The sequence below is a fragment of the Xiphophorus couchianus genome, chromosome 14 (genome assembly GCF_001444195.1).
Source record: "Xiphophorus couchianus chromosome 14, X_couchianus-1.0, whole genome shotgun sequence".
In the NCBI taxonomy this organism is placed as follows: domain Eukaryota; kingdom Metazoa; phylum Chordata; class Actinopteri; order Cyprinodontiformes; family Poeciliidae; genus Xiphophorus; species Xiphophorus couchianus.
The window spans coordinates 11,826,807-11,936,191 of record NC_040241.1 but is presented as its reverse complement, the minus strand read 5'-3'; the positions used below and the strand labels follow the sequence as shown (position 1 = coordinate 11,936,191).

Sequence of the window (109,385 nt, the reverse complement as noted above, 5' to 3'; positions counted from 1 at the left end):
CTGCTCAATAGGTCAAATAAATGATAAGGCTTTCCACCCAGGGTGCTCTACAGTGGGGGGAATAAGCATGTGCACTTGGGGTAAATAAAATAAAATAACATAAAAAGTCAAAATAGTTTTCAAAGACTTATTCTTATGACAATTTAATTTAGAATTAGTACTTATTGAGTTGTACGGAGTCAACTATGAGGAAATATGACTGGACAGCGTAATGGATAACAAAAGCTGTTTCCATTGACCATATCTGACATTTTTGAAAATAAATTTGTTTAATGGAAGCATGCCAATAAAATGAGATGAACTTTGACACACTTTGGTAATTAATCTGTGGATTACACGGTGAGCTGTGAGCTGAGATACAGTTTGTGTGTTCTGTGGTCTTTTTATAGTCAGAAGTAATATTTGCTACTTAATGACTTGCTACACTTCCCAGAAAAACGTGCCCCTTAGAACAGTGCAAAAAATGAGTCTATTTTTGAGTGTCACACACATTTAGTGCAACCACTTATCTCACTTTACCCTCAAACAGAAGTTGTGTATTAAATAACTTTGTCCAATTTATTTGGTAATCTGGGGTCACATTCTCTCTCATAATCTTGAAAATGCAGAAATCTAGACTATTTCTAAATCTCAAAAAGAATCAAACAAAAAGCACAATACCACCACTGTATGTCTTCCAGTTGTAGAGTAATAACTACTAACTACTGCAGAAAATCTTGTGATCTCACTTTCTAACTTTGTGTTTTGGCTATGAATAAGCAGTTCTGAAATGACAGATAGGAACTCATTTAAAACGATTTTTTTTTTTTTTTTGGCATATTCTAATATTAGGGTTTTCCAGAGACTCGCTGTTCTCACCGTTCAGATTTTCTTGCATTTGAAACGCATTAGTCATTTATCGTTGAGCAGGTGTTTTCTTTTTCTCCATCAAAGGTATGCAAAAGGACCTTGGCGCCCCCTGCTGGTAGTTTAAACCTCTGCAGAGCAGAGTTACAGCATTGATGGAGCAATTTCAACGTCATAGGTGTTCACAACACGCTATGTATAAGAGATGGAAACAGACGGACAGACACAAAAACACATATACTATTCGACTAAATATACATAATTAAATGATCAATTCATTAAATGCATTAGTTGTTTTGCACTAAAGTTAAAATATATTTGCTACTAAACACAGCCTTTTGGTCCTGACTGAAAAAATAATTTTATTGTTAATCTTTTATTGAATGATGACCTTTAAAGTCTCTCTTTGAAAGCAGGATAGAGTAGAATAGTGTATTCCCCTTGCTCTTCAACTTAATTTAAGGATGTAAAAAAATAAAAATAAAAACCTAATGCAAAAATCGCTGCAATTCACTTATTTTATTTTCAGGACAGGGAGGAACTGAAGGGTAATTCAGAGTTCAGGAAACCTTTCCATAAAAGTGACATTAAATATTGAAAAGTGAAGATGTTGTCCTGTACTTGAACCACCTGGGGTTGATCAGAATCAGTTTTAGTTGGGGCACACAAACAAGGAGTTTGACTTCGGCTCTGACTGTGCAATTGTCTCTGCAGCCGCCAGGGGGCGCCATTGTAACAAATGACTGCATTTCTTGCATCCCAGACACAGCCACGGATCATTTTACAAGTTCTATCATTTGTCTATGGAACAAGTTTAAGGAAAAACTCCTTTACACTTGATATTATCTAAAAGACATTTGATGCTGGAGGTAGATTGTTAAAATGATGATGATGATGATTATTTTTTGCATATGGCCAAGTCAAAACACACAAAAGGGTCAAAACATTGTTTAGGAAACAAGTATCAGACAAGATAAAGAACAATATGATTTTCTTGTAGATGTGACGAAAAAAAGAAACGCTGTGCCTTGTAGAATATGAGGATATTTTTGTTTAGTCTACATGTAAAAGTTCTGCAGAGTATCTGAGAGGCTGTGAGAACATTATGCAGTGCAGGATAAGAGTCACTTCTTCTAAATGTTTGCACCTCCCACCGGGAGGAGAGTCTGGCCCAGAACCAGCTGGTAGGTCTCCATTCTGGGCTGGGAAACCCTGGGGATCGTTCATGGAGAGTGTTTCTCAGAATGGATGTCTCGGTTTTCCCCCGTGCTCTTATGAACCTTTAGAGTTTGGACATCTTGTTTCAATTATTTTCTATTTTGATAATTTCCTTTTTTTTTTTTTGGTTGGCTTTCTCATATTTTTTCCATTTTGGTTTAGTTCTTGCCTCAGTTCAACTGGGCTTGTGTTTTGGTCTTGTTTCAGTAGAGGAGTGTTTATTTCTGGTTTTTTTTCCTGTTATTTCGGTTTATATCTGTTTCTTTATTCTTTTTGTTTTCACCTCATCTCAGCTGCCAATTTTCTCCTGGTTCCAGCTGCTAATCATCACCTCTCTTCATCCAGCTAACTGTCCTCTGGTCATTCCCACTCCCTCTTCAGTATTTAAGCTCTCCAGCCTCTTCATTCCCCACTGGCTCCTTCCATTTCATTCTGCTCTTCTCTTTGCTTTTTTTCATTAAAAAGTGAATTTCATACAGATTCCATATTTGTATTTGCGTTTTGGTCCTGCTGCCAACATACCTAGCTGACCCCTGTAATGTCTGAATCGATTCAACTTTGTCAATGTTGCAGTCTATGCCAGTTTCTAAAATCATTCATTATTTATTACACAAAGATGAAGCCAAAATGAAAACTTTTTCTGAGTACCCAAGTACACCTCCAAAACCACAAGAAACTTACAAAATTAAAACAATTAATAGGGAAAGATGAGTTATATTTGTAAGAGTAACTAATCTCTTTCTCTGGGTTATTTATTTATTCATAGGGATGCAAATAATCCAGATAATGTTAAATAATGCTATAATATACAAGACGATTCAGCTGAAAACTTGAGCAGCTACTTTCCAGGAATAGGTTCACTTTGTTTTCATAACAAACTGAACTTACATTACAGTTATACTCGAGACGCCTTACAAGACAAAGAGGTCAGATTTTTGTGCAGGAGTGCCTAATCTGTTCGGTCCAGGTTACGACACTGTGTAGCAAAACTCAGATTAATACCAAAGGAGACGTACTTTGAGGAACTCTGCGTGGTTTGCTGATAGCAGTCTGAACTGTGCTACATGACTGACTACTCATTTCCTGGGAATAGAGCTGAGGCATTCAATAGCATCATTGCTAGATAGCGTTCCCCCAGTTTTCTAGCTTACACTCCTAAAACTATAAACTACAAATCTCTTCTTCTTGTGGGGGCTGTTGTCAAAGATGGCAGCCTACAGGACGTGACCTGTGTGTGTTAGGGTCTCTTAGGGGGGGAAAGTGTGGATGATAGGAGCCAGACCCATTAAAGACTGATAAATATATATATATGCAATATTTAGTTTGCAATAGTCCATTTGGTGGACTTTGAATAAATGTAATATGAGTTCTACTTTCTAAAATAATTTACAAAACATGTTAAACTTTTCATGATATTCTGGTGTAAGTCCAAAAGAGAGAAAATATAGACTTCATTGAACCACAGTTTGGGAAATATCAGCAGTAAGAAACATACAGATTCAAATAAAAGGTAAAACAATATTTAAAAACTTGAAAAAATAAGAATAGAAGGCGGTACCAAGAGAGCAAATTTACGACACTGGCCAAACAATACTGTAGAAGTATTTAAAAAAGCCCAGCTCTGATCCAAAGAAATGTGAAACTGAGTAGCAGCAAGAAGAATATAAGAAGTTAAAAAGTAACAACATCACCTGCGATGTGCAAATAACAGCGAGAACATTATTTAAAATAAGACAAACTGAGTAAATAACAGCAAAGACATAAACATTTATTAAGCTTGTTGGGAGCAGCGGTGGTTATAAAGTCAAACAGCTGCTGGACTGAAGGAACTGTGATGTAACTAGTTACCAGAGATAACTAGTTACATTTACTTGAGTAACTATTCTGAAAAAAAAAAGTACTTTTAAAACTACTTTTACCACACCCCACTTTTCACTGTTAGTACTTTACCCTGTTTTAACATATGCACAATAAGTACATGTCATGTTTTTTACAAAATACAAAACGTATTTATTTTTTTAACGTTACTTGAGTAATTTCTTGGACGGCTGAACATATGAGACCATCCTGTTCTCATTTTAGTGCAGTTTTTTGGGAACAATTCCTGCCTGAGTTAAGCTGCTGTTCTTATCTGCCTCCTCTCGCCTAGATAAGCTGCTGCTCCATCAAACTACTCCACGGAAGATGGCTTGACACCACCAGCACAAACTCATTTACCCAAATTGTGGCATTCGCAGATATTTTTTTGCCAGTATAATTTTTAACATGACTGTTTATATGTTATTTCTTTCATCTAAAAGGAGACGCTACTTCCTCCCCTTCCTGCTCCTCCTCGTTGTTTTCCAGGTGCCCCCCCCTCACCCCCATTGTCTTGCCTCACTTCTCTGAAAAGTGAAACTTAATTTGCCTCCATCAGTTCACACTCTGCAACCCAGCAAGAACACGGCGCTCCCCACGCTGCTTTTGTTCTCCCCGCAATTCAGCTTTAAAAAGGTAAGAAAAAAATATATGAAAATACCGCTAAAGGCAGCAGCTGCAAACTTTAAATGCCGCTCATTGTAGCCGCTCAGGGAGTTTATTTTGTCTGCTTTTATACAGCGGCGTACTTTCGCGTTTTATTTATTTCTCGTCACGTTTTATGCGACAGTGCATGTTTTTAAAAAAAAAAAAAAAAAACTACGTTACATGAAATGAGTTAAAATGTACGTTTCGTCAGAAATACAGCTTGTTTTCTCTTTGTTTGAATCTCATGCCCACTTGTTAATTTAACATGCAAATGGCTTGCGTGTTACAGCTGCTTAAATCAGTAATAAACGGTGTTGGAAGGCAACATTTTCTCACTGACTAATCTGCTTCGGCTAATAATGAGTACCATGGAGCGCCTGCATGTGCGTGAGAATGATTCTATTTACATATTAAAAGATTAAAAGCGACAAGCAACATGTTCACAATCTTTTCCGACGTCCTGCTAGATAATTGCGTGGATCCACGTGGTTCTGTTTTGCGTGTTAAGTTTTCAGAAAACAAGTAGGTTAAAGTAAACGAGCCACTTCTTTCAAAAATATGGTTAACTGTGTGGGAAGAAAAGCGAAATCAAGATAAGTTAGAGGGCAAATAGGTTTTTACACCATTGTAAACCATTTTTATCCCGTTTTTCTATTACAACCATATGTTTTGTATCGCTTAAAAAGGAGACATACCGTACATCAACATCCTTTAATGCCTTGCCAAATTTAAACACTACTTTGATAGATTTAGCAATATGTCTACTTTATATTAAAGGTCATCATAATCCTTCCTCGTGTGTAAAATCGGCATTTTTAAAAAAAAAATGTTTTCTCATGTTACTGAATTACTAAAACCAGCTGAACTGAAATGAAACTGAATTCAGCCTTCTATCACCTCAAGAACATATCTAAAGAACTGCAGCCACAGTAAGATCTGTCTTTAGTTGCACTGATTACTGCAACAGTATCTTCACAGGTCTGCCTATGGAATGAGTCAGACAGCTGCTTCTGGCTCAGTACTCTGCTGCTGCTGCTGCCGCTGCTGCTGCTCGCGCTCTGACTAAAACTCAGGAAGGTAGAGCACATTAGTCCAGTTCTAAAGTCCTATTAACCACTGAACGTTTTAGCGCCGCGATACATTAAAGATCTGTTATTGTTGCAGCAACCTTCCAGACCTCTCGGGTCTTCTGGTTCTGGTCTGCTCTGCATCTCCAGAACCAAACATGGAGAAGCAGCATTCTCCTTCTGTGCACCACAAATCTTTAACAAACTTCCCGAAAACTAAATAACAGCCGAAACACTGAGTTCCCCTAAATCAAAACTCAAATCCTTCCTGTTTAGAGATGCCTTTCATTGGTGATAACTGGAACATTGGTCAAGAAAAGAAAAATGACCATCGAGGACGGTGGGATGAAGGACAACGAGCCCTTCATGAGGAATGGCCGACCCCCCACCTCCCACAGCATGCACTCCTTCCTGAAGAAAAAGAAAAGAAAAAAAATAAAGCTCCGCTTGTGTTTTTGCGTTATGTACCAGAGGCTCCCACGGAGAGATAAATATCATCGGAAACACACATAAAGGGAGGTGTGTTTGTAAACGAGGTGTCCGAAAAATATCGTTTGTTCGGCATGCTTACATGCTTTATGATTTTGATGATGGCATTTGACAAAACGTAATGTTCGTCGCTGGTCTCATAATTGGTGTCTGTTTTTCTGGTGTGAAGCTCTTGGAGCTGCCTTGTTGCTGGATTGTGCTGAGCGAATAAATTTGACTCGACTTGAAACAATTCAGTAACAACAGCAGTGCCTTGTTCTGTGTGTGGGACTGCTTTCTCGTGTCCTACGGACAGAGATGTCCTGCTTTAATGGAGGCAGTGGTTTCTTTGCAGCTTAAATTGGTTTCTCTTGTAAATAATTGATGCATTAGGTCGTCATTTCAGATCATACTAATGTAGCAAACATGCAACCACATGATTTCAGCATTCTGACCCTGATGCCTTTCCTTTGAGTTGTGTCACATTCGTTCCGCTCTTCCAGGTCATACAGCACATTTACTACCTCTTTCAAAGGTAGACTGGGGTTGGTTGTGTTGCAGGGTGAATTTTGTATCAGGACCTCTGAGTTGGTTGGGTAGGGTTAGGGCTGGGGATGGTCTGAATGACTACTTGCCTACTTTGATGCTGTATCCAGTTTTGATTTAATAAACTGGACACAGTTTCAAATGTCCATCCTGATATTTCCTTCTTTAGAGAAAACATTGCTCTGGCACATGTAGGCAACCAGGTTCTCTGGTATGCCTGACATTCAGAAAGTAATAAAACGAGACAGTTTGTCAACATATGTGCCATCCAACTCTAACCGTATGCACTTCAGACAACACATCTAGGTACGACGGCGACGGAGTATTAGGACCAATGTGGATAAAACAAACTGGAAAGTTTCTGTCAGAAATCTCAATTTCTACAGTTTTCCATGATTAACTTTTTGCATTTACAATAGTAAGCCTGGGAGATTCTCTGTTGTAGTCAGAAAGTCAGAAATGTGTTTTGTTGACATTAACCAGTGGTTATTTGCATCTCGTTGTCCTTTATGTTGCTGGAGGGGAAGGGAGGGGTTTTGTATGACATAACTTTTTTAAATATGTGACTGATTTGATCCAGGGATCTTTTTAAGAGTCCAAAGACTTCCCTCAAAGCATTTTGTATCATATCATTGCTAAACTATATTTTTAATGCAATGTTCTTTACTTCTTAGAAATGAAGGCTGAATGAGAATAATTCAGCTTGTTTTTTCATAAAAATAGAACTATTTTAATGTTTTAATGCAAGAAAACCTACACAGAGAAAAACAATGGCTATTCATGAAAGTTATATTTTAATTTCTTTAGCTGCCAGTGTGCCAGTCATTCCCCTGGTGCCGTTTGACCCAGCAACATTGTTGGAAGTTATCGACTCCTCCTTCGGTAGCTTAGTAGTAAAGGATCATACTTGGTTTCTGTTCCTTTCAGGTTCTGACTTCTGCATTTTGTGGAAAGTTCCCATGAGGGCAACATTTTCCCCTTTCTAGGACAATCTGAAGAAACTATCGCAGGCCATGTTGTTCCCCCTGAGACCATTTGGCGTATCAATCACAACCCTTGTACTCTGATTCGTCTCTGGAGCTCCTAAAGTTTGCCAGCGTACACCTGCATGGACCATACATAGCTGGTTTTTGCATCATCATATTTATTAAAATTAAATTTAGGTGTTTGAAAGGCATGCATTGCCAGAATCAGGACCACACAAACATGCATGAAAATGCATTTTATCCAGCTCCTTCTACCTTTCCCGTAAAAAAAACACCTTCTAGTAGGTCCTGGCAACGTCTATTATATTTTCTTGCCATTTACTAGGAGATGAAAACCACTGGATTTCAACTGGATTTTTGGCATAAATATCTTGCTTGGAGGAACATGACTTATGCTTTTGTCATTTGTTTCTTAATCAGAATCATCGGATTTGCTCTCAGCTGATTGTGGCTCACACTTCTGAGAATCGGGAACAGTGTCAGAGGCGTGGTCACTTTTCATGGTGTTGAAGTGTTAAGGGAATATATAACATTGTCAAATATGTGTTACAATAGAATATTTTATTCGTTGCCACTCTTGCTGGTGTTTTTAGCCCTGTGGACATGGTCACTGGTTTTGACTAGTGTTGGAAATCATCCTTAAAATCATTTTATTCAGGTGCTTGAAGACACCACTGGGTTTTACTCTTCAGTTAAAGACTTGCATGAGTAGAAAAGACTAAAAGCTAGAAAAATTGTGTAATGAGCTGCGCCCATTTGGCCATCTGACCGTTGGATGCTACGGAAACTGACTGTGTTCCTTTACTGATTGTGCAACCTCTTCTCTCCACTGATATCCCCTTCCAGATGTCCCAGCTCTTTGCAAATCAAACCAGCCATTCTCACTGCATGTTTATGTTGCATAACCAAATTAAATCCAGAGCCGTGGGTTCATTCTCACTGCTCTGAAATGCTTCTTAAGATAAAGGAAACGTTGTTGGTGGCCAGTGGACATTTGATTGTTGTGACCTGATATCAAAGGTGATAAGGGATGGCATAGAAAAGCTGTAAAAGTGGAATTGCTTTTAAGTTTTTATCAGAGTTGCTTTTTTCATCTTTTAACTAGAAAAGGATTGAGAAAGTGGTTGGGCAACAGGATGGTATAAAAAAAGGGAAATTGCTGCAGAGTTTGAGGTCTTTGTGCTGGAAAATGCAAAGATCTGCATTGTGGGCCATTAAGAGTCAAGTTGTGAAGACTTAATGCAACTGCAGCTTCTATTTATCTTAGTAGTTGATGAATCTTTTGGTATTGTTCCTAATTGGCTGATTAATCATTTATTTTTAGCCATCTCTCCTTTCTGTTGATTGTTCTCTTGCAGCATCGGTACATGGGTTACTCTGGTTTTTCAAGTCTTCTCCTGTGTGCCAGTCTTTACATTATTACACTGCATACATCCTCAGCGTAAATCCAAAATAACAACTCATGAGACAGGAAATTGGAAATACTTTTATTTCTTCTTTGAATGATGCCAATTGAAAGTTTAAAGCACTTACTTTAAATCGGATGTCTGTTATTGTCCACCGATTAAAGATTCCTTCAATCACACTATTTTTGAAAAAAAAAAAAAAAAAAGCATAAAGATTTCAGAAACATTATTAGTGATTTTCTCAAGATTCCTTTTGATTCCTTATGCCGATAGTTGAAGCTGTTGGACTGGGACACGGTAGAATATGAGCCCTCACATTATCAAATTATGGTCAAGAATATTGTTCTCAAAATAGGCCTGTTGGGAAAAAAACAAAACAAACAAAAACAACCCCATCCCAAACACAATTTCTGAGTCAGGAAACATTTGGAAGCTGACAAATGTTAAAGAATGCTCTGTTTTCGTAGCTTTGCACATTCATTTGTTTAAAGAGATGTGAGTCGGCTGGTTCCTCTCCAGACATTTATCAGAAGAATCAAATGGTAATCTGACGCTCAGAAACAAGGAGCAGCTCCAGCCCGGAAAAGGCCTTGAACTGAAAGTCAGACTCACTTATATGCAGTACAGAGACATCTCAACAGGACCATAAAGGTGCGCTACTTCACTGATTCATAGTTTATTATCCATAGGTGCTCCGTTGATGAACATCATTATTCATTTAACTTGTTTAGGAGAACATTAAAAGGGCAATTTTCTCTCTGTGCATGCCTGTGTGCGACCAGGAGCAGATAAGCTGAGCAGCGTCTTATCTGCTGAATGTCCTGACCTGTCAGGTCTTGACCCAGCTGGCTGGATTTATCGGAACCACACAGCAGATTTTTCACAAAGTTCTGTCCTCTTAGAACTGCTCAAAGCACTCTGCTGGCGTACCTCCCTTAACTCCCGACTGACAATTTTTCTACCTTAACGGTATCTTCAGATTAACATTCCTACCAGGAGCTCAAATCTAAACAAGCAGAAACCTGAAATAAGAACAATTTGGAAGGAAAGCCACAAATGCCAAAATTCGATCATCTAAAACAAAAATTCATAAAATTGACATAAAAGCATGTGAAAAGTTTAATAAGGCTGAAAGTGCAGGCATCTAATTAATCAACTTGTCTGTATCTCAAATAGATAATTAAAAAAAAAAGAAATCTTTAGTAATTATTCCAGATAGCTTTATCAGGAGTGTTGCCAAATTATCAGGGAGCTGTAACTGCTCTCCTACAATAACAAAACTGGCTACATTACCTTGAGAGAACCAGATAAATCACTCTTTACCACAACACAAGACACCTAGTCTTCCTCAAATGTCTTTATTTTTGCTCAATAAAAATGTTTGCTCTTTTAAAAAGAGAGACTAATAGGTGGGATCTGTTCCACAGAGAGGTGAATTCAGCCCTCCATGTAAATGCTTGTAACACCAGGAAACCTTACAGAACTTCCTTCTGGAAATCAGTCGTCAGCTTAACTTATTGTCAGTAAATCAGTTTGGACTTCACTGAATTTATTCTTGGGTTCAAATGTTCAGCTGGGGGTAAATAAAGTAAGCGATGTTCCCGCATGTAATGCAAGAGGAGAGATTATTATCAGAAAACAGAAAGAAGCATAACCAGTTCAGGTTGGCAGCCCCGAATCCAGCCTGAAAGTTTTTCCTCTTTTTTATTCTGGTAGTTGTTGCAACGTCAAGTTGAAGAATAAGAGGAACAACCAGGTTCAATTCAAAAATTAGCATTGATAATTATACAAAAGGTTTTTTATATTTTTTTGTTAATCATTATGTATGAGCTGCTAGTTCCTTTCCAAAAGAACACATTTTGAGTTTTTCCTGCGCATGCAGGCGCAGAAGCGTTTGCCATCTGCAACGTTCAGGGTGTTTCTCCACTTCCTGTTATTCTCAGTTATTCAGTTATTGACATTCTTGTTCTTAGTCACTCTTCAGTTTCAGTCTCAGTCTGGATGGATAAAGTGGCTTATTCAGAACTGAAAGTCCACCAGCCGCGCATTAGATAGAGAAATGTTCTCTAGCTGTGCTTGGCCATCGACTAATGCATGTTTAGTTGAGAGAGGTGGGCACAAGCCATTTAGAATGATCTTTGTTTTTAACCTCCCAGTTTATCCTGAATCGGTTTTGCATTTCATTCCATCACGACACGGTGGCTTTAGAGTTGCAGAAAGCTTCGTCTTTTCTCTCAGCTTACATGGCATCTATAGTAAACCCTTTAATTCAGATTAGGGGAAGCAAGATCAACATTGCCTCCCATTGAAAATATTAAACTATTATCTACAACAAGAAGCTGAGCTAAAAAAAGAAAGAAAGAACTAAAGCGAACATTTATTTCGCGGAAATGATTCAATTCCTTCTAGAACCACATTTTATTCAGTGGGAATTTTGTGACGCTGTAAAACTGAAATCTTCTCCCCATCGCTCCTTGCCAAAGAGCTACAGCTCAGTCAGGTTGAATGAACATCAATTTTTAAGTCTTACCGTGGATTTTTAATCAGACTTTGGTTGTTCAGATTTTTATTTTTACAAAATAGTCCAACCCATACGTTGTTTTTCTTTCACCTCACAATTATATGGTGCTTTGTGTTAAGTGAAAATGTTTGTTTATTTTTAAAAAAGAGATCAGGTCACTAAACTGTTCCTCTCCGCTTATCGATTTATTTATTGTTTTGCTTAGGAATGTGTGCGTAGGCCACCTCTCTGCACACCTTCCTGCCAGAGAAAAGGCGCTGATCTCACAGCGAATGCATGTTTTATGAAACACATCGACTTGTAAACAAAATGACGACTGTTTGCTTCAGAAGGTGAGGTAACCTGTCATATAGTGATTTAAACAGAAAAGTTTGTCCATTGAGAAACAAACTGGGGCAAGGATTCCTTCCACTCTCGGTTTTAATCTTAAGTGGTCTAAGTGTGTTTGTTTTACACACATATTTTGTGTGTGTGTCTGTGACCCACATCCTTTTATCAGCAATATGGACTTAGTTCCTTTAACTTTCTCTCTATGCAGCTGGCCACTGGTTTCTATTGCTGAAAATATTCACAGTTTGCCACAAAGTAGGCCTGTCAAAATAACTAATTTTACCGGACAATTAAATGTCTCAGAAGTTATTGCAATAAACCGTAAGATTGTTGTTTTGAGACTGTTTTCAAGTAAAGGATAAGCATAATTATGAAAGAGCACATTCTCAAAGATCAACAACCTTTAAGGTCTAATGAACATTTAACACGATAGCTTTCCTGGCAATCAATGATGAGACTGGGAGCTTGGGTTGAAACATGGTAAGTCCAGTTCAACTTCAAAGATGGCGGAGAAGGCGTTTGGTTGAATCTCACACCGCAAAACTTGAGATGTAGTACAAAACGCTGATTTCCAGAAAATGGCCTGAGGAGGAAAAGACCAGAACATGTGGCTTAACGTAGCAGGTGCAGTCCTACACCCGTCACATGTGGGGCGCACATTTAGGTAAACAGCCGAAAGTTTAACTTTAGAGAAGTGTACCAGGTGGACAGCTTTAAATTGCATTAGTGCGTGGCGAGCACGCGTTGAGGATGAATGCACCTGATCCAAGTCTTAAAGTTTGGAAAACCTCTATTCCATCTCCTGAATCTTTAGCTCCCTCAACAGATTTTCCTTTAGTTTGAAGCTGGCTTTACTAGCAAGGCCTCTCCTAAACATTATTATTAGCTTCTCTAAGAGAAAACACTTTTGTAAAACTAACATGTCGGATTAAACCCAAGTCTACCAGAAGTATGAAAACCACTTTAAACTGCTTCTAGTATGTTTAAAATCCTCATAGGTTTAGGTAATTAATATTAAGTGATAACTTTATCATACAACAAAATATTGTGTTTCTTCATACAGTCTTTCACGGCAAACTACATATAATCTAAGTGTACCAAAGTATCTTCAGTTTGGACTTATTATATTCCCCAAAGATACATAAAGAACGTAGACATAGAGTCGTGGTAAAAAGAAAGTACACCTTCGGTTGATTCTAAAGATTTGTTCTTCACTCGGCTCTAAAATGCTTGTCATGAAGTGGGGTGTAGATGGCGAGGAGAAAAGCGATAAACCCAGGTTGAAGTGAAGGCAATGATGATTTAATGACGAAAGTCTCAATAATCCAGACAGCACAGGTGAGCAGAGGCAGCGACTCACACTGGTGGTAACTGGACTCGAATTGAAGACAACCGACAAAGTAGACGGACCGGTACAACACGGACCCAACAAAGACACAGAAACACAGGCGACATTAAATACGCAGAGGGTAACGAGACACACCTGGGAAGAATCAAGGGGTAGACGGGGCAACACGGAGACTCAAAAGACACAGAAACCCGAAATAAACACACAGAAAAAGTCAAATAAACACAGAGAAAACCAAATTCTTACAATGCTTTAAGTTCAAGAAAAAATGAACAGAAACATTTCATTTTACTGTATTCTGAACAAAGGTGAAGCTAAAATCAAGTGTGGCCTCTGTGTTAAAACTGTCTGAATAGCATCCTGTAGAAGATCAACAGAGCTTGTCGACAAATCCACACATTCTCAGGTGCTTTTCATAAAGGAGCAATATGTTACGAACATAAAGTACACATTTCCTCTTTTAACGTGTCGGTGTCTGCTCTGTATCCTGCAGGCATGGCTTACGTACCCCAGACTCACCAGGTGGTGACGGTCACCCAGCAGGGTCCAGGCAGATGGAGCACCGACCTCTGCGACTGCTGCGCCGAGATGGGCACCTGTAAGTCAGATCAACAACCGCCACCCAGTTTTACTCACTGTCCTCACTATCAAATTCAGTGTTCTGGCAAAGTGAACCAGGTGTTTATTTGAATATCTTGATGTTTCAAAAACCTCCTAATACCAGCCTCTCCAACTAATTTTGTGAGAAAGAAGCCCACAGAATACCAGAATCTCTCCCTTGCCTAACAGTGGCTAAGAGGTTATTTTCCACATATTCATCATTGATTTAAGAAAAAGGCCCTCTTGTAATTTATGGGGAGACAAAGCTAAGTCTTAAGTAAAGTCTGAGGCGTATTTAGCCGTAATAAAATAAAGGCGACTGGACTTATTCTCTTGTTTACTGAAGATGTTTCCTCTCTCATCCTTCTCTCAGACTTCTTTAGTTCTGAGAAAAGGTTATACTTTCAAGGTTTATGAGGTGTGGTTGAAACAATTACATTAATATTTTTGTTAAGATCCCTACTCATCATGAATGATTGAGCCACATTTCCATCCAGTTCATTGTTTGTATTGTTGTCGCCTGATGATGCAACCTGCTTTAGACACGCTTCAAGTTTTTTGTTTCTTCTTCCTTTCATTTCCTGCTCAATGTTCGCAGTATCAACATAAATATTTGCCTTAACTTGTGTTGCATGTTTGCTGATTTGACCCATTTTAAAGAGTAGCTGAGAAATGTTGTTCCGTGTCACTTCATATCTTTACCCCAGAGAAACATTAACTCACAGATGACCAGTGAAGCTTCTGAAGCACTTTGAAGATTGAAAGACCTTAACACCAACACTGTCAATGTCTGTGATTATTGCTTTTTTAAATAATACTGTGATATTTGTCTTTGTGTTAAATATCCTCTATGTAGGTTAATGTTATTTGTGTGAAAATAAGTAAAAACAAAAACAATGAAAGCTTCTGAAACACTTTGATCAACCTAAAAAAAAGTAAAGTGTGATGTAAATTAATCCCTATCCTTTTGAAAAACAATCACTGCTGGCACTAGCGCCTGCAGCTGCGTGGCAGTATGGACCTAGATTTTCCGCTGAGGGCAAAAAAAATAATCAAAGTTATGAGACGTTTTAAATTATTTTTCGCCGTTTACTGTTAACAAAATTGTGGAGAAAGAAAAAAAGTTTTTTTGTGTGTGTTAAACATCAAAGTGTGTGTGTGTTGCACTGTTGGGCCTTGTGTGTTCCAGTCGGCCACGTGCATCAGGTTCGCTTGGCATATTGATGTGGGTCAGGTTTGTGCTGGTTTTGTGCGCCATGCACAAGACGTGTGCTGTTGTTGTGGTTGTGTGGGTCAGGTTAAGTGATAGTTTTGTGCCATCCTGCAGGCGCCCTTTAACCAGCAGTGCCAATAACTGCAGATGAGAATGGAAACATGCGTAATTATTTTCTAATACACTTGTCTGCACAAATTCAAAAATACTTTATTAATCCCAAAGGGAAATTAAATTAATCCAGAAGTATTTGATTTAATGTTGAATTAAATAGTGTGCAGGTTTTCTAACAGCATCTGGAGCATCTCAGTAATGAAAGATGATTTTTTTTTTTTGTTTACGTCTGGTGCGTTCTCATACAATCGTGGAAGGTCCTGAGTGGAAAGTTTGTGATCACACTGACCTCTGTGTTACCTCTATTTTCACACCATGAATTAAAACAGCAAAGATACAAACTCATCCAGTCTGACATGAGAAACCAAAGTTCAAAATACCTTGTTGACAAAAAACTGTTAGCTGACAATGTGTCGAAACTAACTGGAAAGACTGATCCTGTGTTCATGTGAACACGACGTAAAGAAGAACAAGAAGAGATAAACATCTCAATTGTGATGTCAAAAGGAAATGCATGTTTCCTGGAAGAGAGGAAAGCAAGAACCACAATCTGACATCTAACCCATCTCTAATTCACTTTGGATAAAAGTGTCTGCATAAAGACAAACATTTAATGAGCTTGTAGTGAGACTCAAATTGATCAAGATTTCCCATAAAAAATCATAGTCGTTTGTAAAAATTATATCACTACAACTTTCTGTTCTAATAGGATAAAGGTTTCACCGATTAGAAGCTGTTGTGACCAAACAGTTCAGAAAAACTTTATAATGTGTCCATCCAGGCCTTGTTATACGCTCTGTATTAAGTTGAAAATACAACCAAATATCATGTAACTTCTTAATTTTCCATTTATATATAAGTTTTAGAATATAAAAAAATTTACTTAATTTTTTTCACATGATTTGCCACATTATGTTCGTTCTCAGGCAAATAACTTGACTTTTTGTCTCCTTTCCAGACATTTTGAGGGAAGTAGAAGAATTATCCAATCAAAATGGTTTGAGGGTGGGGCCGGACATCAAGCCCCGCCCACAATCCAACACGTTCCACTTTCTGCAGCCGGTTATTTTGAGTTCCTTTACAAACATAAACATTCTCAGAATGTTTTTTAACTAATCAATTCAGGTAGATTGAATGGTAATAAAATGGGTCATCTATAGGCGGAGCTGCCATCTGTTTTTTGAAAGTCAGTAGTAAAACTGACGCTTGTTGCTTAATGCAGTATTAAAATGTTCTAGAAGGTAAAGTGGGAAACTCATTTATAAACTACATGTTGTCCATGTTTGCCATGAATTGAAAAGAAATCACCACTGCAAAGTTAAATTCAAATTTATTTATTTTAAGTCGATCAATATTACATTGTTGTATATCACAGATTTTCCTAAATATAATCAAAGTCCCTTTAAACCGTAAAACGGAAATGTCTGATGCTAAACTTTGAGCGGCCAGCTAGTGGTCGGCCAGTGTTCATACTTGTCTACCTGGCACTTTTTCTCTGCTTGAATTACTCAGAACTAATGCAGGTGTTACAAGACTGAACATGATCTCACTTACCTGCAGATTTTCACCAGGCATGTGAAAGTCCATCTAAATTCCAGCTTTATGAGCATCCTGTGCTTATTTATTAAGAACAGAAAGTGGCTTTCTCATCCTTGTGTAAATATTCAGGGGTTTTATACAAACTCTTTGCTCACCTGCCCACTTCAGCTGGTCCAACAAACTGGACAGGTTTACTTACAAACACAACTATCTTTTAAAGAAGCTAATATGTGCTACAATCAATACTATTTTGCAGCTTGGTGCAGCCTGATAGACTTCAACAGCTTTATTTTCCATCTCGCCAACAGGTTGCTGTGGGTTGTGGTGTTTCCCCTGCATGCAGTGTGAGACTGCCAGTAAGTACGGCTGGTGCTGCCTGATGCCCTGTCTGGACTTCTGTGGCATTGTGTCCTGCATACTCCGCTCCAACATCAGAGAGCGTCACAACATTCCTGTAAGTCGGACAACTTCAGGAATGCTTAGTTATTGTGATCCTTCTTTTTTTCTTCTTTTTTTTTTTTTGGAGTGACTCTCAGATCCTTAACTGTTGTCCTCATCTGTTCGTCATGACCCACTGCTCTGAAGGATTCTGGGGTTTCCCTTGGTCAACGGGTTTGGGTTAACTTGAGTCACTTGTCAGAAGTAGATGATAGAAACGGTAGTGGTTAAAGATTCACGCCGAGTCCGGCTTGGGCTTGCAAGAAAATATAGTTAACTTTATTAGGCATGGAAAACCCAGAGACCGTAACGTTCCAGAGTCAATCAAAGGCTAGCATTTCAAATGGAGATTTTCTATTTGAAATGCTACAATGAAATACACTTTATTGAACCAGAACAACTATGACGGTCAGGGTTCGTGTGAAATCTGTACAAGAGTTGAATTTCAATTAGTTATTCTTCAGGTCAGGATAAGCAAAAAAAAAAAAGAAATCCTATTGGAGACTTTAATATGTTTTGTTGACATGACAAGTGTTTGAATTAGAATTTCTTTCTTCAAATCGGCTGCTCTGATTTGAGTACTTTTCATTTTGCTGTTAAAGAAAATGCAGATCTATTCATCCGTCAGTCAGTCCAGCGACTGACACGTTTTCCAGAAACATGGTCAATAACAGTAAATTTGTAATCTATGTGTAGATTTTCAAATTGTCAGTTGATTTTCAAAACCTAAGCGACCACACGACAGTGAAAATAATCATAGCTGGTTCTGGTCCTTGCTGTGTGGTTTACAGCCACACAGCAGTTTGAAAGCCCTGGTTTACAAAGTGAACCAAAACTCCTTCCTCTTATCAGTTCTCTTTGTGCTACAAGATTTAATTATTATTTTTTTCACTCAGGCTCACGTCGTTTCAATGTTATTCTTTTTTGTCAATGAATGAAATGATTTTAGAACTGTTTTTAATCTGAAACATTTAGACGTGACAAAGTAGCAAAATCAGAAGAAATGCTCAGATAATAAATACTTGTTCACTGATTTGTTCAGAGGTTCTTTTTTAGAAAAAAGTTCTTTGTTGCTTCAAACATAAAAGCTTTTTAGCATAAAATAGAGGCTTTAACTAAATAACTCTGATGTTTCAACGTCTGAGTGCTTAGTGCCACAGGTTTTGTTTTCTAACGTGTGGCTTCTGGCTCTTTGTCAAATTGAGCCATCCACATGTCGGCTTTAGCTAAAGTCATGGTACAACGTCTATCAGGCATGGTAATGACTGGCAATGAGTCTTTTACATCTTTTGTGGAGGAAATTTGACTCCTGAGAGAGTTGAACGCTGTTTTCTCCATTTATGGATAATAGCTCTCACTGTGGTTCTGTGGGATCTCAAAGCTACAGAAGTGACTTTGCAATCCTTTCCACACTGATGTATATCTGAGTCTCCTTACATCAAGGTGCGATTTGTTGCTTTGTTTTTAGATCTTTTGGGGCTGCGTCATGCAGAAGAGATTTCTTGTTCTGGCAGGTCTGACAGAAATGGTTCCAGTTTAGGTCAAAAAAGCTTTACTCAAATTCAGAAATACTTTATTAATGCCAAAGGAAAATTAAATGTTGTTACTCATACAGTCCAAGTTTCTTCAAGGAGTTGTTGATGCTCATGCACGGTTTCCCGCAGAAAACTTGCTAAACCCGTTGGTAGGAGCTCTGGGGCAGCCACCATGTTTTTGAGTTAAAAATGTTTAAAGTTGACAGGAAATGTGAAAATATGACTAGCTGATTATGTGCTATTGGAAGACATTATTTGCCATACCTAAACACCAACTGTAAAGTCTTAAAAAAGAAAAACAGAAAGAAAGTTGTTCATGTTGTTTAATCTGAATTAAATATTTCTTAGCCTGGTGGGAGCGCAAGTAAAGCCTGGTGACCCACCAGGCTCATAAAACCCTGGGGAAAGCTTCTCCTGTAGCAGTCTGCATTACTGCGGCTCTGAATAAGCCTCTGACTGAAGACACTCAGCAGCATTTTATAACAAGGATCCTCAGGGTTGTGGGTGATTTTCTCAATGCTGTGAATAATCCTATTATTATTATTATTATTATTTAAAGACACATGTAGCACAATCACTATTAACACAATAATTAAAATGCATTGAAAACACATCATTATAAACAAACAAAGATCGGGAATTAGGTTACGAATTCAGCAGAAGTTCAGCTTTAGGAAGAGAAGTGTCACTTCTACTCCTCTACGTCTGCAGCCCGGCATCCAGAGGGTATCCATGGCGATTGCTTGTGCTCTGGATGGCTTTACTCCTTTAATAAATGAAATATTGAATTGAAAACTGTATTTTGAATTTATTCAGGTTGTCTTTGTCTCACATTAGATAGAATAAGGTTAAAGAGCTGAAGCATTCAAATGTGGCAAAAGCCGAGCGGTACGTAGCTTCAAACTGTGGTTTCCTGTGACTCTGACACTTTATTAACGAACAAACACACACACACACACACATCTGAATAAAACGATAAACTGTTTTACTAAACAGAACCAACAATCTTACACTCGCAGGAATCCAAAACCAGAAAAACTTACTCTGGACACTTTGACACAAAAATTAACCCAGTCAAACTTCACTCCTTTTTAATTTTTTTTAGCCTACTTCATGTAGTCAGACAGGTTCTATTTAAACTAGGCATTATATTTATTCTGATTGAACAAGATGGCAATTACTTTTTAATGTCAGGGAAGTTAAAGAATATAAAAAAATAATTATTATTTGAGATTTCTTTTGTTTTAATATCAGAAACATTTAAGTGACAGAAGAGAGCTTTAAGGCAGCAAAAACTGAAATCACTTTTTTTTTCCCTCCAAAAATTGAGATATAAATGATTAAAATAGAGAATCAAGAGTCAGTGAGACTAGACAAGGTTCTGGGTGAATGCACAGAAAGCAGAAATAAATGAAAGCAATTGTGTGCCAGGTGTTTGTAGAGCGTTGGCGGTACGCTGGCAGAGGGTTGTGGTTTTATGTCCTGCAACCCAAGCAGATATTCTCTGATCGACATGAACGCTACAAGAGCAGACAGGTGTGGAAAAACACTCCTAAAACAGAAACTATCATGATGAACAGATCTGTTTTTTTGTTTTAAAAAAAAGAGTTTATAAATGAAACCAAAGCAAGCCACTCCTTTTTACTTTGCGATTTCCTTTAAATAAGCCACATTTTTTATAATCCTCTGAAATGTCTTCAGGATTTCTGGAGAAAAAAATATACATATTATTACCATAACTCTGACCTTTGATGAATTTATATATAAAAGGCTCCAATGAATTCAAAATAAAATCTTTACACTCATCGACAGGCTGCCCATTTAACTTCAATTAGTAAAGAGTGGAAGATCAAGTGAAAGATGATTCATCTCTTGAAATCTGCAGGCGATAGTTTCTTAGAACAGGATCACCAAAAATATGTTAATGTGCATTGATACGCACAATGGAAACTGTCTACTGCCTTCCTTATTTCTGCTTCTGGCCTTACAGCCAATCAGCTCCAAGGAAAATGAGTGGTGCTCCTGGATTGGCTGCATTATAAAAGGCAGCCAAGTAGCATTGCCTAGATATTTCAGATTACCGAGCTTCATTTTCTTTAGAATATCAGATATGCTCCACAAACCCACAAATAGGCAAATGAAAAACATCTCAAATTAAAAAGAAAATTTCAACTAAACTCGCTTTAAGACATAACAACATCATGGCTACATTAGCTCATGTAACCACGCTGGCTGATAAAAAAGAAAAGAATAGAAAGTTATTTAAATATATTCCGGATAGACATGGAAAAATAAAACGAGGCATGTCTTAATAAATTAGAATATCGTCAACAAAGTGAATGTTCTGGGAATTCGGCTGACTTCCCCCTTCCTGTTTCCTGTCCGCAGGGGTCAGGCTGCGACGACTGTTGCAAGGTGATGTGGTGCTACCCCTGCGTTTGGTGCCAGATGAATCGAGAGCTGAAGATCCGCGCCCGCAATCCATCAAGCGCCACCGTGGTCACCACTCAGGTCGGCAGGATGTAGCCTGCAGACATGGAGGTGGCTCCACCGCCATACATTTTCCATACATACATGGTTCATACGTTTCATATTTTGTTGTTTCACCATCATTCAGAGTTATTCATTGGAGTTTAATTTGATGAAAAGAGAAGCATTTCTGTTAAGCTGTGTGAATGCATCTGTAACAAGTCAACGTTACTCTGTTTTGCTACCCTTCCTAAGATCTTCTAGGTTTGAGTGCGTAGGTGTCACATTAACAAGTGTGATATTTTTCTGCTCTTTGTTCCTTAATAAAATAGTTCCTTCAAGTCTTAAGAATGCTGTCACTCCTTCTTATTTCTCCTGTCAGATGACGACCGATATCCCCGTATGTCGGAAGGTTTAATCTCATGATGCCGTTGAGCAAAGAGGTTTTGATGACAAAGCATATTTATAAGCTTTTCTGTCTCCAACCAGATTGTCAGAGTTTGGGCGTTAGCCAAGGTTTTGACTTAGAAATTTCCTTTTAGTTGCTCAGGCACTGAATTATTTCTTCTTATCCGTTATTTTAATCTACTTACAGTCTGATAAGGTTTCCCACGTTGTCCTGAAAACTGTTGAGCTATAGCATTTTGAAATCATTTTAGATCATTTATCCAAAATGTGGAAAAACAGAAAATAGAGGCTGGAAAACATCGGTATTCTTGGACGATCTAAGAATCACACTGGTACATTTGCTGCATCAAACCTTGATTTTAACCATTTAGCTCCCAGGATTTCACTTCTTGTGTTTCTGAAAACCCAGACGTTTGTTTCCTAACAAATCTCTTCACCGTTCTTGAGCTTTTTCATGTTTTGTCACTACACACACACAAGCTTAATTGTATTTTGTCACGATTTTATGTTGCAAATCAGAATCTGAAAAGTGTGGCATGAATTTATATTCCGCCGCTGTTGTGGCCATTTATGTAGAATTTTTGTAAATCATGAGTTCTGTCAATTTAGTTTTTCTTTGGGCAATTAGAATATCCGTAAGTTAGTTTAGAACCAAAGTCTGTAATTAATTTTTGTATTTGAAATTGTTTATATTACTTTGATAACTTTTAGATCCTCCCATTAATTTCAGTAATTAAGAACACACTTGGTGTGTGGTGGAGGTCCTTTTGTTTGGGAAATGTCCGGTGTGATGACGGGATGTTTTTTATTATTATTTGTTTTTACTATGTTGTGGCCGTCTAAGTTCCAAAGCCATCAATTTCCAATGAAGGCCGTGGGTGACAACAGGTGGTTTGGTTCTTGCTTGCACTTTTTGAACTTCAAAGTTGTAAGAGATTTTTATTTTGTCTATATTTTTGCAAGAAATAAAGTATATGTGTTTTTTTTAAAACAATCAAGTCGGAAGTACGTGCAAGAACCAAACCATCTGTTGCCACCCATTGCGTTTTATTGGAAATTTGATTTTCTACATTTTCTACATCCAAAATATATCATAAACAACACAGAAAACACATTTTCTGTATTGTGCTGGTTTACGCCCCTTTTCTAATGTCACCCTGGACAACCACCTTGTATTTATAAAACACTCCGGCGTTCTGTAACGTTTCTACAATGCTAGTGCTTGCCAATAATTGAGAAAAAGGAAGTGAGGATTCACTTTTAGCTCTACTACTTTCATTTCTGTGTTCTTTCACAGTGCTACTATTAAAAAAGTCTTTGTTAGCACCTCTGCTGATGGGACTGCTGCTGCTGCTTGTTTGGCGTAGTGAGTAAATAACCTTAGCTATCAAGAAGAGGTTCCACCATGAACAGATGTGAGATGGTGAAAACGCAAACAAATGCCAGCTCGCGTTTTCACTTAAGCTGGCAGAGATACTGCAGGGAAGATTTTACTGTTAAACGTTTCAGAACTGTTGGTGAGCAACTCTCTGGGTGTTTCTTTATGGGTTTATAAAACACACAAAAAGGAGGAAGCACACCCACGTTCCTCCTGAGAAACACATGGAGCTGAGGCTTGTTTCTTTTATAGGTTTCTAACTAACATGCAGCAGTAAGACTATATATAGGTAGTGGCGTGTTTTACTTGAGACCTTGAAAACATGAACTTTGTCTCACATGCATATTGTAAAACAGCGTCTAACAAAGGAACAAAGTCTGTAAATGATTATGAGTTTATCTCACTTTCATATTTTATCTAGGCCCAAACAAGTGTTGACACTTGGGCGTTGCTGCTTGACTCTTTTAAGTGTTATTGGAAATTCATGTTTCAACCTTCGATAATGAGACATATTTCTGCTCTGACGTCCTTTCTAATCCTTGGGGTAGTTTATTTAGGTTTCTGTTTCTCGGTTAATATTGTACTGGAGAAATGAGGAGAGTCTGAGCCATAATCAAAGCAAGATGTGAGTCCTTTTGTTTTCTTCTCCCATAAAGCCTCCCTGAGCTCAAACATAATTCTGCAATGTCAAAAAAAAAAGGCTTTGTGACTGGGAAGAAACATAAATCATGAGTTTTGTCGCTGTTGTTCATGTTTCAGTCTGAGTTGGACAATTTTTCAGTAATCTGACTAATTATTGCAGGCACTAAAACAACAATACTTTTTTTTTTACTTTCATGTGATTTGATCTAAAGCAAAACTTCTCATCAGATTTTGTTGCCTTCGGTTATAAGCAAAAAAAAAAAAACAACGTTCTCAGCAATTTCTTCATGAATTTCCACCGTAACTTTCTTTTTCTTGCCAAGTGAAACTAACATCTGGAAGGGAAACTATGTGAAAGTTGATGCTTCACTGATGCAGGAAGTGCGTGCATCCCTCCGCACATCCCCCTCTCTGGTTTTGCTTTCAGAGGGTAGTTACACTTTAAAGAATCACGACATTCTTTCAAAACTGGTCATCAAAAATCCGTGAAAAGCTGTTCATATCGCAACTGTGGATTTCAGTGAAAAATGCTTACGTCCCGTCCTATAAACATGAATAATTTTATTTTAAAATGGATGAAATTTACTTTGAAGTAGTAGGTCTTATTTAGAATGAACTGGTACAACACCTCCCAAAACAAACTCGCTGACTTGTATTTTATTCTACGATCACCAGAGGGTGCTATTAGACAAACTGTACTTTTGACGAACAAAAAGTAAGAATGGAGTAAAACATGTGCTGGCCATATTTCACGATCAACAGCCACCATCAGCACTTATTTCCACTACTTCAAAGCAGTGCACAACCTAACACAAACTTTCATTAACATCTTCAGAGCCAAAGCAATGTGAGTCCAGTGTTGAACTGACTGGATTCACACCAATGTTGTCTGATTTGAAGAAGCTGGGGGAAAACTTCATTCAGGTGTAGACAAACTCTATCTTTATAAAATCTTTATTTTATTGTATCTTTTATAACAGCAATTCTTTCAAAAGAATAGCTGTTGATTTTTTATCAGTTTGATGGGGTTTCTATTCAAATCTATATATCTAGATTGTCCCTATAGGATATAGACAGACATGTAGCCACACAGGCACACCCACAAGAAGGAAACAAACGCACCCATAATAACACTTGCATTCTATTGGCTGAGAGGTTGCCAGGCGACGGTACTTTCTGTTCCAACCAGTTTTGAGCGAAAGGAGAAAGGTTTGAGAAAGGAAACAGTGAATATTTGAAAGAAAGCAGAAGTCTGGAGTGCAAGCTTTACATGTTTTGAGAGGAAAGACATGAAATCCTGCTTTCAGACTGAAAACATGTGCTCTCGAATTATGGCAGAAAATTTGCCCCATATTTGTGCATCTAATTTAATAAAAGCCCCAAAATGGTTTCCCTAACAACTCAATAAATGTGCTTTACATCCCTGCCCTGACTGTGTTTTAACTGGGAATTATTTTGCTGCATTAAATACCTATATCTGGATAAACGTCTCACTCCACAACCTGTAAGAGTCTTGCAGCATGATCCTGTTTGGATATTCCACCATGTTTCTTGGTGTAATTTAGAGAAGCTTACTGATTGGTTTTCCTGCACTGTCCTGATTTGTGTTGAAGTTCGGATGTTTAGAGCCACATCTCTAATTACCCAGCAGCCTAGCTGCACCCAGCCCACCCTGCCATCATGCTTTGTCACGTTTTTCTGAACCCTGCCCTTCCACAGCTTCACATCATACTGTTTTTCTTCCTCCTTTTGATTGGACGACCATAATCTTTCTTCACAATACTTCCTCTTCGAGTTGCTGCAGTATTCCATCCTGTTTGCCCAATGTGACTGAACAGGATCTCAGTATGAAAGAGGTAAAGCAAAAATAAGTTAAAATGTTAAAGAAGTACGCAGATTCAAGCCTTCCATGAACCGGAAACTGCTGGAACATAATTATTACCCACTATTTGAAGCCAATTTTACATCACAGTGGATGATCCGGCTCCTGAATCGACGTCTTCAAGCCCAGTTGAAATTTTCAGCTTTCCACCAGAAACACGTCTTCTGCAGAAAGGGTTCAGTGCCAGAACAGACAGATTCAGTGATTTTACTACAGTAACAGGAAGTCTGCTGGTTAATGTGAGATGAAAAGTCATCTTAAGGTCAGCTTTGCTTCCTGTGTCACTGGTCTATTGTACAAAGTAGATAAAATAATGAAGGAAGTGGACGACAGTGGATCCCCACCCAGTTGAGGTTCAGTTTTGGCAGATTGACTTTTTTTGAATATTTTCCTGTGAAACGCATCTCCAGCTTTTTCACTGATTGTTTTGTAAAGCAAAAAAACCCAAATCGGTTTTTAAAGAAAAAGCAGAAACTATCAGGACTGCAAACATTACTTTTAACTCTAGGTTACCCCAAAAAACCTAACAAAGCCTGTTTTACCCCTTCTATCATACTTTTGCTTTTTTTAAAAGTAAATTTAATCAGTTATTGCAATTTCTTTGTTTTTATACCATATGTTAATGCTTTTACATAATTCTTTATTTGTATTTTAATGTATTGATGTGTTTTATATGTCTGTCTGTTTTTTTCCTGTAACGCAGGACGAATGGTTCTCTACAAATAAACTTGTGTGGACTTGAAAAGATGTATGTTTGGGATCAGGAAAAATATCCAAGGCACACATCAAAACGCGTTCTGATTTAAATAAATGAAATTAAGCAAAATCATTCACTGAAACATGAACACAGAAAATAGGAATAACCACAATCTGGATCCATGTGTTGCTGTCAGACTTTAAAAAGAAATCACAAAAACCTGTTGATCATCTTTAAAAAATTTCACCTAAAAAAGTATAACATAATTTTTTTTTTGCTGTAACACTTGTAACAAGAAAGAAATGATATTTAGAGCACATGTGTTAGTCCTCGTATGCTATTTGCTTCAGCAGGTAGGTATGAAATGCTGCCCCCAAGTGATCTCATATTTAATAAGTGACGTTTATTTGGCAGGTCTGAGAATAATTTTGTTGACGTGTCTCATCGGCTAAGTTAAATGAGAGTTTTAGGCCGCTCAAGAGATAAAATACAGCTCATAATTTTTCATTTCAGGGAACAGAAGCACAGATCCGCAGAGGAGCATCAAAGTAAAGAGTGGAATAAAAACAACTTTCATTGTGGTTGGGATTCTTCCACTGTTAACAAAAAATAATGAGTTTTTTTTTTGGTCTTTTTTTCTGTTGATACCTTAGTTTTGCTGCTTTCACAATTAAGAATAATAAAGAGCTGGGGTTGAACAGCAACCTGGTGTTTTTCTGCGTAGACCTAGTAGTTTCGTCTGGCTTCCTCCCATCAGGGCCGTGCAGAGACCTATGGAGGGGCAGGGGCTCAAATTTAAAAAAGGGGCACATTGAACAAAAACTCCGTACAACAACATAGCAATTAATCAAGAATCTAATTGGATCCTACTGTATCATTGACATCATGCAGGGAAATGCAAAGCAAATCTAGTCTATATTTTCCCCAACAGGTATAAAGTTTCTGTTTCAGTCCTGGAGGGCTGAGCTGATTTGAGACTGTAGCTGTTAAACAGACCAGAGGAGAGAAGGTCAAAGGTTATAAAGTTATGAAATAAGCTAATTTAGTTTAGTTTTAGTTTAGTTTAGTTTATTTCAGACCAACCTTTCACCGACAGTGTAAACGACACAAAGTACATAATATATTTCTTTTGAAAAATAAAAAAAATAAAAAACAAAAAACAATAAAAAAAACACATCACATCGGTGATTATGAGTCTGAAAAGGAGTATGCTGAAGTATAACTTATGTAGTCATACCCCTTTTCCAGCTGTAATTGCTGCCATTTTACTAATTAAGCCCTAATAATATTTATTTAACCTCTAGAACAACCTGGCTGCAGACTGATTTATAGATCAAAAACTCAAAGTATATATAATAGTTTGATGTTAAACTTCTAGATCTAGAATTATAAGACTGGAATATCAAGGCAAAGAAAACTCAGTAGCTGCTGGTAGGGGCCATTCAGGGGCCTCCAGACACTCAGGGGCCCCTAGAAATGGTTTAATTGTAACAATGTTATTACATTTTATTTAATGCATTCAGCTGAGAAAAATAAATAGTACATTTAGGATTTAATTAGGACGTTTACTTTGTAAAAGTTTAAAGAATCATCTTGATAGTTTGATTGTTGTGTTACCATGGCTACAATATAGTGTAATCTTTGTGTTTGAATTGGGTTTGTTCACAAATACATCACAGCAAATAACCAATAATCAGTAATTGATTTTAAACTGGGCCAATAAACCTGATCTCCCTCTCACAGATTCACCTGATCTAGATTTAAACATGTTAGTGATGCTGAGGTTCTTAGTAGGACGGGTTCCAGAGGGAGGGGGGTTCTGTCTGAGGCCCCATATTACCTTGGGCCGGCCCTGGAGGAACAGCTGATGCGATGTGCATCTCTGGAATCTACCTGGAATCCACCTGGAATCCACCTGGAATCTACCTGGAATCTACCTTGTGGCTCCTATGTCAGCCCGCCGATGCTTTGGAGACATTTTGGTTCATTTTATTGTGGCATGTTTGGCTTTTTGCTGTGGTTCTAATTATTGCTACAATATTTTCTCTGATGTTTATTTTGTGACTCTAAATGGGCCGAATCTTCCTTTAACACTTGAGGTTCTGCAATAACTTCTGTTTACAGCAGTTATTGCTGTAAACAGAAGGTCCCGTCAGCAGCGGCTTTAAACCGCCTGGTAGAAACGTTAAGGAGAAGCAGAGCGAACAGAGAGCAGTTGGTACCAGGAGGTACCGGGTGGTACCGGGTGGTACCGAGGCTTTGATCTGCGTTGCGACTCGTGGTGACAGTCGGTACCGTGTCTTATACCAGAATGTCTGATATAAAGACAGACATTCTTTCTATCAGTCGGTGGGACCGACTCAAGCTGCCTGTAGCGAACCGGGCCTTTAGCAGAATGATGAAGTTAAAGTCAGAAGTTTTCTCTGCAGCATTTCTGAGTTTATGGGCGAGGCGGGTTTTGTCCCGCTATTGCAAGGACGATTATGAAAATATAAATAGAAACAGTTTTTCTAACGTCTGACCTACGTTTTTATTCACAAACCAGTGTATGAAAAAATATTCTTGCCCATAATTTGATAGTTAGAGACACAGATCCCCCTCCTCCTCACCATGGACCCGGTTCTGAACAACATGGAGGCTCTGAGAGTCATTACTAGACTGAGGGCAGCCAGACTAGTTTATTTTTACTAAATTATTATATTTAGCTAAATATTATTGCTGAGGGGCACAAACAGGCCTTGTGATATACAGATTAAAAATAAAAATAATTGTAAAAATCTTTTGAAAAAAAAAAACAAAACTCAAAAAGGGCAGGGGCTCAAGCCCCCTTCGCTTCCCCCCGCTCTGCACGTGCCTGCCTCCCATAGTCCAAAATATGCTAGGCAGGGGCGCAACTACATATTTTTGAGGTGGATGCGAACATCATCATTGTAGGCTAGCTTAAGCTAACCTGAATATTTACAACTCTCTTGTTGATACACTGACATTTCTTACCTGCTGTCTTTCAACCACTTTGAAAAGCTTTTCTTCGTCTCTCCAACATCTTTATCCTTCCCCCTCTTCCGTTTTCTATTTTGGGCCCCGGAGTTTTTTCTGTGCCCCAACACCTGCAAGTTGCCGGGAGGTTCGGCGTGCAAGCCAGCATGTGGAGGGGTTTAAATAAATTAAAAGATTGTCTAAAAGTTTTATTTGAATACTTGAGTTAGAAAAAGTAAACTCATTTATATATTTGATTTATGTAATACGTTATTTTTATTATCTTGACAAAATGTTGAAGGGTACGCCACAAAGCTCTATATGCAAGCGTGTTAATGGAAAGTTGAGTGGAAGAAAGAAAGTGTGGTAGGACAATGTGCACAACTGTCTAGGACAATTTTGTCAGGATTGTGAAACGAAGCAAAATAAAGAATTTGGGAGAGATTCAGAAGGTGTAGACAACCACTGGAGTCTCAAGAGACATACAAAGTTAAATTCAATTTGAATTCAAGAATACATTATTGATCCTAAAATTAAGTAAAATATGGTTAAATATCATGTTATTCAAGGTTCTTCAAATGGTTGTTAGGAAGGATCTCTTGTAGCAGTCTGCATTACAGCAAACTTGATGAAGCCTCTGACTGAAGACTCTTAGTCGTAAAGTAATCTGACAACATCATGAGCGTCATACTTGGGATATAAAGTTGCCCAGTTGTCTTTATAGATGAAAATACATTTTGACTTTAATTTGGGAACTAAGGTCCCAGAACCTAAAGGAAAAGTGTAGAGGCACAGAATCGACCGTGCTTGAAGTCCAGTGGGATGTTTATTCCACAGTCAGAGAGGATTTGGACAGCAACGCCATCTGCTGTTCATGTCCACTTTGTTTTTATCAAATATAAAGTCAGCAAAGCATCTACCAGGGAATTTACTGCACTGCTGTCAGCTTAGTCCACTTTATAATTCAACCAGGTCAAATTCATCCAAACCAGTTTTTGTCTGGTTTGGTCTAAATTCAGTTTAAATCAATTCAATTCATTTGAACAAAAAATACTTAGATTAAGATCCAGTCACAATTTTAGTTCATCACTGTTATAAACTGATTACTGGATATAAATTAAGCCCATCTGATTGTTGATTTACCAACAATTTCTACATCTAAAGCACGGGGCGACTGTGGTAGAGAACAACTCCCTTTCAACAGGAAGGAACAGCAGTATGAGCGTTGTGACTGTACTGTGATCGGCTGAGGGTTGAGAGGACAGAGCAGACAGAAGCACAGGTCCAGGATTACAGTCAGAGCCGTAGGCGTAGGAACCGGGGAGAACTGGAGGGGACATTATAGTACCCTAGACCGTTACTTGGTCTCTGACACTAACGACAATAAACGCAGGTAATATACTTGAAAAAAGGTAAAAACATTGTCCGTTAGAATGGATGAAAAATGTTTAGATACTTAAATAGCACATTTTTACAAGACAAATGTCTAGCATAAGCTAAAGCTAATGTTAGCCACAAAGTTTAAAGAAAGTAAAACTCACCTTCGTATCTGTGTATAACGAGGCGAACATGTTAAAACCTTTCTCCAGCTTATTGTCGGGGCTTCGGATCGATGTACATCATTAATTGTTACCTTGGACAAGCCCTGCAGACGCCCAGTGTAAAGAGCCTTTTTCAATAGATCGGAAAAGATTGAGCCGCTTTGCCCCGAACGCGGAAGCTGAGGTGCAAAGAGCTCAACAGTTCAGAGTTTCTCATAAATCCTTTATTGTCACTATTTAAATATCATATTCATTGTTCCAGGTAGGGGAAGCCATGCTTTGCTGCATTTTACAATGAACTTGAGTTTTATATCCAGACTATCAAAGACAGAAAATAGCTATTAAAACAATTGAACTCTGTACTGCTTTGAATGAACAGTTGGGAACCGAAGCCCCGTAGCTTTTTCTTCATCTTGAATATATTTATCTGTATTTGTTTTTTTCTGGAGGCAGAACAAATGTTTCACTCTGTCGTTGTACAGTGTGTCTGTGAATAAAGTTTTTTTTAAAAAACACCCCCCCTCCCCCACACCCAACAGACTTCTTGTGGCTTTGATGTCACAGTGATGTCACTCATCCTGTCTATGACATCACTGGCGGCTGCCTTTGTATTCCCAGATTCCACAGAGAAATTCATTTGCAGTTTGAACCAGAGAGCAAAGATGGAAGAAGAACATTTTTTGTTGGCAAAAATTAACAATTTACAGAAGAACCGCAGCAAGCTGCAGGAGGAGAACCAAGAGCTTCAGAAAACCGTAGAAAGTCTGAAGATTAAACTGGAGCGACTAAACAGAACGGACAAGACACACGACTGGCATGAGGAAAATAGCTTACTTCTAAAATCAAATGCATTTTACAAAAAACAAATCAGAAAAATTAATCTGGACCTGGAGGAAGAAAATGCAAGTATACGCCAACTAAGATGTGATAATGAAGCCAAATTGAGAATAAAACATAAACTGGAAGAGGACCGGAAAAAACAGAGAAACATTGCAGCGGACAAATTAAGAGCAAAAACAGAAAAACTCGAGTGGCTAGAGACAGAAAATGAAGAGTTAAATAAACAGATTGTATCTCTGAAGATTAAAAATGACAGGATCAGATCCAGGCTGGCGGAAAAAAGCAAAGATGTCCAGCAAAGGGAAGAACCAGTCAGGGTACATATCCAGGAAGAGGAACTTTCAGTATGTCAGAAAGTAGGGAGAATTTTTATGCATTTGTACGGTTCAAGTACGTTGGCGTATTGGGTGCCACCCTGGGCTTTTTTTTAACAGTAAAGGATATTTTGGGTTGCTGGAAACAGGATGTTTGTGGGATAGTGATGCGTTTAAATTAATTACAAATATAAATACTCTTGTTTGCTTTTGGAATTTGTGCCTAGTGAGAGATGCTTGCAGGAAGACATCTAAACGGGTCAAACTGGAAGCTGACACCAGATGGTCTGCAGCAAGAGTGATGACTGACGGATGATTAAGGGTCGAAGTTTATGAACCAGAAACAGAGGAACTGTACATGAGACACGGATGCACAAGACAACTCCTTGTTCTGTGGGTTCATCAGTTCCTGCACCGTTTCTACAGAAGGAAATAAACAAGAACTCTGAATTTTGCATTCTACATTACAGCAGCTTGCAGGTGCAACACACCTGTGACTCAAGAGAACAGAAGAAGCAGCTGCTATGTGATTAACTCAAGATAACCAAATCCAGGGGTCTCAAACTCCAGGCCTCGAGGGCCGCAGTCCTGCAGTTTTTAGATGTGCCACAGGTACAAAACACTGGATTGAAATGACTTAATGACCTCCTCCTTGTGTAGATCAGTTCTCCAGAGCCTTAATGACCTAATTATTCTGTTCAGGTGTGGTGCAGCAGAGGCACATCTAAAAGTTGCAGGACTGCGGCCCTCGAGAACTGGAGTTTGAGACCCCTGAATAGGCTCTGTAACTAGGACCGCCCTAAGGAAATAAAAAGAAAGTCTCTGGGAGGAGCTGTTTTAGAGCGGGTAGATTGTAACTAAAGCACGCTGCTGTCCGTTCTCCTTGCTAGTAAATCTAAAACTCACTTGTCTCTCTCTTCTTTTTCAGTTTGAGAATGCTTAGGTAGATGAACCTGACATTAATTTGGTCCTTCGAAGCCGGATCCCAAGATACTGAAGGAATCCAGCGGGTGAAACCGAATCCAGAAGGACTGTGCGCAAGGCTAAACTCTTCAGAATGAGTTTAGATCCTTTTCCGGGACTGGTATTTGGTTTACCAGCTGGAATCTGACGCTTGACGGGACTCCGTGGAAGGGGAGAGACAACTGAGAGTAAATTGTCTTTTAAAAGAAAAGCGTGAATGAGTTGATGGCGTTCGCGTTAAAAGAAATCCTGTGTAAGAAACGCTGTGAATCCTGGGCTCTAACAGCGGAAACTAAACGGCTTTAACTTTATGCAACCATTGATGGCGGAGTCCAGCGAGCAGCCGCTTAAATCCGTCTTAAAAGTTTCATTCCGTAAAAAAACAGGGCGGCGGAGTCCTGCGTGAAGACGCTTCCGCTCCGTAACTGAAGTGCGGTTGATTGGAGGTATAAACACCTTTAGGTATTTTATCTTATTTAAAGTAGCGGGTTTGGAAGGAGCAAACCAATTGAGGATGCAGAGGCAAGAATCCTCCACTCGTAAGAGTCCAAGAAAGGATTACCACAATTGGTATTTTTAATTGTTACCCACTATAAAAAAGAAACCAGTTTTTAGAACAGCCTAGGTGTTGACAAACTGGTCTAAATTGTTTAAAATAGGTAGAAATAGCAGGAAGTGGAGAGAAGTGTTTCAATATGTGTCCGTTTAATTTCTTTTATAAATGAATTCATTTAAATTGTCCGGAATGGCAGCAAAATAACTGCAGTACTGGAGAATACACAGCAGATGGCGGCATAGCAAACTCGCCATTAACAACCATTGAACGAATTACTGCTTTATATTTCAACAGTAAATGTAAATCAAAAGATTAACAGCCGTGAAAATATTGGGAGTGTGTTGAAGGGCAGGACCCTGATAAAATAGAAAATATCTGAATAAATGGATCGTAAAGTACAGGTTAAAAGGTTAATTAAATACTAAAATAGAACTAGAACTATAGGATAAAATTAAAAACTAAAGAAAGAGCCAAGAAATCAAGGAAACAGAAGATTGTGATAACAGTGTGTTGGCAAATAAATAGATGACTAAATGAAACACTAACTAAATAAATAAATACAGGAATAAGTAGATGAATATAATAAATAAAAAAATATCTGAAAACTGGAACAAAAGTCATAAAGGAAAACAAGTAACAGACAGGAATGTGAAACACAAGAAAGGGGAATATGAAAGTTTTTTTAAGAAGGAAAAGGATGAGGAAACTTTAAACAGTTAAAGTTTCATAGAAAGAAAAATAATGATGAAAACTACTAGCTCATGGTTTGCAGGAATTAATAAACTGAGTAGTTTGGTAAGTAGACATATGTGGTGATTTAGAAATAAGGAGAAAGGCAAGGAGCAAGTGAGTCAAAGTAAGAGAATGGAAAGATGATTTGAACAAATATCAAATTAAAATGATCGTTGTGTTCAAATTTGCTTTCATAGCAGTTTGGAAAAATGTAATAACTGGAAATAGAAAATAGATCTTATAGAGAAACAGCTAAAATGCTTTGCATGGTCCAAAGGATGTTTATAAAAATCTGAGTAATAATTATGTAGAATTATAAGAATTAAAATATTAGATAAGAATGTTAATTATTCTTTGCGCAGATTTAAAAAAAACAAGCTGCAGCTGATTCTGGACATCTTAACATTCTTTTAATAATGAACAAAACTTTATTAAGATAGAGAAATATTAAATCTACAGGACTTACTTTTAATTGATTCAGTGAAACTAAAACTAACTCTCTTATTAAATAGTAATTGATCAAACAGAGGAACACATAGCCTTCATAGATTTCAAATGCACCATTAGCTCTGCTCCTAAAACCTTTATTTTTATTGCCAATATAAAACAAAAACAAATGTTTGCAGTCCACTTTAAAGAATCCAAAACAGATTATAGTTTCTCTGGCTACAAGATCAATGTACCAATGGGCTCTTTGCACCTGCTGCGCTGACGTCACATCCTCATTCATCCGACACATTATGAGAGTCAAACTGTGTTTGCTGCAGCCAGGGCCGCAACTACATATTTTTGAGGTGGATGCGAACATCATCATTGTAGGCTAGCTTAAGCTAACCTGAATATGTACAAGTCTCTTGTTGATACACTGACATTTCTTAACCTTCTGTCTTTCAACCACTTTGAAAAGCTTTTCTTCGTCTCTCCAACATCTTTATCCTTCCCCCTCTTCCGTTTTCTGTTTTGGGCCCCGGAGTTTTTTCTGCGCCCCAACACCTGCAAGTTGCCGGGAGGTTCGGCGTGCAAGCCAGCATGTGGAGGGGTTTAAATAAATTAGAAGATTGTCTAAAAGTTTTATTTTTAAAAACTTTAGCTCCCTGTTGTCGAGGCATTACTACAAATTTAAAAGAAAACAAAACGCGCCTCAGCCGCTGCCCAAGCTGCCTGTATGGGAGGGGGGCGCCTAATCAGTGCTGTTCCTCTGTTATTGATCATTTCATACACAAACAGCTGTTAAGTACATAAAATGCTGACTATATAAAAAAAATTCCCCACATCTTTTTTGCGCCCCCTCTAGTGCAGCGCCCCTATGCGTTGCATACACTGCATAGCCACCTTTTGCGCCACTGATGCTAGGTTAATTGAATACGATAAATCACCATCATGTGTGTGTGTATGGTTGTGTGTCTCTGTGACGGTCTGGCGACTTGTCCAGATTTTACACCATAATCCCTCACCAGCACGACGCTCCATGGACCAGCAGGTCCAGACCAGTGGATGGATGGAAACCCGATCTGGAAATATAATTTCTAGAGAAGAAGCAGCGCCCCCTACAGGAATGAAGAACATGTCTGGGTTTCGAGGGGGAAAAAAAAAAAGGATCTTTTTGCTCATCTCGATGATTTTATGTATTTTAATCATGAGCATATTTTTCCTTACATCATCATAAACGAGTTTAATTCTCCGCGCTATACCATTTTCTGAGAATTGGTAGTTTTTTTTCTAAATAAGAGCTTTTGTGTATTGTTTCAAACAATTTATGAGTTTTGTGCGGGCGGTGGCAGATAAGAGGGGCATAAAACTATAAAGTAGTTATTGTGAGGTGCGCTTTCAACCGAGGCGACTTGTTATGTAAGGGTTGCGTGACAAAGAGTCCTCAACACAAGCTCTGGTCACAAAGGGGTTGGTTGTCTGTGCAGAAAGTCCACATCCCTATCACGGCCCCATATTCTGAGAGCTGTTTCACTTCGTCGTGTTTTATCAACTCACACCGCGCTAAAAAGGTAAGAAAATGATCCGGAACATCTGGCTTTAGGTCAAAACTTTAATATGTATTTTAACATATTACTCGTTTTTTTTTTTTTGTGGTTTTTTAAATGTTGTTTTTTTTTTTTTTCCTTTTTTTTTTTTTTTTTTACCGCAGAACATGTTCATTTTACCGGATTCACAGAACAAGGTTCTTCATTTTCAGCGACGTCTTTGTGCGACATTAATGTCGCACAAAAACATTAAACATCAACTTAAATATTATAGCCTTCGCTTTTTTTTTAGCATTAATGACTAATTTTACAGATCATATGTAAATACTTTGTTTATTATAACCATTTTAACTAGTAGTAAGTCTGCTGTAAAAGTGCCAACTTTGCATGAAAGTGTCATTATTTACAAAATCATGCAAAGTTGGCACTTTTAATGGTCTGTGAATGCAACTTTTAGAGCAACTTTGCTTTAAAAGTGTCATTATTTACCAAACGACACTTCATGACAACAGTCATGGAGATTCATAAAGACTCTTTCATGTTCATGACAGGTTTTATGTCATGTTTATGACAGTGTCATGTCATATGTACACCCCTTCGAATAAAGTGTTACCAAAATTGTTCAACATTTTAAATTTAAGCTATTAAAAAGTCATCATTCAGCTTAAGGCACCATCTGGAAATGCAACGTTCATTTAGGTCAGTTTTGGTGCTGTACACTTCTCCATCTCCCTCAAATATTCTGGTTCTCATCAACGTCATGAAATCACGCAGCTGCTTTAGATTTATCTGCTGCCAAACTATGATGTGACTCTCCTGATTTAACACAGATGTGGCGACGGATTCAGCCGAGCAGCTTTACGTTTTCTGACTATAAACTGGATTCCTGTGCGTTAGTAGTCTTTGTGAATTGGTGATTTGTAACTAAACTGCACTGAGTTGATTTTATTCTCCTAAACTGATGTTTCTGCGTTATTTCAGCCTCTTCAGGAAATACCCCATTAAATATTTTGCATTCATATTGAAGTGTGGCAGGAAATGCAAGCTGCCTGTTTACATTACGCCACTCCGTTATGATCAGGCTTGTTCATACCTCTCATAGATCCGACACAAAGACTTTTGACTCTTGCTGTAGTTTTTACTGCCATTATTTGTTACTGTATTTTTCTGCTTTTCACTTTCACTCCATGTGGGACTGATTTAGGCATTAAAAGCTTGGCTAGCTAAAAATGAGATGTTAGAAATGCGAACTCATTTAAATGCTTAAGAGAGCAACTTTTAATCAATGTTTAAATGACTGATGTGGTTATAAAATCTATTGTTTGCCTGAGTTGTAAATCAAAAGTATCCAAGTATTGTATCAAAATACAAAGTGGATCTATTGCGAAGAAGCAACACAAACAAAAAGAGATAAACTCCATTAAACTCTACATTTATTAGACGGAGAAAAAACTTTACAAATTGAACCTTTCTTGTCTTCCTCTCATCGTTTTCTGTTTTATGCACAAACTGTAACTTTGTTGGAATGAGTCATAAAGTGGCTGAATAAAAGAAACCAGGTTTTAAAATGTTTTTAAAAATCTGCAGTGAGGAGTGGATATATATTCAGTCCGACCATATAAACGTGATACTTCATAAACCCAACTTTCCCTTCGGCTGCAGGTGTTTTGCAATGGTAATATTATTCCATTCTGTTTATTATTGGTCTGCGTGACGATATTTGTTCATTAATGTTCTCTAAAAGAACCTGTGAGATTTTTACTGAACATTTCCATTTATGCTGGGAATAATTTACACTAAAGCTTCTGTTTACTACCTTGTTGACTTTGGAGATGGTTTTATTTGTGAGTATCAGAGTAAAAGGGGAAAGTTGCACTTTTCAGTTACTTATTTTGAAAATAATTATGAAAGGACTTGTCATTTTTTATACGAGTGATTTGCTATTTGTTATTAGTCCATCACTCAATCCAAAACCAATACATTCTTTAGTAGATTTTAAAGTGTTTGGATATATTATGAAGTGTAAAAAAAAAAACACGCCACAGATTCCACCATGTTGGCACTTAATATGTAAGGATGGAGTCAAAATGAAAAAGTTGGTGGTTTACATCCAAACAACCTTACAGTTCACAGGTGGTGTTCTTCTTTTACCATGTCTGTAAAGCTCTCTGAATAATATCTACAGCAGACAGAGACTGTATATAGATCCGCCTAAAAACGAAGAATGTGGGGTGGCAATAAGATGCAACGCTCCAAATTCATGAATTTTATTTCCCGATGTGCTCATGTTGACTCTGATTCTTCCAGACATGGCTTACCATCCGCCCTCGTCCAGCCCTGGGACCTGGAGCACCGGCCTGTTCGACTGCTGCAAAGACACCAGCGGCTGTAAGTTAGCAGAACAAATTTACTGAAATATTCCCTCAAATTCAAACATCAGGAGCTTCAATCGATGAACACAGATGTAACGGAGAGCAGCCTCTACGTTGATTAGCACTCCTGGAAAAGATGAAACCTTTTTGTTTTTAAAAAAAAATTGCATTAACTTTGTTTTAATTCTTAAGGCATTTCTGACCTTTTTATATAAATCCAGTTTTTCAGCGGGGGTGGGAAAATTTTATCTGAGTGAAACCAGGAATTTATTGTGGAATTATGACAGCGTGACATTGCCTAATCACTCCTACTCAAGTCTCATGACAGAAGATTTTATCGTACGTACGGACTCACCCCCTTCCGTACCTTTCAGATGCACCTTTCAGCTCCAGGTGCGTCTGATTTTCATTAAAACAAAGAGGCGTTCTGACTTGTCCTGTTACCTTGGAAAGCTCACCCCTGTTTTCCAGATGAATGTCAGTTTTCCACCTCTTCACGGTTAGACGTGGCCTGCATTAGCAAATTGATTTTATTTAGGAAATAAAAACAACCCAAAAGCATTTAATTCAGGGTCATTTCAACAACGTCGACATTTTGAAACAGTTTTTTCTTCTCAGTGTACAGCTGAATCAAGGGCTGGCGAACCAGTTCAGCATTAAGAGCCAAATAAAGCTCATCATCACCGTAAAGAGCCACACAGCAATTTCAAGATCAGCTTTATGGCACATTGCTAGCTGAAGCAGCTTTCTTATTAGTCCCTAAGGCTTTAGTGGGACACCTGACAGTAATCATTTTTTTAAAGTGTCTTTAGATTTGGTTTGTACTCTGCTATAGCTACTCAAAGCAACTCTTTCACACGTGTCAGTGAAAACAGGACAATGATTAGACAAGTGTAGTAAAAATGTATTCACAGACATACAGAAAACGTTTGAGCTCCGTCTGCCAAACCGGCGGATGTGAAAGCGTCTCATGCAGAACATTTCTGGAACATGTGGGACAATTTACTCGAAGGGGCCAGATTTGTACTTATTTGAGGGTGACCTCTACCAGTTGCATATTTTACACTGCAGTTTAACTATTATTTTTGGTGTAATAACCCAAGATCATCACTGGCCTAACTTTTAGCCCTCTTTCAAAACTTCCTGGATTTACCTCTGCTTAATAGTTTTAAGGGGGCATTTAATAAATGTTAATATTCCAGCATTAATACTAATTAAACCTTAAAGGTCAAACACAGCAGGTCTGATGCACCATAATAAATATCGTTATTAATTTAAACTCTCATAGGAGTCTCTGTTTCTTTCAGATTTTTCTCACTTTTGTTCTGTTTTTTTTTTATGCAGTAGAAAAATCCCAAAATACCTCAAATCCACAAATATGCCACTCTGAGCGTCACTGCATTGCACAAAGTGCACCGACGTGAAATAACGCAGCCGACAGAAATACAGAGACCTGTTGAGGAAAGCTGCTGCCATGGAAACAGATGTTATTCTTAAATGATTCAGCTTCCATCTATCACCTAAAGTCTCTCCGCCTCTCCGACAACTACTGCAGTCTTGTAGCGCAAGCTTAAAATTTCACCTCCTGTGCTGCACGTTACGCCACTTTTGTCAGCGCTGCCTTCAGTAAAGGTGGGAAATTTCTGTATCAAAGAGCCGCAGGTTTAGTTCTGTTTAGTTCTCTGCCAACATCGGCTCTTTCTGCCTTTTCGTGTCATGCTTGCATGGAAGTTTAGCGGTTCATTCTTGCACAAACATCTGAAAGTCCCAGCACAGAAAGTTTGTGTTGACCTCATGCTGACTACACTTCCTATGTGATGCTTCTATTTTCACGCCGTAATGTAAAAACACAGAGGTCACAACAACCCGAGGTCTGACATGGGAAACCAAAAATACCTTCGCTGTGTTCGTTTCCTGACAATATGCCAGAAAAAGAAAGACGGCTCTTTCTCTGCTCTTTTTGTGGAACAGTCTACACCATAAGATGATGAACTAAACACTGCTGTTGTGAAATATGGCTGTCAACTCGCCTGAGGTTTCAAAAGATGAGCATGTCAAACCGCTCAAGTCTGGCTTAACAGGCTGAGACGTCGAACCACAATCAGATAAAATGGCCCGTTCAGACGAACTTGTGATGAGATACAAACTTATCATGTTTTTCAAAAAGTCACAATTTTGCTCAAGAAGTAAACACATTCTGTACTTCTGTAATTTGTCACATTAAATCTGCAGAAGTAACAAAAGTAACACGGGGTGCACTGATAGATTTCAAGCGATTCTGGTAGTTCTGGTGTTAGAAGGTAAACGCCTCAGGTTTGCATATGTAGCTTCTCTCATTTTATAAGTGGTCTAGTCAGGTTCCTGCTGCAGAAGAACATCCCCACATCATGCTGTTGCCGCCACCATGCTTTATAGTAGGGATGGTTTACCTGATAAGGAACAAACTGTTTTTCTCCAGACAGTGGAGTGCAAACCAAAAGAGCTTTATTTTACTTTTATTAGACTGGATAGTTTTGGATCTCCTGATCTGATTACATCTAACATTTGTTTATGTAAATTCACCTGGCCAATAGAACGCATTGGCCAGGTGCCATTGGAAACATTGGAGCTTTTATTACTCCGTTTGGTCGTGTAGTTGGGTTGATGGAGGGCGTAACCTCCTACAGATTCCAGATGCAATCAAGACTTGAGGGTCTACAGACAATTTAAATACATTTATTGACTGATTTCTGCTCTGTTCTGAGATGTCAACCATAAGATCTTCAAGATTTCAAAATCTTTTCCAATTTACTAATTATTTTAATAGATTTTGGAAAAAGGTCGACACACCTCTAGGCTAGAATGATCGTCCGGCTGATCGATAGACCCTGATTTGCTTCATTTTGAGTAATCGGCCGACTCCTGCATGTGAAACCGATCTTGTCTTCCTCCTCAAAGGTCTGAAAATCAGCCACTGTCCACGTTTGTTCTGCCATGAGAGAGGGCTGATTCACAGAGATCCTCCCCGGACGTGCATGGTTGACAATAGTCTCCCCGCTGTTGCCAACTTCGTGCCTGTATTGTTATATTTAGTGACGTTTCAGACACCTCTGACAGTGTCAGATATATAAAAAAAGAAGCTTGTATTGGCCAAAACTGGGATTGTCAGGTCCAGCTTTTTAAATATCAGTGATTGGACAGAAAACTGCATCCTTAGTTTTAAACAATCACTGTTTAATCCCCATGTTTTACTTTTTTTTTTTTTTTTTTTTTGCAGATACATTCTTATCACTATAAAAAACAGTGAAGTTAATTTTACCTTCTAGTACTCAACATTCTGCCGTTTTAGGGGTCAGTGTTTCAAACTTCAGCCTTTACTTTGAAAAGATCATCTTTTTTATTGTTGTTGCAAGAACTTGTGCTACATGTGCCTCTATCGCTGATACAGCTTTCACAGCTTTCATTCTGGAAAAATCCTTGAGTTGGTTTAGTTCAGTTCATTCATTTGGACGTTCTTTAAGCGCCAGTGATCAAATTGATGTTTCTAAACTTCCTATCCGAGTAGATAATGGCTGACCGGTGGGCGGTGGGGATTGTAGACATGTTCTCATGACATAATTTGGCTTTCCATGGATTTCTAAGGAATGTCAAGTGGGAGGTTGTGTCAGACTATTGTGAGAAAATGCAGAGGTGTTGTGAAATTGACATTTCAACATCCTTGAAATGCACCATAGGATTACTGTGGTCTGGACACGTTTGCCTTTAATGGTTTCCAACTGTTCTTAAGAAAGAATATCAGCAGAAATGAAGATCGTCGATGCAGTGCAGACAGCAATGTTTTAAGATTCAGCTGTGGCTGTTTAGACGAAGCAAGATGTGATTATATCACTTCAACGTGGAGCGATTTTATTACAATAAAACTAAATCTGTTTTGTTTGGTATTTTTGACATTACATTAAACTAGCAAGGCTTTTTACTTTTTCTTTTCTTTTCAAATACAATGAAATTAAAGCTTCTTCTGGGTAAAACTACACAGTGGACAGCAAATAATACAGCCAAACCTTTTTCATAAGGATTATATCCAATCATGTATCGGAGTGGCCTAGTCAAAGAAGAAGACAATGAAAAATAGACAAAATGGTTGCATCTGGTTTTCAAAGTTCACTATATGGTCACAATCAACCTAATAAGGTTATCAGACAATAAAACGTTCTCTGTCTCCCCTGCAGGTTTGTTCGGGTTGTGCTGTTTCCCCTGCATGCAGTGTCAGACTGCCAAAGAGTACGGATGGTGCTGCCTCATGCCGCTCCTGGACATCTGCGGCGTGGTGTCTTGTATACTCCGCTCCAACATCAGAGACCGCCACAACATTCCTGTAAGGCCACTTTCTTGTTTTGGTACTTGCATTTATTCTTAGAGCAGCTTTTTGTTGCTCTCAGATGGTTTCAGATGGTCTCAGTTTAGTGTTTCCTCCTCCGCCTGTCGCCTTGAACCACTGCTTTGATTCAGATGTTTCCTGGTTTTGCAGGTCTTTTCAGCCTCAGTCATACTGCATTATTGGTCTGTGAAGGTGTTTTTTTCGTTGGCTTCATTTTTATTTTAGTGTTTGATCGTTTTAGTTCATATAATAATTTTTCCAGTCATTGTTTTCGTTGCAGGTTTTGTTCCGCTAAGCTGCGTCACTTTGTCAAATCCTCACTCTTTCACATGTTGGTTTGAGAGGAGGAAGAGCAATTCAAGATGCTCCAAACTCAGAGCTTTCAATCGCAGCTAAAGATAGGAAAATCCCACTGGGTTTGTCGCAGTGGGAAAGCAGAGACACACATCTTCCACTGAAGGTATTTAGGGTTAGCGTTAGGGTGAGGGTGGGTCGGATGTCCGGCGGAGTTGATTTAGACCCTGCAAAGAAAATTTCTAAAAGTCTTAATATATGAGCACCAATAATGTAGCTTATGTTTTTGTGGAATTAGTGAGGTGACAGTTTCATCAGTCAGGCTTGATGGTGTTTTCTATACCACTCTAAAAACTTGTATAACTGCCTATTTTAAAAGTCAAATCCCCAAATGTAGTTAGTAAAATCAACCTAAGCTTGAGAAAAACACGGAGGATAACTACTTTGACAGGTTCATGTTGTTTTAGATGGCTTAATAAATCCCTTAATAAATGAAATCAGGATTTCAAAACTTATTTTTGTTGTCTTTGTGGTGTTAGAATGAGTTCGATGATCCAAAACGTTTTAGAGTGACAACAAATCAGAAAGTGTGCATCAACTTGTTCACATCGTCATAAAGTCGTCCAGAGACCCAGATCAGTTCCAGTAACATTTTTTATTTTTTTAACAATGTTTTGCCTTTTCCCTCCTTCCTGTTTTCTCTGTCTGCAGGGCTCAGGCTGCGACGACTGCTTAAAAATAGCGTGCTGCTACGCCTGCGTGTGGTGCCAGATGAATCGAGAGCTGAAGATCAGGGGCAGCAATCAGTCGGGCGACAACGTGGTCACGGCTCAAGTGGGCAGAGATTAACGTGCCGCCGACTCAGAGGTGGCGTGTTGAGTTTGTCTGAAATGTTTTGCAAACACTTCAGGTGGACCGCAGTCATAATTACAGGAAAAACCAACGCAGTTTAAAACGTGTTAGTTTAGTGCTTTTCTGCTTGTTGTGGTCCAACATTTCCTTTTGCTACTTTTCTAAGGTTTTAGAATTATAAAGCGGTTGCCTCTTACTGGCATGTTTAGCAGCCTGTGTTATATCAACAAGGTTGACTTTTCTGACTTTTGTTCCTCAATAAAATACTTTTTGCAACTCTTCACTCTTACTTAATTGTATATATCTGAATATGTGCTGTGATACTTAGACTAAGCAATATATTTACAAACCTCGTTTGTAAATATATTTACATCTGCCAACACGTATGGTGAATCTGATTAACCTGAAAAAAAAAAGTTTGGTTCCTCAGGAGTGCTTTTCTTGATATTTGCTTACTTGCATCCTTTGGTGAAGCCACAATTGTTGTGTTGCTATGGGTACAGCTCAAAAAGTCAGAGGTTTTACAGTATATTTTTTTTAATCACTCAGATTTATCACACAAAAATATTTCAAGTCTAATTCCTGGCATTTTAATGATTATTTCTCACTAATAAAGAAAACCAAAATGTATTGTCTTGAATGTTACAGAAGGTCAATAAAAGTAAGATCATTTATTTTTGGCTCTAGTGACCTTTATCTGAAAGTGCTAGGACAGAAAAGTAAGCTAGTGAGAGAGAAAGAAGACATGTGGCAAAAGTCACTAAGCCGGGATTCGAACCTGCGACGAGGACTAAGGCCTCTATGTGGGTTGTGCTTAACCCCTGCACCACCACAGCACACCAAAGTAAGACAATTTAAGCTGAAAGACCAGACTTCTGAAAAGAACATTCATTTTTAAGCACTAAGACTTGATCAGGTTTCCTTTGTGCATTAATTAATGCATCAGTGCAGCGTGGCATGGAGCTGAACAGCCTGTGGCACCGAAGCCTCGCTAAAATCCCCCAAAACTCTTAGTGTGTGTGTCGATTTAAAGGAATTGAACTTTGGGTTGCATTCTGACACTGAAAATAAACAAAGACAAGTGTGACAATTTAAAATGAAAAACATTGTTTCTTTCCAAGGCGATGAACTTCTTCAGATACCTGTCAATTTGCGTCCAGATCTTTCACTTTTAACCAAGACACCTGAAGATTAAGAAAGAAATTCCTCAGTGTTATGGTTAGACTGAGCATTTAACAAATTCAGTGAAAGATTAGCTTCAGCTTGAGAAAAATATTTCTACTCCTGAAGTCCAGAAGCGACTCTTGACAGAAAGCCTCCAGGGACTCTGAAGGAGGGCTGCAGACAGGAAATGCTTCCACAATCAGATGAGCGTTTACAAGATAGAGCAGGCAGATACTGCCAAGACGCTGGATGCTGCTGCAATGTAGGGAAGTGTTGAAATTGAATCAAAATTTGCTTTGACTAAGTATTTCAGTTGAAAAATATGTGCATAAGTTTGCACACTTATGCAACCAGTTTATGTTAGCTAGCTCGTTTTGAATGTTTTTTCTTCCATCTGACGTTTTTGTTTATCTTCATTGCCACCCATTTCTTCCACTCTGGTGAAAAAAAAAAGCCCAGCTTGTATCTCATGATTATGCTTTGACTTGAATTGGCTTCCTGTAAATAGACGGATGAGGCAAGTTTGGCTTGATAGAAACAAATAAATGTTGCTCACATCACTGAGCAACACTGCAGAAGAAGATTTACTAATCTTACAGGTTTTGGGAAAATCCCATAAAGTCAAAAAAAAGAGAGAGGAAAAACTACAAAAGAAGCAGCTTTGGTGGAGAATTATCTAATTACTAGCTAAGTCATAATTATGAGATGTAAGTTTTTTTTCATGCAGAGTGGCAGAAATAAGCTTTAACATATTTCAGAGTAAAATTCCATGAGATAAATGTTACATTTTATGAAAAAAAAGAGTTTAGTAATTTTTTAACATAATCACAGAAATCAGGCCTTTTAAGGAGCCAGTGTTTGTTTAGCCGTAAATGATCTCCAGTTTGGTTTTGTTTGATCAAATAAAATGCAAATTATGAACTTTTTTTTCCTCGCAAAGTTCTGTCACCACAAAACATGAAGACGAAAGGACAACTGTCCTGTGCAAAGTGCCTCCATCATCCTGCGTGTCGTTTCCATGGCGACCAGATAACGACCACAGCAGCAGGAAAAACGTTTTGTAGCACAACAACTGCTTTGTTTAGCTCCCTACATCCACATCCATCTGGGTTCACAGGAACTAAATATTTCAATAAAAACAGCACTTTGACATCCTGTTGGTGTGAAGCCCTTCTGCTGGTGAACAAGGTAACTTTTTTTTTTTTTTTACTGTTTGTTCAAACAAAAATAGTTAAACTGCTGCATCCTTTGGCCTCCGAATGAAGAAATTTGCAGATCACATGTGAAAGTGGAACCTAATCCAACTCCTGTGGAAAGATAACATGTAATAAATAGATCATAAAAAGGAATCTGCTACAACATCAGGAAGTGTAAAGCTAATAATTATTTTGTTTTTTCTGGCCAGGTGTGTAAATCTGAACTGAAGTCATAAACTTGTCAGATAATCCATGTTATCAGCAGAAAGTTCTTCCTCAGAATAACTGTACAGGAACCTCGCTTCTCATGGAGATGGGACTTTGAAATCATTATATTGGATTAATAAAAACTACTAAAGCACAACAAACCAAACTGTTGAGTTTTGTTTGGCTTTTTTCACTTCTTGATTTTTATGAAGTTCTACTAATTAAACCATATTTTTATGTGGCACAGATGGTTCACAGTTTGTTTTAACTGATTGCGAAAGTCTAGTGTTGGATGTTTTTTTTTTTTTTTTTTTGCAGCATTTTGAGCCGTAAAGGGATTTTTACAATCTATAAAGTTAATGTGAATACAGACGTTTTTTTCTTATTTTAGTTAAACATCGACATTGAATTAAATAATATAGTTTTATTTCTAAAATGTCTTATAGTTCCTGTACATATGTATGTCTCAGTCTCCATCTCTGTGCAAATGACAAAAACCTTCAACAAAAAAGTAAAAAAAAAAGTTCCCCTGGTAATCATTTCAGTTGCACAGGTGTCGATCTGAATCTGTGCCTTCAGTCGTGCTCCGCCAGGGGGCGCCATTGAATTACAAAATAGCCATGCAGAGCCAGATGCAGGAGGAAACTGCGAGCCCTGTTTGTTTGTCTTTGCTGTTCATAAAACAAACATAACAAAGTAAACTAAATTAATTACACAGAATTCATCTATCTTGTTCTTTGCAGTATTTTTCAGCTTTGTCCTTGTTTGCCTTCAAATCTTGATTTATGATTCATGTCGATGTTTAACAGTCAGAGAGCCGAAAACTCAAAAGCCACTTGAGCGTCCAGTCGACGTTTCGAGCCGCAGCCTCTCTGCAAACAGCGGCGCTGAGGGGGAAAAAATCAAAACAAACAAAAAGAAAAAAATGAAAAAAGTTTTTCACAGGAAGCAACAGCGAGGAATGGGTCAATCAACAGGTGCTCGGTTCTCATCAACTTTTACTGACTTTCCACACAGACAGGAAGCTGCCGTGTTTTCCTCTTACGCTCATTCTTAACTGAAAGAGGAAGTTTCCTCTCCCCCATCTGGGTGCGATCACGCACCGCGTCTCCAGTCCCGTGCTTGAGCGGCGAGCAGCGGGCTCCTCTCCGCCATGGACGTCTACCAAGAGGCGCTGAGCTACCTGGAGTCCCACCATGCGGCAGGTGAGGAGGAGGGAGGACGCAACTGATGCACTTTATCTCGCTTTGACGACCCATCTGTCTGGTGTCATTTCACGCTGAGCTTTTATTTTATTTTATTTATTTATGTTTTTTAAAGCTGCTTCCTCGTCGTTGCTGATTGTTTGTGTTTATTCCGCTGTGGGGACAGGAGGAGAGGCCCTGGAGGATGTTTTCCATGAGGAGACGGTCTCCTGCTTCCTCTCCCCTCTCAGCTCTGAGAGCATAGACTTCCCCGACACCCTGGTGAGTCTGACAGCATCCCAAATGTTTCATCACGTCCCTCAGTTTGCGCGCTCGGGTTTCTTGTTGTCTCTGGCGGGCTGTTAAGTCTTTCAGTGGCTTAATTTCCATAATGCCAACAGGAATAGGCATTCTAGGCCAAATGGAAAACGTATAGGACCCTTGAGTTTCAGAAACCTTCAGCACCAAATGCTCTACACGCACCAGAGAAATATTAACCTTCCACCGTATGTCTGCTCACATTTTGTAACATGCCTATGCAACTTTAGTTTGCTTTATTCAAAGCAAACGAAGGTAAATAACAGGCCACTTACTGCACTGATTGCAATTCCTCTTTGGATTATTACTTCCTCTTTCGTCCTTCCGTGTTTTTTTTGGGTTGTTTTAGAAACTGTAGTTCTTTAATATAAGTGACAAGAACCAGGGTGAGTCATGAAATACCAAATGAACATTTATTAAAAATGAGGACGTAATTTGACGTAATGGAGAGAGTGGCTAAGACAAATTAGTCCTGTGTTAAGACACTTTTATATAGCAGGACAAAAAGGAAAAAATAAATAAATAGGTTCCTCGATACTTTTCGACTTTAAAAAAAGCAAAAAATGCTTCGGCGCCAACAAGAGTGACACAGAAGAGTTAGTTCTTCTTTCCTTCTCTTTAAGAATATTTTCCCCAAAATTGTATTATGCTGCTGCAGTACCAGATATTTATTTACTTTAAGAATTAAAAAAATAAAAATAAAAAATTATCAAGGGTGCCAATAAATGTGGAGAGTGTTGTGTTTCTAACAGAGTAGAAGCAAAAAATACCCCATAAAAAACAACAGTTAATCAAGAATAAATAGAACTACAAAAGCAAAAGTTACAAAAAGCAAAGCTACATTTTTAATAAACAAGAAAGACTTTCACAATAAAAGCACGGTGTTTGTTGATTTTATGTAGGAGACATGTCAAGAGGTCAGTGGTTTGGCAGATTTCACACGAGAAGGAAAACTGACTCTCACTCATGCAAAACAAAAACCTCAGGAAAGCTGCAGGGAAGATATAAGCGACTGGATGTAGATAACCATCTCAAACTTCGACAGCGTTTGAGCCTGAAGGCATCGTTTTCGACACAGTTCAGGCAACAGCTGCTAAAAACCAAAAACAGAAGAATTTAAAGTTTCTTTAAGTCAGCCGAGAAGCTGAACTCGGTCAATGACGAAAGGCGTAGCGATGCAGCGACGGTCAAATGTTTACTCACCAATGCATGCAACAAAGGTAATTCATTTTGGCCTTTTAACGTGACTCGTGCTTTATGCATCATTGCAACCAACAACTGCAATGATGTCTTTAAAGTAATGACAGGGTGAAGTAGTTTAAAGTCCTTGGGTTTTTTTTTTAAATGCAAACCAGCTCAAATATTTACAAACTCCCCCAATAATATTTGGTGAAATGACTGTTAGCGAGTAGCAAATTTACTCTATTGTGTTTGTGGCCATCAGCAAACAGCCGACAACAACAGATGACGCTGCCACTAGATGGATACATTTACGTCTCATCTGACCACAAACCTGCTCGCCAGCAGATATTTGACTTCTCTCTCTGTGTGTCGGTGGAACTTGAAGGTGTCGTTTAGGAGCAGCAGTCCCACCCTCTCAGTCGTCGGTGACGTGTGGTTTCCATGAACTGCAAGATTTTCAAATCTTGCAGTTCATGTCAGACCAGAACCTCCAAGGTGGGCTGTTCTTGGAAATCCCAGCCAGCTTTCTCTCCTTGGAGCTGGCAGTTTGGGTCGGACACAGATGAGTGTTGAAGCGGAACAAAGATCCCAAGCACTGATATTAACTTTGTCAATGATTAAAAGTCAGGAATTGCATGCAAAATTATGCCAGCATCTATCAGATAGCTATGAAAAGTGTGTATTTTTTCTGCACATTGCTGAAGAATATTTAACCAAGTATTATTAGCATGGGGTGGTACAGTAAGAGAATCTACATATGTATTATATTAAACCCAAAGAAATTGCATGAAATCCTTGAAGTTCCATCATCGTTTCACCCTGGACAAAAACCTCAAATAGATCATCTTGAATCCTAAATCAATTTTAATTCATAATTGATGTGCGCATGCAAACTTCTGACCAGATCTCTAATCAAGTTGATGAATTTGCTTATTCAAATTGCTTTGAGGTGATTCACCTGAGAGATCTCAGCTATATTTCTGTCGGTATCTCCCGCCTTATTGGTAGCGTCGCAGTTCGTTTGGTAGCAGCACCTTCATTTTACTGACTGATTTCATGCGTCGCTCTCAGACGTCATGCAGCCGCGAGGAGATGCTGGAGAAGAGGCTGGTGGTCCTGAGGGGCATCCTGGACAGCGAGGAGGTGTACCTCAGGGAGCTGGACGCCCTGCTAGCGGTAACGCCAACAAACTCTTGTTTCTATCATTATTTCACACCCTTTGCTTTCAGTCTGACCGCAGTGTATTCTTGTTTACCTCTAAGCCAAGTCATGCAAATGAAAGTTTGTTTCCCTTAATGCACAATTTGAGCTCCTCCTCCCCAAATTTGCTCGTTGCTGCATAACTTCCTTTTTATTGTTCAGCTGCTCCCACACTCGGGAAAATTTAACCGTCTGAGTCAACGTCCCCTCCCCCTTCATTTATTTAATTCATGCATGTGTTTGTGCAGCTGAAGATGATCTTTCATTTCGTGTTTGGACTGCGCTGTGTCTGAAAACGGAGACGAACGCCTATTTCAATGAGCAACACTTGGCCAGATGTCACTTATTACACCAAATGTGGCCGCTTCCCTCTTTCTGGATTGTTCAACCATTGTATATAAGGTTCCCCTTTTTCTTAAAAACCGAAGCAGTTCTCAGATAATGCGACTTATCTAAAAATAAAACACGGGGGAGGTGCGGAAACATTCAACGCCTATCTAAAACCAGACACTTAAGATCTCGATTGACAAATTAAATCAACATCCACAAAATTCTGTTGCTGACTTGATCTTTTCTGCATGAGGAACCGCTATAAGACATTTATTTCTGTCCATTATTCAGAATTATGCAACAGCAATTTCACTACTAGCTCCTGCACAGACATGTAGATGACAAATCAAACAAAATTCCTGTTTTTGTAACAAGAAGTGACAGAAAATCTTGAAGCCAAGTGCGACAAAAGCAGAGCTGGAACGGTTTAGATCAAAACATATTGATTTTTACACATATAATCAATCAAATCAGACTGAGTTTAAGCTTTTTTGTGAAGAAAAATTTAAGTCTTTCTGTAAGGGGTTCACCGATTGATCAATAAGTCCTGATTTCCTTAATTTAGATATTTACATGCAAAACCAACACCTGTCCTCCTCAGCAAACGTCTAACAATCAGCCATTGTCCCTTTTGTCTAAACTTTTAATTTATATTTGAGAGCGGTGTCTTACTGTAAGGCTAAAACAAGCTTGTGTTTGTTTCACAGGCATTGTTTAGTGTTTTTTAATAAATAATGATTTGAACAGTGCCAGTGAACTGTTTGTACACTCCTGATCAAAATCTTAAGACCAGTCCAAAAATTGTAAGAATTTGCATTTTGCACCATTGAATCTTAAGAACGTTCTAAGTAGAGCTTCACAATGTTAAAAGGACAAATCAGTGCAAGAGACAAGAACATTTGAGCAGGGAATTGTCTGAAAACTGCATTTACACTCAAACATGATTTCTTCAGCTGATCAAAAGTTTAAGACCATAGTCTTTAAAAGCCAAAAGCTGTGCAAACATCTGGATTCCATGTCATTTTCTGTGAAGTCTTTACACTGTCAAGACCTCCTGATGGCAAAAGCAAAAAAGCTCACTGACTTTGAACGTGGTAGGATTGTTGAGCTGCATAAGCAAGGCCTCTCACAACGTGCCATCGCTGCTGAGGTTGGAGGCAGTAAGACAGTCATTTTGCATTTTTTAAACGATCCTGAGGGTTATGGAACAAAAAAGTCAAGTGGTAGACCCAAAAAAATTTCACCAGCTCTAAGCCGCAGGATCCGATTGGCTGTCCGTCAAGACACGGGACGATCCTCTACCCAAATTAAGGCCATTACTGGTGCTGACTGCAGCCCAATAACCATCAGACGGCATCTGCGAGAGAAGGGCTTCAGAAACAAAAAACGTCTTCAAAGGCCACGTCTTCTTCAACGCCACAGAATTGCCCGTTTGGACTTTGCAAGGGTGCACCAAACATGGGACATTGAAAGGTGGAAGAAAGTTGTCTTCTCTGATGAGAAAAAATTTAACCTTGATGGTCCTGATGGCTTCCAACATTACTGGTATGACAGGGAGATCCCACCTGAGATGTTTTCTACACGGCACAGTGGTGGGGGCGCCATCATGATTTGGGGTGCGTTTTCCTTCAATGGAACAATGGAGCTTCAGGTTGTGCAGGGGCGTCAAACAGCAGCTGGCTATGTGGAGATGTTGCAGCGGGCATCCCTCATGACTGAGGGCCCTCGTCTGTGTGGTAATGATTGGGTTTTTCAACAGGACAATGCTGCAGTTCACAATGCCCGCCTGATAAAGGAGTTCTTCCAAGAAAATAACATCACTCTTTTGGACCATCCTGCATGTTCCCCGGATCTAAACCCAATTGAGAACATTTGGGGATGGATGGCAAGGGAAGTTTACAAAAATGGACATCAGTTCCAGACAGTGGATGCCCTTCGTGAAGCCATCTTCAACACTTGGAGCAACGTTCCCACTAGCCTCCTGGAAACACTGGCATCAAGCATGCCTAAACGATTGTTTGAAGTCATCAACAAGAATGGTGGAGCTACTCATTACTGAGTCCTTTTTTTTGACACTTTGTTTCTGTTTTGGGGGGTTTTCGGGTTTTTTTGAGCTATGGTCTTAAACTTTTGATCAGCTGAAAAAATCATCTTTGAGTATAAATGCAGTTTTCAATTAATTCCCCGCTCAAATGTTCTTGTCTCTTGCACTGATTTCTTCTTTTAACATTGTGAAGCTCTACTTAGAACCTTCTTAAGATCCAATAGTGCAAAATGCAAATTCTTGCAATTTTTTGACTGGTCTTAAGATTTTGATCAGGAGTGTATCTGTCAGCTCTTTGATGGCCGTTTAAGAAAGCTTTAGTATGAATTCATTTGCCGTTTAAACGAGTCTAATAATAGAACTACCCTGTTGTTGACTAAAGTTAAATATAGAGCAGTAAGATGCTCATCTGTACTGTGGAGACATTGATGTGGCTCCATCCTGAATGGTTAGGGACCTTTTTTTATGTACTTTTTTATTTTTTTATTTTTATTAATAGTGTTTTTTTTTGTTTGCAATAAAATCTACCCGTCTGTCTGTCGGTCGCATATTGCGGCGTTATAACAGTAAAGGTCAGTTATGAAAAAAGTGTCAGTTGTGAATCGGTATTCGTGAAAATCTTTTTTCGAATATCGGTGATTGGCCAATAACGGCAGTCGGTTCACTCCTACTCTAGAAACAGTGTCAGTACTTTTGCAACCCACCTTAACTCCGGACAGGCTGTTCAAACTGAAAACCTTCCAGGATGATGAGTTACACCAACTAAAGTAGCAATAAAAACTGTTAGACAGCGTTTGGAGTTGTGTCCACTAGATTTCTCAAAGGATGAGTTTAGACACCCAGATGTTCACTTGATGCTGTTTCTCTCCCATGAAAATCTTTTATGCACAGGTGAGCGTGGGAACACAGACGGACTCGTAAATTAAAAAAGTTTCATCTCCCAAATAAGCAAATCTTTGCTTAGCCTAGGACAACATAAGCAGTTCCTTCCAACACATGCAGATGCAGCAGCAGCAGCAGCAGCAGCAGCAGCAGCAGCAGCAGCAGCAGCAGCAGCAGCAGCAGCTCTAGCTTCCTGTCAGACCTGCTGTTTTGCATTCAGTCCAAAACATTTGATCTAACATGTTCAGAGCAAAGTGAACATCCCGAGAAGTTCAACATCAACCCAAGCCCAATCCAATCTTCAGCTGTGCATCATTCAGACCTCTGATAAGGAACTCCCACAGCATGAACACTAAGCTGGACACCAGCAGCGTATTTCCCCTTTCAGACAGGAAATGATGGGGCAACAATTAGAGCAAGATGCATTCAAGGTCAATTTCTTTTCTCTTTTTTTTTTCTCTGCTATTAACGGCAGCCACTGCCGTTCCCCCATTTGGCATAATGCACTTAATAAAGAGAAAACATTTTCTGTGTGTGAAATAAAGTGAAATAAAATATCTTGTGAGAAGGTCAATGCTGGTGGTTTTGCTCAGCAGTTTGCATGCATTAGTCATGTGACTTCGCTATCACCGTGAAAACATGTCGCATTATACTGCGATGTGAGAACTGAACTCTGAACCACAAACACACACAGGTGTGTGTGTTTGTGGGTGTGTGGGTGTGTGTGTGTGTGCTCTCCAGTCGCTTGTCTGCGAGTTGTTCACATCTTCAGACCCATTTTGTCCTTTTTCACTTTTATGCCCTTCACCCCAGTGCGTTATTTTCTCCAGCAGTTGACCTTTAGCATTATTGAACTCAGCTTTTTATTTTTTAATTTGAATTTTCGCAACACCTCTCTCCACAGCCCATGAAGGCTCTGCGGGCCTCGGCCGGGACGTCCCAGCCGGTGCTCTCCAGTCAGCAGGTGCAGACGGTGTTCTACCAGATCCCGGAGCTCAGAGATGTTCACCAGAGTTTTTACTCCGGCCTGAAGGCCAGACTCGGCGCTCACACGCCTCCGGAGAGCAGCTCCGGTCAGGACGTGCCGTCCTGCAGCAGCTCTGAGCTGGAGATGGGAGACTTGTTTCTGAAACTGGTACGTTTGCTCCTGCTCTGGGTGCTGCATACGCTTCAAGTCTCGACACAGACTTGAAGTGTCATGTGTTGACACTAGATAGTGTCAAGATAGCCATGTGTTGCATCTATGGCTGCAACACATGACTGTCCTTTTGCTCTAAATTACTCCAGTGAAGCTCTAGCTTCATGTTTAGTGCTAGAAGTCTTTTTTTAGGTTCCAACAGGTTTTCTTCCAGGGTTTTAGTGTATTTGGCATGATGCTGCCAATACGTGTCGTCATGAAGATGGCATGTTTAGTGTTTAAAACTGTTCCCCGTTTGCATCGGTCACATGAAATTCCAATAAAATCAGCTGAAGTTTGTGCTTTGATGGGGCAAAATTGTGAAAGTAACAACACGTTTTCAAGGCCCAACAAAAGCCAGTCGAAACAACGGCAAACCAGGGTTCGCTTCGCACCCGAGGAAGTTCACGGACCACTACCGACCACCTCGTGTTTTTTTTTTTTTTCTTTTCTTTTTCTTCCAGGTAAACCATCTCGGGCTGTACGGAGGATTCATCGAAAACTACGAGAAAGCGCTGGGAGTGGTCAGGAAGTGCACACAAGCGAATCCTCTATTTCGGACTCTTGCTGAGGTACAGAAGGCCTTGTAACTCCAGAGGGGAACTTTTAAGTTTTTGTGTGTGTGTGTGTGTGTGTGTGTGTCACTTCACCTGTTGCCTTTTCCAGACCTTGTACATTAACGGTGCCTATAAAGCTCGGACGGCATACACTCTGGAAGGTAAGAAGAGTAGATATTTATTCTTATTGGACACATCCAAGCCTGGGAGTGTTTAGTTGAAGTTTTCTCTCTCTTTCTCTCTTTTTTTTTTTTTTACAGCTCTGCTCTATAAGCCTTTGGATAGAATAACTAAGACCACACTAGTGCTGCGGGTGAGAAAACCTTGGAATATTATGAGAGCCCTCCTTCAGGGTTTCTACACGTTTCATTTGCTTTATGTTGGTTTTGGAATCTAAATCATATGGCAAATTGTGGAAAAAAATTAGAAGAAGGAAGGAAGAAAATGAGAAAAGATGGAAAACAAAGGATGAAAAAAGGAAAAAAGTATAGGAAGGACATAAAAAAGGAAAGGTAAATAGGGAACCAATGTAGGGCGCAGTTGAGGAAGAAAGGAAGGAATTAGAGGATAGAAATAAAAAAATACATTTTGCAAACTATTAATTTAGCTTAACTATTTTAGAAAATGATCAAACTGCGAACTGAACCAGACGTAGGGACCCCCGTGTCGATGTGAAACAAAACCTCTGTTCAGCTCTGCTTTGATGTTGACTGAAGAACTTCGGTCTGCGGTTTGGCAGGATCTCCTGAAGACGACGCCGGTGGAGCACAAAGACTACGCAGCCTTACAAGAAGCTCTCAGACTGTCTCAAAGCTTCCTGTCTGGTGTCAACGAGAGTTCACAGAGCAAACGGGAGGTGACGCTCACTCACGGCATGGTGAGTCCTGCAGGATCTTAGCTCTGCAGAGCCGAACTCGGAGCAGATCAAACACGATCGCAGCAGACAGCCGAGACTTGTCGGGACGAAAACGCTCCTCAGATTTGAGCGCGTTTTCTTTTTCCTCCCCCGCCAGAGGCGACAGCTGATGCGCGACGGCTTCGTGGTGGATGCGAGCGACGGCGTCCGCAGCCTGCGTCACTTCTTCCTCTACACCGACCTCCTGCTGTGCACCAGATTCAAACACGCAGGCAGAGGGTGAGCTCCGCACCTGAACACGCCAGCTGCTTTGTGGGGAAACGTGGTCGACGCGCGCCGCAGGGTCTCTCATCCCAGTTAAGTGGCCGCGGTCGCCACAGGAACGTGATGACTGTGAAACCTTGAAAACCAGTGCTTGTGTCGGTTCCAGGAAGCAGGACCAGTACAGGTTCAGCTGGTACCTGCCTCTGGCGGGACTCAGGCTCCGCTGGGTGGCAGATCACGAACAGCCTCCTGATACCACCGTCCGCCTGCTCAACCTGAGGACCAAGATGTTCCTCCTGCGGCAGCAGCTGCAGCAAAATCCGGTGCGTGTTATAAAAACCTTTTTTAAAATTATTATTATTTCATTATTATTTTTAAAAAGGTCTGTTTTTGTCAAAGCGAATAGTTAAACATCAACATTTCTCCGTATGAAGAAGGGTGCCAGAGGCCTGACTTGGACAGCTCGCAACAGGAAGAAACTGGAACAAATGGAGCTGCTGCTTCTCACACACTCCCCAGTTTACAGACTGGACCTTCACAGCCCCAGTGGCAAGGTACAAAAAACACACACACACACAAGTTTGGTCATGTTTTTATTACCTGCACAGTCCTAATTCATAACGAACAAGATCTATGTAAGGATCTGTGTTTCTGTCACCACAGAGTCACACTTTGTTCTTCCCCTCTCTGTATGACCTGGAAGAGTGGAGAGACAACATCCACAAACTCACCAGAGGAAGTGAGTTCACAGCTTACATTCAACACATGATTACAATCACTGATGCTTGAGTGCATACAGAAAAATCTAGAAAGTCTTGAGCCTGTATGATCATCCTCTGTGACCTGTTGGCATGTTTTCCACGTTTCAGCCACGAACTTCAATGTAGCTATTTAGTATTTAAGGTTGCTAACTGATGCTAAGTTGTGCTTAGATACTGATACATAGCTTTATCAAACTATAGGTCACGCTACGCATCAATGAGGTATCTAGGGCAGGAAGTAACCATGGAGCTAAAGCACAGTGTTGATCTCGTTTTACGTCAAACGACACTTGCTCGACGATATACCTTAAAAGTTCAGAGAGTGATCGGCCGTCTCGCATGTCCAAGTCGCCTTTAAAAATGTTTTTACTTTTTTTTTAACATTTGTAACTCAGCCTGAGCTTTTTTTTATTGGGTGAGACGGGAGAAAATTTATGTCACTTCTTCAAAACCAAAGACGCACTCCAGGAAGGGTGGCTAAATATAAAATCATGTCCCACTTAAAAAAGAAAACTATGTTTCCCTTTCCAAGTAAAATACATTGAAGTTTGTGAACATAATGTGAAAACATTTGGGAGCTATAAAGCCTGTTTTAAGGCACCATATGTAAGCATTTTCTTGTCGTGCAGAGTCAGATTTTAAGACAGATTGTGTTTTAAAGTGTAACTGATATAATAAAAAGGTAATAAAAATCCTTCCACTTTGTTATTCAGCAGTGCAGAGTTTTGGCTTCCTAGGATTACTTTTCAATAATTAGGTTCCGTGTTTTTAAGCTTTCCTGTGCCATGCTGTGGCTTCTACCGCCCTTCTATAAAAACGCATCATTTGTTTATTTATTAGAAATGTTAGAAATGAGGTTATGTGGAGTGACCACAAGGAGTCGGTACTTTATTTGTAGTTGTGTGCTGTCAGTGTGATCTCAGTTCAGGGAATCAGGGTTCAATTCTCACAACCATATTAGGTGTTATAGCAACCTAAAGCTTAAAGCTTTCAAATGTTTTCACCTCGTGCCAATGATAAACTTAATTTAAGACCTGTTAAAATAAAAAGCCTAATATACACGTGAGAAACTGAATTATCCAACCATGTTTGTGTCAAATACATATAGTAAGAAAGAAATTATATGTTTGTTTGTTTTTTTTTTTACCTTTTTTTTTAATTACATTTCACTACAAGTAGTTTCTTTGGGAATTCTTAGTTTGTTCCCACTTCAACTAAAAGTGTCATTTTGAGGCACAGGTAAAGAAATCCCAGTTAAATCATGGGGGAATCGCTTAAAATGAGCAGATTATAATTTTTTTTTTTTTGATGAATCACTAGAGTTTAACTGACTTTCTATTATCATCAGTTGTGTGAGCTGATTGGATCTTTTGTGTCGTTTGTCAGACATTGAAACCATCCCTCCGGACCTGCTCACACTCACCTGTGCCTGTGTGAAACTGAGAATGACGCAGCAGCCACATCTACATAGCTCTGTCGCCGGTACAAACACCTTCTCTCACCACAAGCCTATTTTTCCCTCCGCCACAGAATCATATCCTGTGTCTAAAACCAGATATCCTCACTGCTTTCACCTCCTTGTCCTGCACAGCAACATTTCCCACATCTCGATTCGAGAGCTCTAGAAGTCTGTCCTGGATTAGTGTTACGTTCGATGACTGGCTCAATCCGTTGTCTCTGTATCTCACCAGCAGAAGATGAGAAGTCGTTATGTGGGACTGTCAGTGTGGCGATCCATTCAGCTTCTGGCCTGCAGGAACCAGCTTGTATGTATCTTGACATTTAAATGGCTATATGAGGATTAAATATATTCGGGTTTTGCACCTCTCACCAGCTGATCTGCTCTCTTTCTGAGGTGAAATCATTTATACAAGAACCAACTTCAAAAACAGTCACACAAATGTCCATTTGCTGTGGATTTTATTAGCAGTAATGTATGCAAACTGGCTCAAATATATACTAACACCCCCACTCGCATTTGAAATGCCCACTTCACAGACATACAAGCAAAGGAGACCATCTTCTGTTGCCATCAAGAACATCCTGGCATGATTAAAGCTGGATATTTTATTACTCTTCTCTATCAAATTGGTGGAGCTCAACCAAATCTGATTTTGCTGGTTTCAAACGTTTAAATTGAACTTTTAAGCATGGTGCAAAGAAATTTGATGGTTTGAGGTTCTGAGAGCCTAATGATTTTTTTCCAATTCTCTGTGTTTGGGATCAGTTGTCCTGTGCAAACAATTATGTTTATGTTTTCTCATTCTGACCGTGTATGGATTAAAGAAACTACACAATAAATTAAAACTTTTGCACCCAGTTTGTCATATTGAAATGCACTGAAGTTATTTAATGTACAACTATTTCCCTCTGAATGCGAATGGCCTGATCAGATAACTGAAGCCCTGAAATCCACATAACATGGCGATAGTGTGTGTATCCGAACTGTGTGTGTCAGTGGTGACCAAACATTTGGCCTAGTTGGTCAAAAGTACCTACGGAAAGAAAGAAAACATTTCAGATCAAAACCCGATGTAATTTTATAGTTTTCTTTTTTATCTGCTCACCAATTAACAAAACATGTAATATTTTAAGAAAAAAGTTCTCTAATTGCTTGTGATAAATAATCTGTAAATTATTGCAGATCACAAAAATACAGTGTCTCACTTTTGTTTTTTACTTTTTTTTTAAAGATATCTAATTTTCAAACTGTTCTTGAATGAACTTGTCATGTTGGCATTTACACTACGAACCCACATGCAGAACACAACTCGGGACACGAAAGATCAGTTAAAGTGATTTATTTACAAAAGATTTCCAGGGTAGGCTCTCAGTCATCGAAGGGACGGCGACAGACAGGTAAGTCAGGACTTCTGGTAACAACAACAGATCGGGAGGTGAGTTCAGGGACCGTGGGGATTTTCCAGAGCTCTAAAGTTGTATGCTTACTCGGGGAGGAGAAAAAACAACGGCGTGGCCAGGTGTGGAGGCGCTGGAGGTGGAGGTTGTGCTGCGGTGGAGGGCGGACAGGTAATAGGATCCTGACGGCGTCGCAAGGGAAACTCGGGACTTCAGCCAGACTTGACGTTGCAAGAACAGCTGAAAAAATCCAAACAACAGATGGCGTTAGATCAGAATCTACAGGAGGCTCAACTAGGTCGCTGGAGAGGGCTCTGGGTTACCATTACTGGCTAACACTCAAGCGTTGGTATGCTGGCAGTCGCCGTCTCTTGAAGTCCCGCTGACGAGTGGATTGGGAACCGGTGTGACGTCAGCCCTTCAGTCCTCCTATCCTAACCTCCACAGTGCCATCTGGTGGTGATGGCAAGCCATAGGAACGGAAAAACAAAAAAGGCAAAACAAAAACCCCCAACTCCTGACAGTACCCCCCCCTCCTAACGGTCGCCACCTGGCGGCCGAGACGACCTGGCAGAGCGATAATCAGAGATCAAATCCAAATCCAAAATGAACGAACCAGGGACCCAGCGGCGCTCCTCTGGGCCATAGCCCTCCCAATCAACAAGATACTGCCACCCCCGACCCCGCCGACGGGAGTCCACAATCCTGCGAACAGTGTAAGCGGGGTGCCCGTCAATGATACGGGCGGGAGGAGGGGGTTCAGGTGGAGGGCACAAGGTGCTGGTTTGGACAGGCTTAACTTGAGACACATGAAAAGTGGGATGGATCCGTAGCGAGTCTGGGAGCCGGAGACGGACAGCTGACTGATTGATTATGGATTCCACCTCAAAAGGTCCAATGAACCTAGGGGACAGCTTCTTTGACATGGATTTTAACTGAATGTTCTGAGTGGATAGCCAAACCTTCTGACCAGGAGAGTACACTGGAGCCGGGATCCTTCTGCGATCAGCGAAACGCTTGTTCTGAGTTGAAGTTCTGTTGAGAGCGTTGATGGTTGATCTCCAGACGTTCTTGCAGCGCCGGATGTGGTGTTGGACAGAAGTAACGGAGATTAGATCCTCCTCAGCAGCAAGAAGTGGGGGCTGGTATCCTAGGGAAACCTCAAAAGGAGATAAACCGGTAGCGGCAGAAACATGGCTATTGTGTGCATACTGAACCCATGGCAGGAAAGTACTCCAGTCAGATGGATTGGTGGATGAGAAACAACGGAGGACCGACTCAAGTTCTTGATTCATTCTTTCCACTTGACCATTGGTCTGAGGATGATAACCTCCACTAAGTCTCCATTCCTTTGGACACCCACAGCTGAAGCAGCGTTTAAGAAACTCAAGTCTCTTTTTTCTGCTGCCCCTGTCCTGATTCAGCCCGACCCGTCCAGACAATTTATTGTGGAGGTTGATGCGTCCGATACAGGAGTGGGAGCCGTTTTGTCCCAAGTTTCAAGCACTGATAATAAGACACATCCTTGTGCCTTCTTTTCCCGTAGGTTATCCCCCGCTGAACGGAATTATGATGTGGGCGACCGGGAACTTCTGGCCATCAAGTTGGCCCTGGAGGAGTGGCGGCATTGGTTGGAGGGGGCCGAACATCCAGTGCTGGTTTGGACTGACCATAAAAACCTCTCCTACCTTCAATCCGCAAAACGCCTCAATCCACGTCAATCCCGTTGGTCTCTCTTCTTTTCAAGGTTTAACCTGTCCATTTCTTACCGCCCAGGCTCACGCAACCTGAAACCAGATGCTCTGTCCCGGCAATATGCTGCTGATAACTCAGATAAGACTCCTGCGACCATCTTGCCCCCCAGCTGCACCGTGGGTGTTGTCACCTGGGAGATTGAGGACCTCATAAAGCAGGCTCAGTCATCTGAATCTACACCTGTTAATTGCCCAGCTAATAAACTTTATGTCCCCTCAGCTGTCCGAGCCAGATTTCTACATTGGATCCACACCTCTAAGTTTTCAGGGCACCCAGGTACGAGTCGTACCATTTCTCTAATAAACCGCCGGTTTTGGTGGCCATCCATCCATAAGGATGTGAAGGACTATGTGCGAGCCTGTGTTGTTTGCTCCCGGAACAAGTCCTCTCATCAGCCCCCATCAGGACTCCTTCAACCACTACCTGTTCCCAAGCGTCCGTGGTCTCACATTGCCATTGATTTTGTCACTGGGTTACCTCCGTCTAAAGGGATGACGACTATACTCACCATCGTAGACCGTTTTTCCAAGGCTTGTCATTTAGTTCCCCTTCGCAAGCTCCCCAGTGCTTTTCAGACCGCTCAGTTGATGATTAAACATGTCTTCTGTTTACATGGCATCCCAGTTGAGATACTTTCGGATCGGGGTCCACAGTTTGTGTCCCAAGTTTGGAGACATTTTTGTGCCGCGCTCAAGGCCAAAGTAGTCCTAACTTCCGGTTAGAGCGGTTAAAGGAAGAGCTGTTTGACTGTAGTTGCGAATGAATCTTCGGTAGAAGTTTGCAAAACCCAAAAATCTTTGGAGCTGTTTACGTATATCAGGGGTCGGCCATTCCACAACTGCCTTAATTTTGTCCTCCGTAGGGCGAACCTGTCCGCCCTCAAGTATGAAGCCCAAGAAGGACACGGATGATTTGTGGAATTCGCATTTTTCTGCTTTCACATAGAGTTTATTCTCCAGTAGTCGTTGCAGAACCAGGCGGACATGGTGTTTATGTTCAGTTAAGTTCTTGGAGTAAATGAGTATATCATCCAGATATACGAACACGAATATGTTCAAAAAATCTCTTAAAACATCATTTACCAAAGCCTGAAAGCAAGCTGGAGCATTGGACAGGCCGAAAGGCATAACTAAATATTCAAAGTGTCCCAGAGGTGTCTTAAAGGCCGTTTTCCATTCATCACCCCTTCGAATGCGAAGCAAATGGTAAGCATTCCTTAAGTCCAGTTTGGAAAAAACCGTGGCACCATGGACAGGCTCAAAAGCAGACGACAACAGAGGTAAAGGATATTTATTTTTCACTGTGATTTGGTTTAGCCCACGGTAATCTATGCAAGGTCTCAGTGTTCCATCTTTCTTGCCAACAAAAAAAAACCCAGCCCCCAAAGGAGAAGAAGAAGGTCGAATTATACCTGCTGCCGAAGAATCCTTAATATACTTCTCCATAGTCTCCCGCTCGGGCCGTGAGATGTTATACAGTCGACTTGAGGGTAACGGGGCCCCTGGGAGGAGATCTATGGAGCAATCATAAGGTCTGTGAGGAGGAAGAGAAAGAGCTTTAGCCTTACTAAAAACAGGAGCCAAATCGTGGTAGTCAACAGGGATAGACGATAAATCCAAAGGATCCACTTCTTGTTGTTCTGCCGGTGGCGGATCTGGGGGAACAGCAGACCGGAGGCAGGTGGAGTGACAGTTAGTGGACCATGATACAATGTTCTTATCTGACCAGTTTATGTGAGGGTTATGTTGTTCCAGCCAATCAAAACCTAGGACGACAGATGACGTGGCTGTGGGAAAAACAAAAAAGGAAATCAATTCGTTGTGGTTACCTGAACTAACCAGGAGAAGCGGTTTGGTCTTGTGAGTTATGGGTGGAAGTGATTTTCCATCTAGAGCAGAAACTCTAAGAGGAACTGGTAACTCGACAGTCTCAATTGACATCTGTTTAACTAATTCAGAGTCAATTAAGGTTTGTTCACAACCAGAATCAATCAGGGCTGTCAAAGGAATGGTCTGGTTATTGTAACTAAGGTTTGAAATTATTGAAAAGCGAGGAGAAGCTTGAAGATGTCTGTCCGCCAGATCTTCCCCCTCTACTGGCGGACTAGGGGGTTTAACCGAACCGGACAGCTGGCAATGAAATGTCCGGGCGCGCCACAGTATAAACAAAGGCGAGACCTCATCCGGTTTTGCCTCTCTTCGGGGGATAACCGTGTACGTCCAAGTTGCATTGGTTCTGGTTCAGGTGAGTTGAGTGAGGAAAGGGTTGGGGTCACAGGAGCAGAAGTCTGTGCGTTTCTGGTAGATGAAGTTCTGCGGCTCCTCTCCCTGTTACGGGATCTGATCCGGTTATCTAACCGAATAGTTAATTTTATCAGATCTTCTAAGGAATCAGGCTCATCGAGCGTTGCCAACTCATCCTTTATCGAGTCACTGAGAGCGTGAAAGTAAGCGCTCTTTAAAGCTGCCTGGTTCCAAGCTGAGGCTGCAGCCATTATTCTAAAGTCGATTGCAAAGTCTGCTACAGATCTTTGTCCTTGTTTTAATGACCATAACTCTCGGGAGTTAGTGGTCTTATCAGGGTCACAAGTGAAGACCTGTTTGAAGTCCGCCAGGAACTCTGTGAATGTACAGGAAAAATTAGTGGGGTCAGGAAATTTCGCTTCAGCCCAGCTAAGAGCTCTACCTGACAGGTGAGCAATTATAAATGCAATCTTGGCCCCATCGTTAAGAAAGCTCTGAGGAGAATGATTGAAAATCAATGAACACTGCATTATGAAACCCTTACATTTGTTAGAGTCACCATCAAACCTTTCTGGCGAGGGTGGGCGGATCTCCGAATACATGGCGCGGCTCACTGGAGCTGGATCGGGAGTAGGGTCCGGAGCGGCGACTGGAGGCTGTTGGGATGAAGTCTGCAGAAAGTTAGCTATTTCCTCAAGCCGACGGTTCGTTTCTGCTTGACTGGCGCTAAGATCACGAAGGACCTTTTCATGTGACTGAATCGCTGATTGTTGTTCAGCTAAAGCCCTTCTGATTGTGTCTGCTGGGTTCGGTTGTTGGCTTGAGTGTTCTGTCATGTTGGCATTTACACTACGAACCCACATGCAGAACACAACTCGGGACACGAAAGATCAGTTAAAGTGATTTATTTACAAAAGATTTCCAGGGTAGGCTCTCAGTCATCGAAGGGACGGCGACAGACAGGTAAGTCAGGACTTCTGGTAACAACAACAGATCGGGAGGTGAGTTCAGGGACCGTGGGGATTTTCCAGAGCTCTAAAGTTGTATGCTTACTCGGGGAGGAGAAAAAACAACGGCGTGGCCAGGTGTGGAGGCGCTGGAGGTGGAGGTTGTGCTGCGGTGGAGGGCGGACAGGTAATAGGATCCTGACGGCGTCGCAAGGGAAACTCGGGACTTCAGCCAGACTTGACGTTGCAGGAACAGCTGAAAAAATCCAAACAACAGATGGCGTTAGATCAGAATCTACAGGAGGCTCAACTAGGTCGCTGGAGAGGGCTCTGGGTTACCATTACTGGCTAACACTCAAGCGTTGGTATGCTGGCAGTCGCCGTCTCTTGAAGTCCCGCTGACGAGTGGATTGGGAACCGGTGTGACGTCAGCCCTTCAGTCCTCCTATCCTAACCTCCACAGTGCCATCTGGTGGTGATGGCAAGCCATAAGAACGGAAAACAAAAAAGGCAAAACAAAAACCCCCAACTCCTGACAGAACTGTTCTGTTTGGTTTGGTTTTTTTTGGTCAATAGTCATGATTTGGGGCCTGAAGTCTGTTTCAGACTGAAAGTTGATTGACATTTAAGCGTCAACGTGTTTTTAATTAAAATGAAAGCAAAAAACACATGTCTATTAAAAGACAAAACCATGGTGGCATTTTCCATTATGCTATTAAATTTGTAGGTCTCCATCTGCATCCACTGCTGGTTCTGTCGGGCCGGGTTTGTACCATTCCAAGTGGTGCAAATGGCCCTCCAGCCTCACTTTGAACACCCAGGATGCACAAAGAGATTTTAGGAGAAATTTATAACCCAGTACAGTCTGTGAGCGATGATGACGGTTCTGCTTCTGTTCCAGGTGTTTATGTGTGTGTGGAGGTGGATGGTTACGAGTTTTACGATAAACAAGCCCAGACACATTCGTCAGTCCGCAGCCTCAACCCGCTCTGGGACCAGGTGTGTATACAGCCCTAGACCTGAGAACCAGCAAGCTTTAAACTTTACGAGTACAGTCAATCCAGCAGACGGTCAGAGCTGAAGACTAAAATAGCGAGGAAGCGAGTCGCTGGTTTGTGCCAGCGCTGACAGCCTCTGTTTTGTCTCGAACAGGAGCTGTCCTTCCAGGTGGACGGCGCACAGAAGATGATGGTGCTGTGCGTGAGTCAGTCAGATGGGGAGGAGGCAGTTCTGGGAAAAACTACTGTACAGGTACAAAAGAACAAACCCACAAACCCCAGCTGAGAATCGCTCCAGGGCCTTTGGGTTTGAGGTGCAAAACTGTGAAGTGGAATTATGCATAGTCTTCAAAATATTTAATAGCAGATATAAAAATTGTGACATGCAGTAGCACCTGCAGCTGTACGCACTGTGCGTACCTTGGGATTTTACTAGAATGTCTGGGTTTTCGATTTCTCCCTAGAATGGCTGAACAGGGCCAAAAGGCCCTGAGTCCACCCTGACGACTCTGATGGCTCAAATTAGCATTCTTCTTCAATTGTAAATGTGGCCGTTGACCGTCAGGCCAGAATGTAGGAATGTGAATAGTCCATGTTGGGGGTGGGTATCTATGATACCTGCAGGAGATCAGATCTCCTGTAGGTAGTGCTCTTCAGTTTAGTTTTGAAGCATACATGAAGTGTTTTTGGAGAGATGTGACCTTTTGCAGCTGATCCATGATGTTGTGCTGCATTATCCAGGTCATTTTGCCAAATGTACATAGAGTTTGCAAAACATACAATCTGTTTCAAAAAATATGCAAAGGCTTTTCTAAAAGAAATGAGTAATGTTTCTCTTTGAAATAAAGCTAAGAGGGTATTAATTGTGTTGATCCACCTCAAAAAAATCATGCAAAAAGTGTAAGCAAAAGAAATCTGGGAGACTTAGCACATGCAAATTTGCATGCAGCCTTTTGTGCTGTGGAGGATAAATAGGTGACTGCTTCACCTATTTAGTTCACAAGAACTAATGGCATTTATTTCAGTCATAATCTTGCGGGGGGTGACCAAGGTTCCATCACTATGTGACAGCTGGTCAGCAAACCTGGCAAACATGATTGACATGGCAGCACTGAATGCACATGTGCTTTATCAGGCATGCATTGGGGTGCAGGAGAGACGGGTGGACTTCCTGGTTGAGCTTGCAAAAGAGTTCGGTAACTCTCATGTGAGTGAGAAGAAGGCACACAAGGAGAAACTGCTTCGGCAACAACCTTCCACACCCAGCTCAGGCAAAAGGGCGAAGTGTCAGGTCAACCATCGATGCAGGATGCGTGTCCTGAGGCCGAAACATCATCAGTGACCCCTCACACCCCCACCATGGACTGTTCTCCCTGCTGCCCTCTGGAAAGAGGTTCTGCAGCATCCGGTGCAGGTCCACCTGGTTCCGAAACAGCTTTTTCCCACTTGCCATCAGACTGCTGAGCTCTTAACTGGACTGCACTCAAAAACTGGTCTCCACTTTATACCTTGCACATGTACAGAGCTAAATAACTTCTATTTTACTGTCAGTCCTGCACTTTATATTTTATATTTAGATTTATATTCATATTTTATACTGTATTTTATTTTACTCACAACATTGGAACCTCAAACATTATCCTGAGCCGTATGCAACGAAATTTCGTTCTGTATACACCCTGTGCATTGAAAATGACAACAAAGTCAGTCTAAGTCTAAGTCGAAGTCTAAGGAACAATTGTGCAACTGTGAGATGCGTTGAGGCCATTACCAGGGTACTTGGCCTAGGTAATGGCCCTATTTACTGAACAAAAGCACCTGCTAGATAAAATCCTCAGGCCAGTTGGACTGTCTCTAGCCTGAATAGGTATATGTCCAAATGGCCTAACTCCAGCCATTCTAGTGTTAAGAAAAGAAAATATATATTCATTGGTATTTTATCATCCACTTTACTATAAACAAAATTGTGGAAAAAAAAGGTTGTTTGTGTCAAAACATCTTCTATGTAGCGCACATCTGCGTGAGTCTGTGGGAGTGGGCACGTCAAAGCCTAAAGGTTATTAGTTTACTTTTGTTTGTTTGGCGGCTTGGTGCTTTTTCTGTGAGCTAAATGTGAACATGCGGTGAAGCTAGCTAAAAATGAGTAAGTGGAGTTTGAACCCTCCTGCAGTTCTGAGAGGGGTCGAGTGAACCCGCCTGAGCTCTTTACCGTGCAAGCGGTTCTGGCGTGGGTCGCCCGCTTAACAGCTTTTATTCTTTTTTCTTTTGTTTCGTGAACAAAGGAGCCGACGGGATTAGATCTGCTGTTTCTGTTGGCCATGCCTCATAGTAAATAGAGTTCAAATGTGTGCAGTTCATGTGGTCAAGGAGGAAGTTCTGGAGAAGTTTGAAGTAGGAGTAGGCTGTAAAAACAATATCCTAAGCTTTGAACATTTCACCCAACACTGATCAATACATCAAAAATAGAAAGAGTATTAGACAACTGCAAATCCACCAAACACTGGCTGTCCAGCTAAACCTGGGTAAGGAGAGTATTAATTAGAGATGCAACTAAAAGGCCCGCAGTAACACTAGAGGAGTTGTAGATATGCAGAGCTCAGGTGGAAGAGTCTCTCCTGGCAAATCTAGCTTGATGCTGACATGCAGGATAGTTGTCCTGGTTCTCATGGCCCACTGTCCTCCATAGATGAGACATGTCTCTGCTCCAGCTCATGCAATAAATTGGCCATTAGCAGGTTTCTGCAGAACTTTATGGCATCATAAGGTAAAGCAGTAAACATGTGAAAGGCGGTGCTCTGGTTAGATGACAGCAACTTTAAACTTTTTGACCTACATGCAGAAAGCTTTGAGTGGTGCACCTCACCCAGAATATACCTACCTCGTGGTGGCTAAAAGCAAACGCGGAAAAAAAAAAATCCTTCCACTTAATGGCTTGAGACTAGTTTGTGTTGATCTACCACAATGAAATAGTTTGTGGTTCTAATATGAGGCGTTGTAATTTTCCAAAGATGTAGTTTCAATCCCAAAAGTGTGTTTTTAACATTAAAAAAACTGCACTTTTATTAGTTCGTTTAACAACTAAGGCTTAAATAATTGAAAATTCAACAAGATTATGTTTAATTTAGGATTTAGTTGGTCTTTTAGGATTGGAAGTATTCCTTGTATTTTAATCTTCTTATTGCTAAGAACATAACCTGAAGTTTAAGTCTTGCTTTGTAATGAAATATATCAAACAAATCAGTAAGAAATTGTTTTCTTTTTAACTATTGAAAGTTTGTTATAGGAACAGATGCAGCGCACTCAATAACACCTTAATGTTACAGAACAAGAAGTCTCTTACACGATGAAAGCAGAAAGCTCGACCCAATAAGAACCAAACGGCGCTAGCAGCTAGAAGTGTTTACAAGCTGTGACTTATGGCAGCGAGGCGTCAGAAAGTGAGGAAGCTCCACCTCTTCATGAAGCCATTCCTCTTTTTTCTTGCTTTCACACATGCAAATGAGTCATTTGCGCATCTATTGGTAGTTTATAATACGCATAAGCGAAGCCGTTAAACTTTTATTTTGTTAAAGGAAGCACCTAATCTTGACTTTCACAAAGCAGTGTTTGTGTGTTTTAACTGTTTGCATATTCTGTTATACAGTGATGTGTGAATGTGATGCATATTATCATCAGGAATATTTGCACTCATGGTCAATGCAAAATGGCTGTAAATTATTTCTTTTTTTATGTCATATTGATAGAGTTATATTTCAAAAGAGTTGAAGCTGATATATATAAAAAAATCCCCATAATATCAGCAATAACCAAAAATAATGCACACATGCAAAAAACATCTGAGCAAAGTCATTTTTCACTTAAATTCATTTCTCCACAAATGAATTTATGTGAAAAATGACAGTAAATTGGCCTTTAACACACTTACAGAAATGTATTCAGTGTACCTGAATGAACAATTTTATGTTAACTTAAAATCACCTCATGCATAGAGAAAATGTTTAAGTTGCTCAGATGTGATTTTGATCCATTCTTCCACATAAATTGTCCATAAATCTTGTAGGATAATGGCGTCCTTTCTCTGCACATTGAGTAGATTCAGGCCTTCATTAATTCTTCCTTCAGTCATCTAATGACCATGATGCTTTGCTCTCATCTGACCAGACTATGAAACTTTTCCTTCAGGAGTGAAGTCTTGTGCAGTGAGTTTGGTTAGAGACTGTTACAGCTGAGTGCACTACTTATTATTTTCTTGGAAAAAAACCAACTTGTTATGGTCAGGTCTTTCTGAAGTTTTCTGTGAAACTTTTGGACAAATCTTGATTATTTTATATTGACTCCTCTGTCTGAAATCTAACAAGGAACTAGAGTTGTTAAACACTGAGCTTTAGAGATCTTTCGACCTCCAGCCTTGTTGGTCACAGTTGTAGTTATTTTAAGCCATTTAGTAGTTGCTTAAACTTTATTTAGGGACAATTTTAGCCAAATCACAGTTTTTTTTCTTTTTTTTCGTTGCAGCCTTTTCCTGATATTCATTCGCCCGATTTGAATAGTATGTTTTCTCATGTTTCCCATTTTGAAACATGGGCTGCTGCCACGTCGTATTTACATCATAGCGAAATAGGAAGTGATGGATTACTCATTTAATTAATGGGCTGTTTAACTTTATAAAAAGTAAATGTAAAAAATATTTCAGCTCCATTTTATGAGGAGCTCTACGGGTGCCAGTAAGTGCGAGACAGATGATTTTGTAAAAAAACAAACAAAAAAATTAAATAATTTTCATTTTCCTCACTAAATAAATGCATTCAAATTAATAGTTGGATGTATTTTTATTTACATGAGATTACGCTACAGCTGGAGGTGTTAAAATGTGGAGGTGCTGAAGAGGAGTAGAAAACATTATATTTTGTTTCAGTGTGCTAGATCAGGTTGTTTAGAATAAAAGAAGTCTTAAGTTAAATCTTATTTTCTGTATCTCTTCTTGCCAAGTTGGAGTCTTCAAGCCTGAGTAGTCGGTGGAGGAGGCAGACCCTCCAGCTGGGCCAGCTGGAGGTGACTCTCTCCCTGAAGTACTGTCCGCACCAGCTGGAAGCTCCAGGCGCCCCAATTCAACAACCACCTGTCTTCTGTGTCCCCATCGAAAAGGTGGCCCAGTAAGTGCCTGTCTGATATCTCCGTAGTGACAGAAGAGCTCCCTCAAAGCTGAAAGCGGCAGTTCCTTGCAGAGTTCTGTTTCCACTGCACGCTCGTTTGTGTGACAGAACAGAAGTGGTTGGTCTCTGTGGTAAAGTGGGTGAAGCAGAAGTGTGGCCCGAGCAAAAACAGATGAGCGAAGAACCGAAACAGCTCCTGAGTCAGCTTGGACTTGTTTATAGACGCTATAATCCCCCTCCCCCTCCAACTTTTATATTCTGTCCTCAGACAGGAAGGAGTGTTGGTTCCTCATGTGGTGAGATGCTGTGTGGAGGAGGTGGAGCGGAGAGGCATGGACGAGGTGGGGATCTACAGGATTTCAGGCACCGCCACGGACATCAGCTCGCTCAAGGCTGCGTTCAACACCAGTAAGAAAACGCAGCAGGCGAAAACACATGTTTTATGCAGGCAGACTTCAAATTGACCTGAGCACGAGTTTCACGTTATCACTGCGAGGCCATCTGGGTCATAAACTTGCTGGGTTGCAAACACCTACTGCGTTTCATGCTCCGAGAAGGAAGGAAGTGTGCACTTAACGTCGATAGGGTAATATTGATGATAATAATCATTAGCGTTGTCTGTCTGCTCAGATCTAAGGGAAGCAGTGACCAGACTGAGAAGTGCTGAAGTGAACACAGTGTCTGGCGTCCTCAAACTTTATTTCAGAGAACTGCCGGAGCCCCTCATGCCCCCTGATCTGTTCCAGAGTCTGGCAAAAACTCTGGGTAAGACCAACACATCCCAGACACACCAAGTGCACATTTTAGAAACAGACTTGGAGGATTTTAAAGTTATGAATTCTTAGGTGGTTGTTAAAAAATTATAGTCTTCTCCAAGTTCCTTTTGCTTTTATACGTCACCCCACAGAGTTACTGTAACCCCTGGAGAGGATGTGCACTAAAGCCTTAAAATAGATGGCTTTTATTGAGAATGAGTGACTCCAGGATGCTAATCTATGCTGTTCCAAGATAATCTGTGAGCTGCAGATTAGCCTGAAAAATGCCACTCCTCCTCCAGGCTTGATTGTCTCAGTTCCAGTCATTTAAAACGTTTTAGTTATTGCCCCAACTTCAAATATACTAAAGTTTAGGTAAGTATTTTTTCTGTAGTTATGTCTGGAGCTTATGCAGATGAACACATTTCTCCATTATTACTATATGTTCTCTTTCCCGCTTTGAGAAGAGGCTAAGAAAAATATGAGGGTGAAGACAAAAGCTTGATATGTTTTTATTTCAGGGCTACAGAGTGCAGGGGTCTGACTGGAAATGCATGTCCAACTTTTTGAATTTTAAAAACCTATAAAAATGTGTCATTTTGTTTCCATCTCTGAACTTTGCACAGCTTTGTGTTGATCTAAAACTTGAAAACCCAATAATATTTTATTTGTGATTGTGATTCCCGTTGATATGTCTCTGCATGAATCCATGCCAGCCTTCACTGTAGCATCATGCTGTAACTCTGCCCTGCAGATATCCAGGACATGAACTCACGGCTCGTCTCCATGCTGTCTCTGCTGCAGTCCTGTCCTGACGTCAACCGCAACACTTTCCTCTACCTCATACATCATCTGCAAAGGTCTGCTAATCTTCCGCGATTTTGAAAACACAAAACTGCTATTTAAATCATAAACTAAATCCACCAAATGTTGTTTTCAGAGCCACTATGTCATAAAATCACATAGTAACAAGATCCTCACACTGATGTCAGACTGCAACAAGAACCTGTAAATAAAGAGGACAAATATAATTTTATATTTTGTTTATTTATTTTTTCTTTAGAGTTGCTAAGAGACAAGATGTTAACAAAATGACTCTGATGAACCTGGCTACAGTTTTTGGTCCCAGCCTCTTGCGCCCCCCGGTGGCAGGATTGGAGCACAACGGAGTCACAGTGGACATCTCGCAGGAGGTGGTGATACAGGTCAGAACAAAATCAAAGTTTAGTCTGGAGAAAAATGATAACCGTGAAAAGTTTTAACAAAGAAAAGAAATATTTCATTAACTTGTGGTTTACATTTTAATGAGACCGCATCCAGTGCACACAAGTAGCTGGTGTGAAAAACGGTGTGATGTTTTTTTTCTCTTTTTCTTCTGACAAAAAATGTCTTTCTAGCCACATTTATGTATTTATAAATGTGACTAAAACGATGTGCAGGCAGAAAACAGGTTTTTCACACCATATTCTATGCACAGTACTAATTCAAGTATTGCTTTAGAAGAATTCAAAAACATTAAGTTTGTAGTTCAAAGCTTTTGAAAGTAGTTTCTGTTAAAAGGCTATGGGCAGTCTGTGGTAGATAATTATCTTAATAATTTAGTATAAATCCCCGATGGGGAACAAGACCAGGGCAAAATTCTGCTGTTTGGAAAATTGTCAGGTCACAAAATAGTCACAGCCGATTATGCAAATGCATTTTATAAACTGCTAATTGTCACTGGAGACAGGGGGTCCTGACTCCTGACATGCAAAATGAAAGTGAAAGCAAAGCGGCATAGAGATGAAGATAATATCTCACCATGCTGTCCAGACAAATTAGGAAAACAATATTGTAGGTCCAGTTGCATTACTGTGCCTGAGAAGATTCCAGGAAAAATATTGGTTATTTCTCTTGTTGCGTAATTGTCCTTCTTGCTGCCCGAAACCACATCTGGTGCAGCCCGTAGCAAAGGTAGAAACGAAACGACAACATGGGGAGTAAAAGGAGTAACGGTTAACGACAGTTAACGCAAACAAAAATGACATTAAATGAATTACAATTGACCTCTAGACTGGAAGATGCAGCGAAAGGCCCTGATGAAACCTGGAAAAAATGTCTACCAGCATTAGCATGACGGCTGCTAACACTTGCTTCAGGAAAAGTGGAGTCTCAGTTTCAGCGGTTGTTTATTTTCTTAGTTAATTTTTTTTTGTGTGTGTTTTCTTCTAATTGAAATAGGACAACAAAAATAATGCCGATTGTCACAGCAACACTTCCGTAACTTCTGCTCCTTTCCTTCTTTATGTTGAGAGTCTTTGTGTGTTTGTTCTCAGGTCCAGGTGGTTTTCTCCTACCTGCAGAGCAACAGCCTCCCTGAAGCCCAGACCTCTCTGCCGTACGGCTCAGACACCGAAGAGGAGACCACCCACATGTGAGACCACCGGCAGGAGGTCAATGTAACAAGAGGGGAGACGTGTAAGCTCAACTGTAAGATAATAAACTTAATTTATTGTTTAAGAGAACACGAAACTTGTGTTTTTGACATTTTTCGCAGCATTTAGAGGTTTTGCGTTTTTACTTCATGGGTTTCACTTTGCTTTTTGGGGGACAAACTGAAAATTCAAACTTGAAACAGAAAGATGGGATTTGAACACAGTGCCGTCTTGCTGTGGGGCAACAGTAGTAACCACCATATCCTCCATGCTAAAATATTTCTATGTGCTATAGAAACCTTACAGAACCCCCCTCTGTTCAGTATTTCAATATTTGAAGACTCGTGTGTTTGTGGATTTTTCATAACTCCAAGTCATGCATGGAAAATTCAACAGTTTTTTGAGGAGCTTATCCAAAATATTTGAAAGAAAATGCAGCATCTAAAACTGAAACATATAAGAGCAATGCGACATGACACAACAAGCTGCCATTCGAGGAGATGTAATAATTTTACTGATAGGCTGTAAACCTAGAGGGGAGATGAGGAGGATGTTAGCTCCTGCTGTTTTGCTAACACAGTTTTCACTGTGCATATAAATTCATATTGAGGCATATTTGGTGTTTGAATTATTAAAATAGGCAGTTGTAAGTATTTTTAGAGGGAGTTTTCGTAGCTGTGGTCCAAACACCTGCAAATTCATATTATTTTTATTTGGGATTTTTTCAACCATTATTTTTCTAATTTCAAAAGCCCAATGAAGAGCTCATAAAAAGGTTTTAATCTGTGTCATTATCAGCTATCAATATGTATCAGTTTTGCATCAGTTTACAAAAGATATTTTAATATTTAACTCATTTTAAAATGTGTCGAGGAAAGCCGAGGGGGAAGAAAGAGGATGCTTTAACTATAAATATCCAGGTCTGTCCGGATGACCTTGGTGGTAAACAGAGTAACATCAAGTTAAAATGCAGTTGAGGGAAAAAATCAGGGTTGCCAAAAGGTCACTGGTCCTGTCTCCGAGCCTGGAATACAATCGGTCGTGGTTCAAATCCAACTAGACGGAGTTCACCACGCAGTGTATGAGTGTATCAGGAACACACACACACACACACACGGCCTGCGTTTGACCCGCCCATGCCACAGATGGGAGTTTATTTCCCCGTCGCACCACCTGCAAAGGCCCGGTTAGTGTTTCCTTTCAGCCGAATCCTCCCCTCCGTCCGTCTTCGATCAGCCTTTTGATGGCTAATCCTGGACTCTTGAGTTTGACTCTCAGGGTGCTAATAGACCGGAGAGTGTGTGCAGACGCCGTAACAGAGGGAAGAGACTGATGGTGGGATCACCCCGTCGCCCCCGGCAGCATAAATCACACGTCTCCCTCGAACACGGTGGCGGCCAGAGTCGGGTTCCACTTGACGACTACAAAGACAAAACCAGGTTCCCGTTGCAAACTACAAAGAGGAACAGAGTTAAGAAAGGCCAGAAACACCCCAGATGGGACCGTCTGACACCTGGGAGCGGCGGGAATGGTTTTTATCTGAGAGGCCAAGTTACAGCCATGTTTCTGACGGTCTAACACAACTGTAAACTCACAGGAAAACTGTCTGATGTTAGTCAGTTTAGGCAGTCTGGGTCAACTAATAAAAAAAAAATAATAAAAAGCCCTATGATAATATAATTCTGTCTAAGCTTTAATTGACTCTTCAGCCAATACTGATCCCACATGTTTTTTCATGTTGTGATCAGTTGTGATCCCTTTACTAGGGTGTTGGGACGTATTTTAGTCACTATATGTGCTGATTATAAGTTTTCAAACTACTTATAACTCTCAGAAAGCATGCAACAGGAATGAACCTACTTTTTACTTCTCTATAGATGGAGAAAAAAAATCCATAGGGAAGATTTAAAGAAAAGAAAAAGTTTTTATATTTTTTATGTATTCTTTTACAGGAGCATCACAGAAAATTGTGAATATTGAAACCAACTACAAGATTATCCCCCAAAGATAAACACTTTAAAAAAATAAAATAAAATAACCATTTGGTTTCCCTTTGTTGGCATCAGGAGCTTCTGAGATCAGAGTTTTAGATTTTTTTCAGGGTGTTATTGTAAAACTACGTCTGGTTTAGGGAATTGAACAAAGCATTAAGTTTGGAGTGGAATAGATTTATCAACATTTTTAAAGTGTTGAATAATTCAGTCCATATGTGACAAATTTAAGTGTCATAGATTTTAAGATAGAGCTACAAAACCTTTACCAATCAACTAGCTGAAAACCTAACATTGTGTTTTTATTGTGTGCTAAAATGTGCAAAAAGGCCTTTAAAAAGGAAGTGGAAAGAATTTCAACACCTAAAATGTGTAGAAATCCCAGATTTCTCATTGTTTAAGTCTAGATTTTATGATATGTTAAAAGAATGCCGGTGTGCTCATGCCTGTAATGCTCCATGTTGTTACCGCGTGTGTCTTTGTGTTGCTGCCTGCAGCCATGCTACGCTTGATTAGCCCTAATCTGGCCGGGAGTCAGGTTGCCGTGTCGGCGGCGTGTGTGTATGGAAAGCATGCAGGCTGCAGATCACAGGGATTGACCCTCAGCCTCTCAGGTTAACAGAAGCCTCCACGTGTGTGTTTGTGTGTGTGTTCTGAAAACTCTGGCTGTGAAACGTATAAACCATCTCGGCTCTCGGGTGTAAGAGACAGGAATCTGGGGCATGTGAAGAATCACTGTCCGGATCAACTGCACAATGTTGGGCTGCGGGAAAAGGAGCAACATGGACGTATGCGAGTCTGTAAGAAGCCTAGTTGAACTTTGGCTCTGGGTTCAACGCAGCAGAACTCCCCTCTCATAAAACTCGCCCTGTTCAAGCTGTAAACATAATACCACACACTCACACTCTGCTGCCACCAGCTCCAGAGACAGGTCGCCTTTTTATGAACGCACTATCCAAACAGCAGGCCGTTTCTCATCCCTCCCCCCGCCCCCGGTGCTTCAAACAACAGAAAAACGTGTTGCTGGTTTAGCAGGAACAGAACTGCAGCAAAGTGGTTGCCTGCAGCAGAATGAGCCGCCAGCTTAAGTTGTCTGTTAGTGTATGTGTAAGTGTGTGTTTGGGAAGTTTTTGGGATCAAACCCTCATGTCGACAGCGCCGGCGTTGAAGAGACGACCGCTGACAGGTGCTTCCTGCAGCAACACAGCAGGTGCTTCAAACTCATTCTCACACACACACACACACACACACACACACACACACACACACACACACACACACACACACACACACACACACACACACACACACACACACACACGCACACTCCAACACAGAGAAGCAGACATGTTTGCGTGGCTATCTTTGTGGGGACTTTCCATTGATTTCCTTTCATTTTTACAGCCTAAACCTTACCCTAACCCTAACCATGGCATACCTAGCCCTGGCCCTCACCAAAACTCAATTCACACCTTAGTCCTAAATCTAACCCCTGACCCAAAAACAGCGTTTCTTCTTGTGGGAACCAGGCTTTGGACCCCACAATGTGATATGTGTCAGGAAAATGGTCCCCTCAAGGTATTACAAACAAACGCAGATACTTTACCACGATTCTACGTGTACTGACGCACACAAAAATACACACACACTTTTCTTTCCCCTTTGACACACACAAGCTGTGGGCTGCAGGCTAAACTTAACTCTCACAGCCGCTGTTGGTGCATCTCAGGGTTCAGTTCGTTTGGTATCATTTTCTTAAGAGGCCTCTCTTTACTTGTTGCTTTTAGAAAATGCATTTTAAATAGCAAAACTGTCATTTACTACAGATAACACTGGTTTATGCTTAAAGTTTCCTTTTCCAGCCTCAAGCCGTAAAACCGCAACTGATGAAGGAGAGTTTTATCCGTCTCCTGGAGGCTGCCTTCATCCGATAAAATGAAATCCCCTCATTCGGGTCTGTTTTGGTCCGTTCAGCTGCCGGCATCGCCGGATGTCAGCCGGGTGTTTTGCAGTCACTCTATAGCATCACTTTCAGCAGCTGCCTGCTGTTAAAAGCTGTCCTGAAAACACTGAGTGGGAACCAAAGCTGAAACTTTACCAGAAGGAAGCCAAAAGCAGAAGTAGAAAAATCTAAAAATTGTCCCTGCAGAACATTAGTGGGTTTTTTTGTTTTTGTTTTTTTTAAGGCTGACTGCATCACAGTAATTCTCTTGGGAATTATTAACACATTTAATTTAGTTCTTAGGAGTCCAATTCAGCTAGTCAACAGTTAGATAACGTTGCTATATCACGAATGATGGCACTCCTCTCTGTTCTTTTAAAGGTTTTTGCAGCAATGGTTGAACTCTAAGGAGCAGCAAAAGCAAATGAAGTGGATTAGCAGTACTTGCTAATCACAGATGTGTCATCTTGGACATGTTAGTGTGGAATATTGTGTTTACTGTCTGGATATTGAGCTGTTAGCATAACATGACAGCCATGAAACTGTTATACAACCCATCTTCAGTCAGAGGCCTCTTGAGATTTGTAGCAAGACTGACTGCTACCATTCTCATACATGGATGATGAGATACGACATTTAATTTCCCTTTAAGATAAAATAGGTAGTTTTTAATTTAATTGAACTTATTGAGAGTAATTAGACAGGAGACATCCATCAAAGATCTAATGGTTGGGATGCACCACTCCGATCCTTTTTCCCCTCTGTGATGTTGAATGAGAATTATTCAATAAATTAGAATATGCGTCTGATGAGATTTGTCTGTCGAATTAAAAGCAGCTTTTAAAAATATCAACCTTTAAGCAGATGTTCAACATACTTTTTTATTAAGCCCACATTTCACATTTCTGCATTAAACTTGTTTGTAATATTATAAACTTAAATGTGTTTTTATCACCTGCGAGCAGAAAAACATAAAAATGAACATAAATAAAGACATGAATACATGAAACTAACATACATGTCTCACTTAGTGAACTGAGTTACTGAAATAAATTAGCTTTATATTTAATTCAATAAATATGACTATATATGATTGAGGAACATGTGATATTTGAACCCTTAAAGATTTTTTAAAAATCTTTTTTTTTTTAAATAAGATTTTTTTTTTAAAATCTTATTTTATTTAAATAAAAACATGTTTGTTTTGATGTAATAATGGAAAACATAAAAGTTTTAAATGCATTTTATGTAATCTGTTCACTGCATAGCTTTCTACCTTTCTCATTTTTTAAAGTAAAGAATGTGGTGTTTCTGAAAATGTAAATTTATACCCAAAACTTTATTAAAATTCAGATCAGATTAATTTGGGCATTGTTTAATTTGAGCAGGATTTTTGAAATGTATCAATGTGTGTGTTTGCTTTATTTTGGAATCAGAAAAGACAAATGATTGATGCCATTCAGTTGGATTGTTAATCGTACTCAGGTTTTCCCTTATAGGTGTTTGTGACATTATAAACAATGTATAGATGGTTTAATTAAATAAGAGTTTAGAGAAGAAATGAGTTTATATTGTGTGGGCGTGCTTATTGTTTCTGTTAATTAAAAAAAATGCTGGATTTTTTTTCTTTTGCTACTTTGGTTTCTAAATAATTGACTATAAAACTCTTGAACCGTATGAATAATTTTAATATGAACATTACACATCAATCCTGGCCGCTAGCTAATTTTTCTTTGCGATAACATTTCCTAATAACACATCAAACATTATCGGATTACGACTTTAAAAAAAAAAAACTTTGCTTGGGAAGGAAAACCTAAGAGGAGATAAAAAAATGAGTGAAGCAAAAATGTTAAAATACCGTTTACATCTAATTGAAAGACGAGCTGCCAGCTGAGTTTAGGGACATGTGGGTCTCCAAGCACACAAAAAAAATAAAAATAAAAATCCCCCGGGGCGTATTGTATGCTCTGTTCCAAGGTCTTCAATCAGCAAGTCTATTTTTCTTTCTTTATTTTCAATCACAAGCGTCAACATGGCAGCCCGGCCACCGCTGCTGCCAAAACATGGCCGCTGCTCGACAAATCGGAGCCCCTCCATCTGTCCTGATGCCCCCCACCACCGGCTCCCAAGAGCCATGACGCCATGTGTGCCAAATGGGAGCAGAAGTCATATCGACAAGTCAGACGGATGTTTTTCAGATCTGTGGGAGGATTAGTGTAGAAAGCGGGAGTTAGTTTGGTGAATGTGTTCGTCTGTTGAGTAAGGAAACAAACCGAGGATAAAGTCTGTTTGCTCTGCTGCAGCTGTGACTGCAGGCATGAGTGATTTTTGTTCTAAACAAGATAAAATCATGGACAATTTTTTAGTTCATAGCAGATGTTTTATTATTTAACTATTTTTTATTCATTCAAACAAAATTTTAAGATTTTTTTTTTTTTACAATATACAAAGCATTATGTCATATTGCAAACAGTTTGACCCAGATTATTTTTCAGCCTGTTTGAGTAAAGTCTTCTAAAAAGAAACACTGTGATCCCCCATGAAAAAATTCTCCTAAGTTTTTCTCTAATGGAAATAAATAAAACATTCTGATTACAAACAGTGAAAATACAAGAAAATATACAGCATAACTTTTCAGTGTTTATTTTCTTAATGGGTTAAAAAAAATCAAATATTTTTACAGCACCATTCTTGCTGGTGGGATACTTTTGTCATCAATTAAATTTTCAAATTAATTTCCTGCAGGATAAGAGCACGGCGCTTTCTCCTGTAAATGTACGCAGCAGCAGCTAAAAGCTAATCCAGATGTTTTTCACGCGTGAAGATGGATTTTTCCTCAAAATGGACGAACTAGTCCAAACTCTCTACTAAAACCTTCAACATGACAAGAACACCTGTCTTTAAATATTTTTTGTTTGTACTTGTAATTTTTTTTATTTTACTCAGGATTTTGTGTCGAACACACCAGAGCGATGGTGGAAGAAGAGGGTCCTGTCTCTGTGGGGGCGATGTGTCGCTCTGTGCTGCTCTGAGCCTCATCCAAGTTCACAGTTTTGTCAAAATGAGGGCTGGCATCCTTCTCAGTCAGCAGGTGAGGGGGGATGTATGCAGAATGTGTCTTTGCGTGCTCCCTGCTACGGGGGCGGTGGGCGCTTGGGGATTTCTGGGGGCAGCGGCCCCTCTTGTCCTGCCCCCGGAAGCCCCTGAGCTTGGGGCTCCAGTGTTCCCGCCACTGGAGGGCCAGTGCGGAGCGATCCGCCACCAGGCGACTCTCTTCCGGAGCCCAACTCCGCTCCCCTTCCTCTGCGCCGATGAGGAGGAATGTCCGGCCCACGTGGAGGGCGGGGCAGCCGCAGCTGAGGTCGCGGTCGGGAACCCAGAGGGACTGGGAGCCCCTCCGGACACGGGAGTTAGAGCCTGTCCGGAAGACGGTTTGTACAGCGATGGAGAACTGCCACCACGGTCCTGAACGCTCCATCCCTCTCACCTGCACCTTCAGCACTGACAAAGAGATAAACACTTTAATGTCATCTTTTACATTCTCAAGGGATTACGCTAAGATAATCTGAGTAAATAGAGCAGCGAGTGTCAGGCATATGTGATCTTTTTACACTGGTTTACAGAGGGCTATTTTAATTTAGCAACACTGATAGGTGCCCTGTTTAATATCCAGAATCTCAATTGGATTTAATTCCCAGCTTTGACTAGACCACCCCATTTCTTTCATTATGTTTATGTTTATGTTTTAGGAGCCGTTCAGAGAAGTTCCTGGTGAGCTTTGGACGATGGCTCTGCTGCATGTCGGATGCAAGACTTTTTAAGTGATGGTCGGACTTTTTTTTCTGTATTTCCTTGCAGAAAGCAGAACTCAAGGTTCCATCCTACAAAAGAAGTTGTCCAAGTCCAGAAGCGGCAAAGCCGTCCCGTTTCATCAAACTACAACCATCATTATCTGACCTTTGGTGTTATGTTGTCCTACTGTTACAGCAGCCGTAGTAGGATGTACATTTTTAAAAAAGTTTCACTTGGTGATGTCTTTCTGGGTTCCTTTGTTAAGTCCTGGATGAGTTGTTGTTCTGTTTAAGTGATTTCACAACTCTACTATTCAGGCCTGCGTCTGAATAGTGAACCTGAATTAAAATGTGTTTAAAAACTGTTAATTTATGATTCGACAGAGCAATTGTTGGTGCCGTCGTGCAACCATGTCATGGTTATAGGTAAAAACTTTTTCACTAAAGGCCAGGTTAATTTGGACAGTTTCTTCTCTTACTAAGCGACTTCAAACACATTTTTTAAAAATATATTAAAATTTATTCTGTGGGCTGAAACATTAAAATGAGACAAAAAAGTAAAAAAAAAAAAGAAGAAATCGGTAAAAAAGTAAATACATTTCCCACTACAATTGTTCAATTATTTCTAATATTTTTTGGTTGTGAATTTGTCTAAGTTTCCTGAGTTCTGTGCTAAAACAAGTGATGGCCCTGGGATTAAAAACAAGAAAAACATATACAAATTTACTTTTTTACCTCGCAGTTTTGCAATGTTTAACTAATAAGACCTAATTATTGTGTAATGTAATAAATCATACCTCAAATTTATGATGAAATACATTAAAATTCTAGAATCTAGGCTCTTTACTAATTTTTTTGTAAATAAATAAATATAACCTGAAACCCACCATAGTCCTTGAGACAGTACGTCTCCAGGTTCATCCTGACTTTGACCTCAGAGGGCTGGCAGTAGGACACACACTCCTCCGCTGCAGGAAAAAGGAAGACAGAGAAAAACGCAGCGAGGTGAGAGGCCGTCATCGTTTCTCAGCGTACACATCAACACACGTCTTTTAGCGTAATTGCAGTGCAACTCCTTCCACGTGTCATCACTGGATCTGATCTCGGCAGCAGCAGGTGGGGATTTCTTCGAGCTGCCAGTAGGAGGGACTGGTTCCCTACTTCAGTACGGTGTAAAGTAGCCGAAAGCGTTTCAAGGGCCGATCAGCTAGGCAATAAAGACGGCGGCGCGCCTCCGAACAAATCTGATATCTGTCGACACGCGAGACTAAAACCTTTGTGCTGGAAATTCATGTAGCGGTGACCCACTGAAGGCTCATGTATCTCTTATTTCATCTTATTCTGTAATGAATGTTGCTATGTCATTGCATGCAAGAATCTTTGTTTCTCTTTTAAGCTAATCTATATAATAAAACTACAGATGTGTTCATCACGCTTTATCAAAGCAGGTTTGACCTGCTAGCTATGATTTTGTCTGATTTTGTTTCAAAGTTCTAAAGTGTAAATAAGGGCTACAAAGAAAACACTGTTATGTGTTTATAGAGACAGAAATATAACTTTTGTCTGTCTTATAAAATAAAATATAAGGAAAAATGCAACTGGAAATGTAAGTATTTAACCTGGGAAAGTTGAATAGTTAATATGAGACATTTTATTTAAGGTTGTCTTTTGAGTGCAAAGAGTGATTTTGTAAAAAAAGTGCACAAATACCTATTTGTAATTTGCGTTTAAGTCAGCCGTTCTTCTTAAACTGGCTTTGACCAACATTTCTCTGGACTTTTCTGAAAACACTAGATATTTGAATTTTGTCTTTAGCTCTGACTAATTTGAGCTCTGACAAGTGAACCAGATTAGACATAATGAGGCCCTTAAACTCCAGGAGTTACAGGATATTGTGAGAAGGTACAGCAACTGTAAATGGGTGAAAAGGTAGGAAAAGTCTGAAGAAAAAAACAACAGGAAAGGAAAGGAAATTAGCTGTGGTTAAAATGTATATATGAGTGTAAAAATTAAAGCAACAAGGCAGGAATTTGAATTTTATTTTTATCGAGAGGCTTACTATTTTCAAACTGGATGAGGTTCAAGACACGCATATCCATAACATCCATAAAAGTCATAGTATATGCCATAGTGAACAGATTTTGTAGTACTTTAAAAAGAACTACAAAAAAAATCATGTGTTTATATGAATAGATTAACATTTTTTTGGTAAGTTACTCACCGATGCTGTACTGAGGTTGGTACACAGGGGTTGGAGCGACCTCCTGAATGCCTGTGAGCATAAACACACCATCAGTTGTCAGATGCAGACAAACTTCACCTACAAGAGCTGTCAGTTCTGCTGCAACCATGTTTTATAGGTGTTGAGCTCGAATGCCTCGTGGCGCACAGGCATGCCTTCGCAAAAGATAAGCAAATGTCAAAAGGGGTGTGTGGTCCTTTTATGGCCTGGAAGCGCACCCTGTAAGACTTGCTCAGACATACACAGATGTGAATTTTACTTTCAGTAATTCAATAAGGTAAGGCTTTCACTCCTTGTTCAGCTTTATCCGAAACATTAAACAGAGACTAGTGAAGTTAGCTGCTCTTTTAGTGTGTGTGTGTGTGTGTCAAATTCAGGAGTGAAAATTAAGAACTTGTGGCGTTCTTACACATTATCCAGACTTCTTGTAAAATAGTCCATGTATGACGGCTTCACAAATAAATTACTTTCTGTGTGTCGTGTCTTTGACAAGGCGACACCCAACGGCTCTGTTACTATTGTCATTTTTTTTAAAGTTAGTTAATCTTAAAGTTAGTTGAAGTCTCACAAATCAAACTTTTTAGCAATAGTAACATGGTTTACTAAATTAGTAAATATATAAGTATATATATGTACATATACTGTATATATTCATGTCTCCAAAATTCAAAGCAAAAATTATGTATTTATTTGCTGAAAATGAAAAATGGTCAAAATAAGGGAAACATGCAGTGCTTTCAGGCCTCAAATAATGCAAAGAAAACAAGTTGATATTCATTTAGAAACAACAATACTAATGTTTTAACTCAGGAAGAGTTCAGAAATTAATATTTGGTGGGAAAAACCAGAAGGTTTTCAATGGGGTTCACTGCAGCGGGCTCTTAATTTTTTCCAGAGCTATATTATTTATTATTTAACAAGTCTAACTATGCCAGCTAGCAGGCTGCTAAATGTAATTATGTTGCTTTTGTAGGATAAAATAGCATAAATACCAAGCAAATAAAAATGTCTGGCAGCAGCTAGCTTGGAGCTTCGCTTCTTGGAGATGAGTTAAGGTGTTGGAGGTGGCAGTGGGGACAGAGGGATGCTATATATAGCCTGGCAGTAAAAACAAACAAGGTTTTCTTTCACTCACTGCTTTCACTGAGAGAGTTATGAGTCTGGGGGTGCCATGGGGGCGTTTGAGCCGTGAAACAGGTGTCGAGGTCCCTGCTTCGGGCTCCCAGCGTCACCTGATTGGGGCCCACAGAGAAGCGCTGCCTGTGTAGTTGTTGGCACTCGGGTGATTAGCTGGGACTGTGCGTGTGGATTATCACTGCAGGCTGATTTTTGCTGCTGCGCAGGCAGAGAGGGGAGTAGCAGTGATCTGTTTGATCAAAGATCAGCGTGAGATGAGGTTTCCTTGTATTGCTCGGCTCAAGTTTAATGCTGCCGTGGAAACGGTCTCCTTCTCCGACGAGAAGGAGACGCTGCGAAAGACTGAGCTAAGTGAACTTGGATGCAAGTTGCTCTCCTTTATCAGCCTCTCATTTGGTTGAAGGATTGAGAGATTAAATTGGGTTTTAAGACAGTAAACCATAAGCAAATTAGGCTAATGGAAAAAAAAAATAAGGCTGTTTGTACATCAAATAGACATGAAACTATTAAAAACCACAGAGGGAGTGTTAAATTTAAAAAAAGGTCATTAGCTTTGATGAAGAATGAAACCATTAGGTTTTCTTCTATAAAATCGGCCAAAGTAGGCTACTGGAATTAGACAAGAGTTTATTAAAATATTTTCAAATGAGTTAATTAACAATAGTAATAGACAATATCATAATGCATGAATTATTGCACAATTTGAGGAATGATTACCTGAAAAATAACCACTCTTCTTGATATTTAATAAAATACTTAATAAGCTTTACATAACAGCTTAAACCATTTAGAGGGAAAAAGCAAAGGGAAAATGAAAGATGTCTCTCTGTTAAATAAATATCCAGCTATTAAAACCAAGACAGAGCCAGTTTAGTTAAAATATTTGACTTGGCAAAGAATAAACAACTGATTAGGGGGAAAAAAAACACACTTTTTTTTGTTTTTACTTTTAATACATGAAATAAACACAACACTCCTGAATTTATAGCGATTTATAAAAATGGGCAATAACTTAGTGCACAACAGGAAAAGAGGATAAACTGATGATGAATCTAAATGTTAAAAAATTGAGATGATTAGTTGTTTGAAAATTTTTTTTTTCAAATCTTGTTTCCATGACAGAATTAGGAAATGTAAAATTTATATTTTAAAATGTGACTGGACATAATAACAAGTCAAGAGCAACATCTACATCCATGAGGATATGAATTCACCAGAAATCCCAGAGAATATTGTGAATTTTATAGAAATTCTTGACACAGTTACATCTTAGCAAACGTTTGTATTTGCATGACTACTTTCTGTTTGACCAAATCTTTCTTTCATTCAGACTTACGTATGCAGGGTCGCAGCGGGGACTTGCCCTGCTTGTATCCCGGAGCGCAGCGGTTACACCTGAGGCCGGTCACTCCTTCTCGACACAGACACTGACCCGACGTTTGGTTGCACCAGCGGCCCACGGCTCCCAGAGGATGGCACTGGCATGCTGGATTAGGAAATAACAAAATACCAAAAGTCTTGATTTAAGGAATTAAAAACAGAAAAAACTTCATGCTTCTTCATTTATTCAATGTTTAGTGTGTTTTCTAGGGGAGAATGTGTACGTGTTCGTATTGTCTTTTGCGGTTAAAATAGCAGTAGTTTTGTTACAAACGGCAACAAAACTGCAATGTCCGTAATGCTGGGAAGCAAAAAGTCATTTTTTTAAAAGGAATTCATCAGTGAAGGTGTGCTCCTAAAATTAGCTTAATTTCTTACGCAATTAACATCAAGCTGTACATTTTTACCTCAATTAGCAACGTTAAGTTTGTCATTGAAAAGCGTATATTTGACTTGAAAACACACTAAACCCAGATGTCTGTAACTGTTATTAAGCTTACTAAGTGCTGCAGCTGATAAAGGAAGGGAAACCAGCAGTTTCATTGACAACACTGCATTTACAAGCTGAAGATGCAAGATGAGTTTAATATTAGTTGTTAAGTAAATTAAGTCAATTTAAGCAATTCATGTAAGTGTTATATTTGAGTCCTAATGTTCTTATGTTATATTACAACAAGCAGGACAGCAAAAATTTTTTAATTTTGCATAGTAAGTGCTTAATTCAGTAGATTCTTATTCAGTTTTTTAGTTCTTCTTAAATTTATGGGTTAAAAAACTGTATCAAAACTGTATCAAAGCACATTATGGCTGTAATAATCAATATGAGAATCTCTAACTGGGCTTGAAACAGCATTTGCTTGGTCTCTTATTTGCACTAATAGAAGCAGGAAAAACAAGTAAAAAAAAAATGTTTATTCTTAAGCCAGAACAATTAGCCAAAAAAATAAAAAGCATCTCCCAGCATATCTCTGTGGTGTGACAAGGTAAAAGCAATTCATAAAGGTTTTTAGAAAGGCAAAGACAGACAGAACCCGTCCCAAAGTGGACAACTAGTCAGTAGTTTAATCCCAAATGACAGCAGGCATCTGTCCTAAACGTGCGTCCTTGAGTGAGACAAAGCACGTCCCTGGGAGACCGGCGAATCTATTTTGTAGCCGTCTCGACGGCTAACAAAGACAAATTCCTCCTTGAAGGGTAACAAGAAAATAACAAATCCTGACACAGGATCCGTACCGCTCCGGCGCTTTTTTGAGAGGATGAACAACCTTCGTCTAAATGAAGACAAATGTTGTGCCCTAACTCATCCATTTCCTTTAGGAAGGGTTGTGAAGCAGCACTGTTATTACTGCCCAGTTTACATAGCAAAGCGTTTTTTAAAAATTTTTTTATTTAACATGTCAATCACGGGACTAAATGAGAGAGCACAGATGGAAAGAGGAAGCTGCACTTCAGCACGCTCGAGTGTTGTTTACACAGAAACTTATAATGGTTCCTAACAGCCTGACTGGAGAAAATAAAGAATAATGTCCCCACTTGCTCCAGAATGGCAGTGATTTAAAGCTTCAATTAGGCAATGCCGAGATATAACTTGAATTTGCTGGTCTGAACAAAAAGTGGTGAAATATGAGCTTATTTAACCCTTTCTTGTCAAGCCTGGAGGAAGTATTAACGTTGGATATATTAGGCTGCTGGTCAAGGCTCCATGTGAGGGCACCAAGGTGTCACAGTCAGTTGTGACCGGTCAAAGGTCAGCAGTCGTGGCATTTGTCAACCAGTGGTAACCAGGAGGATACGGGCGTTGGCCCAGCAGGAAGCCTTTTGTGTCTACATTGCTAACACAAAGCTGACCATGTAGCAGCGACGCAGTGCAACAGTTCAGAGAGCATTGAGTGGAAACAACAAGTCTCCACATTCCTGTTAAGTTGCCAGGTTTTTGTTATGTGGAACACCGAGTTCATAGCAAATCAATTCAAGCGACATAAATCCTGAAAATCTTTTAGCTCAGCTCTCTGGCAGCATGATTGTTGCCAAATCTCTCAACAAATGCCATGATCCAGAGGGATTCCAAAGCAGCAGGATGGATCTTATTGTCTAAAAGGTATCAGTCAGGAAAAGGGTTCTAAATCATTCACAGGGAAGCACATTGCTTATGAACATTTAACCAGATGTTTCTGCAAAAGTAATGTAAAGACATGAAGAAAGTTTGTCAGGGAGGCAGCAAAGAGAAGCAAAGCAACATTTAAGAAGCTGCAGAAATTTTTTTATTTCAGATTTCAAACTGTTTTCATTTATGCTTGTAATAGGATACGAGAAACATATCTCTCAACAGAGAGATCATTTAAAGTTCAAAGCATTTTTTATTACAAATTGTGACGTGACACCTGTATTTTGATTATTTATCTCTGAGTTTTGAAGGCCTCCTTGTCATCATCTTAACTTTTATCATCGTCTGATCATTTTAATTCAGATTTGAGGGTTTCTGGCTAAGCCAGATGGATCTGAAGAAACATGCATGTAAAATTAAAAAGTTACTTTAAACCTAAATTTCCCAAGTGTAAAGCCTACATAATTTTGGGCCTAACTGTAAATTCCTCCAATCCAAAAAGTTTGACAAGTTTGATCAAAATCTGTAGTATTTGGTTAAGCCTGTGTCCGCTAATGCAAAACCACGTTGTTTTATATATGTTTTCTTTTCCACCTTAAAACATTCATTTAAATTGAGCTTCAATTGCTATAGGTCAAATCAAATATGGATGAAGTTCTGAAATGACGTATGTTGGTCTCGTTTACGTCAGAAACAACTTCCTAGCATTTTTGCCCTCTTTTGCCCCGCTGCCCCCTTTCACACAGAGAGCAATCACAGAAACCTGTCTAGTGACTGACGTTGGCAGGCCTTGCGGTGGTCGAGCGGCTTGCTGGTGTCGCGGGTGTAGCCGTTCTGGCAGTACTGGCAGTGGCGCCCGGCCGTGTGGTGGCGACACTTCAGGCACACGCCTCCGCTCTTCCTGCCCGACTGCTGGAACACCTCCATGCTGAAGCGGCATTTGTTTGAGTGGCCATTACACTCACAGGCTGGACAAAAGCGAAAAAGAATCAATGTTTAAATCACCAATATAAGGAGCAATTTTGACATTATATAAAGAAACAATCAAAACGTGCTTTAACAAATGCTCCATAGCGTGATAGCTGCACAAAGCCGAACATGGTGGCCAACTACTGTAAGTGGTTAGCTAATACCCCCACACCACCAGGGGGCCCCCAAGAGTACTACAACTGCAGTTGACTCTTATTTACAAATTTATATTTTCTTTTATTGTGTGTCACAGCAGTAGTGATTTGCTAGACAAAATGTGTTGTTCCTTTGCATAAGTGTGCAACTAAAATCTTCAATTTATTTTTCTAAAATTTGACATGATTAACAAACTCAAATGAGTAATAGGTGTGAACCTTTAACAATGAACCTGAGCCATGCACACACCATAGTGACAACTGTGGGAAAAACAATCTGAAAAAGACTTGAGAACAGGCAGAGGTTAATCTTCCAGAAGGAAAAAAAAAAAACTCTAAACATATCCGGCAGAGCTGGAATGAAATGGTTTAAACTGTATTCATGTTTTAGAGTGGCCTACTCAAAGTCCAGATTTAAACTCAACAGAGTCGGAACCAAGAATTTGATCTTCACAGACACTCTAACCAATTTGATTGAGCTTGAGCTTAGCTTAACCCTTGCAAAGAGGAATGGTCAAAAATGACAGTTTCTAAACAAAAGTCTTTGTAGAAATTCCTCTAAGCACTTCTGAGGACGTCATTGAAAAATTGTAAGAGGGTTTAATGAGTGAAACTCACACCTTTAAACAACTTCAGAAAGCTGCTTACTGTTCAGGAAGAAGATATGCTTTGTGTCCCAGAGATTCACATGTTTTGGTGTGAAATGTGTTTATCAACCTCCGAGCAGAAACCCTGTGAAGATGCTGACTGGACCTGACAAGCGAGTGTCATTAGCTGCAGTGAAAGGAGGCCAGTTCTGATACCAGCTGAACGGCCACTCAGATAGGAAGAAGCCAACAACCCCAAAACAACATAAGGGGACAGATAACAGTTTATCAATATGATCAGGGACCTTCATTTTTAATACATGTAATGTGGTGTGAGAAAGTAAAATGGTAGAGTCTGATTAAAATGATCCTTGTTACATTTGAAGGGAAAAATGGGGAAAGTTACAAGCCTAAGGAAACTTAGGTTGGTGCTTTTCAGACCATTATGTGCTAATCCTGAGAGTAAATGTGTCTTCCTAAAGTACAACGAAGTGACTTAAGAACAACAAGGTCGATGTTTTTGAGTGGTCATCTCTAAGTTCTGATTTCAGTCCCGTAGATAATTTCTAGGCCGAATTGAAAAGGTGTGTTTGAGCAAGACGACCCTGCAGCTGACTCACTCGTGGTAGTCCTGTCAGCAAGAACGGGACAAGATTCCTGCAAATTATTTGTGGAAGACATCTGGAGTGAGTCATACAGACTAAAATGTAGTTCTATCAAATACTAAGAATAATTTTTGTAATTCTAACTAACTTAAAACAGGAAGCATTTAGTCTGATTTAATGTCAAGCAGAGAGAGAGAAAAAAATTATGTATTTTGATGCAGTGTATGTAAACATCTGGTCTCACCGGTATTCATAAATAGTGACAATAGTCTGGAAAATTACCTTTCTTTTCATGTTTGAAGAAAAAACAGTTATGGTAGAGGTACTGACTGCAATCGTTAAACAAAGAAAAAAAATAAAGGAAAACTTTTGTGTTTGAATAGAATTTCTCACTTAAAATATTTTTTAAAATGTGTATTTTGTAATGTTTTAAATGGGCACAAGTGATTTTTCATGTGAATCCAACAACAGCAACAACAAAAAAGATCTAAATGGAAGGTTTTCTAAATGTTTTCTTCACCACCAGTCTGGAAAACAGATGTTAGAAAAAAACAATCCTGAAATAATCAAAGAACAAGAATAGAGTTTCTGTGTGGTCAACGTTTCCATCTGGTTCCATTAATGCATGCTGTATTTTAATGCATGCCTTCATTTAGCAAGACTCACCAACGCAGGGGTTTGGGTGAGTGGGTGTAGCGCGATGCCACGGTCTATCAACATAGAAGTCCTCACACATGTCACAGTCTGGGCCCGCCGTGTGATGCTCGCACACACACACTGCCTGACCTGAGTCGTCACGGCGACACCTGGAAGCGTGTCCGTTGCATTTGCACCTCCCTCCGACTTGCAGGTCGGAAATGGCCAGAGGGGCTCGGACAGGGAGGATCAAGCCAGAGGGCTGGGAAGTCCGTAAGTTTTGTTTTGTGTTGGGGTTGTTGTTCCTCCTCTTCCTCAGTTCCCAGCCACCATTCTTCCTGCTCCGCCCTTCGACCGTCCAAGTGCAGTCTCCGTTTGAGCAAGGGACCCAAAAGTTGTTTTCCTTGTTGCGATTTCGCTTTCTGGCTTTGCCACCTTTCTTTGGCGAAGCGAGTAAGTCGGTGGTGCCAAAAGTGTCTTCTCCTTCCTTGCTGGTCACATTGTGGCCATCTTGGCCATGACCAGAACCTTTGCGATGGTCCTTCTGACGCTGCTTGTCTATCCGTTCCTCCTTATTCCTCCTACTAATCTCTGAGTTTTTTCTTTTGTCCTTGTCAAAAAAGGCCAGTGCATTGTCTCTTAATTTGTCCACCTGATCTCCAGTGTCGCTCTTTGTATCCAATTTCCACTTCAGAATCCCAGTTCGTTTGGAGTCAGGGAGGCCGTCACGCCACTGGATTTCTTCCATTTTATCTGTAGCCTTTACGTTGTTGGAAGTTCTGTGGAAGACAACCCGGATGTCCGTGGCCGTGACCCAGTCCTGGAGGGTGGGGCTGTAATCAAAATCAGGAGAAGACGGGCGACCATCCAGAGTGGAGAAGGCGAGGACTGTGCTGCCCCGCTGCCTCTGCAGGGGCCGGGGGTCCGAACAGAGCGGCTCTGTCTCTTGGTGTCTCGTTTGGGCGATGGTCAATGAGGGTTGTTTGAAGTCCTCCAGACAGTTGCTGGAGTAGTGCTGCATCGGCCGCCAGGTACGCCCGTGGTCCATGGATTTAAGGATGGAGATGGATATGGGGTCAGACGGCTGCCCTTGGCTGCAGAACTGCAAGCTGATGTAGGTGATCTCAAAGCGGCGGCCCAGCGGTAAGGTGAAGACCCAGTCGCCAGAGTCGCCTCCTGCGCGAGCCCTCCAGCAGGTCAGGTTGTTTGGGTTGTGCAGGTCTGTTAGGGTGGTGATGTTGGGGTTGTTATCGGGCCCGTGTAGGGAGTGGGTGACGTTGACTTGGACCCCGTAAGCGGCATTGATGAACTCCGACAGGCAGTGTCGAGGACGGCCATCTGGGTGGTAGCAGGGCTCGTGAGGCGAGGTCCAGCTCAGTGGGGCGTTGGAGAAGGAAGAGGAGATGAGAGACGGAGGGAGGAGGAGGAGTCGGAGGAGAACAGGAATGAGAGAGATGGAGGGGGGAAGGGAAGAGGGTCGGACCATCATGTCATCGAGCCTGAGGGAGAAGAAAGAGAACATTTTTAAAGGAAATTCATGAGCATTGTGGAAGAAAAGAGAGACAATCTGATTGATTTACGTTGGCATTTGAAGCATGAGAACGAAATCTAAGATAGACGACCACCTGTGTCCTCATTGAAAACACATGCCACCACCACTTGCACCTTACGTGCTTTCTGCAGATCCCAGTGAAGAACTCATCACATAAAAACGTGACCTCAATCATCACAGTGGTGTCGCCACCGCTTCAAACTCGTAATCTTGACAACCTTTAGGAACATATCCATCTTAAAACTCCCTCAAAGTCAAAGGGAGCACCGGGAATGGGTTGAAGGGAGCACACACCCGTGAGGTATGTCTGTAATGACAAAAAACATGCCCGACAGCTGGAGCTAAACCCTGCGCTGGCCCACATCCATCACATTTATTGCTCTCTTTTCAAACCGTTTTACCCTTGGTTGGCTGTGCAGGCTCGGAGAGGCCCGAGCGCGAGCAGCGGGCGCTGTCACGGTGCAGAGCAGAGCACATGAGAAAAGCTGAAGAAGGGAGGGAGGAAGAGGAGCTGGAGATTTGTTCTTGGGTTGGTTGGAAGTGATTTATGGACTGAAAGGCGCGTTTGACTTGAGCCCTGCTTTTGCTACTTCCGTGGTGGAAAACAAACACGGACTTGTGTCTGTCCAGAGTGTGAACAAATCTCTTCCTACTGCTTACAACTGGTGATAACCGTAAATTACTCTTCTGTCAAGATTTGATGGCAGAGCCAAAACGGACAAAACAAACAAACTGTCTGCTTCACTCGAAGGTATTTACTTTTCCACATTTGGTGAACCTACAGTCACAAAATCAAAGTATTTTTTTTTTTTTTATAAATTGTCCCATTTTTTCCATCGACCCCTTTCACTCTGATACTCATAAATAAAACCCAGTTCAATCAGTAGCCTTCCTAGTCACCAGCAGAGTCGACCTGCATGTGATCTAATCTCGGAATAAGTCCGGCTGTTCTGTCAACACCAAGGTCAGAGAGAAAGTTGTGGAGACGTTTAAAGCGGAAAAGGTTATAAAGCAAACAATCTTTGAGCATCTCGCAGAGATCTGTTCGGTCTATCGTCCCTTTGTAAATCTGGAGGAGCTGCAACGATCCCTAACACCTGTGGGAGAATTTGTCCTCACCTACATGTCAATTATCACAAGATGAATTATTTTATTTAGCCTTTATTTACACAGGTTAAAAAAAGCTAATTGATATTAAAAATATAACAAATTTTTCAAAGGGATCAAGAGTGGCAAGAGCAATAACAGTTTCAAAAAATAAAATTCCCATTTGTAGTTTTCCACAGGTCGTAGGAAAGACACCTCACTCCTCCTCTTTTATGGAAGAAAAAGGTCCAATCAGCTGAGACCAAAATGTAAAAAAATCTGAAAACCAACACTGTTCATCATGCTGAACCCATCGTCTCCAAGGAGATGCATGGTAGTGGCTACATCGTGCTGTGGGAATTTAGCAGGGAGAAGAAAAATATTTCATTTGTGGGGAGAGAAATGTCTGCAAAAAGTATGAGTCAAAATCCCAGAACATATCAGTGTCAAAGTGCCGATTGTCTTTTTTTTAATTAAACTATGTGTTGTTTTCTTCTTACTTTATAATAATGTGTTATTTTCTACTGGTAAATCTCAGAAAATTCTAAAAATAATAATAATAATAATAATAATAATAAAAAATTTAAATATAGCGTAAATACTTTCCAAACTCTCTATTTAACATAATATATCCTCCTGCTTTGTGTATTTTCTTGCCAGACTCTTTGCTATTTGCTTCCCCGTCTCTCTCCTGTCACCTGCCCCCTTCGTTCTGTTCTGGGAACATTCTTAACTGCTGTGAGATTGATGGCGTCCTAACAAGCATTTGACACTGACAGCAAAGTCAGCAGGGCAGCATAAACCAAACCTGTAGGAGAGAACGGGGAGGGAGGTGGGGGCCAGAGAGCCTCTCTGCCCTCGTCATCCCGCTCAATTAGCAAACGACCGAAATCCGAGGCTTTCCTGGGAGACCACACAGCTCCGAGGGGTCTGTGCCCTCCAAACTCCTGCGCCCCTCACCTCCCGAAGGCGGCGGCCAGCTAAATCTGGGAGAGGAGTGAAGTTTTGTGCTGTGGATTGTGCAGAAAACATGCAGCGATGAGAGGTCTGACTGTGACCCCGGGTCCAAAGAGCCACATTCCTGAGGTCCAGGATGCCTCAGCTAGCCATTCCTGGCGTGTCGAGACATGCCCCAGGGGAACATGAACGCTCTGATAAGAAGCTGGACTTATAAGTTGTTGTTTGATTAATTAGTTCTCTGGTATCGTGTGGTGTTGGTACCACGGACGCATAAAAACAAAAAACAAAAGAAAGGAGGAAGGCAGCATAGAAAGAATGTAGGGAAATGGTTACTGAAGGATTCAATCTGGATGAGGAAATTTCAGCGAGAGTGAAGATACATGACAAGAGTCCAGTTTGTCTTTGTCATTTTAAACAACCACAACAAGGGCTTAATCCAGATTTTCTCCTCTCCCAGAACTACGTCATCTAGCATAATCCACCTGATGTTGGACCGTTTTTAAGACAAAAACATACAGCATTCACTACTGAAACCATTTAGGCAAAATCTCATCAGTCCAAAATAGGATATAAAACACTAAAACATCTTCCTGAAACACAAACACGGACACTTTTATCACACAGCACATGAAACGGAGAGTTTTGAAGTGTCCCGGCCGGCAGTAATACATCTTGCAGAAAGCTCAAACAGTCAAATAGTGGCGTGATGAGATCAACCGCGTCTCCGGCGGGTGATCTGTGGAGGCAGCTATGCTTGGCCAGCGAGGGGCCGGAAAAATACTTGCTGACAACCTGGGGGCATGTTTACGGCACTGCCCAACAGATGCGAGGATCTGGAGTCCTCGTTGTTTACTAAATGTTCTTTTTGCTGCTCATAAAGCAGAAATGTGTGAAGCAAGTATTGATTAAAAAAAAATAAAAAAATTTGATAATTTGATATGTTCTTTTCTGCTTTTTTGGTCAAAACTTTTTCAAATTTACTATTATTTTTAAAAATTATTGTGGGATTAACAAAAGAAATTTAAATCAAAGCAGATACAGAGACGGCGCAGCAATGCAGATAAATGAACGCTGTTAATTCACTGTATTTGGCACCTTGCAAAAGTATTAATAAACCTTGGATTTTTTTTTTTTTTTTTTTACATTTTCTCACATTATAACCCCAAACTAATTCCAAAGTGTCAGGAAAATGATGCACTGATCTGATTGATTTTGTTTTTTAATGTTTTGAATCAAACTCCTGTCATTGTACTTATACCTACAGGTCTTTTGGTGTGTGTCTCTATCAGTTTTGGACATTTAGAGACTGAAATCTTTGCCATTTTAAGGAATCCTACCACAGCTCTAGTGGGAAACAATAGCCTCCACTCAAGTTTTCAAGTCTTGCTACAGATTCTCATTTGGCAGCAGGTCTGGACTTTGACTGAGCCGTTCTAACCCTTTAATATGCTTCGATGAAAGCCTTCGTGCTCGCTCTGCCTGTGTGTTTAGGGTCAGAAGGCCGTGATCTAATCTGTCCAGGATCATTTCTGTAAGTATGCGTTGGACTATCAGAGACAATCCTTATAAAACAAAAATTAAGCTTAGACAGAACAGGCAGATCTTAACTTGAAGGTTGAGAAAATATTTCCGTCGCCCTGTAACTCCAGTTTTACTCTCATCCTCCTGGTATCAGATGTTCTCTCTACACCGGGCCAAGCTGGTGTGTGGCATTCTGTGTTTTTTTTACCTGCTAAACCGATGAAGACCTGTCCACACTTGGGAGCGGGTCTGCCGTGCGTGACTCATGTTCTGCTCAGCAGATGAGCTGGATTTGGCCGGTCTAACACATTTTAACATTCCTCGTCATGGACAGCAGGAGCAGCAGCAGCAGCAGCAGCAGCAGCAGCGCTCTCTGTTCACACCGAAGCCAACTCAAGCTGCTCTCCTTCCACGTTTTGGTTTTCTACGGACTAAATGATCTAAATGAGCTCGGCTTAACGAGGCAGAAGATTTCCAAAAGTGTTTTTTTTTTTTGTTTGGTTTTTTTTACATCCTAGCTCCACTCCCAAGACTGGGGAGCCTTTCACGGATAAATATGATCAGCTCTTTTAGGCTCTCCGTCTCTTGTGTTGTGTTTGAAGCTGCACCTGTTGGCCCATGTTCCTACACTGACACCTTTTGTTAATTTCGCAATTGTTCTCAGCCGGGGTCAGAAATCCAACACTGGACCTCTGGGGCGAGGAGGCGACGGCCGAGCTCGCTTGTCCGTGTATTCCCAAAGCGCATTCCGACTTCCACACGGAGCAGATTCCAGGTTTTAGGTGTAGTAACCTAATTTTAGAGCAGATTGTATCTGCTGGTGGCCTAAAAACACTCAAACCACCACTTGGTGCAACTTGGGGCCCTCCTGCAACTTCACATGCGTGCACTACTTGGCCATCATACCACTGACTGCTGGAGCTTTGCTTTCTTTACGTTTTTTTTTTTTTTGACTAAAAAAACACATGTTGATATTTAAAGACAACTTTCCCTGCAAATCTCCCCCCCTTCGCCTCCTCTGTTCTTCTTTACAGCCGCACACAAGTTGGCAGGGAGGCTCCACGGGCCTCCAGCTCCACATGATGAGACTGAGAAACAGATGGAGATGAAATCATTCTGATTTCCACGTCGCAGCGGAGCCAAAGACAACTTGTGGGCGAATAATTAAACAATAAATAAAGGCTCGGCGGTTGTAATTTTGCGTCGCTGAAATTGGCAGGCGGGTAATTAAAATCAGAGACGCCTGCAGGGCTTCTGAGGCTGTTGTTGAGAATTTGAAAAATAAAAAAAATAAAACAAAACAAAAAAATACAGCCAATCAGTTGTCAATTTATGAACAGAAATGTGTTTCATGTAGAGGAGAGAAAGAAGGAAAAGAGAAACAAAACTGGGTGGATGGTTTTGTTGTGCGCATTTACATTCCAGCGCAGTGCAAACGTTGTAAAGTTTGAGTTTCTCGTGGAAACGAGGGCGGATGCTAATGAGAAAACAGCCTGCAGCCACTTGGAGAGAGCGCGCCGCGTTCAAACCCGGGTCCGAGCGCGGCTCGTTAGAAGCTGTTCATCATATTTAGTCAGGATTACTTTGGCAGGAGCTGAGAGTGAAGCCCCGGGAAAACTGCGGCTAATTGCGGCTTGTTGAGCAGAAATTGGCTGCAGCCAATTAGCTTTATAGCAGAGAGAAAGGATAATATTTGTGCAGTGGGGTTGGGTCAGGTTGGTCAAACAGCTGAAATCACGTGTTTTGTTTTTGCTTTGTTTTGGGGGTTTTTTTCTTCCAGAATTTGTTGGACGAATTTGGGGCAATTAACCGAAGAGACTGGGGCTAACCAGGGTTATTAAATGTAATTATTTTTATTTTATTTTCATCTTGCAGTAATGAATAATTATATATATAATTATATATAGAAATTTAAATGTAATAAATCGAAAACGTTTTTTAAAAATATATTTGAAAGAAAACAAGTAAAGAGCTGTAAGTCAAATTAGTTAAGATGATTACTTGCATGCATTTAGCCTAATTATGTATCTTGCATTCTTATATATATATTAGAATGGGCGAAATTAAAAAAAGATCTAATAATATTAACAATTACTATTATTGCTTGTATAACAATTATAATAATAATTCAAGCAAATTTGTGGAAAATAAGGCAACGCATTTTCTAAGCTGAATCATTTATCCAGATTATCGTAACCGAACACAAACTTAAGGGCAACATACGGAAGAACAGTCCGCGTCTCGTTTCCCTTCATTTTCCTAAAGACTCGCCGCACATGCGCTCCGTTTCCGCCGAGTCGCTCCAGCAGAGAGAGACGCTGACAAACACTTCAAATCCATCACATTTTCAAGTGAAAAAGGGCCCGAGAAGCCGGACGGAGATGCTCACCATGTGCGTCCCAGCTTTTTTTTTTTTTTTCTTTTTTTATTCTTCCTTCTCCCTCTGCTCCCGCGGCGCCTCCTGATCACCGAGAGCGGCGCAGCAAAGTGTGCGCACTTTACAGAAGAGGAGCGCACCGAGAAAGGAGAGAGAGAGGGGAGGCGGGGCGGGGGGGGGGGAGCAACAAGCCGCGTGTGTGTGGAGGGAGGACGAGGAGGAGGAGGAGGGCAGTTGGAAATTAACGGGATAAGCTGGGAGGTGTCTCTCCTTACACCAACTGAGCCAAGAGTCTCCACCTCGAGACGCCGCGCCTCAAACTGGCGCACACGCAGGACCAAGCGTCCATAAATCTGAACTCGGATCTGAATATGTGCGGAAGGGGTTTGAATTTTCCTCAGGACGTTGAGGAACAACACACACATGCTGCAGGCATCACCCCCCCCCCCCGGAATTCACGTTTTCTGCAAAGCTGTTTTCTGAGTTGCGTTTTAATTAACCATAGAGCTTTTTTTTATCTTTTAAATGCGTGAGAGCAGCAGACCCAGTCATTGTCAAAATGAATTAGCAAGGACGTGCAGAAGAACGTGAAGGAAGAACTTTTCTGTGGAGAAATGTTCAGCATTTCCGAGTAAACTTGATTTTTTTTATAGTCACATAAACTTACCATAATTCCAACATAAATGTAATCTAATATCCAAGATGTTATTAGTAAACTTTAAACATTTGTATTTGCAAGTATCTGCCTTACATTCCACATACTTTTGCCTATTTATTGTTAAGAGGGGGAATATTTTTTCCTACATTAATTTATCAAAGACCTACTGCTTTCTGCTTTCTAAATTTATCTGAATCAACTTCATTTTTCCCCTCCAAATCAAACAATCCTACATTATTACATTTTCTTCTGATTCCTTTAATAGTAACTGTTCATTAAAGTACATATGCACACATATGCAGATTTATACAGACCCACATATTTGCATCACGCCTACAGATAGACTAAAACATATAAGGCAACAATAATGCTACTGTTAAAAAGAAACAAATACATTAAAGTAAGTGAGGTGTTCTGTAACAAAAGACAAAATCAATGTAATTTTTGGGAGGTTTATGCAATAGAACACAATGTAGTGCATTCTTTTAAATTTTCTTTTTTTGCATATTTAGCCCCCTTTATTCAGCTGCCCCTAATACGAATACAGATGCACACCACACCTTGCAGATTTTTATGGTAGAAACTGCTAAAAACCATCTGTCAGTTCCTTTCACTTCAAAGCAACGCTCTGTTGGTCTGTCACATAAAATCCCAATAAACTACATGGAAGCTTGTGGTCGTAACACGAGAAAACGTGATGTGAACACTTCTGCAAGGATTGCATTGTGTAAATATCAGAATGCGTCTATTAAGGTTGTTATATTAGTGCAGTAGAAGTGCCAACTCAACGTAAATGCTGCTATTATTCCGGTATCTTTGTATTGAACTCTCGGGGTTTATGTTTTTATAGCTTTCTTTTCCCCATCATTTTGGGATGTGGTGAAACCAAGAGAAGGTTGAAAAAAAGAAAAAAACACCGTGAACATTTTTGATCAGCATTAAAACAACAACAAAAAAAGGATTTTATTTTCCTCGCCTGGCAGCTTTTCCCTTTTAAAAAATGAAACAAGAAAAAAAAAAAACAAAACTTAAATCTGGGCTCAATGTTTCATTGCTTGTTATGCAATTTTATTTTACACCAAACACATCCTCTTTATTAGCACCTGGCGGGCAAATTCTGGACACACAGGAAACTCGAAGCACTGACCGAGCTGACGTCTCGCCCTCCGCTTTGCTCCAATTATCCTCCAGAGAGGCAAAACAAGAGAAAAAGAAAATGTTTGAAGCTAATTGGCTGGCCTGGATGGTTCTCAGATGTGAAGCAAAACTGATACAGATGGAAATATAAGAAGAGGAATCGAAGCATGGGGGGGTGGAGAGGGCTTGATTGGAGAGGAGGAAACTTTCCCAGAGAAGGACATAAAACTGATTGATGGCTTCCCTCGGGGAATGTTTCCCCAGGTGTGCCGTGTGTGTGTGTGTGTGTGTGCTTACAGTGCACTTAAGAAATGTTTGGACCAGGAACAAGAGCAATAAACTAAATTGAGGGGTGAAATAGCACGTCTTTGTGTCAATAACGCGCTTTGGCAACATAAATACAGAGACGCAAGAGACGTGAGGTGGCTGGCGGTGATGGTGGAGGTGGATTGGCACGGTTTGATAAAGGTTTTAATAAAGCACACGCTAATTGATAACAGAAGGCCTCTGTAAAAATGATGTAAGGTATTGTTTAACCGCTTTAATCAGATTCTTTGAGGTGGCTGCTGCTGACAGGTGCTTCGCACTGCCAAACTTCACACCCGGAGGCTCTGAGGTGCTAAGAGACCAAAAAGTAATAATAAACAAAGTACCAGCACTATGTAGTCATAAAATACAGCAATAAACCTCTGTGACAGAACGAGATTTCTTACCGCGGAGCAAGAGCAGGGCTATGGTGGTTGGAGGTTTGATGAACAATTTAATTAATTCGTCCAAACATAAGATAAGTCAACTTCCACGGTCTGTGTAGTCGAGGTCCTGAACAGGCCTGAGAAACAAGCAATCCATGCCACAGCTAACCCTTCCTAAACCTGCAGGGGGCCCTCAAGAGCAGCTTGAAATTTCTACAAAATCTATAAAGCCTTCTAAGAGTATTCATCACCCTTCATCTTTGTCACGCTTTGTCACATAGTAACCATTTTATGTGATGTTTTATGCGGGTTTATGTGATATAGCGGTGGTGTAAAACATGCGGCTCCGGAGCAGCAGGTGGCTCTGTCTTCCCTCCACGGGGGCTCAAAAAATCTAAACGGTAAAGCATGTTTTTAGCCGTTTCTCTCCGTGTTCATGCAGTATTTGGATAATGACAAAAACCTTACGAGAAATACAAATCTTTTGTGATTTTTTTTGTATCTTTACATCACAAACTACAAACATGTTCGAACAGAATTTCCCACAAATATCAACAATCAATAGAATAAGATGTTTTCATTCTTTCCTGTTCTTATAAAACTTAGATATTTTCTTTATTTTAAAACTTCAAGCTACAAATAAAATAGTGGTTCTCTCAAAATTTGAACATATTTTTCTATTATAGCTATTCAAGGAATCAATTTCTCTTTTTTTCAAATAGGATGTAAATGCATCATGATGCGGTAATGCTTCTCTTCAGCACGAAGAGCTTTACACAATTCGACATGATACAGGGTGAGGTTTACGTTCTGCTAAAACGTTTTATAAAAATTTCACAAAGTGCTGCACACTGAAGAAACTCTTTCTATTTACACCTATATTTTCAATCTTACAAATACTAAATAGGGTAGTTGTTTTAATTTTCCCAAACTTCCTCATACAGTAACTGTATTTACTGCTATAAGCACCAAGCCAAATCTGTGTGGCCAGTAGAAAAAGTAAATAAAACATGCAACTTGGGAGACAAAATTAGATTTTTTTTTCTGTTACAGAAATCAAGATGTTTCCGTTTCCCTTTTTTTCTCCATATATTTTGTCCCATAACAATAAGGTAGTATTCATTGCATGTATTTACAAATCTGGCATAAAATACAAAATAAAAGTAGTTTTAGTACAAGTAAAAAGAGAGTAAAATAAATAAGTTCAGTGTAGTGAACTCAATCAATCAAGATCATTCCCACCATGGAATCTGCTAGATCTTTTTAAATCAAATTGTTCGTGGTGTTCAAATCAATCCATCTATGTTTATCTTTGCAGGTGGATCCACATACTGCCAGAAAGAAAGGAAGAAAAAAAGAAAGAACTATTTTCTAGACATAATTTCACCTTTTTGTTTACCGTACGAGGGAGATGTCTCCAGAAAGATCGTGCCTGAGCGCCTTTGGCTGCACAAATCCAAGTTGGCACCGAGAGCAGAGCGGAAAATTATTCCTGTCTGTCATGAGTCCAAACACAATGTTTTGTTTCTCCAGAGTTTTCTTCACTTTGTGTCTTTGGTGAGTGTTGACAGTTGGAGATGAAGAGCAGGCTGTTGATCTGCAGGGGGAGGAAGACTCGCAAAGAAAATTGATTTTTCATCACAGTCAGCTCAGAAACATTGGATTTAAAGCTGGGCCGCAGCTTCTGCTTATGTTGACATGGTTACACGCCGTCAAATATTTCTCAGTGTGGGATGTCCTGGAGGATAAAAAAAAAAAGCAGCTCATGGACATCAAACTCCTCCCTGCTTCCCCTATTATTTCCTGTCGCATCTTGTTCATCCATTATTTAGTAGAAGAAAAGACGTACCAAACATTAAATAAGAGAGCAACAGAGAATGGATGGTCTTTTTGTACAAGTACTACAGGCTAGTTAATGTTGCAGTACAGCTGGCTGCGAGGGTAAGGTAGAAAAGTTACGGCTCCCCCGAGCCACTGCTTCAGCCATTCAGTCAGATAATGGCTTGTCAGGACTCGTGGAGCAGAACTTTGTTCTTAGCGTATCCATGGCAACAGAGTTGGATATTAGTATGAACCAGTCCCATGTCCTCTCATGTCCATGCTGGAGGACTTGCCAGTAGCTTCCATGCTTCTGTTCACTGTATTTTGTCCAGTTCTTATCATCAATTTTCAACTCTTGTCACACATTCTGAATAAGACTTAAGTTTAGACATTGACTGGACTATTCTAACATATGGATGCATTGATCTGAATAATTCTGTTGCATCTCTACCTGTATGTTTAGAGCCATTATCCTACTGGAATGGGAACCTCTTACACAGTCTGAAATCTTTTGCAGCCAACAGGTTTTTTTTCCACTATTCCCTCGTATTCATTTCCATCCATCTTCCCATCTGTCTCTGCTAGAGCTGAACATATGGTCATCACCACGAGTGTTTGCAAAATCGTAACCCCAAATGATTGCCTGCATGCAATTTTTAGCAGAAAATTACATTTCAAGTGTCAGGCCTTCGCTCTCTGCATATTGATAACATATTAGGCTAGCTGGAAGGACTGTACCTCTAATGCCCACACCAGATGCACATCTTCAGCAGCTGAGATGCTTAGACTCATGGAAACTGAACCATAATTTTAGCTGTTATTAAAATGTGAGCTTATGCATCTTTAAAGTAGTGCCCTTTTTGTTCTCACACTCTCAGTTGTCATAATAAACTATTATTCTGCAGCACATATGCGCACACACAATGAGAGTTCAGCACACCAGTAACCTCGCAGACATATTAAAGATTGTAATCAGATTGGACCCGATTCAATACGAAAATGTTCTAGCAGCTGCAAAAGCCTGTAATATATTTTCATAATGTATGATTTTCTGCATTTAGGTCTCATTTTGCAAACAGGGCTTATCTGTTTTCTTTATCTCTAAACGCTTCATGCTTCCTTTCACTCAGAAATACTTGAGTGAACAATTATCTAAACAAGGTGAATTACACAGCTGCACGGCTTAGATGGATGTAAATAATCCTTGAGCGGTCATAAATCCTGCTTCACACGCTGACATATTTTGCTTTTATTAAATTGCAGCTAAATTGCCAGCCAGACACCTTTCAGATGGCAGGACTATTTCATGATTCAATTGTTCTTCACAGAATCAAGTCCTGCCGTCGTCATCTCGCCCTGGAAGAAACGTGATTGGACCCAGAGTTGTTTCTCTGAGCAGCTCTGCAATAAAACGATATCTCGGTTATGGTCTGCTGTTCACATGACCTGCACACTGCGACCCAGGAGGAAACCCAGCACACATTACACCATTTAGTCCGCGCCCTCTGTTGCTCCTCTGCGCCCTCTCGTGGATGAAATAAGCACTGCTTCCTTCGGCCGCCTCTCCGGGTCTGTCGCAGCTCTCGCACGCATGATCGTCCCCATCTGCTGACCTCCACCTGAAAGCAAAACCAAATGTGTTTTGCATCACATGGATTTTTTAAGAACGACCGTCTTCCCAAACACTAACTGACCTCCCGGTTATAAAAGAGCAGGCTTTTTTCTCTGGGTCCTTCTTAGAGAGGGGAACAGCTTCCAGGTAGCAAGTGATGTAAATCTGCAGGGAGGATAGTAGGATGTACATTTCTTTTTCTTTTTTTTTTTTTTAAATCTGTGCAGGAACTGAAATGATAAAGCATTTAAATTTGGCACTGACAGAGTGTCTCCAGTCCTGATGGAAGAGGAAAGGCTCCAGCTGAATGTGAAGGAGGTCGTCCCGGACCCGGGGCAGGAAGCGAGAGCCGGAGCCGCTCAGCTGGGAGTCTGTGAAACATCTGCAAACAACAGGCATGTCCTTATCAGATTTAACCCCTGCAGCTCGGACATAATGAGAAGCAGGACGTGGATGGATCGGCCATGGAGGAACCGCGGCAGACATTAACGATTGCAGGACTCACCCAAGGTGGTCTATGAAGGGGTATCTGGGGTGAGAGTCCACATCAGGAGTCAGGGTGGCCACGCAGCTGCCTGCGTACAGGCGGAGGGGAGGGTGATGATGATGGTGGTGGTCTATTGAGGCCAGGATGTTCACCATCTCACTCATGAAGTAAACAGGTGGGTTTCTCTCACTGCTCCAGTCATCTTGATGGTGAAAAAAAAGAGAAGAAGAAACTTATAATTATTTTATCTTCCACTGATATTTGCAGTCCAGATTAAACATGACTCACATGTTTAATCTGTGACATGTCCTATCAGATTAGGTCTCTTTAATTTATACTGTTGGGAAACCTCTGATGGATTCATATTTTACTTTCATATCTTTTGAATGTGATGGCGAGTTTCAAGAAATTTTCTCCAGGTTTTCTAAGGACCTCTACCAATATACCCATTTAAATTGAGGCACATTTTAATGTTGCAAAACCAATCGTCAATGTATTTGTTGGGCTTTTACTTGATAGAGCAACAAAATGTAGTGCACTTTTGTAAAAGGGATAGAAACAAGAAATAAAATACAAATAAAAATCTGAAAAGTGTCATTCAACTCGCCGACACACTGTAGAACCTGTTGAGAAAAATTAATTCTGCGTTTTCCTTCTATCTCTTTAGCAAGTTGCTAAGTTAAACCTAAAGGAAATGACATGTTAGGAAAAGCAAATGCGAGCTATGGGTAGAGGAAATGACACACCAGGGAACACCCTCTTTGGGACGTAGCTTAGATAGAGGCTTAGAAGAGTTGAACAAAATGGCAACCAACTCTTCTTGGTTGCCATTTTGTCCTGCTAGCTCCTAAAGTTAGGAGCTAGCATGAGAAATGGACCAGCTGTATTTTGTTATTAATAAATGGAATTCATGAATTCACCTCACTGACTCTTTTTTTTAACCTCATACATCAAGAACTCAGTATGGAGAACGGATAATTCTCTACAAACCAAAGAGAAGCCCACAGCATGATACTTCCAGCATGGCGTAAAGTTGCCTGAATATGAAGTTCTGATGAAGACCTAACACAGGGAGGTGAGCGATGCTTCTTCACCGTTAATGTGTTCAGATGAGATGAGAAAAGTCTCAGTGGTTCCCAACCTTTTCATAATAAGCAGCAACATACGTGAGTTTTCGGAGCACACCTGTCATGAGGCTGAGGTAGAAGTCGAGGCTGAGATGAGCCGAGTGGACGGAGACGACGGATGTCCAGGTTGGCCTCAGGGCTCCGCTGCTCACCGCGTACCTCCTGTAGTTATAAACAGAAAACTTCACATGTCGTTATCATAGTTTTATACAGCTGGGAGAAGGATTTAGAGGTGGGTAGGTAAATAAAAGAATGAAAATCTAGAATACATCACTATATGAGGTGATGGTACCATAATGGTGCAAGTGAAATACTATATTTTACAGATAGTTTCCAGTCTCTACAGGAGGAGAGAGAATCCAAAATCAGACCCACACAAAAAACTTCAGACTCAACAGGTGTCAGTTACAGTGTTAAATATTAAAAGTTTTGATAAGAGAAAGCCTGAACTAGTTTATGTTGTTCAGATGGGTTTCCTCTTGAGAAAGCCTGTTCTCTGCAAAAAGAATAACACTTGCAGGTTACATCTGGATAATGTCATTTAGGACAACTGAGACCAAAGTAGACACTTTCGGTCATAATTCACTCATGTCAGTAATCCAAACAGAGCATATCAACACAAACATACCATCTGTGAAGCAGAGTGGTGGGCGGCTGATGATTTGCAGTTTTGCAGCCAGTGGCCCTAAATACATCATAGTCAGAGTCAAGAATCTGCTCATTGCTATGCAGAATCCTCTAGATTTGAATGTGAAGCCGTCTGCCTGACAGATGAAGCTTGGTAGAACTTGGGTTATTGGTGGTTATTGGTTAGCGTTGTTGTAAGGAAGTACTTAGTAATATTCTTACTATTATTTTATTTTAATTTTTTACCTTAAAAAGTAGCTTTGTACATTTGTGGCATAAGAAAAACTGATTGTTACAAAGAATTATTGAATGGCTTAAAAAACAGAAATTCAGAATTTTAGGAAATTGAATTTTTTTTTTAGTTAGGTAGAAGCACTAAATAACACATCCTGTGCTTTCCTGGAACATCAAGGTTACTTTCTTGGAACACAGCATATTTTCCAGAACCTACCAGGGTCTTTCCAGGAACTTTAATAGATCTGTTTTTTATGGGGGGTTTTTTACCCCTCCAAGGGATCTTTTGTGGGCTCTAGTGTCCCTTATATGAAAGTAGGCTGACAGGAAAGGGGGAAGGAGAGGGGGGAAGACATGCGGCAAATGCCAGTAGGTCCGGGAATCGAACCCGCAATGGCCACATCGAGGACTCAAGGCCTCCAAACATGGGTCCCCTAAGCCACCACAGCACGCCCCAATAGATCTGTTTTAATAACATAAATAAGTTCTAAAAAAGCACCTGTTAATTCCTGGACTGTTACTGCCAACGCTTGGAAGACTACTTCTAAGTGTGGGCAAACTGCCCGGCAAGTTTTAAAAAACAACCTCGTACGTTCAGAAAAGTAGCAGGTGCCAGCACACACAGCCAGCAGTAACAATAATCCAGGCCAGGAATTTGATACCATCCCAGGCCGCCACCAGAGAATTAACTCAAGTCACCAGGACTGAATTAAATTTTAAATGAAGTTGTGCACTTTACCATCAACGGCAGCTGTAAATGCTATTCTCACTGAGACTGCACCCATACCAACACAATGCTTTTGTGTTTGAGTTGCTGTTAGGAAAAGTTGGGAGAACTCCATAAGACACCAACTTCATCTAAACATGTTTGAGTCGAATGTCTAGATAAACGTGTCAAATCTGTCCTTTTTTTTGTTTTTAGCAAAAAACCCAAATTTTGGCATCCATGTGCTTTTTGTCATAACACTTGTGCACAATCTGGTGTATATCTTTCTGCATTCCTGTCAGACATCCTCACAAAATGATTTTATTTAATTTAATTTTTTTTTCAAATGAAGTGGCCTGAATCAAATCTTTAGACCCAGAACCTCTGCAATCGCTGAGCAGGCCAGGCCTGCGGAAAATGTCCCACTACTCCCGCTGGCCAATCCACCCCTGGCCCATGCGTGGGAAGTAAGCTCCAAGTTCAACTTCTAAGCCTGGAGAAAGTAAAATATATCACAAAAGCATCTTTTAAGTTCTGGAAAATAATATTTGGGAACAGTACTTCCGAAATGTTTTACAGGGTTGTGCAGCATGGTATATAATCAGTCTTTAATGTATTTTTTTGTGTGTTTTTGAGAAATATTTCACATGTAAATTCCCCGCGGAGTAGCAGAAAAAAGCAGCTGGTCGAATAAAACTTTGCCGCATAAATAATGTTTAGTGAGGCTAAATTAAACGTCCCTTAATGTTTCACCTTTTATACCGACACAGCACAGGAACAGCAGCTCCCTCCGTCTTGAACGTGTCACCAGCTGAAGAGCCAGGGAAGAACAGCAGCATGTTGCTGTACAACACTGCATCGTCTGTAAACT

The 109,385-nt window shown here is 40.2% G+C and overlaps 4 protein-coding genes and 1 long non-coding RNA gene across 11 annotated transcripts; 3 read left to right on the top strand and 2 right to left on the bottom strand.

Annotated features, from left to right (window-relative positions):
• The first annotated feature begins 4,407 nt into the window (after positions 1-4,407).
• On the top strand, positions 4,408-21,497 carry LOC114157779 (cornifelin homolog B-like). Its single transcript, XM_028038923.1, has 4 exons — positions 4,408-4,557; positions 13,735-13,839; positions 17,016-17,161; positions 21,069-21,497. The coding sequence occupies exons 2-4, from the start codon at positions 13,737-13,739 to the stop codon at positions 21,204-21,206; spliced, it is 387 nt and encodes a 128-aa protein (XP_027894724.1). The 5' UTR covers positions 4,408-4,557; positions 13,735-13,736; the 3' UTR covers positions 21,207-21,497.
• Positions 21,498-35,897: 14,400 nt separating this feature from the next.
• LOC114157988 (placenta-specific gene 8 protein-like) lies at positions 35,898-44,603 on the top strand. Its single transcript, XM_028039278.1, has 4 exons — positions 35,898-36,078; positions 38,362-38,442; positions 42,635-42,780; positions 43,789-44,603. The coding sequence occupies exons 2-4, from the start codon at positions 38,364-38,366 to the stop codon at positions 43,924-43,926; spliced, it is 363 nt and encodes a 120-aa protein (XP_027895079.1). The 5' UTR covers positions 35,898-36,078; positions 38,362-38,363; the 3' UTR covers positions 43,927-44,603.
• Positions 44,604-47,505: 2,902 nt separating this feature from the next.
• LOC114157767 (active breakpoint cluster region-related protein) lies at positions 47,506-74,472 on the top strand. Of its 6 annotated transcripts, none has more exons than XM_028038904.1 (22): positions 47,506-47,701; positions 47,817-47,962; positions 50,252-50,356; positions 54,541-54,771; positions 55,278-55,385; positions 55,480-55,531; positions 55,631-55,683; positions 56,110-56,247; positions 56,384-56,505; positions 56,657-56,813; positions 56,928-57,044; positions 57,154-57,229; positions 58,638-58,733; positions 58,943-59,017; positions 65,957-66,054; positions 66,208-66,306; positions 71,043-71,206; positions 71,475-71,614; positions 71,837-71,971; positions 72,716-72,821; positions 73,025-73,166; positions 74,277-74,472. In XM_028038904.1, the coding sequence occupies exons 1-22, from the start codon at positions 47,650-47,652 to the stop codon at positions 74,376-74,378; spliced, it is 2,514 nt and encodes an 837-aa protein (XP_027894705.1). In that variant the 5' UTR covers positions 47,506-47,649; the 3' UTR covers positions 74,379-74,472. The 6 variants fall into 6 exon arrangements, with proteins under 6 accessions (XP_027894705.1, XP_027894704.1, XP_027894703.1 ...); XM_028038903.1 differs by having other exon boundaries at positions 47,507-47,701; positions 56,925-57,044; positions 58,946-59,017; XM_028038902.1 differs by having other exon boundaries at positions 47,507-47,701; positions 56,925-57,044.
• Positions 60,036-60,611, bottom strand: LOC114157768 (uncharacterized). The gene is made up of 2 exons (XR_003598262.1): positions 60,201-60,611; positions 60,036-60,124 (listed from the first exon to the last, which is right to left on the bottom strand). It is a non-coding gene; the product is annotated as an uncharacterized LOC114157768 (long non-coding RNA).
• A 5,506-nt stretch (positions 74,473-79,978) lies between the features above and the next one.
• On the bottom strand, positions 79,979-99,555 carry ntn5 (netrin 5). Of its 2 annotated transcripts, none has more exons than XM_028038872.1 (7): positions 99,426-99,555; positions 91,948-93,416; positions 89,745-89,933; positions 86,818-86,967; positions 84,324-84,374; positions 82,990-83,070; positions 79,979-81,812 (listed from the first exon to the last, which is right to left on the bottom strand). In XM_028038872.1, the coding sequence occupies exons 2-7, from the start codon at positions 93,404-93,406 to the stop codon at positions 81,250-81,252; spliced, it is 2,493 nt and encodes an 830-aa protein (XP_027894673.1). In that variant the 5' UTR covers positions 93,407-93,416; positions 99,426-99,555; the 3' UTR covers positions 79,979-81,249. The 2 variants fall into 2 exon arrangements, with proteins under 2 accessions (XP_027894673.1, XP_027894675.1); XM_028038874.1 differs by lacking the exon at positions 99,426-99,555 and adding an exon at positions 93,588-93,701.
• Between the last annotated feature and the right edge of the window lie 9,830 nt (positions 99,556-109,385).

Bases quoted from the DNA above. Each gene is read 5' to 3' on its own strand.
- LOC114157779 (XM_028038923.1), top strand. From the start codon at position 13,737: ATGGCTTACGTACCCCAGACTCACCAGGTGGTGACGGTCACCCAGCAG. The intron at 13,840-17,015 runs GTAAGTCAGATC...TCTCGCCAACAG, and splicing joins CTGCGCCGAGATGGGCACCT to GTTGCTGTGGGTTGTGGTGT. The intron at 17,162-21,068 runs GTAAGTCGGACA...TCCTGTCCGCAG, and splicing joins GAGAGCGTCACAACATTCCT to GGGTCAGGCTGCGACGACTG.
- LOC114157988 (XM_028039278.1), top strand. From the start codon at position 38,364: ATGGCTTACCATCCGCCCTCGTCCAGCCCTGGGACCTGGAGCACCGGC. The intron at 38,443-42,634 runs GTAAGTTAGCAG...TCTCCCCTGCAG, and splicing joins CTGCAAAGACACCAGCGGCT to GTTTGTTCGGGTTGTGCTGT. The intron at 42,781-43,788 runs GTAAGGCCACTT...CTCTGTCTGCAG, and splicing joins GAGACCGCCACAACATTCCT to GGCTCAGGCTGCGACGACTG.
- LOC114157767 (XM_028038902.1), top strand. From the start codon at position 47,650: ATGGACGTCTACCAAGAGGCGCTGAGCTACCTGGAGTCCCACCATGCG. The intron at 54,772-55,277 runs GTACGTTTGCTC...TTTTTCTTCCAG, and splicing joins GAGACTTGTTTCTGAAACTG to GTAAACCATCTCGGGCTGTA. The intron at 72,822-73,024 runs GTCTGCTAATCT...TTTTTTCTTTAG, and splicing joins CTCATACATCATCTGCAAAG to AGTTGCTAAGAGACAAGATG.
- ntn5 (XM_028038874.1), bottom strand. From the start codon at position 93,619: ATGAGTTCTTCACTGGGATCTGCAGAAAGCAC. The intron at 84,375-86,817 runs GTAAGTCTGAAT...TTATGCTCACAG, and splicing joins CCCGCTGCGACCCTGCATAC to GCATTCAGGAGGTCGCTCCA. The intron at 83,071-84,323 runs GTGAGTAACTTA...TTTTTCCTGCAG, and splicing joins CCAACCTCAGTACAGCATCG to CGGAGGAGTGTGTGTCCTAC.